The sequence below is a fragment of the Spea bombifrons genome, chromosome 2, assembly GCF_027358695.1.
Source record: "Spea bombifrons isolate aSpeBom1 chromosome 2, aSpeBom1.2.pri, whole genome shotgun sequence".
In the NCBI taxonomy this organism is placed as follows: domain Eukaryota; kingdom Metazoa; phylum Chordata; class Amphibia; order Anura; family Pelobatidae; genus Spea; species Spea bombifrons.
The window spans coordinates 129,454,125-129,576,020 of record NC_071088.1 but is presented as its reverse complement, the minus strand read 5'-3'; the positions used below and the strand labels follow the sequence as shown (position 1 = coordinate 129,576,020).

Here is a 121,896-nt window from a genome sequence, read left to right as displayed (position 1 = left end):
TAGCAACACACCTGAAATAGCCCTTAACCCCTTTTTTTTGTTTTTCTTTTTTCAACAAAACTTTACACTGAACACTCCACAAACAAACACAGTGCTCCCCTTGCAATAGTAATGAATATACTCTCCTTCTTTGCTTGTAACTCCTCACTTAGAGATGTCACTTAGGAGATTCGCCCCAGCTCAGGATTCGCTTGTGTGTCCAAGCTAAATGCAACTGCAAAAAGCCAAGCAGAACTCACAGAGGAGTGAGTGAGGAGTGAGACCATACTACACTTAACTTACATACAGATTATAGACACCAATTCTTCAAGGATCATAAAACTGTATAAAATGTACATTAATAGTAATCCATGTCAGGTATGCAAATATATTCTATTATGAAAGACCTTTAACGTCTGTTTTTATTTCTTTTGCAAAAAAAAATGACACCATGTATATTTGTATTTCTTATCATTTATTTTAGTTTTAGGAAATACAATGAATCAGTAAAATATATGTGAAAATGAAATGAAAAACAGGGGAAAAGAACAGGAACAGCTTGTGTATATTCATCGATCTGTAACTCTCTTATCCTTTATATTGCTGCCCATTTACATTGTTGACTTGCCGTTATAATTTTAGAATTTTTTTTTTTTACTGTAAAAAAATATTTTAATTTTAGAACATAAATAAAGCGCAATCTACTAAGCTCTATACAGCAAAGCTACTTAAGTTAAAGCAGGTTATTTAAATTATATAGTTTTAGGTGCAGTAAACAATTCATTCCGCAAAATGTCTGCAAGGGGAGTTTGGCTGGAACTCTGTATATTAACAGCATTGGATTCTAGATGATACAAACTTTTTCTGCTTTACTGAGATGTCGATTGATATAATGAATTAAAAAAAAAAAAACACAAAAAAGGTCTTTAATATACTTAAAAAAAAGCAAAATGTATTACTGAAAATGTATAAAATTATTAAACAAATGAATAAAATGTACTGAGTATAGCAAGTACATATACTGTACATCCCCACAATAACCTTTCCTGCACATAATCTACTTTCCTGGATTTATTACCTTAAAACACAGTGTCCTTGGTCTGTTGTCTGTTATATCTCCCTAAATTACCATTTTCTTAGCATTCTTACATCATGGTTTTTATATATAAACTTCTTTTCATGTTAACGCGTATTATGTTGGCATCATTATTTTTTGTGTTTTACTTTCTTGCTAGTCTAGAGCATTAATTCCAGCACTGGCCAACACGACTATACATTTTTTTTATTTTGCCCAAAGCTTTTTTGTAGCACAATTTTAACAAAAACAAAACCCTTTGTTGCAAAAAAAAATTATATTACTAGTGCTGTCTATTTTGACCGGAAAACATAAGTCCACAGAGCTCTGAAAAGGGAGACGGGAAGAAACCCAATGTTTGCTTCTTATCGGGGTGGTCTGGAACTGCAAATGCAATCACAACGCTCGTGATGTTCAAGCTGGATATCTACGATGGCCATGCTCTTGGTCTTATTCTTTTTCTTGTTGTATCCCGGTTCCGGAATTACCTTCAGCACCTACAAAATAAAATTGATAACAATGAAAGACCATCCTTTTCAAGGGTGTACACATTCTTGTGTGAGAATTGTTGTCTCTCCTAAAGCTGATTACTTAAATATTTCAAAAACAGGAATATACCCTCTAAGAAACTATTTATTTAGTTGTATTCAATATTTTTACCAATTTAAATTAAAAATATATTAAAATACATCAGTAGAAAAATGTTCAACTGTCCGACTCCAATATCTTTTATCTATATGTTGATGTTCTTCAAAATGAGTTTTGCCCCTTGTATGGAATTTTCCCCCAAAAATCACAAAAGTAGATATTTAGCTAATCTGTAACATAATAATCTAACAATCTTCATAACCAAATCAAAAATGTGTAACAATCCATAGCTGATAAGACTTTTTGCTATGGATTTTTACCCAATATAAGACAAATATAAATGTCACATAAAGATTCTTTTTGTATTTATTCTATAATTCAGCATATTTTTTTTTTTCTTTTCTTTCTTAGAGCATTTCTGGTGTCACTTACCATCGTTTCTACATAGTTTACTAAATCTACTTTATCCATTTAAAACCAACTGAAATTTAGTTTAGATAAACTGAAATTCCTTCAGCAGCATTCTCTTAATAGATTACTGTTACATCTCACATATTCATCAGATTCATATTTTAGTTGATATATTACATAATAAAAGAGAAACAGTGTAAATAACATCTGTATATGTACATTTTTTGACATCCATTCAAAATGAGTGGGCTTTGTTACATATATATATATATATATATATATCTTATATATATATTATATGTGTGTGTGTGTGTATATATATATATATATATATATATATATATTTATATATATATATATTTAATGATGTATGTGTGTATATATATATATATATATATATTCTTATTTTTTTGGCTTGAAAACTCTAATTCTTGTGCGTCCCTTGTATAAATGTCACCAATTATATGGCAACTGCTTAGCTACATAAGTATTTGGAGGGGGTGGGTTTGATGCTGTGGTAAACTAATGTAGCATATAAAACATGAACTTTCTCAGCATGATCACAAATCCATGTGGTCAGTAAATGAACTAAGAAAATATTTTCCCCATTTTTTTTTTTTTAAAGCGTTTCCTACGCTTCCATAGACTACTCTTCTATGAACACAGAAATAAACACTGCAAGGTTATTAAATTTATATCTGATTTTGAAAAGTCAAAGGTCCTGTCTTATTTCACCCAATCAAGAAAATGACACTTGGAAACCATTGAAATTGTATTTGCAAATGTAAATCACATAGCAGTGCCATCGTTGGCCGACTAATTTGAAGAGCATCTTTGATTAACATACATCCACCTTAGAAGATTGAATTCGTTTTAAAGGACTTTTTCTTCCAGGATTGGCATAATAAATTAGTCAATAGATTTATTTTGCGCTGCTTCACTGTTTAGGCATATGTTTATAGATGAATGATTATTGTTATATTTATTGATTTATATATCACCATCGTATTCTGTAGCGCTGTACAATGGGTGAACAGGACGTAACAAGTAGGGCATAACATAACAATTTGGACAAACAAAACCAAAATGTTCAAACGGGCTTAGAATCCAAAAGATAAGAAATGAAAGTGGATGATACAGATATGAAGGGGCATGAGCAGAGGTCTACAAAATCCAAGGGGATCTCTAATCATGTTGTACCGCTCCATCATAAGGAGCAGGTCTAAAAAAATTAAAAAATAAATAAAAAATAAAAAAAAATAAAAAAAATAAAAGTGAAACAAACGTGCAGAAATGGGCTATTTATTTTGGGTTCTGCGTTTTTTAAAGACTCGGAAAAATTACAAAAATATTTTATTCCTAATAAATATTGTAGAGAAGACACCAGCCCATTATTTCACATTATAAGCTCTTTTTTTTAATGTATTTCACAAATAAGAATAAACTTGAGTAATAATTTCATAATATGTTCTACATTATTCTTGAAAGCAAAGAATAAATTGGAATTTGTCTTCATTTGTCAATTCTCCATGATGCTTTACAACTTCAGTACCACCCTGGAAATGTCTTAAGTGCTAAACATTACTATGTAGCTGTTATAATCGTTACTATACAATCTCTTTCTCCCGGATATAAATCTTTCTCGTTTTGTTTTCATTACCAGATCGTTCCTCTGAAAAATGGCACACTCTTTATCTTTCACCGCTCATGTTCCTCCCAGAATTTCCTTCTTTATTTAGAACGTTAGCTCTGGAAGCCTGACACTTTTTATTAATTGTGACGTTTTCTTGGCTTTCACAGACGACCTCCCTTTGGCTTTAAATTCAAAAGAAATAGAAATTCTTTGGTGCATTTTTTTAAGATAACCTCTTTCCTGGCATACATATTATCATCAGTGGAGTTATATGTATATGCCAAGAATATACAGTAATATGTGAAACATTTCATTAACCTTTTAACGACTGAGACTACGCTGTACACTGTTTTCGTGATGCATACAATCCCCGTGATTGGTGGTCACCGCGGTCACATAACTGGTTACCTTACATTGTTAAATGGTATTTGCTGGGTGGGCGCAGATCTCTTGCTTTTGTTGTGTATAAATCTAATTTATGTAATTTACTCTTTTTTTACACTAGTTACTTACACTTTAACTAGGGGAGTCTATATTTTTTCCAGGCCAAGTTACACTATTCGTAGATACCTAATTCAGGGATAACCGTTTATAATATAGCGTGATACAATGGCAATAAAACAACAGAAAAAAAAAAACACGTAATTCCTGCCATTATTTTTCTCCAAACAAAATGGAAAAAATAACAAAAACAAAATAATTTTATTAAAAAAGTCTGCTCCCTTCAGTAAATGTATGCAACATACGCGGTTGCATATCTATGTAAATATCAAGCACCGTATTACCTTAGACCTAGGCCTTAGGCCTGGGACAGAATACGCCACTGTATGCATGTTCCTAGGGGTCTTAAAGGTCTTAATCTAGCGCTGAGTAATACCATAGGGGTCCAAACCACAATGTAATCACTGGAGGACATATGCACTAGTGTTATAGTAACATTTATGGGAAGTATTATTATTTAATGTTTCATATAGTGCCGTCATAGTCTGTCGCGCTGTACAATGGGAATATATACCATACATTTTATTACACAAAACAGAATTAAATACCAGAGTTGTAGAAAATAAGAGTTATCGGATTTTCACGTATGCCTTTAATGATCTTCGGATATGAAAGGCAAGAGATAATGGAAATGGTGAAACCTTAAGTTGTCAGAGTTTATGTTCAGGAAACATACATTTGCTTGTTGATATTCCATATGCCATTCTCATTTCCATGGCAACGCCATTATTTCCGGCACACTCTGTAATTGGGATCACTGATAAAAGAGTGATGGTGTCATTAGTTTTATATGTTAATGAATTGCCACATTTTTATGCTTGTTTAGAGGCTGATTGTAATCATATTAATTATAAACCGATTGACTAATGATGGAAATTGTTCAGTTTAAGAAAGAACTGATTGCTTTCTGTATAAATATATAAACACGGTCATGTTTCTGAGTATATGTGTTAGTTTGGCATAACAATATGCATTAAGTGAAGGTACTAGCGATTTCGTTTAGGGTCACGTGTCTGAATGACCTTTTTGAAAAAACATTTTTATATAGCTGGAATATTCAGAGCTGGGTTTTGCAAATTTTGTGTTTTTATCAGACATGTATTTTGTCATCATTAAACTCTTATATATATATATTTATATATTTTTTTTATTCTACAGTTTTGCTTTTTTAACACTCTGGAAACCCATAATGAATAAATAAATTAAAACAAATGAATAAAAAAAAATAATTCAAACAATATAAAGAATATTGATAATAATGATTTTCCAAAGTCCATGACATATTTTATAGTATCCTGCGTCCTGTATGTGTGCATGTATCTAAGTACAGTATGTATGTATATATATATATATATATATATATATATATATATATATATATATATATATATATATATATATATATATATATACAGTGGCCCCTTAAAAGCTGAGTTCTATTGCTGGAGCAGCCGCTTTATTCATACAAGTTACATCTCTTCCACTGGTTATTTCTAACTCATTTACTAATAAATGTTTATGGATATGTCTTTTGAGCCAATTTTAAATTGTTTTAGATGTTTCACACGCATTTAGTATATTAAATGTATTAATCACCTTCTTCATGCATGATTATCCTTCCATGTGATTATTATATAATTGTGGCGTTGGCTGGGAATTACCATCTCATTGGATGGGCGCACATGTAACAGGACTTTTTTCACTTCGCCTTGCCAAATGAGTGCCTTCTCGTGTTGATCTTCTTGGCAATGAATCCCTTAATGTCATTTTTGTACAATTTTTTTTCTTTTTTAAAGATTAAAATTAGCCTCTCTGTTTCCCACTAAAACCAAGCTTGAATTTAAATATTCACGATGGAGAACGACGGCTGCTTTTATTACCAATAACTAATAATAATAAAAATAAAAATAATAATAATAAAAAATAAATATTATATCTTTAGAACTTGAAAATAAACTTTTGAAAAACCTATTGAATATCCCCATCTATCGTTTTGACAATGCCTGCCCTTCACTGTATGCTTTTCCCCCTTGCTAAGTTATGAAATTATTTTATTTAAATAATACCCATCTCAGGGAAAGCACAGTATGGAATCCCTGTGAACGGGTATGTTTAGGTTCCTTCCCTTTAATTAAGCAATAACATTGAATTAAAACACTACAAGATATAATGTCTTGCTCAAACTACAACAAAGTAAGTTCTTACTTTCATCTTTCACCCAAATCTCATCTAAATCATTTAATGCTGTTGGTTTTCTTCATTATAAAACAGCTCAAAAAAGATCTGATGACAACCCTACCTTATTAGGTGAGGAGGGCCCAAACAAGCTTAACAGAGACTTAACTATTATGTTCTTAGAGCAATTGGAACATAAATTGGCCTCCTCAACACTGCATCTCTCCTGATGACTTGATAAATATAATTCCTGACCTAGTAGAATATTTTATGATCAATAATAATAATAATAATAATAATATACAATTCTGTTTTGCATATTAACAAGGGGCTTGATTTAATGACCTTTGTCTTGTATACATTTCCGTTTGTATCAAGGGGATATGGACACATTATTATGACTAGTTTAACTTAAATGAATCTTATTATACAATTTCTTTGATCTTAGCTTATTGCTCAGAAGTTTGCTTTGATATGATTAGACAAGCAGTTATTTTGAATTAAAAATAGTGTTGACATTAGTCTTCTTAAAACCAGTGTTAAATTTTTTCAAAATACTTGCTAGTTCCATACACAAAGTATCATAATTATTAATTTTTCTAATGATTTACTCTTTCAGTATGGAAAGGATAAAATATAGGTTATAATTATTTGTTATGCCTATATTTTGTGCTTTTTTTTGGTACCCAATACCTCTGTTTCTTTCCACCCTCATCTCTCTCTTTTCTAGGAGCTCATAATGTTTGCTGATCAATGTATCAGTGTTCTAAAATAGACCCACAAAGTCCACAATAATGTGTATAGAAACAGCAGGGAATGGGTTAATAAGTTAAACTGTGTAAATTTAACCCATAGCTATATATGTAATATTGGTTTTTTTTAACTGAGTAATATATACCGTATTGGCTCGGATATAGGCCGCCCCCGTATATAGGCCGCACCCTAAAAGTTTGGTGCTTTTTTAAAGAAAAAGTTTTTTTCTTTAAAAAAGCACCAAACAAACATGCTGCCACTCTGTCTCCCCCCCTGAGATATGCTGCCACTGTCCCCCCCCGAGATATGCTGCCACTGTCCTCCCTCCCCCCCCGAGATATGCTGCCACTGTCCCCCCCCGAGATATGCTGCCACTGTCCTCCCTCCCCCCCGAGATATGCTGCCACTGTCCCCCCCCGAGATATGCTGCCACTGTCCCCCCCCGAGATATGCTGCCACTGTCCTCCTCCCCCCGAGATATGCTGCCACTGTCCCCCCCGAGATATGCTGCCACTGTCCTCCCCCCCCGAGATATGCTGCCACTGTCCCCCCCCCCGAGATATGCTGCCACTGTCCATCCCCCCCCGAGATATGCTGCCACTCTGCCCCCCCCCGACTTACCAGAGCAGACTCCCGGGTGTCTTGCGGGGCCGGCGGGGGGCATCTACGCAATACACGTATACAACCGGAAGTTGTATACGCATATTGCGTAGATGTCCCCCGCCGGCCCCGCAAGACACCCCGGAGGCTGTTTACCCGCATCGCCGCAGCCGGTGACCGTCCGGACGATGCGCTTAGACAACCTCCCGTGCCGGCAACCCCCCCCGTGGAAAGTGCCGGCAGGGGAGGCTGTCTGAGCGTATCAGAGAGTAGGATACAGGTCCCCTGCACCGCTGCGGGGGATCTGTATCCTAACCCCGCTGCCTGCCCAGCGCCCGGTACTTGATGTCCCGGGCGTCGGGCGCTATACTCCGAATATAGGCCGCACCCCCACTTTAAAGACTTAAAGTGGGGGGGGGAAGTGCGGCCTATATTCGAGCCAATATATATAAAAATAAATTGTTTCATAAAACCTCTTGATAAAGTATCAGCCATGATTATAAGCCCCCAGAACATCTCTCTCTCTGGGAAATGGACATATATTGGGAGGCATCTGGCACTCAGCCTTAATATAATAACGACAAATATAGTATATAAAACAAAATAAATAAAAAAATGAAAAATCTGACACAAACTGGGAAATTCTTGGATGGAATTTCTATTTCTTCTAGGAAAGCAAAGTCTAAGCTTTGGATGAGAACAGAGATTTGGACAGCATTTAAGTTAACAAACCCTCTGACAGCTTTGGGATTTTCCTTGTGTTTTATATTAAAAAACATGAGCATGGTATATGGGCTGCGTAGATAAGAGCAGAGGGAAAAAATGAATTGGCAAACAGTTTTTTTCTGTGACAAGACAGGAGAGAAGTGTTTGAGCAAAGTGGAAAATCGACTGCTTGACTGGCGATCACAGCACTGATATCCATAGATTTAAGACTTCTCTACAGTGTATATATATATATATATATATATATATATATAATGGTTTTTTATTTAGTCACCAAGAGGTGCACTGAATGTATAATGTATTCTGTAAAAAAATTGAAGCTGTTTTAAGATGTATTTACCTCTTATAATGAGAAAGCTATTACAGAATATTCAGAATTGTAAACCACAGAATATTTTCCTTGAGCTTTTCGTGTTTCTAACAATGTGCAATCAATGTTCAAAATAAGAACTAATGCATATGATTATAAATTTGGTCACTGATTCATTTAAATAGGAATCCTCCCTGAAAAAAGACATGCGTCCATCAAGTTCAGCCTTTCCTATCTCTGTTAATTTGTTGCTGTTGATCCAAAAGAAGGCAAAAAAACCCAGTTTGGCTCTTTCCAATTTTGCACTAACCAGGGAAAAAAAAAATCCTTCTTGACTCCAAAATGGCAGTCAGATTTCTCCTTGGATCAATAAGCTTTTTCCCCATAATTAAAGATTATATCCCTGAATATAATCCTGAAAAAGAAATACATTTGATATCAAGCATATATAGTCCAACCTATGGGATGATTCGTACTCAATTACTTTTGATAGCTTTACCTTTACAGAGATCTTTAAATCCCAACCTCCTACCACTAACCTTACCGCTCTCCTTCAATTAAATGGTCTTGTAAGCTCCCAGGATTTTGGAGCAGAAATAATTTCACCTCCTCACATCCTTTCAAAATAAGTAGTATGAGATATGTGGTGCAGCTGGCACAGATCTGTTGAGGTTTGCTTCTCCATTCTGCACAGAGATTGCATGCAGATATGATGTCATGCAATTCCCTCATCCAGAAGAAGGACCTACATGACGCATGGGGCTCAATAAGTAAAAAACACAAACAGATGGATGCAGATCTCATGGGTTTTTCCATTTACCTGAATCATCTACCTTCCTCGGAAATCTAGATAAACACGTGGCATACCCATAGCCTTTTTTCTGTTGGTTGACATGCCACCAGACCACGGCTTAGTCCTAAATTAGCAAAGTGGTCAATGTAAAATGGCAGATATATTACCTCATGGTACTTTTTGACCGTTTTTCCTGAGGTACAGGTACAGGATCTCCAGTTTGGCGTCCCGCATCCACAACTTCCCCCACAGCGTTTAACAAGCAGGCAGCGGGGAAAAAACACCGCGTTGGTAATCTTTAGTTCTTCTCTTAAATTCACCGTGAAATTTCTTGGAGTGCAACTGTAGCGTTTCACATCATCGTTCAACCTGTCCAAATTTACTGAAAGACAAAACATATTACTTTACTGAGATTCATAATATAATGCATTTGTTGGGACATCTGCTGTTGCTATTCCTCCTATATAAGACTAGCGGGTATATTTGAGCCATAACGAATTGAGTTTATTTTCTGTTGCATTGTTTTTTCCCTCTTAGAAGACCACTTTTGGTCTTTCACTCTGGATTTATTGTATGTCCTGACAAACACGATTTACATTACACATGCTATAAAGCTTTGAAGACCTACCAGACTGTCTCCAAATGTTCTTTGATCATTATTATTTAACTTTGTTAGCCTGTATCTCATGAATTTTACAAGCCCAACTCATAAATTTTATTTTACACCCTACTAAAAACGTGTTCTAAAGAACAAGCTGAACTTTGTTAAAGTCACCACTTCATCATCAGTTCACCGCATTCTTGCAGGCCACCGGTAAAAAAATGAAATAAATAAACATAGGAACATAGAATTTGACTGCAGATAAGACCCATTTGGCCCACCTAGTCTCTACATTTTTCCTGATGTAAGACTCTGGTCTTAATGAGTCCTTGATCCTGTTTTAGATTCAGACTGTTTTAGGCTTGGTTTGGAGCAAGTGATGTTCTCTAGTACATTGTTTAAGTGTACAGATTGTCTGACTACCCTGAAGATGTTACTTTGAAGCTTTAGGCTTGGCTACGCATATTGGATTGTACTCTATGGAAGTCTAGTCGGAGTTTCTATATAGGCCAGCCTCAGAGGTCTCTTCTTCAGAGGGGAGGCAAACTAAGAAAGGGTTAGCGACGGTGGTGTCATGGGATTAACATAAATTGCTAACCCATGGGTGGTTCCATAAAGCAGATGGGTACATGGGATTAGATGAGGCATGGTAAATGCAAACTGATAAAGGATATGTAATAACTATATACCTTAAATTCACAGGGTAACACATTCCTAATCGGTCTCTCCATGGTTCAAAGATGCTAATTTATTTAATTTTGCATGTTTTTCAGTTGTGTGCTAATGAAGTTGCCTCTTAATATGTGAATACTAATCTGGTGTGTCCCAACGCCGAGACACACTTGCTAACAATGATAGAGTGTCTACGTTTTGGGCAGGGGTTGCTGGATTTCACCCACATATTTTATGTTGAGGAATTTCCTGCCTTGTATGAGGTGCCAGTGAGCGATGCCGTACCGGCAGACGGAGGTCTAACCGAACACTAAAAAGATTGGATGGCTGTACGATATGACAAGAAAAGTCTCTACGTGTCCAGTCCTCCGAGAAAATCGGTTGCAAATCTTTAACTGTATCCATTAGCGGTTCTATTACCTTGTTGTCAGTAAAAACCCGGGGAACAGGATTGTGCTCTTTCTTCTTATAAAAGAGCACTCCTGGGTATCCTAAAATCCTGTTGAAATCCCCTTTTAATGTCCTTGCTGGTAGAAAGACTTATGTAGACAGTTTAGATGTTTGCCTCTGATCAGTACTAAAATCAACATAGTTTCTGCATTGCATTCTATCAGTAGAAGTTTATAAAAGGGGGAGAGAAAGATTGTTGGCCAGGTCATTTCAATGACAGGCACATGAAACCGAATCATAGGTAGTAATGAGTACAGGGTACATTTATTCCTGGGACGTAAATGATGCTGCATGTTCTTCAATAAATCTGGATTAAATTAGTCATTTGTTTCTTGAACCGTGAGCGTGTAAAACAATAGAAGTCATTGAGTGATGGGGTGTTGCAACATACTGGTGATCGGTTTAATGCATTTCTTTCCTTTTTTTATAAATTTCAATTGTAAAAAAAAAAAACCCAAAAAAATATCAAAACCCCAATACATACATTCAGGATGTTATATTTTCTAAAACCCATTTTGAAATATTGTGTTGTAATTCTCAGAAGTTTTATTTTATTGGACCAATGGCAGCATTACACAATTCTTATGATCTTCACAGCGTAGCATGTGAAGGCAAATAAGAAATGGTCAGCCAATCTAGTCTGTATAATTTTCAAACTGTTGCAAATGATTGTCTCCGTCATATATTTCCTAGATTAGGCAATGACATTTTATCATAGCATTCTCATTCTTTTCTAGAAATGTAGAAACATAGAATTTGACAGCAGATAAGAACCATTCAGCCTGATGCGGAAGATCATTTCCATTCCTTAACACCCTATCTGTATAGTAAAAAGTTCCTTACATTACATCTAAGCCTCTGACCTCAGGCTTTAGATTATGACCTCTTCTTCTAACATTTCTCCTGCTTTAAAATAAACTTCGCCCCTGTACTTTGTTAAATCACTTTAAGTATTTAAATGTTTTTTTATCACATTCTAAGCTCAATAAATCTAAATAAATAAATTATTTTAGGTTTTTATCTTTGACTGCATGTTTAAGGGAAAATGTCTACTTTTTTTTTGTATCCCTCTGTTGTTTTTTTTTTTATAAATTGCCAATTATCACATTAGTGAAGGATCTAAGCATCTCTATTAAATTTAAAATTGTTTATTTATTTTACGTGTAATTATACAACATCAAGCAGTGTGCCAAATTGCATGTACAAATTGAGTAACAAATCATTATAGACAATAGACAAAAAAAGGCATTTTTTTTTTGCACGAATTGGTAAATCGCTATTTCTGTCAGGAGTAAACATGCAATCTAGATTTTTCTTTTAAAAAAAAAAATATAAAGAATTTGGACACTTTATTTATTTTTTTTATTCTACTTTCTTACCTTTAGATTTTTTTTCTTGGAAAGTTCTTCCTCGAAATTGTGATGTGTCTGTATACAGATTTTCGAGGTCAACTTGCCATGTATCTGGATTGAAGTGTTTAAGCACCTCTTCAACAGTGTCGAACATAGCAATAGTCTGGTCAAGGGCTTCCGCTGTAAGAGTGGAATCAGTCGCTGAAGGTGAATGATAGGAGACTTCCTAAGAGAGAGAAAGTTCATTGTACAACCAATAATCAATATTTCCTGTAAAGGCTTAATGTTCCTTTGTGTAATTCTCAATGCAAACAAGCACGACTGGAACGTTTGAGTTAATAAAAAAACAAAACACCATGTCTACCCCATGTCTCTATCATTTTGGCTTCTCTCCTTCCCTCCATACCTGTGCTCTGTGTAGGATAATAATACAAAACAACGGGGTCTCTGAATCTCCATATGATTAACTTTGCCTTAATACCCTAATCCCCCATCCCAATGGCGAGGAGACAGGGAAGAGAGGGCATTGTAAATAGAATATTTTATCAGGGATGTTCAACTCCAAGTCCTAATCGCCACATCAAGGGCAGGATTTATGGATATCCCAAAATAACTAAACTAATTAAATCACTTGAGTTCAAACCAAGGATTTACTGAAACCTTGGTTAGTTTGTGGTCTTTGAGGCCTGAAGTCCAACATCTCTGACCTATACTGTTATCACATGCGTATACATATGCACTTTATACAGTTAATTCAATTGTGACCATTTTTGAAAGGAATCCCCCCCGAAAAATAATTTTCTCTGATCATTAGATACAGTATGATACAGTAATATAGTTTAGCATTCAAGAAAGCTTGGTTTTATTTGAATTTCTTCCATGGATTTCGATATCTGCAGACTCTGAGACTTTGCATGCAATGCATTGAGTTGATTGTTGTTATAGCAAATGCCAAATATGTTCTACTTATCCAATTAAATCCTATACTCCATAGACTTCATTAACCAGAGTGTCCTTTTGGTGATTAAGACGGAGCCATTCTTTTATTTACCATAAAGCAGCATGATAAGGAATCAGGGTGTTTGTCTTATAGACGGGTTAATATGCATTTGCCTGAAAACATTAAAAACCAGAAACGTTTTAAAACGGAAAACACTATATTTATTTGGAAACTCATATGACACTAATCCTGGAAATTGTGGGATTTCTCATGTATTACCATCTTGCTTCTTTGTTTACCAGAATTACATTCTAAATTGTATACAGCCAACACAAAAAAACTATTATTCAATTTATTAAATGACTTAGGATATCTAACAAAAAAAAGCGACAATATGCAATTAACAAATACGTTGATGCATCAGAGCACAACGTACACGATTAACACGTCAGAGACACCCACAGGCTACTTCACATGACAGCATGGAGGACAGCTGCGCGACTGCCAATACATCTGTCTCCGCCGCCGCTGCCAAGCCGACTAATATACAGGACAGAAATAGTCCGGCAGTCTGACACCCACCTCTGTTTGGATTGTTCTGTAAATTGAAGCTAAACTCACAATAAATACTAAATCCATTTTACAAGAGCTGGGAAAAATGCTTTAAAAAAAACCAAACAACTGGATGCTAATAAAAAGTTTAGCTCTAAAATTCCTGTTTCCTGTATGTGATGTAACATAAAATAAATAATACAAAAATATAATGAATGCTAATTGGACACACACACACACCATGCTACTAAAACATTCATCCGTCACTCTTACTAATCCAACAATAATTAATTAACATAAGCAATATACTGTAAAACCCACCCAATATATTACAGAGGACGAGATTTATCCCCCCTTTCTTATGACCTTCCTGGGTATCCCTCCAGATTTGTGCTTTTGTCATGTTGTTGATTGTTGACGTAGCCATTGCCACAATGGGTGACAGACAGAGGCTGGCATGGGGGGCAACACTCGCAGAGGTGGGACCTTAATGTGTTACTGTAACATTGTGTACGTTTTGTGACATCACATTAAAATTGCGAATGTTCAAACACTGTGAGAGAGACAGAGTGGAGTATGATTGTGTGCGCTAGTTTGAGTGTGTGTATTTGTTATAGTGAGTGAGTGAAAGCGTGTGTGCTGTTGTGTAAGTTACAGGGTGGGGTTGGGGGGCTACTCCCTCCTGGGCCACAAGTTGCCAGCCCTTCCCTGGTGGAAAACCTCTCAAATGCCCCTCTTTAGAAAAGGAAGACTCTTTTTTGTGCCCAAATAAGTCCTTTTTTCCTCCCCTGATGACCATTTTTTGTGCGACCTTAGAATGTTGATGGGTATGCGTGGATCACAGTGTTCTACTGCACTAAACACTCTGACTTTGGCAATTTGAAATGTTAGTCATTATGGGGTGTGGAGAAAGGAGATAACATCAGGACAGGAACATGATTAAATAATGCTGGTACAGCCACAGGCTGCCACTGACCTTGGGTTCCATAAGATGAATTTTTAACCTAAATTTCTCCCAGTTAATTACACCGATTGACGAACAAAAAGGTACAAAGCTATAGATCAGGGGTCTTCAAACTGTGGCCCTCCAGGTGTTTCAGGACTACACCTCTCATACGCCTCTGCCAGCCTCTTAGCTGGAGGAGCATTATGGGAGATGTAGTCCTGCAGCAGCTGGAGGGCCACAGTTTGAAGACCCCTGCTATAGATAGTCTCAATATATTCATTTACTTATTGTGATAGTACTTATTGTGATTCTTCTGATGCATGTGTAAAGCACGGCATATAGTAAAACCAGTGATTTATCTGTGACTGTGAAATGTAGGCATTTTGAGAATTAATCTGTAAAATATGTCTGACTTGTGTTATAAAAAGAAAAAAATGTAAAAAATATGAAAATGATTCTGTGCAAAAAACTGTAAAACTCAATGGCAAAAAATAAATCTTAATAACAATCTTTTTACTTAGAAAAGACTCCATGTTTTAGACTAAACCACAGCTTTCCTTTTGCCCAATACTCCCTAAAAGATAATAATATAAAAATAAATAGCTATTTGTTTTTTTATGCATAAGTTAAATAAATAGCAACTTAATGTAAAGCATATGATAAGACATTTAACTGTTTTAATACATCATTTTCAAATATCATATGTGCAAGACATCACAATGCCAAGGTTATGCTGGCTATATGATATGATGGTAGGATGCGCTCAATAATTTTACATCATTTATTATTTAACACGTATAAACTAAATATAGCATTAAAAACATAATTCCTCGTACTATTTAATGCATACAAATTTCCCAGAAATATTTTTTTTAATCATATGAAATCTTGCCTCATTCATCATTTTTGCTGGGAATACTTAATTGTCATGTGACAAAAAAAAAGCAGACAATGATTGACTGTTTCCATAGAAACTAAAAGAAAGCTTCTTAAAAGCTTTTGTGCTATTTTTAATGTGATTAATCCTTCAGAAGAAATAATAAAATAGAACACCTGCGAAGGCTTATCTGCTAATATACATGATAATGCAGTTAACATTTAACTTGCCCCCCCCCCTGTTCCAACACTGGGGGGGTTTAGGGGCAGATCGCCTTTAACACATGGATCGCTAGGATGGGAAGGGGCTGTGCTAGCTGCATATATGTGCGGTATTAACCCTATATAGTCTTTAATGGACATGGCCAAACACTGCTCCCCTATCAGGCAGAATAAAGAAACTGACCAAGAGACTCAGGGTAGGCAAGACTTCCCCTGGAGACTCCGGGTCAAACCGAGTATGCTTATTAAGTATACATTATTACTTATATGACTAGTTATATTTGTTGTCGTTATTTGTTGTTTTAAGAAGAAAACTAACAAATAGTAAAGTACTTTGAATCCACAATTAAAACCAAAATACTTAAGTAATTGTTATTTTAATAAAACACAAAATCAATAAAATAAGGAACATATGGTTTGTCATCAAAACTGTCCTGAATTTGGCAAAATACAAAATACATGTGTGTACATTAAACAAACTAACCAAAAGCCCAGAGGGTTTCTAACATAAAGGAACGTTGACGGAAATAACTATACAGCTACCAAAAAAAATTACTGCACTAATAGCTTTAAAAAGCGAACTTTGTTTTTTTTTTCACGTGTAAAACTGGCAAATGAGAAAGTATCTACTGGTAAACTTACCAGCACAAAGTCGAAGCTACATTCATCAAGATTATACTGAAGTGATGTAGATTTTTCCTAATTATCTGATAGTATTTTAGGAATCATTAATTTCAGTTTAACTTTGCAAACCCACACGAGTAATAAATTGAGGGCAATTAGCCTTTGGATTGGTTCTACATAGGGGAAAGTGAGATAATTTGTCCATTTAACAGATGCTAAATGATACTAATTACATGTAATAGTTTATACTGAAGCTCAACATGCAGTAAGCTCGGAGGACAGAGAGCTAAAGCTGATAACGCCACATAATCAACGACTGTATGTACAATATTGGGTTAAAAAGATAAAACAAGAAGACAAAAAGGTGACTTCAAAGCGATGGTGGTAAAAGTAAGTAGATCAACAGATTAGTGAATATTAGGGTATCAAAAAATCTAATAAAAACTAATGAAATTTTTACAATAAAATATTTTTTTGGTTTTGTTAGAATTCTATATAACGTACAACCAAAAGAGCAATTATAATTAATATACTATTTCCTGAATTTCTTGACTTAGTGTTCTTATAGGCTTTTTAATATCAAGTGAAAAGGGCAACAATATTGATCTGTGGACAAATAGCTTTGTTTTATATATGGTAGTGGGCAGCCTGTGTTAAGCTGATCTAATTTTTAAAACAAAACCCCATTCTATTTTTCATCTTTAGGGGTAAGGAGGGTTCGAGGAACAGAAGACTTAATCGGGGGATTGACCCCTTAAACAAGGACATTGGGTAACTTTTCCTTAAAATAAGCAAAAAGCTTTGCAGTTGCTGGGACATGATGCGCATACCTGGGAATTCTCCGGGGTTGACCGGGAGATTTCCGGGTGAAGCACTGGTTCTCCGTGTCAACAGGCGAATACTACGGGTCGCGGGAGCGGGGTCTTGACACACCCCGTTCCCCGCCCATTTTCCCTTTAAATGGGGGTGTTTCCTGATGACATCAGTGGGAACGCCCCCTACGTCAGCGGGAACTCCGCTGATGGGGTCCCGCTGACGTCAGTGTGCAGTCCTGGCCGCGTCCTGCAAGGGAAGGCTCTGGGTGGCCTGAGTAAAGAAGTTCCCTGGTATGATGATGCGTTTGCATAGCACCTTTATCCTTTCTATAGGGTAAGCGAGGCAGAGCTCTGAGATATGAAATCAAATCCAAATGCCCGGCATTACTTATACCTGGAAAGACCACAAATGTCAGGGAGATTGCTAAGCAGCAGAACTTAGAGGCTAGAAGTAGGAGCCCATCTTACCACTGCATAAAGAAGCCCTTGTGGCAGAATGGGGACGTTTAAGTATCTACCTGACCTTTTGATGACTTATATGTTGAGAAAGTTTTATTGCTGTGGAACACTTTAATACACATCGGGATAGGAAAAGGGGGGCAAAGGGATTTGGGTTACAAAAAAGAGTCTGTCCCATCTAAAGAGGAACACTTAACGAAAATATTACATAGATATTCAAACTATGTGCTTGACATCTAAGATCTGTTAACCATGTATATCCATTTATATTATTATGGGTCTGTGAACTAGATCAATCAAATGTCCAGTTACAGAGGAACAGATTATTATGTTCGGAATAAATATGTTATGAAGATAGAAATAGGTAACAGCCTCCCAGCAGAAGTGTTCGAGGCCAAAACATGGCTTATGGCTATTCTGCATTAAAGATGAGGCCAATGACTCATTAAGGTTTGAGCTTACACAACAGGAAAAATAGACAACCTATACGGGCCGAATGGGTCTTCCCTGCTGTCAAATTCTGTTTCTAACAGTGGGAATTTAATTGGCTCAAAATAACGGTTAAGGGGCAGGTTGTGTTCTAAAATCCTTTACATTTTCATCTATATAATTAAATGCCTACCTTTTTTCCAAAGACATATAATAAGTTGCATGTATGTGGATTTCACCTAACACCCCTCTATTATTTGAAACAGACTTACTGAGACAGAGCTTGTCACGGACTCCCAGTTTGTCTCCGATGCAGCTGGTGGAAAATCATTCTGAAACAGAAATAAAACAAACAAACAATGAAAAGACAATAATAGGGTTTAAGAGTAGCAGTAAGAGCTCCTAAGAGATCAAAATAGGTCCAGTATTGTGAGAAATATGCGTTCCGCTTAGCAGAATACATAGGAGCGGCAAGGAGCAGCTAACCTTAGATATGTATCCACAGTGTTGCCAAAAAGCACATTAATGACTTCATCGGTAAAGAGATATAATGTTATATTCTTTTTATATTTTTTTAATCACAAAATCATAATAATAAAGGCTACAAATGCGTTCTTGAAAGTTGAAAAGGACACACCAAGCTAGATGAAAGTCTACAGTAGATTCATAAATAAGGAAGGTTTCGTTGGATCTCCTCTCAGGAACACAAGATACTAATTCAGTAGAAGATCTTTCAGAAAGGACCACTGATTGATGTTCTGATTAGAAGATCTCCTTTACAATAACCATGTTGGAGAACCTACAGTCTAACACAAAGGTGCAACCACCTTCAGCACACCTTCACCATTTAGTGAATAAACCCCATACCTCCCAACAGTCCATGTTTTCATAGGACAGTCCTGGTTTTCATGCGCTGTCCAGGATGTATCTGACCCTACCCACTTCTGATGGTGGCCCCACTCCTCCCCAACTCTTGTAACACCCTCCAACATATGTATTCTGAGTTGGACATCTGAAATTCTGGAGGGCTTGCTGACGGGAATTAAAAAAGAAAATAATAAAACAGGAGGAAACACTCCCACGCGAGGGAAATGGGGGTTCAGTTTTACCTGAACGTATAACCTAATTACCATGGAAATATTATCTGCTACAGTCATTCCAGTAAAATAATGCTAATTTAAAAATTAAATTAAATGGAGAATTTCTATTGAAATTGTAAAACTATTGTGACCAAAGTATCACATATGGAAATAATTCCATACAACAGCTCCAGAAACCTCTTTGCTTTAGGCATTATCATCCAACAAGAAAATAAGCAGCAGTGGAAAACAGCTTAAGTCTTATATGATTGCATGCAACGGGAATATGAAATATTTGGCATGATATTGCATTTTTATGCAAATTCAATAATGCACACGCAGAGAATTTCCACTGAAGATGTAATATGTCTAAAAACCACTATAAAATGTACAATTATTGTCAAGTGAATGACACTCCGTGTTTTGGTAAGTATGCTCTATGTCATGATAAATATCCAAAAATGTAAATCAGGCCCCCAGAGCTCATTTTAATACAATGCAGTTATATTGGGATCCCATTGTAAGATTGTGTTAAGTTGTAAATGTCTGCTCCTTGTTTAGGATTCTTACTGTCATTCTGGAATGTTTATATATGATGTAGAAAGCACAAATTTAAGCTCATCAAATGAATGAATGATTGAATGAGTAAATGAATAAATGAATGGAGTGTCTTGTATGACCACTGGGAGTGTCTTTGACATTAAATATAAACTTGCCATTCATCAACAGATGATAAAGGCTGCAAACTAGACTTGGGCACCAGGGGGCTCTTCGTGTTCGTCTTCGTGCTCGTCTTCGGCAAAAAAAAAAACTTCGTATTCCGCGAATATTCGCCTGGTCCTGTCTTCTCTTCGGGCGAATATTCGCGGACATTCTTCGTGCTCGGGTTTTCTTCGTTTTCCCCGGTTAAGGGGTTAAAACGGAGTTAAAGCCGCTCTGGCGCCAGGAGTTTAAATGTCCGTATGAGCAACTCTATTGGTCGTCAGCAGGGGGCTCGTCTGCCATTGGTTGATGGCAGACGAGCCCCCTGCTGGCGACCAATAGGGTCGCTCGTACAGACTGTTATACTCCTGGTGCCGTAATTGTTCGGCAGATCCCGCTGGTCTCCCTGTTCTATCATTTATTAACTGATAGAACAGGGAGACCAGCGGGATCTGCTGGGTAAGTTGCAGCATTGGGATTTTAAAAGTCTGCACGAGCGACTCTGTTGGTCGCTCGTGCAGACTTTTAAAACCCCAATGCTACAATTTACCCGGCACATCCCACTGGTCTCCCTCCCTGTTCAATTAATTAAATGTCCGTACGAGCGACCAATAAAGTCGCTCGTACGGACATTTAACTATCTGAACAGGGAGGGAGACCAGTGGCATCGGCAGGGTAAGTTGCAGCATTGAGGTTTTAAAACCCCAATGCTGCAACTTGCCCTGCCGATGCCACTGGTCTTTAACTAATTGAACAGGGAGGGAGACCGGTGCCACTGGTCTCCCTCCCTGTTCAATTAGTTAGTCCGTGCGGGGTTAAATGTCCGTACGAGCGACCAATAAAGTCGCTCGTACGGACATTTAACTCTGTACAGAGAGGGAGACCAGTGGCATCGGCAGGGTAAGTTGCAGCTGCAACTTGCCCTGCCGATGCCACTGGTCTTTAACTAATTGAACAGGGAGGGAGACCGATGCCACTGGTCTCCCTCCCTGTTCAATTAGTTAGTCCGTGCGGGGTTAAATGTCCGTACGAGCGACCAATAAAGTCGCTCGTACGGACATTTAACTCTGTACAGAGAGGGAGACCAGTGGCATCGGCAGGGTAAGTTGCAGCTGCAACTTGCCCTGCCGATGCCACTGGTCTTTAACTAATTGAACAGGGAGGGAGACCGATGCCACTGGTCTCCCTCCCTGTTCAATTAGTTAGTCCGTGCGGGGTTAAATGTCCGTACGAGCGACCAATAAAGTCGCTCGTACGGACATTTAACTAATTGAACAGGGAGGGAGACCAGTGGCATCGGCACTGCCGATGCCACTGGTCTCCCTCCCTGTTCAATTAGTTAGGGGTTAACTTTTTTAAAGGGTTAAGGGGCCGTGCAAGTGAGCCTATTGGTCGCTTGCACGGCCCTTTAACCTATGGATTTCCGCTCCCGTTAACCCCTTCGATGCTGCGTTAGATAACGCAGCATCGAAGGGGTTAACGGGAGCGGAAATCCATAGGTTCGCTGTCAGGGGCTACAAAGACCGTGCGAGTGAGCCTATTGGTCACCTGCAGGGTCTTTCTCTGGCATCAACCAATTGGTTGATGCCAGAGGAGGTCCCTGTAGGCGACCAATAGGCTCATTCGCACTGCCCTGTAACCCGCGACGGCGAACCTGCGGATTTCCACTTCCGGGAACTGCCGCGATGCCGCCAAGACAAGGTAAGATGAAGGGGGGGGAATGGTAGACGAAGACGAAGACAATCACGAAGATCTTCGTGGTGTGTGTCTTCGTCTTCGCCTACGTTTTACCGCCGCCGTCTTCTCTTCGGCGTGTCTTCGGAACGAACACGAAAACGCACTCTTCGTGTTCGTTTCCATGTTCGCCCGAAGACGAATGCACAAGTCTACTGCAAACATGGTGGAAACTCCTGTGTCCCAAGGAGCAACAATGACTGCAAATGAAAGTACTTCAGAGCTAATATATATAATGACAATATATATATAGCTTTATTTTATATATATAAATTATATGTATATGTAAGGGCCCTGGATGGTTCACTTAAGCCCATCCTGTGTGTGAGTGATTTGCCATTGGTGTGAGACTCTTACATTGATGGTGCTGCCCACAGATTTCATCCCAGCCAAACAGCAGAATGTTAAAGGTTGGGTACTTGTGCCACAAATGTCCCGTTTTTTTCAGAAATTGAGAGAATGTATCAAATTGGTACCTTACCTAGGGCCCATAGAGTGTTAATCCAAAAATGCACTAATTTATTCATTTTTTGATGTGGCAGCCAATATGAAAACAATAACAGGTTGAGTCTTAGCCTTCAAGAACCAATGGCGTTATCAGAGCTGGAAGCAGAGAATGTCGTTCTAACTACCACTGTTGTATCTTGGGAATTTTAGATTTCTTGAGGATAGAGGATGAGTTGAAAAGGTTCTAACATGACAAAATCAACCTGACACCTCATAACCTGTGGAGTTGACCCAGAACTAGTCAGAGATAAAGACAAACTCAACAACCATAGACAATCCAAGAATTGATGTTTACCATAAAGCCAACTGGGCATCAACCACCAAGGAGCCAACTCAAAATGTGGAACTCTAGGAAATGTCTACCGACAGAGAGGTCCTTCAAATCTGTTAACACTAATATATACATAATTCTGTACAAGCTAACAAAAAGGTAGAAAACGAATGCTTTGAAGTTATTCCTTATGTTCATAGCGAAAAAAGACATCAACACACATGACCATTTAATCTATATTCAATTGATTTGTAACAGAAAACAATGTAACATGTTTTAATCAATATAAGAAAAAAATGTATTGCTTATATTATATATTTTAGGCATAGGACATCACTGGTGTATTCAACTAGTGTTTTTAAATACCCCAAATGTAAAATATATACCGTATTGGCCCGAATATAGGCCGCACTATAAAGTTATTGATCGTGTGCAACTGCTCTTATAATATAATGGATATTATTCACAAATCCACAAATGTCTAATTCATCCCAATAGGCAATGTTTTAAATGTTAAATGGAAACGAGCAAAATTTTCTGAAGAAGCAAATCACGTTAGAGCTATTATTATAGGATGCAAGCATCTCACGATTGTAAGCTTGCGAGCCGGGCTCTCTCCACCTAATGTATCGGTTTGTCTTAGGCTGTCAATTCTCATCTTGTTATACCCCTTGAATATATGTATTGTATTAAGGGCTGCATAGATTGTTGGCGCTATATAAATAAAAGATAATAATACATGTTGTAACATAATGCAATGAACATGCCAAGATATCAATGAAACACATTATCAACAATTATATAACTATAGTTTATACTTTTTGTTTTGCCAATATTTTAAATATCTGGGATAGTTTCAAATTAAGGGATCATTTTGCCTTAAGGAAGCTGAGATCTGTGGCAGAATTTGAAACTGCATTATCTAAATGATTTTCTGCCTGAGGTTATGTTCCTTCTTCTCACTCCTCTAGTAGAAAGTGGGTCTGAAAAAACTAGGAAGACATAACAAAGGAGAGAAATAATCATAAAGATCTTTAGATTTGAAGGTTATGATAGCTGCTGCCATAGTAGGTCACATGTATTTATGTGGCGCCAGCAGATTCCATAACGGTGTTACAATAGGGAAAAGCGAAAATATCTAACAAACACAAATTTAACACACGTTAAAACATACTGGTCAGAGCTGGTGCAAGGATTTTTGCCACCCTAGGCAAAACATAATTTTGCCGCCCCCTGGCTCCACCCCCACAAGCCCCTCCCCGTGCCGCTCCCATAAGGTCCTCCTAACTGGCTGACTCGCTCCAACTCCTCCCATTAGTGACCGCGAGCCGCGCCCACGCTTACTGAATGACCGCGGCTCACGGCTGCAGCCTGCACTACCTGCGTGGCCTATAGGTGGCCCTATACTGGTACAGAAAGAGAAGAGGGCCTGCTTGTGCAAGCTTACAATCCATTAGTATATAAAGAGTGGTGTCTAATACTTACATATCGCTGACTTTAATCCATGAACACAGTTACAAAGATTTATTTAGAATACCAAGCTTTAGGAACAGTGACAGTACTCTTTTGAAGGCACTTGTCAGTCTATCATCAAACGTGCCTTTTGCTTTCAGGTCCCATATGGATTAAGTAGAACGCTGTAGCAGATCGTGATTGGGTATGCATTAATCACACATATTATGTAATTTGGTGGAACGCTGAGATCTCCCCCAGATGGTGGCAAAATTATGTGCATACATTAACATATGCATGTTACATCTGATATGTATGCATGGAAGCGCGCATTTTTCCCAACACCATAGCTTTTTTTTAAAGTGTAAACTGCGTTTGCCGCATGAACGGATTCAGGAATTCCAAACATTCTGTTTAGTTTAGAACAATAAAGATACAAAACAGGCACGTTAAAAAAAGATGCTTTTTCCTAATTGTGTAAACAAAATTGATTTTTTGCCAGCACAATTTAGCATTAACTTATTTCCAAGTTGTTAGTTCTAGTGCACTTTTTCTATGCCAATATGTTGACGCCCCTTGTTCTTAAGTCTATTGATGTGCTATTATTATTATTTATTGCTTTATATAGCGCCATCATATTTTGCAGCGCTGTACAATGTATAAACAGGACATAAGGAGTAAATAATATAAGAATCTGACTTACAGAAGGAGTACTCTGCTCAAACGAGCTTCAAGGGAGTTAGGGTGTATTACACAAGAGGTAAAAGGTGAAATATACTATGAAACACGAAATTCACACGTAACCGATCTTCTATTTATGTTTGGTCATGGCACAACCTTATCTTGTGTGATTCACACTTGATAAGCACTAACTGTTTTTACAAATAGTTGAGATGATGAGGGACACCACCTGCTTGTGGAATGTAAGTTATCTTTTTCATAGCTCATCAATTTAAGCATTAGTGAAAAAAAAGTACATCTTTCCTTATGGCGCTCCAAAACTCTTCATTCCGCCGGCATTCGCAGTTCTCTTGAATAACTTTTGCTTGTAACGTACAAAATTGCTTAATATATCAAACTATTGCGTACTGTGTCGACGTATTTCTATTTGTAGGACATCCCCATATCTGCTAAACTACTTTAATAAAAACTATTTTCCATAGGAATCGCAGTGTAGTAAAATTCCATAATCAGTTGAAACTGAAGCGCAAGCATGATAAAATCATGAAGACTGTGGGATTCTGTGGCTGTTTGAAAATGGAATTGCAGAACATACTGGAAGCCATAATTTATCCCGTTCAGGCTTAGATGCCGTATGGATGTGTACTCTGCACTTCGGGTGCGCTAGGCTCTTATATGATGGCTAAATACGCATCCTTATACATACTGTGAAATAGCTGATCCTTCCGAATTTACAGTTTGATACAAGCAATATCTGTGCATCTACCTTATGTAAATGCCATGGTACCAGCCATCTAACATTGCATGATTATTCCCACTGCTTTAATAATTTCTGCCCCTCCTTTAAGCCACCGATTTCTTATGTGCATACCATGGGGACAGCCGTCTTAATTTTCTGTTCTGGTGATCCACATGATTGTGTCTCACCATTAAGATATTCTTATTGTTAAGATATTCTTCTCCTTTGGTGGAAATTGGTTGGTTGGTATCCTAGAAATAACACAGCCCACGGTGTAGAAAATAACCCATGACGAGATATCATAGGATGATCCAAAGTCAAAACCAGTACTCAAGCTGGAAGGTCAGGGCAGGTGGAGTTCTGCTACGATCAAAGTCCAAGCCAGGTCAGTGATGAGATAACAAGGAGTTCTAACGCAGATGGCTTAACTTGGCTGACGTGTGTTTGGTTGGAAGAGTGAAAGCTCCTCTTTTTAATGCTCTCCTTTGATAACTGGACTTTATTTATTACATAAGGCTGGAAATAGAAGGTAAAATTCTTATATGCTAAAATAGAGAAAATAACACATATGCTGTGAAAATTCCCCTTGCCCAATGGATACTCACAATTTTTGTCTGATCCCTTTAAAGCAAAATATGACATATTGCTGATAATTGTCCAATGTCTGGTGCATAAACGAGCCATATTTTGTCTCGGGAAATGGAACATAAAAATAAACAAAATATGCTGCTTCCATATAAAGACAAAAACACAGGAAGGAATAAAATAAGCTGAATTTCTGCTTTACTAAGCATGTCATTATACTAATTTCAAAGCTATATGCAAATAAATCTGCATTTAGCTTTTGTGCTGTTATGCAATTTTCACTGTTGCTTTTTTTTTATCACATATGCTAATGCTTCAGTGTCTCAGTCGACAAAGCATATTTCTTCTAGTAATAATAAAAATCGGTGGTGTTATATGGTTACTTTCCACCACTGTTTGCCACCTTTCAAGAGGTTGAACACAGAGCTTCTAATATCTACATGATATCGGTCTAAAACTCATATAACTTATAGTATAATTCCTTACAACTTGCAACCAATAGGGACTTTGGTTCTAATTATTTTGCTGTCTTGCTTCTCCTTCTTCCTTACAATCTCTTCCCATACAAAAAAAAAACACATATTGTTGGCGGCCTCACCTTCCAAAATAGCAAATATTGGTTTGTGTTTCATTCTAAATATATAGAGTGAACTTCACGTTGATCTGGAGAAAATGGTTGTTCTGGGCAGAATACTCAAGAAATGATTCACTAAGCTATGGAGCAACTATTTTACGATTCCAGTAGTTCAGCTTAAGGGGTCACTAGATAACTAATGATATAATACAGGTTTAGGTACTATTGAGTTCATTGTTAAAGCCATGGAATAGATGCTGTTTGGAGTTAACCTTGGTACCACCACACATCTATGGAGTTTACCCTCAAACCCGCGTCGTATCTTTATAATATTTATTATCAAGCCTGCTTTTATGTACATTGCGAAGACTAGCTACCTTTATAAGAAAATGCATCCTGGCGCATGGTAACTAACAGAACAGGTATCACATTAAACAAAATCCACTGTACAACTCTCACACTGTATATCCTATATAATGGTGACAGTGTGACAGAAACCTCGTTCACTGAGGCCACCGGAGAGGCCTGACAGCCAACCTCCTCCCTATCCACTATGTGCCCTGGCTTTGTAAAGACTTCTTTATACCCCAGAAGTATTTCATCTCATTACTTGGTGAGAGGATTATCTCCAGCAGACAGCCAAGATATGCAACCAGGGAGTGTCTACCATTGTTTTAGTTTAATGTCAGACCCCCCCCAATGGTGCACTACTATGTTGTATCAATTAGCCCCCTCATGGTGTACTAATATGTTGTATAAGTCAGTCCCCCCCAGTACTAACACTACAGACATTTTCCCCCGGCCAAGCCATCCCTGGAACTGATTTTGGCCAGTAACAGATAGTGGAGGTTGGGACCCCATTGTATTGTTAATCCCTTTACTGACCCTACTGTCTCTGGGAGGGAAACCGGGGAAAGAGTGTCCCAGGCTAAGGGAGCACAAGTCAGCGGAGGTAGCCGGTCGGACTCTCCAACTCCGTGACGGACAGCATTTCTTCTATATCCAGGGATGTATCTGGTAAATAACCAAGTGCCATTGGGAAAAAAAGTCATTTGGCCACAATAACCAAAAGCAAGATTTTTCCTTGGATAAAAGTAACCTGAACTGAGTAAACTACCATCAATTTTAACAATGCGTTGGCTAACAACCCCCGATTTATTATTATTGTTTATTGATTTATATAGTGCCATCATATTCCGTAGCGCTGTACAATGGGTAGACAGGACATAACCAGTAGTATGTAACATAACAAGTTGACTTACAGAAACAACAGGTGAAGAGGGCCCTGCTCAAACGAGCTTACAATCTAGATCTGGCGATTAATTTCTTATGTTAATTCCTCTTAATGGAATATAGATAAAGAAAACGTAAAGATAAGAAAAACTAAATTATGTGTAACTAGTGACAAATTATTGGTTATAAGTGCTGCCTTTTGGGAAATTATCAAAAGGTTTCTTGTGAAATAGTTGAAACTCACCTTACAAACCATTCATTGGCTTTTAATTGAGAATACATTCTTTATTTATTCTATTTCTATTGATTCAGCTACAGATGTATCATCCAGCTCGTACATACAGTAAGGTATTTCAGTCCCATTCCCATTAATTTTATTCAAGTTCAAATAACAAGCTTACAACATGAAACCGTGACATATGGATGAAACATGAAAGCATGTAAAAAAAAGAGCTTTTAAAAGATATTTCTCTGTGGTGTATTGATGGTTGGGTGAAACATCTGTCACGTTGATTTACCTGAGGGACACAGACGGGCTACGCTCGTCACTAGGCTGTTTACCTAAATATCGTATCTGGTCAATTACAGCCGTTCCCGAGAATGACAGAAGGCAGCTGACAAAATGAGTTTCCGTTCCTTCTCCGTGACTAGCAGCATATTTAGGCACGGCGTAGCTTAACCCAAATGCTAATCAGGTAGAAAGGAATTGAAGGGGAATGGTTTGGTAAGATCTACATGGAATTGCATGATAATGGTCTCACGTTGAGTCACGTCAGCCTTTATCTGTAATGCAGCATGTGGATAGATGTAACAGTGTAGTTTGTCTTCACAAATTCTACATGTCTCTGTTCAGTTTACATCATGAATTCATATGGATCATATTTGCCGTTTAAAGTAAGGAAATCTGTGCATTGAAAAGATTTTATGTCTATAACATGGGAGCATCAATTTAAGGTAGTCTCCTTTTTGTTAAGCTATTTCACCGCTCTGGTGGAAACGGATTGGTTCAGCCTGCCTACGCAAGGATGAGAAGAAGGGAGAGACCCTCAGGAGAAGAAATTCATTAGATATACTGGTTTTGCCATAGTTGCTACTGTTGGGATTATTTAGGTAAAATAATGCCTTATTTTCAAACTCAAAAACATTCCTTGAGCAGTTCTTCAAGCAGAATTCAATATATGGTGAGTCAGCCATTGTAACAAAATGATGTTGCTTTATTTAATAAGACTATATTTGAGTAGACTAGAGTTAAACACATTCTCTTATTTGGTATAACATGAAGCATGAGTTATCTGCATCTTCCATAGGTGAGCTAAAGGTAAATTGCCCCTGAGAGTGAACGTGGTTCTACAATTTCTGGTGTGCATTCACTTGTTCTATAAATTCTTTCCATTTTATAACCCCTCTGCCCTTTCATTATCATTTCTTGCCATTTATCTGCCTTTTCAAGATTTCATGGTGAAGATATATGCTATGAATCCACATCCACACTGCTAATGAATTTAATTTGTTAACCCTTTCAGTGGCCTAAGTCAGGAGACATTTTTTCTCCCGGTTACTCTTTACCAGAGTGTACAGGAGGACGCTGGATTGTTTTACTAAAAATAGTTTTTAATATGTGAAATGGTTGATGTGCCAGCTGTACAGTGGCTTGTACAATTCAGAACATGTACTAAAATGTGGTCACTGGCTAGGACTCCACGAAATAGCTTACCAACAACTAGGTCATATCTAAAAAAAAAAACCTCCCCTTAAGAGACACAAAACACATCAATTGTGAACCACCCAGCCTTTGTATTTGAAGCTGGGGAATTCAATAAACTTTACTTGGCTTTTGGGATTGTGTTGTCTTGGGTGTTCTTTATGGTTATTACGTATCTCAAAAGAATTCAACTGAATTACCTCTCAATGATTTCCTAAAATGTGGCACTTTCCACCAGAAATAGAACTTAAAAGTTTGTCACAAGCATGGGATGCCAGTGGTAAATAGGCATATGTTGGGGTTTTCCAGCTTCTGGTCTCCAGCATGATGTCCATTCTTCTGATTTCTCCTTCCTTGTCGCATCAGCCTCATCATACAAAACACTTAGTTATAATAATGCTCTTCTAGTGCATAATAGATAGAAAGAAAAGCAAACATGATTTGTTCCCTCCTTCTAGATGAGAACAAATAAGGTCTACTTGGTGTCCCTTTTCAATTAAATCAAAGCCACTCTACTGTATAATATAAAGATTTAATAAAATCACAAACTGAAAACCAGACTTAGAAAATGGTTTAGGTCAACTGTATTAAATTAAATATTCAGCGCACAAGAGACAAGTACAGCAAATCAAATGCAAACAAGTTATAAAAATATATTTTTATATACCTTAGAACCCACATTATATTTCTTTCATTAGAGATGTATATTTTTTTGCAGTTGACATGAGATGCAATATAAGCTAAAATGATGAGCAGCTCTGTTTACTTCTACATCACATAAACGCTGCCGTGCTGACTAATTTTTAAGATGCCATTTTAATAGCAGTGAATAATTGCAAACAAGATAAAAAGTGGTCAACCACAGCAGGTATGTCATCCGTTTAACCCTCCTGTGTCCTTAAATCACCTGGTAGCCATCTCCTCCTGTTGCTTCATCTGTTCTTCTTGGCATTAGACAAATAGTATATGGGAATTTGGGACCACACACGCGATACACCACATTGACATTTTAATGAACCATGTAAAAAGAAGATTACTTCTTCCATCCCATATAAGGTCACCAGTTATGCCTTTGCATAACAAATGCCAAAACGTCTTAGGAGCCTGTGATCCTAATCTGCTTTATATATGCTGTATCCATTGACAAAGGACCAAAGCCTTGAGTATCCACGGGAAGAGAAAATATCTAGCCCAAGGTGATATGTTACCCCAAGAAAACAATGCTACAGTAATTTATTTTGGGCTAGTACGGTCAGCAAATGGTTAATACTGTTACATTTTAACCATTTACAAATATTGGATCATGTTACTATTTTACTATTCTTCTTCATAAATAATACTCCATAAGCAAGTGTATGAGTTCATTCTTCATGTATTGCAGCATAAACATAATTTTTTTTATGGAGGGATGCTATAGTAGAAAAAAGAAAAAAAATAATTTTGTATCGTGGCAAAATTTAAAGTGGAGCGGAAAGCGCACACACCTATAGTTAAAAAAAGGATGTTTTGTTTGCAAAAATGAAAGTAAGAAGAATAGAATCTGATATGTCATACTTTGGCATTTGTGTATTAGCAGTTATTCTGGTAATGCCTACCTTCTATGTTCTCAGAAACTACATATATATATTTATATCATTTCTGGATTATTTCACACAAGAAGCTATATTTATGTCTTGTTCGCAAAAAGGTTAATAACTTTTTTCGAAATAGTGTAGGCATTTTAGCATCCCTAATGATTTTTATTATTCACTGTAGAAGAGTAAAAAGTGGTGTCTGTCTACTGTATGCACTTCAGTACTATATGGTACTCGATTGGAGTGCTTAAATACCCTTGTTGCACGCCAACCGCTACCATATTTTGCATGGTGGTATAAATTACAGACAGTTTCAAGCTGGTCTTCCTTCTTCCTTAATGCTTATACCCTTACAAAAACTTACTGCAGTTTTTTCTGAAGTAATACTGCAGTTTTTTGGACATGAAAAAACTGCAATACTGCACTTTTACTGCAGTATTACCGCACATTTACTGCACTTTTTTTTTATATTGCAAACCTACATTTGTACTTCAATGTACTGCAGCTTTATTGCATTTGTTCTTCCTTACAAAAATAACTGCAGTAAAACTGCAGTACAGTGAAGTACAAACGCAGTAAAACTGCAGTAAATGTGCAGTATTGCAGTTTTTTCATGTCCAAAAAACTGCAGTATTACTTCAGAAAAACTGCAGTATTGTTTTTGTAAGGGAAGGGGTGGCAGATCTCTAACTAGCACCAACCTTTTTTGTTGGGGGGGGGGTGACAATATAGAAGGTCATGTGACGGCCCTTCACACATTTTGCCCTTCTAGCAAATCTATACTTCCAGTACCAGACTAGATCCATTTACCCCCATCTATGGATACTGATGCTTTAAAGCGTTCTATAACTTTTCAGAGCTCATCCTATTTAAACTTTGGGAACCTGGCATGAAGCACAAAATTGCTGGTGGATCAGCAAAAATGATTGCAGAGTTAAAAGTCCCTGGAAAAAAAAAATCAATTTGTATTGACGTGTGACAGCAATCCTTATGAAAGAAGGTCATTGCTATGCAACATATAAGGTTTATTATGCATTCCTTGTAATTCATGTCATAATCTTTATGCAGACCATCCTATCCAAAGGGTCTTAAGCCAAATCCTTAATTTCTACTTTTATTATGAATGAATATTGCATTTTATGATAAGACTTGTTCTCCTTCATTTATTCCATATACCAAATCTAACAGATAGCCTCCTAGATAGATACATATAATTACAAGGTGTTCAGTGAAGCATTATAATTGAAAATTGCAGCAAGCTACTATGGTATTTTAGTTGCATAGTCAAAGTAATGGGTCCTTGTCTGAGCCAACAAACAATTGCTTGTGTATTGATTTTTTTTGAAAGTCCATTTATTTAAACACTGTCCAGTCCTCTCTCAAAGGATTCTGTTTAACTTTGTACTAAGTATACACCGTAGGACTGTGTCACGCTGCCAAAGTATAATGGAAGACTAAAAACCTCAGTCCTTTCAATATCGCAGCAAAAAATAATAATAATACAGCCTTATGTACAGACATTTACTCTCTTGATAAAACCCCACTTTTTTGCTTTTATGATGTGGTCAGCATTTATTTTCATTATTAAATTCAAGTCATAATAGTCATGGCCCCAAACGGCTACCTATGCACCTAGTCTTTTGCCCCTTGATGGGGGTTTTATATTACATTTTAGTTGGCCAAGTAGTTAGCCAGCTTCAGTGATCCTTGGGTGCAATAACATTTTCCGTACCCAGGTTTTGACATCGGACAGCCTTGTGACGTTATTTAACCCCTTAAGGACCGGGCTCATTTTTCGTTTTGTACCCTGTGGGACCGCAGCTGTTTTGACACTTTTGTGGTGCTTGTGTTCAGCTGTAATTTTCTCCTCACCCATTTAGTGTACCCACAAAAGTTATATATTGTTTTTTTCAGGACAAGATGGGATACCATTATTTTGATCGTATCATCTTATTTACTATAAAAAAAATAAAAAAAACATGGTGAAAAATTGAAAAAAAACACATTTTATGACTTTTATTTAAAAAATCTTTTACTCACCTAAAAAAGCAAGTAAAAAAACTAGCTAAATAGATTCTACTACTTGTCCTGAGTTTAGAGATACCCAATGTTTTTATGTTTTTTTGCTGTTTTTTGTAAGTTATAGGGCAATAAGTACAAGCAGCGTTTTATGATTTCCAAATCTTTTTTAACAAATCTGGTCAGTCTGCCTCCATCTCCTCTTTGGAACATCTTTGAAGTGGGTTAACTCAATTTAACCCATACAAACCATATATTTTTGAAAACTAGACACCCCAGGGTATTCCAAATGCTGTTATTTTAACCCTTTCCATGCACCAATTATACAACTACACTTTGTCAAACTTTGTAATAGTAATTTTTTTTATTTTTTTTTCCACACAAATTGTAATTTAGTTATAGATATACAGGTTCTGGTATATGTCACTGTCAAACAACACCCCAATATGTGTTCAGCAACATCTCCTGAGTACAGCGATACCCCACATGCATGGGTTTGTCAGATTGTTTGGCTGGTAAAAGGCGACTTTTGGGGCATGCGTAATTCAGGTGGTCATTTGGTCATTGTGCCTCCATCTCCTCTTTGGAATATCTTTGAAGCCGGTTAACTCAATTTAACCCATTCAAACCATATATTTTTGAAAACTAGACACCCCAGGGTATTCCAAATGCTGTTATTTTAACCCTTTCCATGCACCAATTATAGAACTACACTTTGTCAAACTTTGTAATAGTAATTTTTTTTATTTTTTTTTCACACAAATTGTATTTTAGTTATAGATATACAGGTCCTGGTATATGTCACTGTCAAACAACCCCCCAATGTGTGTTCAGGAACATCTCCTGAGTACAGCGATACCCCACATGCATGGGTTTGTCGGGTTGTTTGGGATTTAAAATGCCACATTTGGGAAGTGCGCTTTTTTTTTTCCATTTTGGTCAGTCTGTACCTATGCCCTATCTTTGAGCTAGGCCACTCCAATTTACCCCATCAGCCATTTTTTTTAATATTAGACACCCCTTGGGTATTTGAAGTGCTTTTATTTTAACTCTTTGTTGAGATTTTTGAGAAATTTTAGCACTTGCTCAAAATAATAAACTTTATTTTTTAATTTTATTTTATTTTTTTAATACTTTTTTTATAATTTTTTTTACACATTTTGCTGGTACTGGATGGTTCATCTAGTGACATCACTGTATAATTATTTTTAAATGTTAGCACAATTTTTTTTAATTTTTTTTTCCATTTTTTATTTTTTTTTATTTTTTTTTTAATATTTTACTAATCACATAGTGATTAGAAAGCTGGGCTCCATTGACTTGCATGGTTGAATGCAGTACCTGTATTCAACCAGCAAGTGGAGCCAGCTCTCTAGAGGGTCTAGAGACCCTCTAGCCAACTTTTTCACCTTTATTGTTTTATTTCCCGGGCCGCCGCCATCTTGCGGATGGCGAAGATCACCGGCAGCTGCGGCTGTGACCGCTCTCCGGAGCGGTCTCAGCCCACCCAGAGGTAAGTGTTTGGTGTCGCTGGATGCCTCCTGATCGAGGCATTCCAGCGACACCATTTAAGTTTAGGAGGCGATCGTTGATCGCCTCCTAAACGCTTTTAAAACGGGCGTCCGCCGCCATACAATGTATGGCAGCTGTTGACGCCCCGGGGAGGGGCCAGACATGGCCCCCGATGCCGATCTCGGCCTTGCTGAATGCCTCGACATCGAGGCATTGCAGCAAGGCCGTTTAAGCGAAGAAAGTGATCCTTGATCACTTTCTAAGCTTATTTAATTTTTTGACGGTTCAGGACCGTCAAAGGTCATTTAGTGACCTTCTTGTTATGACGGTCCTGAACCGGCAAAGGTCGCGAAGGGGTTAAACTCACCCTGACCTGACCCTTTGGCCTATTTCTTGACTCGGAGTTAGGTGTGCCCCATAAGTAGCTGAAGTCCTAACAGTCATGGTGCCTGGAGGCTCAACTGAACAAGAACACGACTGTTACAGGCAAAATACATTGTCAGGGATTGACCTAGTCCTCTCAGACTAAGGGTCGATCTATTGAGGTAGCGATCATTGCAATAATATCCTTTATGGATGCCCCTTTTAAAACTAAGTATATAGCATCTAATCCTTCAAGTGAGCGAAGGAGCAGGACTGGACATTGGATGATTAAGTGTCCCTGGCACTTTAAGGCCAGCAGCTGACAAATGACGTATGTGCAGCTGTGCATTAAGCTTTTATACTCTCACGGCTTGCAGCCCAACACACTCAGCCTTTGGCTACACACTATAGGTCCCGATCTACCACTGAGGAGCCAGTAGGGGTAAGTATGAAGCCTTATCTGCCCGCCGGCATTTAGCTGTTAAGGGAGACTGTCCGTATTAGCAGTAAAAAAAAAAAAAATACAGAAAAATTGCACTTTTTTGTGTGAATACATTTAACCCTTTAGGTGCCAGGGAGGGAACGCTCACAGGGCAAAAGGTGTAGAGAATTGCAATTGTGTTCAGTGGTTATAAGGATCTAATGTATTATTCATGAAATATATCAATATTATACACGTAACCAAATAATAATAATAATAATAGACACATAATCACATTGATAATTTGGCTCAATAAAGTGTTAAATGCAATTTGTTTTCTTTACCGTACGTAATTCGACAATTTCAACTTCCTCCTTTATTGCATTAACTGTGCCAAGTCCGCCTTACAAGAGAACATTTGAAAATGTGATAAATTACCCTCATTTTTTCATATAAGAAAATTGCCGTGTTACCTGGAATGCCCTTATTTTTGACACAGTGCTGGTTTTTCATTTAGAAGCTAAATGATAAAACACCTAGAAACAAATGAGATTTTCTGGATGCAGGCGGCAAAAGAGAAATTCAGATCTGCCGATATAAGGAGTTCTCTTCTGCATTTAGAAAAGGTACGTAACCATCTGATATGACACCCAGAAGACCCAATAATTTATATCAGTATAATGTGGTTGTTTATTATATGCTGCCTGTGTCTACCCTCCTGATGAAGTATACATTGAAATGGGTATATTGCCAGACTCACGCGAAGCTGTTAAGCACTACAAGCCATATCGTATGTATGTTATCGCATAGCTAGGACCTTATTACAAAATAATACCCAAATGCATATATTTTTGCACATTGATATGTTTTTTTAGAAGTGTTATCAACCAGTATGTTGATAACAAATCGTTATGTTACATCCTGTAAAGTCTTGTTGCTATTCCCTATCATGAATTATCGCTCGACAGACAGACGGAGCTCGACAGAGGTTGATATGGGTTTTTGATAGTTTAAAATGTTTTATAGTTTTTTGTAGTAAGTGATACATACTTCTTCGCAAGGTGGTAGCGTGCCACCGGCATGAACAGGCGCCGGCATCATGCAATTCCTAACCCCTGCCGCAAAGGGATTGTGATGTTGGGACACAGGTCGTAAGTATACCATCGTAGGTCGACATAGAAGCCAACATAATCGTTTGTGTAACTTCTGGGTGCCCCGAGTTGTTCTGGTAACATACAGGTCAAGGGAAAGGCATGGTTTCCTAATCCACCGTTTTCTAGTACGCGCTCAAAAAGTTTCTTAGTCTCTCAGAGGGTGACATTTTTTCATCCCTTTGGCTTATCACACTGGTATTCTTTTTCTGAACTTGAACTTGATTTTGTCTGATTTGTTGGATTCTGCTCACGGTTCTGACTCCGTCAATGAAGGGCATCAACAATGACGTTGGGCAGAGTTTGCTTCCCTGATGCTTTTTATTATTTTTTTTAATATATATACAAGGATGTTAAAGGGACAAAAAAAAATAAATAAATAAATAAATAAATAAAAAAATATATATATATATATATTTGTCCCTTTAACATCCTTGTTTACTAAGAGCAAGATATAGTTGAAATGTTAAAAAATAATAAAATACACGAAAAAGACGTTTTCAGTAAAAGAAGAAAACAGAACTTATTCTCATTACGCATCATTTACCTGCCAAAAATAAAAATTCGGTGTGGACAAATTTTTCTCTCAAGTGAATTATCATTAGCACAGCTGCTGTCCCTTCAGAATATGCCTCATGCTGATACAAAATTTCAAGTAAGGACAAGCATCAATATAAACCACTTTAGAAAATATAGATGTTGAGTAAATATCGTCGACTATAAATATACGGTATTATTCTGAATAGGGGATTTTAGAATGTGCGAGCCTTGTTTCCAGACAGTTCTGCTTCAGACAATGTGGTTGGTACAACATCTCAAATGAGCAATAAATAAACTGTGCATTGCAACAATTTAATTACTTGTCAAAGGTTTAATGGCAATTCTCTGTCTGCTAAATATTTATATGTAAAATGGTATCCATCATTGGAAAAATTATGGATGTGATGCACATTGCATTTGTAAAAGCTAAAAATGATGTCATTCATGGCTATGGCTATGTATTACAACCAATAAGAATAGAGGCGTATAATGTATGTAATTTGCATGACTATAACAAATATTGGCAGGTCTATTCACTAAAGTCAGTTGTCAAAATTGCACGTGTAACAAGAACACCAAAAAACTTTAATTAATAAGTTGAGATGCCAATTTTTCTTAGTTTTTAACAAAATTTGTTGAGTTGCTTGGTATCTGATTTGTTGAAGCATTGGGTATGTTTGTGATAACTAGGGCAGTTTTTCAATAGGACTCAACTGTCCCGTCGATTCAACATGGCTACTTGTTAATGGGATAATTGTTATTCCTTCTATCTCAACCCCACACAATGTCATTGGTCATTATTTTGTATTTGTCACTGATAATTAATTTAATTTCACAATCAATTTGATGTAATCCTATTGACTATTATTTTCATGAATCCCCTCTACTAGGTGTCAACATATGTGTTTATTCTCTTAGCGCCAGACTATAGGAACTCTGTTGAGTACCCAAAACTAGTTTATAGTTGACTGCTACCTATGCAGCTAAAACTGTATCATTTCCAATGTTGTTCCTCCTTACTCTAAACTAAGTTCCCAGCAAAATGCCCCCCCCTACAAAGTTACGCTTATTTTCTCCCATCCAAACAAGAGAACTTTGGTATAAAGCTCTTACGATTATTGTGTTCTTTTCTTGCTGTTTGTGGAGATGAGTCATGGGCAAGGAACTTCTCATCAGCAAAATAAGAAAAAACAAAGAACATTTGGACTTTTAAATGTGTTATTCAGCACATTGCATAAATATATTGGAATGTTCCAGTGATCACATGAGGTTGAGACACAGGACACATATTTGTGACCCAAGAGACGTTCATATGATACTATGGTTTCACCTGGAATGTAGTGATATGTCTCATGATATTATTATTATTATTATTTATTTTATATAGCGCCATCACACTCAGTAGCACTGTACAATATGATATGAGGATCAGAGATTACTTAAATCATTACTTTTATCATTTGGGTTCATTTGTTTTATTTACATCACTTCTTTTTAGAAGAGAAACCAGGACATAGTTTCCATAAATGAAAACCAGCTTAGATGTTACATAGACAATGGAGTAGGCACAATGAGCCTTTACCGACCCCCGGTAAGCACCTTTGCACGTATTAACCTCTACCTCTGTCCTCCATAATTTGGAGAGACGCAGATAAAGTGCTAAAATGGTGCGCAGGTTAATGATCCTCTGGCGGCTGAGCACACATGGAATCAGGAAGCAGAGAGATGAGAGTAGGAAGTGGGGGGAACCAAAGTTTCTTCTTCTCTCCAAAAAAAAAAAAAAAGGAAAATAAAATTAAATAATTAAAAAATAAATAAATATAAACCTTAATTTATAAAGGGATCTCAATGATTTAATGTCATGTATTAATGTGTTTCTAGTGAGATACCTGGGATCTACCAAGAACTCGAGGTCAACAGTCAAAGATCCACTGCTCTGTTATAAGAATATAACAATGAAAAGTACATAAAATGAACAAATGTAATTAAGTCTCCACACATTCCAGTTGTCACTTTGGCCAAAAGTATTAAAAAATGTTATATAGTGTAAGGGAGAATTTCAGCTCATTCTTTCACGTCCTCGGAAACAAAAATTCCTGTGGAAGAACTCCTTAGATAAATTGCAAAGGGTATACAGAAATGCAGTTTTATTTTTACCACATACTATGACACTTCTCCACTTTTCAGAAACATATACTTTTGTCGGGTGGTTTTTAAGTCTTTAAGCCATGTGCCATGAAATTCTATGTTTCTACGACACAAATGTATAGTTTGGAAACAGTGATATATATCTTCACGTTCTTGCCTTGTAATTATCAAAATAGATTAAAGTGGGCTTCTAAAGGTGCTTCTAAAATCTGGAAAAATACTATATAATACTTTGTAATATATTTTTTAACACTAGCTATTTAGAATTATATTAAGAATCATAATTATGTTTTTCCCTCCTTCATTCCCCCCTTTTTTAACATTAAATAACAGTATATATATATATATATATATATATATATATATATATATAATGTATACTTATCCATAAAAATGATATAACATAATAAATATAATTATATGTAATATTGGTAATTGGTAATAAGTGTAGAGTGGTATAATGAGAGAGAAGAGAGAGAGAGAAGAGAGAGAAAGAGAAAAAGAAAGAGAGAGAGAGAACCAGAACGAACGTCTTCTTCCCTCTGGGTATAAATACTAAGACCATGGGCAAAAAGGGTTTTTGGGTAAAATCACATATCTTTGGGGAACTTGGAGGTATCTTCTTTCCATCTGAAATGTATCAATTTCGACCAATGGACCAATTGGACTATATCCATTTTTCTACAATGAGTGTAGAAAAGAACAAAGGAATACAGGACTAGTAGCCATAGCGCTGAGAGATCTGTGCTGGAGGAAGGTAATCGGGTGCACCGAAGAACTTACACAATGTGAGGCAATTTTACAAGGAAGAGTTTGTTATATTGAATAAGTAATCATATAATGACGTGATTATATAAAAAGTATAACTGCAATGGTAATGGTGCTGAATAGGTTGGATTCAGATGTTTAACGCTTCGTGCATCCAAAAGACAATAACAATGTGAATAGTTTTCGTCTCTCATTTTAGGAAAAAACACTATGTTCATTCTTGTTTTCCCACAATTATTTGTAGAAAGGTATCAATTTGCACTGGTAAATGGGTAGATAATAAATGGGCTGGTGGCGGAACGTTCACACCATTGCTGTCCCGAAGTTCTCTATCTAGAGCCATCTGGACGCATAGTCAAACCAATGATGTTTCTTGAATCTCATCAACTTGAGTGTTTCTGTTATTAGCTGCAAAGCATGTTTAGCAATCAACATGGAATCAGATGTTTATTTGTGGTTGAGTGACAGGAGAAGGTTGTACCCAACGGTGTTTATCCACATGGAGGCCTTGTTACTAGTGGGGTAGCTAATGGATTAGTATTGGAAAACATAGTTTTTTAAAAATGCTTTTATTTGTAATATTAGAAAAGGTCTCAAAAGTAGACTTGGGCACCAGGGGGCTCTTCGTGTTCGTCTTCGTGCTCGTCTTCGGCAAAAAAACCCACTTCATATTCCGCAGCATCGAAGGGGTTAACGGGAGCGGAAATCCATAGGTTCGCTGTCAGGGGTTACAAAGACCGTGCGAGTGAGCCTATTGGTCACCTGCAGGGTCTTCCTCTGGCATCAACCAATTGGTTGATGCCAGAGGAGGTCCCTGTAGGCGACCAATAGGCTCATTCGCACTGCCCTGTAACCCGTGACGGCGAACCTGCGGATTTCCACTTCCGGGAACTGCCGCGATGCCGCGAAGACAAGGTAAGTTAGAAGAGGGGGGGGGGATGGTAGACGAAGACGAAGATCTTCGTGGTGTGTGTCTTCGTCTTCACCTACGTTTTACCGCCGCCGTCTTCTCTTCGGCGTGTCTTCGGAACGAACACGAAAACGCACTCTTCGTGTTCGTTTCCATGTTCGCCCGAAGACGAATGCACAAGTCTACTCAAAAGTAAGGTATGTCTCATGGCAGACTATACAGGTGTCTGCAAACAGGGTAGACATTCCTGGTGAAATTATTAAATTAAATTAAAAGTAATAAAATTAATGAAGTATAAAAAAATATTATATATCGAGTTCAGAGGAGGGCTACTGAAATGGTGAATGACTGTCAGGATAAAATGTATCATGAAAGATTAAGGGATCGTAATATGTATAACCTGGAGGAGGGATAAGATCAAGGTCCGATTAAGGTTTGAATCTCCACAGCAGGAAAATAATATTTGAATAATTACATCATAGACAGACCTCTTTTCTATGTTTTTTTTCTATTTCGGCAAAGAACTGTAACTGGAAATGGGTTATTCACGCTCTCTGTGTCATCCTGTTGATACTTTGGCCAGAAATCCCGTATATTTTTACTAGGCCTTGTCGCAATTTGCTTCTAACAATTCTCATAAAGTTCCACTAAACCACAATCAAATAAACCGGCATTAAAATCTTCCAGAGAGTCGGGGAAAGACGGCCGTTGCATTTATTGACCGAGTACATAATGAAGTCAGAAAAAAAAAAAAAGAAGAGATGAAATGACAGTAACAGATGTGTGTTACGTGCCGCCAACAAAGTCTGAAAAGATTAAAGACCTCGGCTCTGTTCAGAGCTATGCTAAAAATAATTATTATTTAGCAATACATCGGATAAAAGCAAAGCCTCATATAAATCAACAACGATTAAAACAAAACTTCTATGGCCTACACATTAATGTTACGTACAGATTACGGTTTTCGATATCATTAATTTTAATTGGGTATTGTGATTGTTTAAAACAAATGTTCATTATTTTCCACAATTTTTAACCAAAAGGTATCTCGATAGCAGTAATAAGAAATTGGGAATAAAAGTGTTACGTGTTATGAGAAACGGAGTGGGATGTTTTATATTTTTAAGCTTTTATTGGTAATCGGTTTTTGTAAAGAGCTGGCTCTTTATATCATCGATCGTATAAGAAGTTGAAGGGGAATTTCCCATGGCAAAAACATATTTTCTCCTTGAGGATAAAATCCCGTGCTATATACAAGAATGTAAGTCGGCATCGATAAAAACCTGGTGTGTCTTACTTTGTTCCAATAAATGTATTTTATCAGAAGACCAGGAGGCTACCATGGACTTCCCTTTAAAGTGGCACGGCCATCAAATATTAGTGCCCAAAGCCTCACTTTTATTTTGATTATTGATTAATCGGCCATATTCTGTGTTGCAACTAGCAATATAAAAAAAAAAGGTTCCTGAAAAATGAAAAGAAAAAACAATTTTTTAAAAAATAAAAGAAACCTTTGTCTCATTCATCACAATGCCCATCAAGAAGATCATAGAGATAGGAAGGGATGGTTGTTGAGGCGTGGTAATTTTTATCTAGGAGGCTGTGAGCCGTCTCAATGATATACATTCACTCTCGCACGCATACATTTTCATTATACATAAATACATACATTGGTCCGGAAGCAGTGAATCCCTCAGTCCTAAATTTTATAACCCCGCCACCTTAGAGTTTTGAGAAATAAGTTGTATTCCCTACGCAGTAGAAGCACCAGGCAAATATTTTTACAGAGGAATCATTTTACTGCACTCTGTTGAGACTACTATTTATCTAAATTATAGTAGAAGACAGCAAGCATGAAACATTACTTCCAGGTTAAAGCCATTTCAAATATGATAAATTGCGCAGAACAGAAATGTCCTTCTCTTTGTAAAACACTGTGAATATTTAAATAGAAGACGAATAAGATGTTAATATGTACTTCTTATTCGAGAGAGGTAGCTGCTTATCTAGCCATGTGTAGTCATTTTTGGTATAAATATTTACAATTTATTTTTCAGAACTTGTTTTCTTATGGGTTTCTCATGATTTTCAGTTTTTGTTTTGTTTTGTTTTTTATTCGGCTTGAACACTGAGAAGCTATCTTAAGAAAAAATTCCCAAAACATGTTTGGATAAGCGACATGGGTTTTTAAAATCAACAATCACAAAGACGGAACAGTGAGTGTATAATCATGTCCTGGACTAGATCATCTCTAAAAAAAAAAAAAAGAAATGCTTTGAGCTTCATTAACAAAATTGTTCTGATTCTTATACAATGAATCGTGTTGTGTATTCACTAGAATGTGCATGTAGCCAAGTTATACCAAGACTATGGGCATCTTTAATCTTTAAGAAGGGCCAGGGCTTAATTTATGGGTTTATAGCTCAGCTGACCCTTGGGTCAAGCATTAAACACAGCCCCAAACCTTGTATCTAATACAATGACAACGTAATGTACAAGACTTTTACCCACCAAACTAGTGGACACAACCTCTCTCACTTAGGATAGTCTACTGGCAGCAGGTCTCACTGAGATGGTTAGTCATTGGGGAAGAGCCCACTTAGGGACAATTAAGAGGTGGACCAGAGGAAGCTTGTCCAAGGCCCCTTTATGATTAGGGACGACCCTGACGGAAACTTAGCATGGTCCGTGGTGCTGAGGTCAGTAGAGAATCCACAACTGAACTAGCAGCATCTGTTACCAAAGACTTCTCTTGAATCCCTTTGAAGTTCTTGGCAATCTGCTCGTGAGTAGGGTTGTCCCACCCTGGTATGTCAGCGAAAATCTATCTTATACAACAGTAATGATCCTATTGAAGGAATATAGAGTGAAGAACTTAAGTACACTTTAAATAGTCAGTATTTGGGTCTTGATTTGATGAAAAAAATTTAGACTTTTGCACAATGAAGATTTTGAAAACAAACAATTAAGTAAGCAATTCAACTTCCAGGACACAGATCAAAAGAGATCACTAACTGCTCATGTTTGTACATGTTTAGTATCTCAAAGACACAGCACATGCTGTGTTCATGCCCTGACCACCAAGCTTCTAATTAGATAAAAGCAACATATTTAAATGAAGTCGGTGCAGGTTGTTGCCCCAGGAAAAGGTTATTACGGCAATTCATAATCATTTGTCTTTTGTATAATTTTTTGTAGTATTTTTATTTATGATGTTTCTGAGCACACTTATGTAACTCTGTATCTATTAGGCATTTTCTACTTCTTCGCTCCATTGTATTTACTGATGATGTAACATGCAAAGTGCTCTTAGAAATTATGTTTAATATTTAATGTCAGATAAAAGAGAAAGCTTTGGTACCTGGAATAATCAAGCTTGTCATTACTTATCTTAAAGAGCGAATGGCGATTTGGTAAAGTGTAGTAAATGTAGGTGTAGTGCTTCTCCACATAAATAATTTGCTCCATAAATCAGTCAGGCTGGGTGATTGAGACTGAGCTATTCAATTGTTTATCATCAAACAATGTGATAAGGCACAAGGCTAGTGTAGTAGATTGGGCTAAACTTCCTGGACTATAACATATACAAATGCACCCGTCTGAAAAATATTTACTAAAAACAAGATTTGTTCTGAAACAGCACAATATTTTTGAAAAGGCGATTCATATTACATGTTATACATAGAATGGAAGTGGATTCTGTAGCACTAAGGTGGTATTAGTAAAAGTGATACTCGTGTTTCAGAATTTTACAAATAACTTATAGTAAAATTGCAATTTCTTTGTTCACATCTGTCTTGTTTACCCCTTTATAAAAATACTGATATAGAATAAATAGAATAAAGCACTGTTTTGCAACCGTTTTTTTTTCTTGGATGCAAGTGTCTTCAACCTTATGGAGGGAGGTCACTGGGCTTGTCCCTATATAATGTATCCAGCAACTTGATAAAGGTACCGGTAAACCCCCATAAAAAGTTAGCCAGCTCAGTCCATAGTAGTTTAATAATAAATTGCTACTCACCACAAGAGAATAACAAATCTTGAAACCCGGCTTAGCCACAAAATGATCGTCTGATTTAAACGTGATTTTTATTTGATTCTTCTTGGATAGAAGTCTTGGTGGAAGCTCCATGTGTCCGCACCACCGTCCACGAACAACTGTGCTTGTTTCAGAATCTTCTTCCACCTCCACAAAATCATATCTAAAAATGCGGAATATCCGTTAATTACTTAAATATCCTGACAGGTAGAAACAAATTGTTAAAGTAACTCTTTACATAGGAATCAGAAGAACAGTAAAAGAATAAGTTTGGTTTTTTGAAAGAGCATTTCTTTGTTCTTCAATTTTTTTTAAAAATTCTTTTGTTATCAAGTATCTTTCAAAATTTTCAAGTTTATTTATTTATTTATTTTTTTTTTTTTCATGTTTAAATTCTCAATGGAGATCCCTTTCTATACTTTTCTTCGTTAATATTCAAATGTGTCATTAGTGCACATTAGTTCATATATCAGTACTGCTGGATATGAAGATAATTATAACACATTACTGCAAACTTGTGTATTATTAAAGAACATGTATTGTTCATTATTATATAAATATATTATTTATGGACCTAATGATGGATATGATAGGGTTTCCTGAAGTGATGCGCATTCAAAGGACATTTAAACAATTGGCGTTCTAGGAAAAAGTTGGGTAGGGCGAGTCTCGCTTACCTGCATATCTCATTTTCTTGTTCTTCCAATCCAAACTGATTGTCAAAAGTAAGCTGTATCCTTGTGTTCTCTCCAGAGTTAAGTTTCCAGGTAAGTAGTAGGTTCCTTGGGTAGCTGTTCGGAAACCGTGGACTACTTATACAACCATTTCCAACAACATTAATGTTTTCTTCTTTCCGGTACAGTTTGGTAAGGAGGTTGCTTTCTATGAGAAAGAAAACAACATTATTGAATGGACATTTTATATAGGAAATAGCTACCATGTGCTAATTAACCTCATTTGAACTGGAAAGTATTCCTAACAAAACTAACTCACTGCTGACAAGTATGATCATTTTGTATAAAGCTATAAACTGTTACGGTGTATGGGTAGATAAGAGACAAGATAGATTGTAATCCCGTTTGATTAGGGCCCGCTTTGCATCTTGTTCCTCTAAGTCCAATTATAATCTAATAATAATGCGCTATATAAAACAATAAATAATAATTACAATACAACAAATCCAAAATATTGTAAATGGTCCAGCCACAAAATGCATACATGGTACTGCAGTATGAAATAATGATATTTTTTGGTAATTTCTATATTTTGTTCACTGTAGATGGTGGAAAGCTTCTTTTAGTAAAAAGCCAATATGCAACTGAGGATGTCCTACCACTAAACTCGTGATCAGAAAAGCAAACTTGTGTATACCAGATAATGGACTGAATTCAATTCTCCCATAGACTGCAATGATTTTTTTTAAAAATATTATATCAAGTTTAATAAATCTGGGCCAGCATGTGTTGGCTGCTATTCAATTAGTTGAGAAAGATTTTTTTGCATTATTAAATCCAGCAGAAAACGTTTAGATTACAACCCTACCTTAGCTTAGAATATCTAGCCTTTAGGTGGAAAAACACTGAAATACACTAGAGGCCCTATTAGTTAAAAGTTTAAACGTATTTTTTGTTTAGTTTGGTCCTCCTTATAAAAATGCACGCCTTTGTATTTTAGGAAATATAAAATTAGAAATAATTAGATATAATTAGAAAGCATCTTATGGTACAGAATGGATATTTTTATTTCCCTTAGTGTTATTTTGCGTCGGCTTCGATATTTAAGTTTGGTTAAAGAAGAAATTAAATATTCCTCTTTTCAGAAATGTTGTCATTCTGTACTTTTATGTCACAATATTCCAAAATGACACAATATTTACAATAAATTTAAAATCACCCAGACAGCAATATAATAAAAGTACAATAACAATTAAAAGTCTAAACAAAAGAAAGGAAAGGCTCTCCTTTCATCTTACCGAGTTTCCTCTAATAACGAGTCATAATAATATCCCTGTTCCGTTCCCTTTATTTTCCTTATTCCTGTTTTCGATGCACAGTATACGGAAAACACAACAAGACTACATAGACAGCCCAGAAACCCCCTTCCAAGATGAAAAGCAATTCAGCATCATTGTAATTAATGACATTCTAAGATTTTGTTTTTTCCTTCCCTCTCAGATCCTGCTTTTTGTTTTGGATCCCACTAATAACTAGGGTGGGCACATAAAAAATCGAGTTGATCTTGCCTGACCAACACATGAGAACGGACATAGTAAAGGTTCGACTAGATTGACAACCTATGTAGATTGAGAACCTATTAAATGAAAAAGTGTCATTAAACTTCATTTAAATTAAGGAAATCGTATTTATTTTATAAGTAAGGTAGGAGTTTAGGCGTACGATGTAGTCTTCCTCCTTCACACCTTCTTCTTGCTCCCCAGCAGCTCTTTACAGCACAAGAGCCAACTGCGTCCATAAAACATCATCGAATCCTCTTAACAGTAGTTATCAGACTGTGCGCACATTCTAAAAGCCCCTAGATGCAAAGATTAATGGCTATTACCCCATGCCCCATGTTCCATTTTATTTAAATGGGTTATAGGTTATATCCATACCTGGGAAGTTCTGGGCTCTGGCTACCCGGAGCCTTCCCTTGCGGGACGTGGCCAGGACTGCACACTGACGTCGGTGGGCGGTCCCACTGATGTCGGTGGGCGGTCCCATTGACGTTGGGGAACACCCCCATGTAAAGTAAAAAATGAGCGGGGTGTGTCAGGACCCCGCTCCTGCGAACCCGGAAGATTTGGGTCTTGACCCAGAGAACAGGAGGATGAGCGCTCACCCAGCAATCTCCGGGTCAAACTCGGAGAGTTCCCAGGTATGGTTAGAGCTATAAGAATTTGCCCAAAAATGCTTAGTGGGGGTTGATCATGGTCGGAAGTGAGCAGAGTATGGACTGCATCCGCAGCTCACTTTAAAAAGACCATCTGCGTGGCTCTTACTTCTGGCAAACACCATGAATGAGATCAGTGTTAAGATTTACATGACGTTTTCTTAGCAGTACCAGAGACATTTCTTTTTTGCATCGACGGAAACTGCAGCTCATGGATTATGCATTTCTGAAACACAGGATTTTTTTTATTATAGCAAGACCTGCAGAAATAAAATTCACGGTGCGAGAGATGCAATCCATCATAAACGTAACACTGACTTTTACAGTGCACAGAGGGCAAGTAATAGCAATGTTCATAGTCGGAATGATCCAGGAATACCTTGTACCAAGCTTAGCCACAAACAAACAAAATAATAACACAATATATTCAAAGAAGAATTGTATTTTCCATTCCCCTCCGCTAGCACGGTCATTCAGTCAGCGGGTTTTAAATGATTTGTTACTAAACTCAATTAAAATAATATATACAGGATGTCATTTTGAAACATAATTATTATGTACATTCTAGAATTATATTTTATTTGCTAACTGCGACTATAAAATAGAAAATATATATGAAAAAAAAGAGAAATATCAAATACCTAGTCATCTTGAACAAGCATCACAACATCCATAGCACACAAGCACATACACGTCCATGCTAACACACAAACACTTACTTACACATTCATGTTAAAACACACTTATACGTATATTCTCATTCTAACACACATACATACATTCATACATACGCCCTTCCTTAGCCTCTCACTCACCCAACATACTGTGCTACATGAAGGGAAAATACTTTATGTTTAAATAGAGGTATCTAAACACAGGCACACTAATATAGAAAATAAATCATAACGAACAACATAATAAACACATAATCTGACAAGGTTTTCCTTTTAAAATGTACTAAAGGGGCACAGAATGACAACACTGAATTAAGATTAAACATGCTAAAACTTCACAAAAAAGAGACTATAGTCTATAATAGGCCCAGATAATAGGCCCAGATGGCCACATAAAGTGCTCGCCCCTGCAGTATCAGTAAGTATGGGAACTTCTGGGCTCCCACTACCTGGAGCTTTCCCTTGCAGGACGCGGCCAGGACTGCCCACTGATGTCAGTGGGCAGTCCCGTGATGTTGGTGGGAGGTCCCGCTGATGTTCGGGGCGTTTCCATTGATGTCAGGGGCGTTTCCGCTGATGAGCAGGGGAGCGGGGCGTGTCAGGACCCCGCTCCCACAACCCGGAGGATTCAGGTCTTGACCCGGGCAAATCCAGAGAGTTCCCAGGTATGCAGCCCTCTTGGCCAGCAGCCAAATGGTCAGGCCTGGTCTACAATGCCTTGAAGCATTAAACTTTTATATCGTATAATATGTAAGAATTCGTATAATGAGATTATTCTTATAATGTATTATTCATTATTATTAATTATATTTTTTCCGCTATCCAGTATTATTATTAACATACATATTTTTATGTTTTCATTGATGCAATGTTTATCCACCACAAAAACATTTTCCTCCGTCATCTCGTCAAGGTTTGGAATTTTATCCTTTGTTGATGTTCCTACAATTTCTAAGAATGTACATAATTGTAGCCTTGAAAAAAAAGTATTTATTATTCTGTAGTAGAATGGCAACTGTATTGACAATACGAAAACTCATTTGTTTTAAAGTAATCCTCACTTACGGAAGTTCAGTTTGAAAGTTGCCATAGATATCTAACTATACATTGTACAGGGCCAGTACAACTCTTCTACGATGATAAAAATGCCAGGGCTAGCCCCTACCAATGAATAGTGAAGCTGCAATTCTCGTTCAATAGAAACGAAAGTTTAATCTCGTAAAAATGACGCAATACCGCTTATAAAGTTTGTTTTATAGTTTCTATGGCAACCACCTGCCAGAGCCTGCTTTTGTGTTACATAAGTGTTCATGGCGAAAATTATGAATCAAGCACAATTTTACATGGTTAAGTAAATATTTCTAGGAAGGGTTTAGTAATTTACAATGATGTTTTTAATTCTGCATTTAGTTACAAAAGTGTTAAATTCAGCAGTGTAGGTGGAACCGAACCTTTAAGTAACTCAGAGAGCCAAAGTTACATTCATTCAGAACTAATGTCAGGAGTAAGTGGCTGGCACTTTAAGCATACCTGGGAACTTCTTAGCTCCGACTACCTGGAGCCTTCCCTTGCGGGACGTGGTCAGGACTGCCCACTGACGTTGGTGGGCGGTCCCGCTCACGGCGGTGGGTGGTCCCGCTTACAGCAGCGGGAAACAGCCTCATTTAAAAGGGGAAATAGGCGAGGAGCAGCGGTTTGACCAGGAGAGTTCCCGGGTATGACTTTAAGGCCTGCGGCCACCAATGATCTAGTTATGACCGACTGCTGGATAAGAGAGGCTAAGGCCTTATGCTCGCGCGGTGGGCACCTGAGCATATCCAGCCAGTGGAAGCAGCAGATCGGGTGAGTATTGAACATTGTTGGCTAGCGGCCCAGTGTGCCAGATGGCCAGTCTGGGCTTGATTAGGGACCCCTCTAATTTGCCCTGTATTTCCAAAGGCCAGTCCAGACCTGTGATGAATTACACCTATTCATAAACCGATTCATTTTCACCACTAATTATATCAAGATTCAATTATTTTAGTAACATTTTACTAATGGTATTATTTTTTATTTATTTATTTGTTTTCTGAATTTATCCTTAAAGAGCAAAACTTGAATATTTCCTTAAAAAAAAAAAACAGTAAAAAAATTAATTTGAGCAACATATTGTACTGTAGGTATAGTATGTAAAATCTGGGAGGAATATTATGTTTCAGTCAACTGTTAAAAAATACATTCATATTTTGAATTAATTTCTCTTTGAGATTATCTCCATTAAAGAAAATGCAATTTCATTAATTAAACTCGACTCCTAAAAGCGTTTGTTCTGGTTTGTGGAAACATTTCTGTTCTCGAAATCATGAAACCGCTGAAGCACCTAAATGGTGTTGTGAAGCAATAATCCTTTGAATGCAAAATATTTTGACTCAATGAAGGGGAAAATAGGCAAATTCTTTGTACACAACAGGGGGGGGTGTACAGAAACAAATAAACGCCTTCACAACTGTATTTATTATGAATAACTGCAGCACAGAAGAGGTTACTACTATTACCCTTATGAATTAAGCAGTTCAGTATATTTCAAAAATGTACTATTCAATGTTATACCTTACATAATTCTATAATATATAATTATAAAGAAGGCATATATTTACACGTATTTACTGTATATATATACATATATATATATATATATATATATATACACACACACACGGTATACATGTATTTACTGTATATTATATATATATATATATATATATATATATATATATATATATATATATATATATGAATATGATAAGCCTAGAAATAGAAAACGCATTCATGGACAGGGCTAGGTCTATATCATAATCATATAGCATCCCAAGAAAATTGTGCCCTTGTTGCACTAACCTACAGTGTCAATGTAGGCATAGACCTTATGTGTCGACCTCCCCCCATTCATTGCCGAGGCTTCTGTTGCGCTCCTGACAGGGGGCAGATATAATTTCACGCAGGGGGCATTTTGTGGGGTAACAACCAGTACGCTCCACCCTGGTAAAGGAGCCCAGGCACAAGGACCGGCCCTGTTCATGGAAATGTTTAGAAAGGGGAGCCGAGACGAAAAAGCCCTCTAAGCTACTTTGATTTGAAGGCTGTAGGCCATTCGCGTAAGGTTTCCATTGATTGTTTTCTACTGGCTTCTCTACACATAGCTATGGAGCATTAGCATTTACACCCTGACTTGATCTGTTTTGTGCATTGTTCATGGGTTTCCTCAGCAGACCATTGGGCTATGTTACTTAAAAGGGATTTGACTTAACCATATATTATCAAAATCCAGCCCTGGCGAACTTTTGCGCATGAATAGCTTGGGTGGCTCTGTATAGAGCATCTTTAAATGAACACAGTCTTTTAAAAAACATCTCACTGATTGAACTATTCATTTATCGGGGGCAGTTCAGCCACTCCTAATGCAAAATGCCAGGGCTGACCTTTTATAATGCACAGTGAATTCAGGGAGTTCCACAAATCTCAATTATTAGAAATTTAGAAAATAAACCCCAATGTGTTGACGATGAGACTAAGTAGTGTACCAAATGTGTTTTGATCCAAAATTTTACAGGGTTGTTCCCGGAATATATTTATGTATACATTGTGATGACTGAAGCACATGTACACTGTATATTTTGGATTAATGGTGGCTTATATATTGATCGGGGCCCAAGATGAAGCCTGATGAATAACCTGAGGAAAAGGGGAGGTATGAGATTCCACCAATTATCTGTTTATTCTCACACACCCCAGGTATTGTCTATCAGGTTCCATCTACTCTTTATTATTTTATTATTATTATTATTATATTATTTTATATAACCTCACAGCAATAACGACCGTAGAACATAATCATTTGGAGTGTGTAGCCCACATCGCTTTATTGAACAGGAAAACCCACACTGTTACACAACATGTATATATGGGCAGTTATGGACAGCTTGCCCTGTAATGGGCCGCCATGCTGGTCACAGCCACGGCGACCAACGGGACAGGTGAGTTACAAACATTAACCAAGTACATAGCCTAAAACTTAGTCCCACTCAAGGGGCCCTCCACAAACCCCATATCCAACCTGGTCATGTCGCCTCTCCCTTTATTGGGGGTGAGGATCAGGTCAGGGATCCCTTTATTAGGTAAATCAACGAATAACCTGATCAAGCAACCAATGTCCCCGCCGTGATTCCTATACACACTTGGAAAATAGTTGCCAAGTTGCAGTTGTAATGCCGAGTGGTGGTCAGACGTGACTTCACATAAAGCCAATGAAGAACTGTGTAATTATATTGCATCACACCCCACCCATATTAGACTAATGTCCTGCCCACACCTGAGGAGCAGATTTTTTTTTAGCAAAAAAGTTAGTATTTGCATATTTAAAATAAAAAAAGGATCCCTCCTATTCCTAATACTCACTTAACACTCCTTGTTTATTAAGTAGTCTTCTACTGTCCATGGAAAGATATTAAAGCCAACCACCTGTTATAAAAATTGTTAAAAACAGGCAAGGCATATAAAAAAAAACAGTTTAAAAAGAACAAATAGGCCCTGGCTGCATGTGCCTAGTCTGCTTTCAGTACAACCCGTCCCTAATAAAAACGCATGCTTCTTCTAAACCTTGACTATGTGCGATTGGCACTGATTTGTTAAACAAAGTTGTGCTACAAATGAAGTGTTCCTTAATATACAATATATTTTCTCTTTTATTTACCCGTTTTCTGCCAGTGTAGCATTAGCACCTGCAAAAGAAACGTGTAAGAACACATAACATCTCCGCTTGTGATTCATCGGCCTCCAGCGCCTCATCAGCAAACCTCTTCTTAGAAAAATCCGATTGTTGATTTCAATCGGCACTTTTATTTATCCTCAAGCCTTTCTGAGAAATATGTCTGCTATGTCCTGCATTTTCAGTAACAAAATGCCAATTATTGGAGATATCTAAACAGAGCATGTGAAGAGGTAGCATGTAATCTAAAACATGCCTAACAATCTTAAACTAAAGATAAATGGCCATAAAATATAGAGCTATTCCGGCAACCGTTATTCACTCTGCCCGCTTCCTCTTACAATTATTATATTTACTCGTCTTTTTTATATTCTACCGAGGCTGATGTAGATGTTCAGGTTTTTAACCATTTAGCCCCCGTCTTCTAATAATAAAGCCTTTTGACTCTCAGATAACTGGATTATGTGTGCTTTTCATTCTTGCTAGTCCTTCTGTCTAGTATTGCATTATTTCTCTTTTGTTTTTCAAATAATCATGTCCTCTGCTACTCTGCCCGTTATTAGTCTCTTATTTTTCAAAGTAAAATAATGTAAAAAAAAACCCCAATGAAAATACATGCAAAAGAAGTAATCTATTTAATTATAGTTTTTCATAAAGAGTTTAATGAAGAGTTAAATGGGGAGTTACGACTTCACCTCTCTGAACTCACTACTAGTATGAATCCTTGGCAAATTACTCTACAAGAGCAACTATGATATTGAACTGTTTAATTTCATTGTATATCCTGGAAAATGGCTGAATGTGGTCACCCTACCTTCAAAATGTAAAACAGGAGAGTAGGACACTTCAACTCTCCTGCTAATTCATAATTTACTTGAATAAACCCTCCTCCAATCAAATCTCACCTCCAATCAAATTTTTTCCCAAATGGTCACATGTAATTAATTATGCATTCGCTAGCCCAGGAGTTTTTTGGGGTTGAACAGTTGCTCCCTCATAGTACCAAGGATTAGAGTTCAACTTCAACTTTATTATTGTATAAAAACCCATATCAAAGACATTTTCCCTAAAACATTAAATTCCCTGTTTTTCAGTGCAGACATCTTAGAAAAATGTATAAATTAACAGCATAAATACATATTTTTATGTGTGTGTACTGGTATTGTCAAAAAAACACTATTATGACATTCTCCGTCCATCTCGGAGGACAATATTAATGAATAAGTTACTAGCACCAGATATATATCTCTTTACTGCCACATAAAATCTCCAGATTTAGTAAAGTAATGAGACAGGTATAGATTTAGAACAAAATGTTTTAGTGCAATAATTTTCAGGGCATAGACATGTATACATTTTCTTTTTTTTAATTATTTAGACATTTTTGTAAACAGGCTCCTTGAGTTGGTAAACATTAGCGGCAGATGGCAGTGAACTGTTCTATAAATTACATGGGGATGGATCATTTAGAAAGCTCACGGGTCTGTTTGATGTTAACTCATTTGGTCGATTCCTGTGTGGTCTGGTATTTGAATATATGGCTCAAATAGCTCGCCCAGATTTGCAGTAGGCACTCGCTTCTTGGGGGTTTGTACAATGTTCGTAAAATGTTTCTACTATAAAAGTACATTGTAAAAAAAAAAAAAAAAAAAAAAAAAAAGATATATAAAAGTCAATTATAAAAGTTCGGTGTGGTTTTCTTTTTTAGATATCAGCTAAAATGTTGAAGATCCCAATTCATAATTTCAAATGTATCTACCTGTTTGGACTTTGACAAAGTAAGTTATGTACCAGACTTTACTAGAAGCTCTTGCTTCTATATGCGTAAAAGCACAATTAGTGTAAAAGAAAGTCATAACCTCTTTTTTTTCCATCGGTTACGGCATTGGTTGGCTGCCAGCTTTATGTTGGTTAACGCTAGCTTCCTTAGAACATTCCTTGAATGTCTGTTTCACATCTGCCGGGAATTTATAGACAAAAACAAGCAAGTAAATAGACAGAAGCATGCCATGCAAATAGTCTTGGAAACGCGGATGCCACTTTAGATATTTCAGAGGCACTCCTGGAATATTTACATTTATATTGTTGTCAATAATATACGCTTTATTTACCAAATTCCAATTATTTCACAGAACCATACAACGGGGAGGCACAATACTAATGTGGTTAAGGATATAATAGAAGGAACGTTAAGGCTGCTTCAAGGAGCTTGTAATCTAAAGGTTGCCCCAATCTTTCAATCAAGTAAGGAAAATAGATGATTTTCACATTTCATTTTAGTGTTTTAGAAACCCCATAACGACACCACTATTCTGTTTATAGAAGAGACTTCCCACCACTGAATCAGGGAGGGAAAGTAGAGCTCTTTACGACCGCCTGTACTCAAACTGTAAGCTCTATTGGGGAAGGACCCCCTATCCTAATGTATTCATACCTGATCAAAATGTATGTATGACTGCTGTACTTCTTATACGATCGCACTTAATATTACCTCCGCTTTAGCATATCATAAACTTTAAAGTGCCGAGTACATCTGCTAGCACTAAATAAATAAAAAATACATGTTCTTCTTCCATCATTGATTTCCACCGCTGTTGCCCTCTAGTGACCATACTATGCGTAGTAGTATATTTTGTACAGTTCAGCTGTGTGAAGGAGCAAGTAACAGATCTGTGATGGAGAAGCATCCATTCAGAGAGTCAGTCTTTGCCTAAATATATATATCGATTCAGCACTGGCTAGGCTTAGGTTCCACGCCTGCTCGCTGATATCCCAATGCTAAGCTTGCCCTGATGCATGATGATGACTTTAGGTCAATTACATATTAACAAAATGCATGAGTTACTGTGAAAGTATTTATGAACACAAAAGTGGGAAGAAACAGGAAGTTTCTGTCTACTGACATCACACTGCATGTAGCGCTTCCTATAACCTGGTCTATCTAACAACGGCACTTTTACCTATTGTGTAATACACCCTAAATCCCTCTAGATTGTAAACTCATCTCAGCACGGCCCTCCTCACCTGTTGTCTCTGTAAGCCAATTTGTTATGTTACACACTATTTGTTATGTCCTGTCTACCCATTGTACAGCGCTACGGAACTTGATGGCGCTATATAAAACAATACATAATAATAAAACATAATAATAATATCCTCAAATACATTCTGACATTGTGAGTGTTCCCGTGGCTTATCGAACATTATTCTTCTAACGCATATGGCGGCAGAAATTCAGACGTGGTAACAAGGTTTTTCCCATGAGATAATCAATCTGGGTTGATAGTTCTGTAAACTGCAAACCTTGCCAGGGTGGCTATAAAAGAAAACCCGAAATTTGGCCTGGCATGGCAGGTTTCCTGTGTCTATTGATAGTAATGCACTCAACGAGGCTAAAGTTGGTCAGTCCAGTTCTTACATTCATTGCCAATATGCCAATGCCATGGTAACGAAAAAAAAAAAGGTATTACAGATTCCCAGACACTGACTTATTACAAATAAATTGAATTTTTATTAAGCTTTGAAAACAACGTCTGAAGCTATGATAAATCAAGTAAAACTAATGTACAAGTCATATCATCATATTATATATGTTCTTATGTGTTATTTATACGCTTATTCCATCTGAGAGAATCCACACATAGGGAGGATGATTACAAGATTTGAGGGTATAGGTAGAATAATTGAATTCCAAAAAAAGAAAAAAAAACTGAATAATAATGTGTCTGAGTCTCAAATGTATAAAAGATGCATAAAATATAATTGCCTCTGTAAAGTGAATTGCCGTACAGAAAGCCTATTGCAAATTTTTTATTTCATTTACAGAGTAATTTATAGCTGGGTAACGGCCTCTGGAGTCTATAGAAAACATAAAATGTCAGAATTAGAATTATTCTATTTGTATTGTTATATATTTATCAAGTGGTGACATTTTCTAAATGACTTTGAAATAATGCAAAATAAAAATACTTATAACGATGAAAGGATTTCTCTAATTTCAGCATACAATCTGAAGGCAGTAGGGAACCTTTGACGTGTGCTACAGTGAAAGGAGATTAGCAATTTAATGTTTGTCAATTATTATCACCTAAATTATTTTTAGTCGCTGTGACTGTATGGACCACACTTATATCTGGGAACTTGGCTATGGTCCTCCTGTGTGCTCTTCACTTAATTGCATATATGGAGCCTGGGAGTAGTTGGATATTGGAGCAGAGATGACTACCAGCAGTAGGGTACAGATTCCATACATCATGTCCATATGGACCTGTGACATGTGGGATTAATGGGTCACATTGTAACCACAACTGGGGCATAGGAGAAGGGGTCTATGCTCCTAAAGTGGATTTTTATGGCATTTAACCCACTGCACCACATTCACTTCAAGAGAGTCGGAATACAAGACCATAAATACACAGGACAGCCACTAGAGATTGGCGCCTGAAGAGGCAGAAAAGCAGCCCTCCTCTGGACCAGCATGGAGAAGAACTCACTACAAGGTAAATTAGATGAGCGCCCAGTCTGGGGAAGGATGCTGGAGGGCTCTAGGTAAAACATTATGATTCGTTTTAGCCCAGCTTAACACTGAATTACTATAAACTAGAAATGACTTCATGCTCAATGCACAGTAACATTTCCCTTTTACAAGCATTGTCTTCATATCACGGTAATACCGAGACATTTCACCTAAATTCTTTACACAAAGAATACATATTTGAGGCAAAGGAAACACCTTATCCGCTGTTATAATCCCCTGTTTAGAAAACGTATTTTGTCCTTTTGGGCCTTCTGACCATTCTGTGTATTCCAAAGGCAGATAGTTCTAAGTATGTGAAAATGTTCTATTTGTTAAACAACACAATTATTTGTAAAAACCTGTTATGTTGTTTAGACATTTAAAACATGTAATGCCTTGTAAATAGTGATCATGTCTATGAACCGAACCGAGTTTTCTCAAAGTTGATGATTACTGTATGTACATCTGACTTTTATGAAAGTATGTGCTCAATTCAATGCCAATTTGCAATTCAATTGCACTCTAAGGATGCAAGCCCCCCCCCAAAAAAAAGATTGCTATCCTTGCAAAAACATATATACATTAGCAAGGGCACCTCATAATCACAGCCCACCATTAACTGTTATCACATCCTAACAAAGGGACATTTCCAATTGACATGTTGTTGCCACAGCAGAAGCTCATTACAGCCAATATGGTACAGGTAAAAGTTAGTGGTATTTCTGTTGGTAATGAGTATTTATTTATGGTTTTAAGATATGTGGAATTTGCTTTTATTTCTACTTTATGATTGGTAACATGTGAAAAGTGGACCTGAAGATGATCTCATTTGATTTAGATTTAGTGCTACATGCACAACCCTTGTGAGTGCATTATGCTAATACATTCCACTAACAGTTTTGTAGAAGTCTACTGATTTTAATCTAGCTGTTTGTAGCAGACCCAACCTTGAATCTAAGATCACAATTAAGGGGTTCATTGGTGTTGAATCTCAATCACTGTTAACACCAATAACTGTTTGGACAGCTTGCTGAATGGAAGCCTATACATTTACTAAAGTGAACTCACTAACATTTTTTTCTGGATTCATCATGTGGTGAACTTGATTACATCTACAGTAAAAGCTTGTGAACAGGGCCCTCTTTACCTAATGTTCGGTTTGTCTTACTATGCCAGTTGTTGTTTTGTTACACCATTTGAAAATATGTATTGTAAGAAGTGCTGGGTAGGTGGTTGTCTGGGCAGGTGGGCCACCGTAGAAAAAGCTGTAAAGTTATGTAAGATTTCTGAACCCCAGAAGTCTCTTCTTCAGATGGAAGAAGAGACCATTCATCTTCATCTGAAGAAGAGGGATCTGATGTTCTGATTGCTTATGTAACTTTACAGCTTTTTTATGTTGGCCAACTAAAAAGGTATAAACTTGTCTAAAGACATTTTCTAATAGGCTAATGCCGCAAAATCCTTTTTCTTATTAATCTTTGTGTGAAAACACAAATATAACTTGGCGTGTTAGCCTGCTTAAATATTCCTGGTCAATTAGGCAATAAGAGTTGGATTATTGGCACAGTAGATCCAATATCAGTGGTCAAAACCAAGTCAAAAGAAGGGGGTAAGTATGGATTTTGGAATAAATGATATTAAGATGATATTTTATTTCATGAAATAGGTCACTTACACTCAAAATAGAGGGTTGTATTTTTGGGTAACCAAATGCCCAATTATTATTGAATAGTGAACGAGGTTTACGAAAAAGTCAATCAAATGTTCAACAAGCGAATCTAGAAGGAAGAAATAGGGTGTTATGATAACATAAGTAAAGCAATTTAAAAGTTATGGGCTTTAAACATAAGAACTGTTTCATTGCCAAGTTACTTATTTCCAGGAAAGGAAGTAATAGCATCGTTCATATCGTCTATTGTTAAGTTGTTCCTCAATAAATCGTCTGGCTTCAAGATATAATAATAGTAAAGTGGCATCCTGTAAATAGGAATCATGTGTTGAGGAAGTTCAGCAGCCATTGTAATGTTAGGTAGTCTACAGACTGTGTGGGATCATAACTACAATTACTCATGCCGAGGATGGAGACGTGTGTCAAGAGTGTGAACATGGTCAACATAATGTATGGTTCAAGGGGAATTCCCAACATACAATACGATGCTGACTGATGATGCTGAATTTGCAGTTTAATCGTCACTCAATGGATAACAGTTGATCTTGCTCAACCTTTTCTCCATAATTACAACTTCAAATTACAACTTATTTAGCAATCATTACTTTCTAGATTTATTTTCTTATTAAACGGAACCATATATATTTGTTTTTATCATTATTTCTTAGGTCTTCCTGATATTCAAAGGTCATAAAAGGTAGAAGCCATGATGATCAAATATTGTGTTGACTACCTAAGTAGTTTCAGCAAATCCATCTACTTTTTAGTTTAGTTTTACAGCACATTGGTGAGTTGGCATTGCATCTTAGAAGCATAAAACTTCTATTCAGGTGCAGGGCACTGCCAATATCACCTAAACTATATAGATGACTTTACTCAAAAAAATGAGTAGTTGATATATCGAGTGGTGCATCATACAAACAAAGTGATTCAAGGAAGAGCGCACCATATCCAAGCACCTAAAATGGATACATTTTTGATCATACATTGAAGACATCCGATCTCTAATATAGACACCATACAATATGCGCAGTCAAGCAAAAATAAACCCTTTCAAAGCTAACACATGTTATGTACCGTAAGACATCAACACACCGCTACTCCTGCACTACTTACACATTAGTAAGCGTGCTCAAGCCTCTTACAAGTCACATCATGACTGTCAAATGCACCGCTACCTCTTTGCATATACATATCACCCCTTATTAATAGACGTGCAAATGGGCCAAAAAACGATTCTAACAAATTTTCCGGTCCGTTTCTGGCCCATTCATTTTGGGGCAACAGATTACGTCTCCTGCTCATTCGGTTCGGCCAAAAATCATTGGGGATTTTTAATTCGGGAATGAAATGTGTTGCCCGGGGCCCACATTCACTCTCATTCACTCACCACTTCCACATGTTCTTGTTCTGCATCTTCTGTCTTCTACCACTTGTCTTTTATCTTCTATCTTCATTCGTATCTCTGCGGACATTACCAGGCGCAAACTTTCGCCAAAATGGTGGCGCTTCCAATCACGGGAGAGATTGTGACCAAACGTGCCTCAATTTTGGACTAAGGTGAACGTCAGCCAAAATGGAAGTTTGTGCCAGGTAATGTCTGCAGAGACCCGGACAAAAATAGAAGAAAGAGGATGAAGGGAGAAGATGAAGAACAAGAAGATGCGGAACCAGAAGTGGTCGGCAGAAGCGGAGGGCAGGGAAGGTAGGGAAACATTTAGAGAGCGAGAGAGTTTGAGAGAGTGAAATGCCCGCGAATTTCAGCCGAAAATTCAGTTTTTTGCTTTGACCACTTCGTGTGGGCTCCGGCCTCGTTTTTGTGGCTTTGTGCGAATCGCAAAATTTTACTAAATTCTGTAAATTAGCAATTTGTACGAATCCGGATGCACAAGTCTACATTCAACAAAATGCCCCATCAGTCGTCAATCACACTGTTCAAATAAAAGTATAAAATGCTTAATATGTTAAAATGAAAACTGTGGCGGTTATAGAACTTTATATGGGTTATATGGAAAGGTTGTTGCAAGTTTCCCATCCCAATTAGATGTATTGGCAATCGACACACGTTTTGGTCACTTACTGCATTTTTGCTTTTCATTTTTTTTTACATTTTTGAACTGCTATGTACATACTGACCACGGCCAGATTTAGTCAGGTCCATTGAATTATGCCCTATATTTCCATAACTTTTAACGACACAAATTGTCTCTATAAAATAGGTACATTTAAATAAAGTGAAACCTAGTAGCCATGTGCACATCAGAGTTGCTGCCTGTCATAAATTAAGTTTATGGATAAGGAAGCATGAAGTTCTCACTCCACAAGGGAACAATCAAATGATAAATGTATTGAGGACTGTAAATCGCTAAGGTTTGATGCTTTTGTAAAACTACACCTTTAGGAAACACACACAAAAAAGTTCAGACTTACTGGCACCCGAGAAATGCAACGTCCTACACACAAAGCAATCATTAAAAAATATTCTGGTTTTTGATTGTTGATAAATAACGACAGTTCCTATCTGATTTCATAATCTGTTTCTGCATGTTGAGGAAATTAACGGTGGAATACAGTACCTGCCCCTGGGAATTATACATTGGCCCAGAAAACATAATTTGGCGGAACTTTGCTCAAGGCCTGACCCAGGGGGTTGACCAAGCTGCTCCATACCACTTACCTCCGAAGCTGCTATCCTCTATGCTGTTTGCCAAGACATGATGTCATATCTGAGAACGCTGGGTTAATTTGGTGCAGAGTATGTTTGCTATGGAAGCTGTATCAAGTTGGCACAGTCCTCCATAGTGTATAAAAGCCAGTTATAAAGGGGTTCTCCCCAGCCGACCCATGAAGCAATGGTGCACCAAGGAGCCTGATCGTCCAGTTGGGCCTTCTGCCCACTACCGATGAGAGAGAGGGGCTAGATACACTCACTGGGCTGGAGTGTGGGGGTTACAATAAGCATTCATAAGAACAGAAGGTTCTAGTTTGGGTACATATACTATATGTGGCCCAGTCACAAAGCTGTTTCTAATAGTTCTTAATAACCTAAACTTAGCGATTAAGGATGATATTCAATAAAATACCTTGTCTGCTGGGTGTATTCTCTAATATATCATTTTACTGATGCATGGAGTTCATGGCAGGACACCACAGAGGAAGCTGCTGTTCTCCAATTTAACTAATTACATTAAAATCACCGTTTGCCTGAAGTTTGCCAAAGAGTACCTTGACACTACGGGGAAAATGTGTGGACTGATGAAACCAAGGTTGAATTGTCTGTGAAGAACACTCAGCATTACGTATGGTGTAAAAACACATGAAAACATCATGCCATTTGTGAAGCCCATTAATGTAAAACATACTATACAATGATTTCCAAAAAAAGAAAAAAAGTCGTGGCCCAGACAGACCCCAGACCTAAACCCATTAGAGATGTTTGGAACGACATCAGAAGAGCGGTCCACACAAGACATTCTAGCAATATGGAGGAGCTTAGGGTTATTGCTGCCAAAGGAGGTTCAACCAGTTCTTAAATCCAAGGGTTCACTTTTTGCACCATTACTGTGAAAAGGATCCCTTACTTCTTGCTACTGTTTAAAAATGGTGCAAGGTAGTTTTTGTAAAGGGTTATTTAAAATGAGATGACTAATGATACGGATTCAAACTAAACCATTGTTTAGATTACATTTTCATTTCTAGTGCAGGATTCTTATCTTTATCTAAAGGCTAAAGAAACATCTGAGCCGGAAGATAGAAAGTGTATAAACAAAAGATAATTTAGCAATGATGACTAAAACAATATCTGTTTCACATAATTCCTAATGGTTTATGCAATGTGTAGGTTGGTATTTCAAGACCAAGGCTTATGTTTCTGGCTGCATTTGCTTATGAATGTGAAACAGCACAGGAAGGTAGAATATGCTATGAAAGTTAATATCACTAACGTGAAACTACTAAAAAAAGTTATCTCCCTGTCGACAGAATTTACACGATTGTTACTTCATATCTTCCAACCATGCTGTTTTCCATGGGATGGTCCCAATTATCCGAGGCTTGTCCTGGTGGGCTGACCCAGGGCACTGGGAATCATGTGCCGATTAGAGAACTCTGAGCCTTATTATCATTTTTTCTGATTTATTGTTTTATATAGCAGCATCGTATTGTATATTGCATCTGTACAATGGCATAGTGGACTCTAAAATCAAAAAGTGGTTTGTGCTTTTGCAGCACAGACCTTATCCACAACTCCAATGTAGTGTACGGCAATATACTGAAGCTCACACCCAGGCGTTCTGCCTCATTGCGATGCAAAGTACCAGGGTAAGTCCATAGTCCTGGCTCTCGATTGCCTCTTACCCTGCCCCAGCAAACCCACCCACCTCCAGCCATGCAGAGGAGCCATAATGAGGTCTGTGCTGCATAGGCTTTCATAAATCTTACAGCTCCCTGGGGCAATTAGGGGGTCAGAGGATCTCCCCAGCAGGCTCATGATCCTCAATACGTGCAAACGTGGGACCATGAGGTCCCTATGTGGGACAGTTCCTGAAAATCGGGACACTAGGAGGTTTGCCATGGTACTGAGCTTGCTAGTAGGCCCCACCGTGAGACTTTTTTTTTTTAGCAGGCAAATGCATGCACTATGGGGTGCCTGACATATAGAACACCTAGGGAGCTAGAAACATGCTTAGATATCAGAAGCTCAACACAAAATTGTATAATTAGCACGGGAAAAAAAAGCTATCACTAAATTCAACAGATGGTTAATCCAGATCATTATAATGGCTTTAAAAACGAACATAATTCTCATGGTTTTAGAGTCATTTTAAGTTCTGTGTTTCAGTTGAAGCTTGAAAGTTAAGTCCCCCATAGAAAATATAATTTACTGCGAGGATTAAGATAAAACCCATGGCTGATGACTGGAAAAAAAAACACAATAATTTGAGTGTTACGTAACGGTTTCCTGTTTTCCAACAATCTGCTCAATCAATGCGACTGATATTTTGTGTATTGTGATTATTTTTGTAAATTATGCATTTTTTCATGGTTTAGGTTTATCTTAAATCAGTTTTTCACTGACTACTTTGCCGACAGTTTAAAACATATCAAGTTCTATATCAATTGCTACTGCACGTGAGTTGGAATAGCAATTTTGTTTAAAAAATGTTTCAAATTCTACATTTTCTTAGCTTCAGTAGCTTTACTGAGATCGGGAAGAAGGTTTGACCTAAACTGGCAGCAGAGCATACCTGAAACAGTTCTCTTTTCAGAGACAGATCCTCTGATCTCACCCGACAGGCCCATGGAGCTTTAGAATCAATGAAGGTCTGTGCTGTTGGAGCTTAGACCTCCATTGCACCTCCTACATGGCCGCCACCTGGTGCTCTGCAGCTGAACTCTGATCTCACCAACATTTGGCATTGGCACTGTCGTCCCTGCCTCTTGACACACCAGCCAACAAAAGATTCTGATCTGGAGACCTTAAATGGTGGAGGGAGATGGCAGAATTAGAGTATCCTTACGGTGGTCCAAAATAGTCCATCAGGAAGAGTTGACCTCACAAGTATTAAGACAGATCTAAGACAATAATGAGTGCCATGACCAATGTAGACAGCCCTATTTTGTAGTAGGACAACACAATGCCAACATAACAAGCTGTCTTCTAATGTTGCTTAAAGGAGAACTGCCACAGCTTTTGGAATCACTAAACTTGTATATTTAGACTAGCCACAGCTTGTGCTTTTTGTTTGTAAATCGGTGTAAACAACTTGGAGAACATTTCGTTTGAGTTTACCTTCTGGATGTTCTTTAGATCTGTGTTAGTCAGCTGTAGGGCCTGCATCATCTAAATCAATTCCTTGCCTTAACATTGTCTCTCTTTTTCCTCATTCAATCATTCCAAAGGCTGCCTGAGCCAACAACAATAACAGAGAGAGTGATAACTCAATGGGGAGGAACAATAATGCAGATTTCGAGGAAAGGTAACTGGGATTCCTTACTTACACATATGAGGTGTGTAAGAACAGTTCGGCCTGACTAATCTGCCCATTTTTCTTGCTGTAAAGACTTTTATTAGCCAATGATTCAGGATAGCCATATGCCTATACCATGCATATTTAAATTCCCTTACTGCGTAAACCTCTACCACTTCTGCTGGGAAGCTGTTTAACCACCCATTGCTTGTCATCTGTAAACAATATTACACAGGGTTGTTATTAACAAAATTCAAGATTTAAAAACAGGCATTGATCCACTTCAAAAATGATTAGGATTCAATTAAACATTAACAGAAACAATATATTTGTATGCTTTCCTTTGTGCTGTGTTGTTATCATTGTTATAGAATCAATGTTTTAGAATTACGTCATGGCTGCCAGCTGTCGCAATTTTATCTCGACTGTCTTGACAGCAGAAATTCTGTTTTTCTGGGCAGCCTACCTGACAGTCCATATCTACATGGACTCCACGGCTTAGACACACGGACAATTTAAATTAATTGCCGTGTAGAGTGCGAGAACGGACTCACCTTGTTTGGTTCCGACCATCCCAATAACCCAAACAGCTCTTCAATATACAATTACCCAAAAGACATTAGGTTTAGGCAGCATTATCAGTTTATCATTTAACAACCCACAACATACAAGCAGAATTCAAACAATCACAAAATCAAACCTTCTATCCTATCTTCAAAGGATCCTTATTTAGGTACTAATTAGTATCTGTGCACAGTCTGCACTTCCTTTCCCATTATTGTTAATTATTTACTATTTAAATGTGCAATAGCAACTTCCTTCCATGTCATCTGATTTCCTTTCTAAGCCTTCTTACTGATGTCATTGCACTAAGGATGTGTGATCATTGTTCATTACTTCACCGTCTGTTATCCGTAATACTAGTTAAAAAAAATCCCTTTTTAATTCATTTACAGCCACGTAACTATAGATATATATATAAAAGCCTACATAAAAACTATAAAAGGAGTATAAAATCTATAGTTACATTTTAGAGCAGTGGTTTTTCAACTATGTTCTCCAAATCTCTCTCAACCAATTCAGGGTTTGGGGATATCTTTACAAACGATCAGGTTGTTCTGTAATTAGCAACTGATTAGCGACCGATTGAACTTCCAGACAAGATGTGAAGATACAAAAAACAAAAACTGTCTGCGCTTCTTACCCTAATAAAGTTGGCAACAAATATATAAACATAATATAAATGAGAGGTTTTGGTTATATGAATTGGCCAAAGCATAATTAAGCTCACCCGCCACGTCAAGGCACACTCTCAATAGGGTGAGAACCTACTCTCACCTCCTACATAGTGGACACACAAAGCAGTTTATACTGCTACCAAAACCTTATTAATGTGTTGGGGGAGGTGCAATTAAACCTCCTCCCTATTAACCTGACATTTTTTCTTTTCCCAAGATGTGAAGATATCCTGAAAACGTTTGGAACTTTTTCATAGTTGCTGTCCACATCTCCTAAATTTAGCATTAACTCAACTCTCCCTCACGTGAGCACCCGCCATGTCTACACTTATATTCTAATACACATCATTCTAATCACTAGAGCTAACAGCACATTCCACCCCGAGAAAATGTGTTTCTCTGAGTTGTGTTTTCATGCTTGTGTGCATCAAGTGTGTTGTGACGTTAATTCAGGAAGTGTTACATGCTGTACGATGCCGTGAACTGCCATTTTCTGCCAGATTTTACAGGTGTCTTTAGTCTGCAGATTGGGCCAAATTTGGGTTATTTACATAAATCTTCATATCTCGCTCAGCTATCTTATCTATATGATCTTAGTGAACAATGTAACGTTGGTTTCAAGACTGATAGACCACAATTTGTCATTCCCACTTTGAGGATACCCTGAATCAAATGACAAATCCGAGTGTTGGGAGTGTTTCTGAGAGTTGGAACCAATTCAACCCCCCCATCTATTTCGACGAGGGCTATACTGAAAAACCCTTCTCCAAGCAGTATGTTTCAAGGGGATTTACTGGGACATCGGGTAGAGCGGACCTTGGTTTTTTCCCCCCTGAGTGAAGAGATAAGCCTCTTGTATAAGCGTTCAGCACCAATATGTACAAATCAGTCATCCCTTATTTCAACATTTTGAACTCAGCATTTTTTGTGCTGAATTGTCATTTTTTTTTTTTTTTCAAACACTGGAATATTTTTAAAAAAATTAGATATTGTCAACGAATGAAATTGAGTCTAAAACGGCAACGGTTATCAATAGAGTCACAAAATGGCTAATATATTATAGCCAAGGAAACAGCAAAATCAATTGGCAATTAACAATTAACAAAGAGGTAGCAAGAGTTGACAGTTCTTGGCAGAGGAGTATCCGTATATCTTGGAAATAAATGCGCCAGTTAATCATATCGTGTACAACGTTAATGGCAAGAAATGGACCTTTTGCCAATTGGCCAATTTGATCCGTCTGTTTTATCTATAACTTATCTGTCTTACCTCTTACGTCTCCGATTTTTGAATTAGCACAGTACAAGTATTTTTTTTTTAAAAAAAGTAAATTAAAGGTGCCTTTTCACATATATTGGTGAATTCAACACTTTTGTAACTAACTGCAGCAAATGCCCAAGCCATTCCCAGAAAAACGTTCTTAAATCCAGTAAAATTTTAGTTTATCTTCGTCTTTGACACAAAACCAGGTGCTGATAGGAAGTAGTTTTCTGTTATGTTTTTTATGCAGTTAACATACCACCTCTAAAGAATGAATATTAAATACCTCGTTTGTAAAATACATGTGTTTATCAAACAAAACAAAAAAAAAATAATAATAATAATAATAAAAAAAAATCACAATTGCCTTTAGGAGAAGCTAGAGCTCCAGGGTTGCAGTGCTCTGACCCCTCTGTTGCCAATCTGCAGCCAATCTCTGGACGGAAATCAATGGAAGCTCTTCCTGCTTGCGTGTGTCGGTTTATTTTATTAGATCCCCCAAACTCTCGTACGAGCCAGTGCTGGAGCTCGCTTCCTGTGAGTATAGTGTGCATGCGCAGTGGCAAGCGAGGATATGTTTGGCTAAACAGATCTCTGCAAACTATGGATCTGGGGGTGGGGTAAGTGGGCAAAAGCAAAGAAGGGGATTCTGTTGTTTCCTTCCATTCATTTTCAACGAGGTAAGAATGTCAATTATAGCTGGAGTGTAGAGCATTGCGCGGGACTGCTTTTTTTTTTAGTCCCGCTCCCACTGATTTTTTGCCCAATGCCGCCAGCTCCCGCAATGTGGGTGTTCCACACCCGCACGCTCCCGCCACATTTGTGGCCAAACCCGCCCATCTCCTTACCTGAACTGCAGATTTCCCTTGCAGTCCCGCAAGGCTGCCCTCGAGTTGCTCCCTCACAGTGTCTCTTCTCTTGCTCCGCCCAGGAATAAGGCGGAGTCACGGGAAGTGACATCACATCAAGTGACTCTGCTTTGTTCCTAGGCGGAGCAAGAGAAGAGACACTGTAAAGGAGCAGCGCGAAGGCAAGACCGCCCGCACCCGCAAGCAGGACCTGCCTCCCAATGCAGTCCTCTACTGAAGTGTCCCTTTAATGCAATGTCTCAATGGCGCAGCACCTTTAACTGTAGTGAGCTCTGAGGGTTCCATATTTCTCAATCTGTAAAGCCTATGTGAACCCAGGACTGCATTATAGAAACATCCACCGTGCATCATCCTGAGACCATATCGCACGAATCCATATATTCTCATATTTCAAACATTCATGTTTTATCAACAGTAAAGGAAACGTGACTTTATTGCTTCAATTTTTTTTACCAGGTTATCAAATATAAACACCACGCTCCATGAAAGTAGACATTTCAAGTAATCTTCCGCCGTCATCCCGAAATAAACCACCAGTTTTAAAATGCATTTGATGCACTCTCTTATTTTTTGTAGGTCACTTTGAGATGCATTCAAAGATAACCTAATTCCTTTTGACAATCCTAAGGCCCATAATGCAGACATCACATTGAGCATTCTTACCAACAAAGATGTTTCTAAAGCCCTATATTATGAAATATTGATTTGAGCTAAATTGGGAGTTTGAGTCACAACCTTATGTCCTTTTAAGAAGACGCAGTTCAGTTGAGGAACGAACTGTGCAATAAGTTCTGTATGGTAAAAGCGAAAGACACAATTTAGCCTCATATTTTCCCTTTAGATATATGTCAGGATCTATAAACCTTCGACCAGGCTTCTCATACAGAATAACTCTAATCATAGATACATTCTTTGTGTTCCTCTAGTTTACTATTTCAGAAAGCAGCCATATGAAGAATACCATAAAATCTTCTTCGCCGTGTGCTGTATTGTCAAACCTAATAGAGGTTTAACACAAGCTAAAGGTACAACCCATTGGTAACGGGAGAAAGAATAAGGATATATAGATATTCAAGTTTAAGTAAAGTATAATTGGAGTATAATTTGAATTAACAGTGTAAATGGACTCAAGCATGACCTGTGGTTCAAACCCATAGCCAGACTTACAAAATGGCACATCTGCCTTAAACGTACACAACACAAGCACTCCTATAGCCACATATTACATCCCCAAATCACATATTATATCACATGATGTAGAATTCAAAAGGATATTTCTAGTGGACTAGATTCCCCCCCATGGGTTAAGAGTAAATGAAGCGGAATGAAGACATACGCCGAAATAAGAGATTTTATCAAATGGGAAACAACATTGGAACATTTCAGATATTTTGTAATGTAAATATAAAGATAGGGTAGGAATCTTCTCACCGAAGGCCTTGAGAACACAACCAGGTAGGGGACATGGAGGTATTTACTGGGCAAAAATCATGCTCATACTGATACAACTCAGATTAAACTCATCAGGGATCCCCTCACATAGGACTTTTGGTGAACTTGCTAAAATATGTTTGATGTCTTTACTAGTTGTGAGAGAACATTTCATGGTTCATGGCCCCACAAAGAGCTGAATCAATGTGACGTTGTGGTCTGTTTGTAAACCAAATAAGTACTAGAGGATGGTCTCCAACATATTTCCCAAAAATATTATCCTGAATAATATAAACGTTAACTACGGTAGTTCTCAAGTCTTACAGCTGAATGTCAGACATCCTAGACAATTTTACATTCTCAAGGGCTAAGGATCACATAGAGCCTCAGCACAGCCTAGCACCACTCAACCCTAGTCCGTTCACTGCTATAAATGCTAGTCCCTACCATGTCTATAAAACATGGAACTCTGATAAACGTAAGTCACCCAATATCTCCTTACATAAGCAAACACTGGAATGGTGACCACTTTTATATAAAATATATTTACATGGTTATACACTTGCTACTAATAAGTATATATTGACTGACGTGGATGTTTATATATATATATATATATATATATATATATATGTATATATATATATATATATATAATAGATGTGGTAATTTGTATTACTTCACAGAACCTTACATAAGAACTGTACATAAGAAGAGTGATGAGTCTTTAAATACTGGTAACATTACATTTACTTGTTACGTGCCAATTCCTGTTGTCTGCCAAGTAAAGTTTTAACCCCTAATAGGGGTGATGAATGCAATCAAGACTTTTGGGGAGCATGCGTGCATTAACAAACCATATATACTTCATATAATACAAACATATACTGACCAATTGTGTAACAAAAATGGTAACATGAAGAGCTGGACTGGGATGACATGGCGGCACTTTAAGGACAACTGCCTACGTACGGTAGCTGGATACTCAAGGCCACACACTGCATGGCCTGCTCTGGCCCCGAAGCAACTCTAACGGTAACCATGGCCCGCTGTGCCAGATGTCCAGTCCGGGCCCGGCAACATGGATGCAACCGCAGTCCTTGATGCACTGTTCAAGGTGCCTTCTTCCGCTTTGGATCCAAATTACTGTTTCAAACATTACGCATGTATAAAATTGGTATTCACATACAATATGTGTGGTTATATAATCAAATAGTGCCAAGAATTAGCCAGTGATATGATAACAATCACTTTGCACATGCCTGGTAATAAATAATAACAGAAGCCATCATCTCTGCCATAGCCAAAGGCACTTGTGCACCAGCATGTGCTTGTAGGCGCCTAAAAATAAAGGAACGTGTTCAAGAGCAGGAAAGGGGGTAACATTGCTGCAGAACAAGGGTCCATGATGGCGAGAGGGCTTAAGGGCATTAAGATTAGAAGCATGCTATGACACCATGCATGATACTGAGATGGTGGAGTGGGGGGCGAGTGGGACCCAATAGGGGGGGTACAGAATGAATATCTCGGCAGTTGGAAGGTAAGTAATCTGTTTATGTAAAACATTTTGTTTTTGTATTTCATGATGTATAGTGGCCCATCCAGTGCCATCTCTAAAGGTGAGTGGTCCAGTATTGAAACTGTTAAGAAAAGACTCATTATACAAGTGCAAGTCTAACGACACAGAAGTCGCTGCCCCTCTGGCACCCGTTGGGTTAAAACTGTCATAGTGGTAAATCACATTGCAGATAAAATCCCATCTGCTATAAAAAGAAGCAGCTAAAGCCCACAGATACAGCTTAGTCATGGCATAAAGAGCAGAACCGCAGACCTTCCAGCTTAGCCACGTGGATTGTGCTTCTGTTGAAGGTTGTTATAGATTTTGGAGAGCACAAAATGCTTTCATCTTCATTCAAAGGAACCGGACTATAATCTGCGGCATACAAAATGTGTAGCAGATAAAAGAACAGCTGAGGTGTTGGTAATGGGTATTCCAAGTTCCAAACCAGGAAGGAATAATTATTACTAACTTTTGGCTAATTGTATAAAAAAGGTCAACGCATTCTGCAAATATTTTGTGAATGTGGAATACGTTCTCAGTAACGTTAAAATGTGTGTACGTGAAGCAATTGCCCGTGGCCAAGCTGACCTGAACAGTAACACAATTCTTCATTTATTCAGAGACAATCTCTGAATAAGTTTGAGTTTTAACCACTTATGGGATATTAGGTCGGCTAAACGGAGGCCCAAGAGGCCAATCCCATATCTCATGCATTGTGGTTCTCTACCCCTTCCCCAACTATGGCTGATCACAAAAAACAAAAGCTGCCTGGCATTATAAAGGAAATTGTATAATGAAGTACTGTATGGAACATCGGTCTGCTGTTGAAGCTGCACCTTTGATTTCATTGATAGTGTAAAAAAAAAAAGAAATGAACGCAGGAAGAATAAGTTTATTTTGTGTGTAGTGGGGTATGGGGGTTCCTACGAGAATAAAACCTATATTTTTTTTCCCACTGGAAATGTATTATGTTTTTTATAAGAATACTAGAAGCTTAGTCATTTCGCTTCTATTATGTTATCATAACACCTTGGTATACTATATAAAGAACTAAACACTTTGACTGTTGGGAGAATAACAGGACATGTTCATTATCAGCATGATTTCGCATACTAATATCATAAACTTAAAATAATCCTGATTTTGTCACCGGAATTGGAACTATGACATTTTTAGATTTTATGTATTAAATCTTTTAGCAGATGGCCAGTGGAATCTAAAACAACTAATCTCATAAACTTTAACTGTGTAAATCATGACTTATATTTGTATACCTATGGTCATCCTCTAAAAGTTGTTCAGTATATTAAGCCACCCCATTTATATCAAATGTCTGCAATTGTATGGAGTTTTACAGTGGGATTGATTGTAAATCTGGTTTATGCGCTGTGATGAGCACCTGAAGGCACCTGAAGGCACATTTCTTGTGTAATAAACCCTTATGTGCTTCCAGTTTAGGGGTGCATAGCTCTAAGAGGCCACCATTTTTGGATAGTCCAGGCATCGCAACTAAAAAGAAACCTAAAACTCCTTGTTTTCAGATAAGGGGGTGCCTGTTTTGCACACACAGGGACTGGATATATGCACCCCTTTATTAGAATGTAAGTTTGGTTGAACAGGGCCCTCCTTACCTTTTGCTTCTGTAAATCTAATTATGTCCAATGTATCCATTGTGCAGAGTGGTGGATATATGATACTGGAATGTTTTCTGTATACATGTTCATGTGTGCAAAGGTCTGGGATCTACTTGTAAGCAGCTCCTAATATTGGAGTCATCCACATTCAGCTGTAATGAAAGACAGACGCGTTCATTGCAAGCTCTCCTACCGTTTCATTTCTCCCTCAACCACCGACTAGATTGTAAGCTCTCAAGAGCAGGGCCCTCTTCTTTTGTACCAGTTTGTTATTGCGTGTGGTTTTAAATTATTCCACTGTAACAGCGCTACGGAATCTGCTGGTGCTATATATAAACGGAATCATATATAAACGTAACATCCTACTTCAGTTGAAGTTGAAACACATGGCCCAAGGCACTGCAGCTAAAAACAGATTTACAAGAATCCATGACTCCATAGAAAACCTGTTCAAGGAAAACAAAACTTCAAGGCTTAGACTCAGATATCCCTACTCCCTGATATTGGATTTCATCTGAAAAAATGGTGGCTTTATTCTCCACTCAGCACCTGGAAATACAAAAATAATCTTCAAAACCAGGATAACCTAACTAGAATACCACATTACAAATAACTAATCAAATACAATAAATATTGATGGCTATTGAACTCGTCTTTAACCCTGTTCAGTAGGACTGCCCCAGGTGAAGGGCACACTTGAGCCGCCCAGCAGCAGTACCCTGCTCCCACTTCCAGAAGATCTTTGACCCTCTCCAGGTGCCATGAGCCCTTCTTATGGCTCCACTGTTGATCGCAATCATAAACCAATTTTATGCCATTTTGGGGTTAGACAGCTTTATTTTTTCAAACCGCTACATTTACAGATTGTCTAATATTTAATTATAAAAAGTAGAAAACGCACGTTTGGGAGAAGAAATATTGTCTCTGGTTAACGTAATACAACTCACTAGTGCTTCTTTACTATTCTTCATGACAAACACAATAAGAAAGCAAAAGAGCGATTTTAGTTTCACAATCACTAAAGACTCTCTTCAAGGACACAGCACAATGGTGACTGAATTGGCCAAAGGAAGCTACTTTCAAATAAATTCCATTTAAATCTGAAGGAGCATGTTGAAGAAAATATGATGGAATGAAAAAAAAACAACACTGGAAATCTGTTTTTAAAAGCCCCTTGTGCAAACACCTGTATCTGAATGTTTCCAAGTGTTTCTGGGGGGGGGGAGACAGTTGCCCAATGACCAGCTGTTCACAAGCAGTTTGGACTAGTCTGGGATTAACTCTATAACCCAGTACGGCTTTAACACATCCATAACCCCCAAAGGTTTACTCCATGTCGGTGCTGTACTGTCTTCCGAGACATTCATCAGCTGGGTGCTAGAATGCTGAGCAATGCTTAGCGGAGAAGGGCTGGCTGTATGGGAAGATGATGTCTGATGACATATTTCTTTACCGCGTGCACATTAAAGATGCATTTTCTCTCCATCACTAAAGCAGGCTAGTTAATGATTAATGATGTAACAAACATCCCTTGCTGAACTGTAGTTTATTCACTAAACTGGGAGTTGTTGGTTTTTGTTGGCCCTGTATAATGCATAGTTAATCCCGTGCGCGTTCTTTAAAGAGACAGTATAATATTCCCGGCAAGGTTCGCTGAGCCAGCGTTGGAGCTGATTGGCAATATTATCACATGGAAGGAGTTGTATTCGTCCAGCACATATGTCATGTATGGAAAATAGCCGGGGAGGGGGGATTTCTGCAGAATCCCCCCCATGCATTTTCAAGGGGGGCACCATCATACTTTAAAGGGACCTTTCAGCTATCATATGCATAAAGGGTGAATGTGATGGCTAGAATGTCCCTTTAAAGACACATCTCAGTGATTTAAACTATCCATTATACAGAGCTAGAACTTGCCAAAGTCAGTCTTACAATATATAACCATCTCCATGAAACTGCAGCCCTCCTGCAAATCTTTAGTGAATTAAAAAAAACCCTCCAATTAAAGTAGCTAGGGTTTTCTGGCACAAAACAGGACCATGCTATGCGTAATGGCACACTTGGTTTTATCAGAGCAGTGGACTATGCAGTTTAATTCTCAGTAAAACAATTCTGCAGAAGGAATCATTTGTAAGCAGAAAAGGACTGCAAAGTCAGCCACATGGAAAGGTGGATTCCAGGAACACAGCCATTCCAAACATAAGACAGAATGTACATTGACACCTACATGTTACAGAGCGGATAGAAACTACATTACTTAATATTTATATTGTTACTTAATATTAATGTGTTTCCAGGTTGCCTCTGTAAGCATTAGTAACCCCTTCTAAGCATTCTACTTAGGTTATGTCCTTCCATAAAACTGACATACATGATCCACAGATCTGGGCAACTCAGGAGAGAATATATAGATTACATTAGATAGATACATTCTACACATTATATAAAAATATAAAAATTATTTCCTCTTATAACACCTACTGAATCTTTTCCATATGTGGATTTTTTTTGGCATAGAACTTAAAATTAAAAAAAAAAGAGAGTTTCCATTTTAAGAGATGGAAAAAACAGATGAAGAACAAAAAAAAGCACAGTCATGTGAAACTACAGTATTTTCAGCACTTTACATTAATTTAAACTTGGTACAAAAAAAACCCCTTTACAATCAAAATTAAAGAGATCTACTTGGTCTGCCAAGGATTCTTTAGCATACCTGGGAACTTCTGAAACATGATCACCATGAGAGTTTGTAACCCCCCTCACATATTTTACATTTTTGGTTCTGTTTCTGGTTTATTTGCTTTTTTTCTACTTTTTTTTTGTAGTCTCATAATGACTCATAAAACCCAAGATCCCTACACCTAGATCCAACCCTGAGCAAAAAAGGAGGTAAAAAAAACTACTTCTACAAGAAACTGAAGAAATCCACAAACAGGATTCCCTTTACTTGTTTAACTCCTTGGTACCCACTGGTCTTGCAGTCCAAGACCCCACTGAAATGGCTACTAAATTATCTAAAAAATATTATATCAAGACAAAAGTAATAAAGGGTACTTCAAGTAACTGAAGATGGACCCCCACCCCATCAGTTACATTAAGAAAAAAATCAATTTCTTGTGGATTTGGAATGCTCCTGTTACTACATGGTTAAAGATAAACATCTGCATTGAAGCACAAACATTTATATTACATGGAATGAGTGTACAAGACATCTTAATGAGAACAGCTTTGCAAAAAAAACTTAAAAAAGTTAAGAAGCTCTCACAAAAGAGATCAACAAAAAAAAAGAAATACAATGTATTGAAAGAATGCATCCTGTTGTATAAATTGTATCCTTACCATCTCTTTTTAGGTTCGAAGGTCTGATAACTTTTAAAGGTCCACTCTGGTTTCCACTGCCTTGGCTGCAAAAGTTTGCAAAGATGATGATGATTGGAAACAAAGGCAACTGCATTGGGATTTCTTGCAGTTCACAGGGTTCTATGAAAAAAAGGGGAATAAAAGAAGAGCCCTTGGTGCAAAGATCTTCCTGCAAAACAATCTCTACTTATCCAGGATCTCTTGTGTCTTCCTTGCTGATGAAGATTAGAGGACAGGAGCTGTAACAGGTTGGTCTGCTGCAGTGGTTCTATTGCATCCACAGACCTCATCAGCATGTAGGGACTCAATGCAGAATTAATTCTTTTTTTTTTTTCTTTTCTTTTTTTTTTTTTGTTGAAAACTTGCTGGCAAGAAGTCTTTGCAGACGTGTGCTTCTTTTCTTTTTAATGGAGGAGACTGTGTATCCTGGGACTTTTAATACAGCTGGTAGCTACAATTTCCAAAGCTCCCCCTGCAATGCATGCATTTCTGCAGAAACAGCACATAACTGTGGATGGATTCAACGTGTTCCTCCAGTGCTCCAGATGAGGATAAGGCTCTTGGTGTGTGTGAGACTTGAAGGAAACAGCACTATTACTGCAGAGAGAAAAACAGGAAAAAAGCCAGGGGCTGACAACTGCAGGGAAACCACTTTAACTCTTTCAGAGGCAGGAGGATGCCAGAGTCTTGCTCATTCACCTCCTAGGATACTCAAACTTTTATATCAACTATCTCAGCCCCTGCATCAAGTTCAAACAGGCTTTATAAATCATTTGTAGAAATAGAAAAATTTACTTAAATATTTATCAATTTATATCACACTTTCAAATATCCATCTTTCTGAAAAAAAAGACAAATTTCTGCATCACTTACAGAACACGTACAGAAAGGTGTTTCTTATAATTCAGTAATATAGCACCTATATTGTAGTTATGGTATAGAATTATTCTCGTCTCTGCATTTGGTTGTTTGACTTTCCCCAAAATAGCATTAGAAAGAAAAGTGAGGTGGAATGATGTTCCTTGTCCATTTGATACATTACCTGTTTTCAAATTGTAGGTGAGTTGTAGGTGACTACGCCGCCTCTCCAGACGCAGACATATAATATACGGTGTCCATCATACTATATGGTGGCCATCATAACAGGTCATGGCAGTACTGAAGTATACAGACTCCATAGGAGTGGCCTAACAAAAAATGCCTCCCACTCCACCAAGACTTATTTTGGGGACCCCCAAGCTTCTTCACCCAAGCTTTTCTCTTATAATTCTGTTTAACAGGGTACCTGAAAAGAAGCGGGCATAGAGGAACCGAATCACCTGCGGTTCATTAGCAACCCTGCTAATTTTAGATGGCCGGTAGACGCACCTAAACCCTGCAGCACAAAAAATAAGTAAAGTATCCTGGCAGGTGGTGTCAAGTCGCCAGGAATTATGGAGGGGGGGTTTGGGGGTCTGGAGTTGGGGCCTCCACTAGACAGGGGGCAAGCTGCAATGCAGGGGCTGTGGGGGGGCCCTGTTACACCAGTGTTCCACAGGTGTATCCAGAATACTGAGATATGTTCATCAATGTAGGTAATCACCAATGAGTGCCTCGTCAGTTAATGGTCTGACTGCCATGGGGTCATAAAGGACCCTCTTCCCTTTTGGGCATATTTGGCATGGGCTCGTCCAAGGAGATCTTTGAAAAAAACCTTATATCTTTTTCACTTTACAGACTCACTAACCGTTCTTACATCTTTGTCCCCAAAAAATGCCTGTGAGTATCCATGGAAAATGCACTGAAGTATAAAAAGCCTGTTTAAAAAAAGTGTCAACGTGAAATAGAACATTTAGCATGCACTCCAATCTGTGTATTAATTATCTTTCATCCTCTGCGGATCTGAGATAACTAATCTATCTGGCTTTTGACCAGTAAGAAGAATTGTCAAAGAAAAGACAGGTTTTGTGCTGAGCGCCCAAATCCAAATTCATCTCTGATCTCATTGCCAGCAGATCAGTATCGAGCTCTGATCTCACCGCCAGATCAGATTATTATAAATTGCTTTGCAATTTATTGTATTTAAGCATTTTGTTTTCGCTAGCCAGTGTTATCTTTCCAGCTGTGATTGTCTAGGAAAAGGTCATCAGGTCAGTTCATTCTGGGCTGTGACTCTATGTACTAAAGGCCAAAGAATAACTCAATCTGTCTCTCAATAGTTCTGTCAACACAACAGATATTACTTGAACTTGTATAATTCTGAACTCAACGCATGAATCCCTTAAATTAAATAAATAAAAAAAAAACAGTTGTCACTGTTGACTCTTTACCAATGCAGCCTGTAGGTGCTCCACTCTCCTATCCCATATGTAGAGCATTCAAATTCAGAGATGATAGCCCCTTCCTTCTTGCCTGTGTGCGAGGGAGCTGCCCGATTTCATAATATCTTGTGCCCTTTCTCCATTATGAGCATTGGTTGTGTTGGGGAAATATCATCTGGTCAAGGGGCTGCTCAATTACCCCCCAGACCCTTTCCTTCTCATGTGCTGAAGGATAGGAGTCATAAAATAACTGAGCAGGTGGCTCTTAATATTCCTGGCTCTGTCTGACAATAGACTAAAAGAGGACCCCAACCCTCTGGTCAATAACCCCATTAATTAGCAAATAAATAAAATTCCAATGGGATTCTTATGAAACCTGCCAGCCACTCGGGAGGCAACGACTAACCAAGTTGTGTTTTTTATCACAATGCAACTTGAGTACAATAAGTTGAACTGCGATGTCAAGTTTGTGAATATGCAACTTAAAGTTTTGATTAGAACAGATTATTTAAAGCAGGGCTTCTGTTAAATGATGCCCTTCAACTGCTCTTCCACTAATCAACCTCACATGACCCTCCTGATAATCACCAAAATCACAAAAATATTGTGTTTGAAGAAAACTAACCCCACAAAAGGGTATGTTTATTGGATATCTAAAACATTCTCGATTCAAGCCTCTAAATGAAATCAATCCTTATCATCAACAGAAAAAAATATTAGATAAAAAATCCCTATAATATTGGGCTATAGCTATCACAACTCAGTGGAAACGTCTCCGACATTAAAAAATGATGTAGGGTGATTTTGTGGCAGTCCTTGAAATTAAGAGCAGCAAAAAACAAGAAGCTGCCGGGAGATGTGAAGACAAAAGGAAGTGGTAGGGAGACCACAGAAAGGGGACAAGATTTATTTTGGCTAGTCAAATTAGTCAATGGATTATATTATTGGTCTTTGATAAACTTATACTGGAGATACACATCATGTGATCACATTTGAAATGCCCATAGCATGGTGCAAATACAAGAGAAGAAGAAAAATATGTAGTGTGAAATGGTACAAAGAACACCTGTGCTATACACAAGATATTACTCGAGAACGGCTGCTTACACTGATCAATAAATATCATATAATCAACAAAATACAACGCTAAAGTAACCTTACTTAAAAAACATTAAGAAATGCCTCACTACAGGTCCAACTGAATAAAGACCTTTCACTCCCAGGTGGGTCTACCTATCGGGCTGAAGGACTCTAGGGGGGGGGGCAATATTATTTCCCTCATTTTATTTAAATTTAGCTTTTTTAATGACTGGGGGATTTGCTTGTAGAAGTCGAGAGCATGCAAATTGGTAATCAGGTTTAATCAAACTTGCATGCGCTTACATCAATGCAAAAGCAGATAATGTTTCATGCAAATATGTACTAACTGTGTCAGGTTTAACCCTTTAACTTGACTGATGATTTAAGTTTTACTAAGTCAATCCCAGTTATTTACAAAATCCCTTTTCATCTTCTGTACAGTGGGGCAAAAAAGTATTTAGTCAGCCACCAATTGTGCAAGTTCTCCCACTTAAAAAGATGAGAGAGGCCTGTAATTTTCACCATAGGTACACTTCAACTATGTCCTCTTGTTGTGGTAGTATTTCTCCTTTTAAATAAACTATCTTCCTTTATCGTGTTGATTCCCTTTAAGTATTTAAATGTTTCTATCATATCCCCCCCTGTCACGTCTTTCTTCCTGGCTATATAGGTTAAGATCCTTTAACCTGAACTGGTAAGGTTTATCCTGTAATCCATAAACCATTTTAGTAGCCCTTCTCTGCACTTTCTCCCACATTTCTATATCCTTCTGGAGATCCGGTCTCCAGTACTGTAGATAATACTCCAAGTGAGGTCTCACCAGTGATCTGTACAGCGGCATGAGCACTTCCCTCTTCCTACTGCTAATACCTCTCCCTATACAACCAAGCATTCTGCTCGCATTACCTGCTGCTCTACTGCATTGTCTGCCTACCTTTAAATCCTCAGAAATAATTACCCCTAAATCCCTTTCCTGACACGTGGAGGTTAGGACAGTATCAAATATTCTTTACTCTGTCCTTGGGTTTTTATGCCCCAGGTGCATTACTTTGCATTTATCTACATTAAATGCCAATTGCCACAGCTCTGACCATTTTTCCAGTTTACTTAAATAATTTGCCATTTGGCTTCTTCCTCCAGGAACATCAACCCTGTTGCAAATTCTTGTTTTGTCAGCAAAAAGACATACCTTCCCATCAAGACCATCTGCAATATCACTAATAAAAATATTAAAGAGAATGGGTCCAAGTACAGACCCCTGAGGTATCTCAATGGTAACAAGACCTTGCTCTGAATATACGCCATTGACTACAACCCTCTGTTGTCTGTCACTCAGGCGCTGCCTGATCCATTCAACAACATTGGGATCTAAACCCAGAGATTGTAGTTTATTTATACGTCTTCTATGTGGCTCAGTGTCAAAGGCCTTACTGAAATCCAGATACGCAATGTCTACTGCACCACCTTGATCAATTACTTTAGTTACCCAATCAAAAAAATCAATAAGATTTGTTTGGCGGATCTTCCTGAGGAAAACCCATGTTGTTTTTGATCTTGAAACCCATGTGCCTTCAGATGTTCAACAATCCTGTCCTTTAACATTGTTTCCATTAATTTCCCCACTACAGATGTGAGACTAACTGGCCTGGCCTGACTCCTCCCTACTGCCTTTTTTGTGAATGGGAAGTATATAATAAACAACTTTAAAACAAGTAGAAAATAACACAGATATATATATATATATATATACACACACATATTAATTTATAGGCACCAAGCACCAGATCCATAGAGGCAGGCATCTACTGCGCCAGACAGGACCCAAGGTGTAGAGAGGCTTCTAAGACAGTTCAACACATAGTGGCCGGGTATGAGATTCTCACAACAACAGCGTACACTGAACAGCACAACCAAGTATCTGGCATCGTCTACAGAAACATTTGTACAGCGTATGGGCTGAACCCTCCCAAGTCCAAATGGGAGATTCCACAGAAGGTTGTGGAGAATAGCAGGGCTAAGATCCTGTGGGACTCCCAGATCCAGATAGACAAGCAAGTACTGGAAAATGAACCCAACATTGTGGTGGTCGACAAGAACCAGAAGTCAGCGATGGTGATAGATGTAGCAGTGCCAAGTGAGAGCAACATCAGGAAGAAGCTGGGGAAGTACCAGGACCGGAAAGAAGAACTAGAGAAGATGTGGAGAGTGAAGGCCAAAGAGGTCCCAGTGGTCACAAGAGCACTCGGGGCTGTGACTCCTAAGCTGGGAGAGTCGGAAGATTCCAGGAACAACATCAGAACACCCTGTCCAGACAAGTGCAGTGCTAGGAACAGCAAAGATACTGTTAGAGGACCTGAGGCTGAGGAGGACACATACCGCCCATAGGGATAAAAAGAGATTTTTTTGAAATATACAGTATATATATATGTATAATATACAGTATTTCTTGCATACAAAAATTCTAACTGTGGTGGGTCACATTAGCAGTTGGGGTGAAATACTTGTAACAATAATTAATCTATGAAATGTGTCTGTGTCACCAGATATAAAAATAAATGAAACTTCAAAATTACATAATTAAATAATTTAGTTCTGATGCTTACATTTACATATTTACATGTTAATGAATGTCTCTGACAGTTATCAAAATAAAAATGATGGGTTCATATTCTCTATTAGGCACAAATAGCTCTTCCATCAGTATATACGATTTTAAGTATATGTTGTCTGTAAAAAATCATTAAAACATTTTGCCTGAAAAAATGAGGCAGAAAGTAACATTTTTCTCCCCTGTTAAAACTTCATGTTTTCACAGAAACAGATTTACTGTATATCACATTGTGGCATTTGTGGTGTCACAACTTATGACAAACCAGACATATGTCTCTGGTGGACAATGCCAAGCATCCTTGCTAACTGCCATGGGAAGCTAGGCCCAGCTCCCCTACAGAGTGAACTGTGATTATATCCACAAATGCAACGCAAATGCTCTCTGCTCCACCACATATTTTGCCGGCACTTGTGTATATTAACACAAAGTACTGCACTACCAGCAGCCTGCAGTGAGGGTAACAGAAGATATCCTTTATCATGTCTAAATGACACTTGTATATGAATGTTTATATATTTATATACATTTATAAACATATATACATTTATAAATTTGGAACACCTGACCAAGACATAGACATTAATATGAAGTTGGTCCCTCTTTGCAGCTATAACAGCGTCCACTCTTCTGGGAAGGCTTTCCACAAGTTTTTGGAGAGTTTCTTTGGGAATCGTTGCCAATTCATCCAGTAGAGCATTTGTGAGGTCAGGCAACGATGTTGGACAAGGAGTCCTGGTTCTCAGTCTCCATTCCAGTTCATCCCAAAGGTGTTCAATGGGGTTGAGGTCAGGGCTCTGTGCAGCCGGTCAAGTTTTTCCACACCAAACGTGTCCAATCATGTCTTTATGGATCTTTCTTTGTGCTCTGGGGCGCAGTCATGCTGAAATAGAAGAGCCTTCTCGAAACTGTTCCCACAAAGTTGGAAGCATAGCATTGTTCAAAATGTCTTGGTAAAGGGAAATACCACTACATTTTGGACAATGCTATGCTTCTAACATTTTAGGAACGGCTTGAGGAAGGTCCTTTTCTATTGCAGCATGACTAGTATCTAAAGGCTTATACTTTATGCTGGGGCTTGTGTTGTGCCCTTGTTTCTACTGAATTATGTGACTGTACAGACTGCATTGATAGCCTCAATCCCGTGGCCAGTGGTGGGTTTGCAAAAGAGGATCAATTGCCACTTATTTTCTGGACTGCTCTGATTTGAAGATTTTTTTGGGCCACTGCCCAATTGATTTTTAATAAATCCTGTTATTTTTTAAAATATACTATGTTTTCATTCTCATTCCATTTTAAGCTCATACCCAGTATGTCCAAAACCTGTAAGAAATTGTTTGGATTCTGCAAATCTGGAAATATTTTGCCACATTTTAAATATACTAACACTAATTATAATTTGTAATCTGATTTATAATATACGGCACAAAAGGACATACTTAAAATAATTTCTTGATAAAAGTTTGGAAATGTATGGTAATTGCCATGGCGACCAATGGCATGTTCTGCACCAGCGTTTTAGTGAATATGGTCCAATATTTATTCATAAGCGTCTACACAGCGGATCTTTTTTTTTTTTTTTTAAACCTTACAGATATTTTTGTCAAACATTTGCACCTTACACCTTTCGGGTTCTTCAGTAAGTTCCTCATGTAAATTTATGCTAATATCTTCACCACTTCAATTAATCACTTACTAAGTTTAGATTCATGTTTTTTAAGATTCTGTATCTGTGATTAAAATTATATGATGGAGGGGGGGCTACCTAAAAATAAACTGCACTCTGGGATTTAAAAAATATTTTTACTTGGCTTCCAGATTTTAAATCTACCTCCATACCTTAGCATGTCTTATATTATATTTTGAGTACTTTAAACAGTGCCTGTTGTAAATGAGTACATGTGGTTTGAAACTCGTATGTCCTTGTCTACAGCTTCCACAGTTTAAACCTCTGGTGACAGTAAATCATTTAAAAAAATACATATTTTAATAAATTGAGCTGGTGTACCTAGGACCACCTAAAAAAGAAGAGAAAGATGAACCCCCCAAATTTGGTACTATTACCATGTATTAAGACTATTCCTGTACTTTAGTAGTCAACATTTTGCCAAATCTGCATTAGTCTCAAAGAATAAGACTGAAGCGCAGAAGTGTTGCAAGGTTCCCAGAATATAATGGCGCTTACCAATATATTGTTACTGCTCTATACTACATGGTGTGATTTAGGAGTCTTTTTTAGCTTTTTGTTTCTTCATCTCTACTTTAACTTCTCTCCCTGCTCCTGATATCTGCCTCATCTTGTTTCCACCCTACAACTTCAGTCCCAACCACCCTTCTTCCATGTTTGTCCATCTACCTACCTGTCACATCTGCTGTCACCGTCAATCACTCACTGGGGATGCTCTTCTGTCCTAAATCACCTAGCAAGAGGCTGCGAACAGTTAGAAGGCTCATGTATAGGCAGGTAAAGATTGTCACTAAGTGTATAGGCAAAGCACAGATGGATCCAGATACTTGTATAGGTAAACTTCAGGCAGGTGTCTCGGGCCGATGACACAGGATACCAAGGGTTATTACAGAATGGATGGTCAGACAAAGACAGGTTTGGTACTCTACTGGTAATCATAAAAACCAAAGGTCGGTTCACGAAGCAGGCAGTCAGACAAGCAAGGTTTGGTGCATAGGTAGATCAAATGAAAGCAAAATCACTAATCAGTAGAGTAGTCAGGCAAGTCAAGTGTCAAACTTCCAAAAAACAGAAGTCTCATACCAAACGCAAGAATTACAGGACCACAACAGGGTGATGTGGAGCGGCAGTTCTGGATATTTGAAACCATGTATGCCCCGCCTCCTGGATTCTTCAGCTGATTGGACCACACAGCCTGCTGCGGCGATGGGTCCCAGTGACATAACACTACCTTGTTCCTTATCCCTATATCGGCCTCACCCACTTGCCTTCATCTTCTTGATACATTTACCTTTAAATTGTACGTGAAAATGTGTCATTGGAACAACCTATTTGTTTCACAAATTTCAACAACACCAAAGAAAACCAAAATTGCAACAATGTATTTATTTAATAACCATATATGGTTGTCATGTCTTTCAAAAATGTCATGAATAAATCTTCATTCAGGCCAGTTCTTAAAATGTTTCAGCACAAATTATCTAGATGCTATTGGAAGAGTTGTTGACTTATACCTCTAATTTTTCTTCGCGAGCCAAAGTTGCTCAAAGGTCCGGGTGTGAGCTACTGTCTTTGGGTCAACGTTGTTTTTCTGGTGATTGACAGTAAATTGATAGAAACTTCTTGCATTGAAATTGCTGAATGTCAGTGTGTATTACAGAGCCACACACTCCCTTTCAATAATGGGAACCAACATCAGGCTGCCAGAGTGTTCTATGTAGAAGTAGCGGCAGTCGGTTCCCTGTTTTAGCCAAAACACCCATGATCCATCAATTGTAGCTCCATGGTTCCTGTTGTTGTTAATTACTGCATCTTCATCTTCGTACAAAGGGGACTTATTATGTCTTAAACTTCTCTCATGATTGTATTCCCATCAACCTGCAAACCTGGCTTTATCTATTTGAATGGGAAGTTCTTTGTTTCTGACAATTTGATGCCTTGCTTCAACAGAGACTATATCCGTACAAACTTCCCTGCACATGTTAAAACATGGTTGCAGAAGACTTTCCCGTCAGGTTAGTCATCACATTTGTTGGCATCTCCAGGACGAAAAAATAAACACTTTCTTTAATATCACATAAACTGAGGTTGCAATGAAGTTTTCCATTTAAATCTGTGTAATGGAAAAACTTATTACCACTTCTCACTGAGTTTGTAGTTTAGAATAATTTTTGTGGACAGCATAAAAGGAGAATTGTCCCTTTTTGTCTTGTCTCCTTTTTCCTGCATGGTAGCTCCATAAAGATGGCACGGGTCCGTATCTATCGGCTCTTCCAACATATTATGGTGTCAGAGAAATGTAAAGGCAGTCTCTTCATTTAATATTATGTAGCAATAAAAATCTTTGGTCAGCATTGTTTGCTTTTTAACTAAAACATCATTTTAGAATAACTGTGAACATCAAAGTGGCAACAAAGCTGCTTCAGGTGCTGGAGTGCAAAACAAACTGCTTCTGGTGGCACGAAAATCAGGAGAGCACATGCTAAAGTGGCACATATATTTTTACGTAACATATAAATAAATTCTATATGGTTTACCAGTCATGTAAAAAGAAATCCTCCTACCAAAAATGTATTTATGGCTTAAATACATGAGGGAGGATGGGGGCAGTAAATCAGTGACCTTTGCAACCCACAGTCCCCTCTCTCCACAAAATGCGGACCAATGGCTATGGGTTCTGCATAGACTGGAGGGGGCCTTGACAGGGATGCGGAGCAGGGCTAGGTCAGGGGGTCATGTAAAGTTCAGTGGGGTGAGGGGGGTATATATGGTTAAGTGAAAGGGGGTTCTGGGCTGTTTGTTGTACCAGCTTACCCTGTGTTTTTGTCCCACCCTCCCTCCCTTTATTTTGAGTTGTTTCCAGTTATTATGTTCCTGTTTGGTGTTCTTGTGTACTAATTTTCTCTTTCTGTTCTAGGCTTTTTCTCATAGCCAGGGGGTGGTATCTTGCCAGAAAGCTGCCTCTTGTGGAGGCTTCCCCTGCTCCTTGCTGTATAAAAGCAATGCAGTGATTGGCTGACAGATCACTCTGCAACCTATCGGTGTAGGGCTTCTCAGAAACACCGTCTGTATGCTGCGTGTTCAGTTGATGAAACATTTCCATTGCAATAATTTTTAGCTCCCAAACATATTTTATGGCTAAATGCTCAGTTTGAGATAATACCACCATCTGTGGCTAGCAGACTACAATTCCATAACTATGTTATTCTATCCTCGGTGACTAGTGACCTGTGGTTGCAGGATAGGGAGGGCTGAACAATATATTGGGCCAGCCCTGATTATACCTCTACATTTCCCAACACTACATAATATTATGAATCATAATTGCTACCGATTATGATATAGAAAACTATGTAGGCTTACACAAAAAGTAAATGCTAGTCTTCACACAAAATATGCAAATATTTTCTTCAGGCTCCCCTCCACACGCTCACATTTCACCCATCAATCTTTTCAATCGAACCCATTGAAACCAGGGCTGGATTAACGTAGGGGCTGATGGAGCTGAAAATAGGCCCAGTCAGGGCCGGACTAGTTTTAGTTTTATATTTAAATAATTTTCTAAATTCTTATGGCAGTGCATCTTGAATAACAATTTTTCCAAAGGGTTATTTTATTAAAATGTCCCCTCTAGATTGTAAGCTCATTTGAGCAGGGTCCTCACTTGTAGTTTCTGTATGCCATCTTGTTATGTTATATACTGATTCTACTAATACTACTTTTCTTTCAATGTTCAGATGTTATGTAACGTATAAAATGACGGTATACGAAACATGTAAAAAAGCTGCTTGCTAGGATTTGAAGAAAATTTAAAGAACTTCGAGTGAAAACTAAAATATACACATTTCCCTGGTCTTTAAACGTTGGTAAGATTTGAATTCTACTATTTAAAGGAATAATGTAAAAAAAAATCTAAATCCATTTTAAATATAATAGCCTCCAATTACTAATTTTAATTTGCATGGTTCTCATACAGTATGAACCTAAAGTCATCTACATTTAAAGTGTGGAGAGAGGGGGTCAAGAGGTCTGGGGCCTGAGCAATTAGCCGTCAAATAAATTCAGCCGAACGGGGCAGGACAGAGAGGAAGTAAGCTTATTTAAACAAAGAAATGCTTTCCATGCTTCACACCTCTCTGGCTTAATCAAAACTATGTCAGTTAATTATTTAGAAAACGTAGGTTCGCATCTGCACTCATTTTACTAGGGGACAACAAATATAAATATAATACATATATAATTATGTACAAATATATAATTATACAAATATCATTTAAAATATATAATTTTAAATCGCATGGTTTTCTTCTATTCACGGCCATGTGCACGGGAAATTAGGTTCTACTCCCACTTTGATTAAAGTTTATTAGTTTTTACACATTAGAACTGTAGCATTCATAAACAGATGCTTTACATTTCTCCCCCACTCCCCCACTGTTAACGTTGCCGATGAGATCTCCTTACTCCATCACGTTTGAATTTTACACAACAGAACCATAAAAAATTAACATGTCTGCAGCTGTGCTTTGATCATCGCATTCCAGATTTTATCTCCTAAATTACCTTTAAAAGTATTTTTTATTTTTTGTTGTCGTACAAAAAAAAAAAGAATTGTCTTTTAGTTCTCTTTTAATTATAGAAACCCTTGAAGGACTGGGGAGAATGAGCAGCCTTCTCCAGCCCTCAGCATTTAAAGAGTTGGCTTGATTTGACTACGTTTTAATTCTAGGAGACAAAAAAAAAAGAGAGTATACCGCAGTAATAAGGTTTAATTGACTTGGGAAGGATGCCATTCCGCATTCTGGTATATCTTCCTCCGACCAGCCTTTGTCAACCTTACAATAGTGCTTATCCAAATGTTTTCACTCCGGATGGATGCTGATGACGGTTTCTGCATTTTAAGTAATCTGTCCTTAACATTAAAGCCTAAGGTTTTCCAATATTCTCTCATAAGCACTCTTTGTTAAAAGCGTTCTCTGGTCAGTCTGGTTTGGTTTAATATTCTCTTGCTGGCGTGTTCTCTTCCTTCTTAATGGAAGCACAAACACAGCAGAACTCAAGGACCTAGTAACCCTCCATAAACATGATATTAATATTTCCAAATAACCAATAAAATCAGAATAGATTAGAATATCGGTAAGAAAGATGCTCTTTGGAATGTATGCCTGAGGATATATATGCAGGTTTATTACAATGATATAAGCATAAACCCTTTAACCACCCGAGCAGGGCATGAGTCACAGTGTTGGTCGGCAGAGGGGATAACGTTGGAACCTAGATTTAACACACATTTTGTCATTCTTTAGCTCCTCTGATATGGTAATTTGAAGAAATTACATGGTATTGAAGGTTTGTTGTCGTAATTGGTTTGAAACAAATATTTTATGAGTTTAGGTGCAAGCTCGTAACACAATAACTGATCTGCTAGGTTATTGGGACCAGGCACCTGCTATCTGGCCAAGCTTCTCCTTAGTGGCCAAGCAGTTGCTTTCATGCCCACCCACCAGTGTCCAAAGCAAGGGGGTTTTCTCTATGACAGGTAACATACTCAACCCCCAGGAATCACAGCTGTCCACACACCTGGTTGTGCAGATATCTTTCTTGAAAGTTAATCTTTCCAAATTACGATACCCAGCACTTTCTATTCATAGTGAGTTCGATTCTAGTGCTGCTGCTCTACCTCCTTCCTTACTCAATTATAAAAATTTTTATAATGAGGAAATTCAGTCCTGCACTAAGGGGTTTAATGTGCATATTATCTGCCGGTGTCTGCCTGCCCGGATCCAGTGCAGGTAGAGCTTCCAGGCACTTCCACTGGGGTGAGGATGCGCGAGGATGCTCTGCCATTTATGTATCTGTTATTGTTATTTTTTATTGTTTGATATAGCGCCATCATATCCGGCAGCCTATATATATATATATATATATATATATATATAAGTATCTTCAATTGACTGGCAAAAGCAAGGACTTTTTGTAAATATTACCAACAATAGGCAGGTAGAATATTAATACCAAATAATCTAAACATTTTCAGGCTTGTGTTTGATATAATATTTAAAGCAACAGGTAATTTTTTTCATCAGCTGTTTCTTTTGTCCAAAATAATGATGTCTCCCAAATGCCATGTTTTGCAATAAAACAACCTGTAAAGGTCTTCAGTCAGGAAGCAGTCTGTTAATAGACAGGAACTGAGAAGAATACATGCAGTCAGTGACATGATGTGATTACCCATTCATTAGCTTTTGCCATAATGAGCCTTTTATTTGTTTACCATTTTAGTAAATTTTGAACTAAAGATAAAAAAAATAAAATAACCCCACAGACCGTGTGATAAGGAGTCAGGGTGTCAAGTAGATTGGGCTAAGATAAAAGATAATAAGGAAGGATATATACAAATGGATAACATGCAGCTACCAGAAAGCATTAGAATATGCAGAAACTAGGAATGTTAAAAAACAAACAACACTGTTTTTGAAAATATTTTTTTTTATTTGACACTAGTAATAAAAATGGTGGGAGATGACTTATTGCTAATTTCTATAGTCTTTTGAATGGATATTGCGTGCATTTTGCTTTTCCACTTTTCCTTGATGTTGCTAGATTTACTGTTGAATTTAATATATATATAAGGCACGCTTAATACATATAATCAGTAATGGCCCAGCATTCTTCTGGGGCACCATACGCTTTTTGGCACATGCAATTACTGCATCCTTTGATCTATGCGCTTCCTGCTGCCAGAAGTCAGCTTTCTGCTTCCCAGCAGCTATCCACACGATGATCTCCTTTGTGTTAAACATTAAATATAATAGTGCTCAAGGAATTTATTCAATCGGTTCAACTGCTTTAAGTAAAGCCAAATGAAATGTATGGAAAACTGAAAATTTACAGAAAAAAATGGAGATGGTAGTGATTAGACTAAAGGTTTAAAAATGCCAGGTTGGGGAAGCGGAGTACAAAGTGGTTTTCTTTTATCAAACACAGTTCTTGAAAGCCACAAACACAACCAACTTAAGAACGAAAAGATAAGTAGTGTTGGGTCACAAGGTGTGGAGTCCATAACCAAGGCACTAAAGGGTCAGAAGAAGGATATTAAAAATACAGTTTAATGGTTGCGGCAGGCAACTGATGAAATGGGCAAGCTAAATGATAGGTACTAGTCCTCATGTATGTTACAAAGGACTCCGCAGTTTATTGGGTATATCTGGGGGGTACCCAGGAGCTGTGACCACAACAATCTTTTTTTACTTTATCAAGAGGATGGTAGATGAATAAAACAGCTTCCCATTGAAAAGATTTAAACATACATGGGATAGGCATATGGCTATCCTGAATCAAGGAGTAATTGAGTTCTGAATCTTCAGGAAAATGGGACGAGATGGACTGAATGATTCTTATCTGCTGTCCTATATTTCTATTTTACAGCGGATTATATGATGCTGACCCTAATGACATCTGTTGCTAATTAATGTAATTGTATATTACCAGACATGTACAAAGTGTTATCATACAACTGGGGTATTTATATGCAAATCTGACACCTGGAGTGTAACTGTTCTCACTTCATATACAGTATGTGGAATGACTAATTAAGAGACAAGGGATTCAGGACAACAACAGGATAGATACAAGGAGAGGGAAAGATATGAACATATCTAAGCGGTATCACACCCATGAAGAATAGTACTGGATCTAAGGTAACATTTTAAACCTTCGCTCACGCCTTCCAGAGATACAAAGAAATATTGCTGAGGGACCATTTACCTTATCAGCGTCATGCTCTGTGCCTTGCTGTAAAAACTATTCACCCACCTGGTCCAAGGTCATCCCTTTCATTCTCAGCATATAATACAGTCTCCATCATGGAAATAAAAGTAAATTCATCAAGTCAAGGGAGGATAACAAGGCTGCTGAAAACGCACAAATTATTTAGACTTGGTAGTAGATAAATATAATAAAAATAGTGTTTATTAGTTAATGGGTACATTTTAAGCATGATTTAGTAAGATCATGAGTGGACTCCAAAAGATATAACAGCTTTTGCCCTTGCAATATTGTATTGTTTTTTTTTTATATCTGTTCCCACTAAATTTCACATGGAATGCGAAATGGCAATAAATCCATTGCATTGAAATTTAGAATGTCATTTATAATATAATATATAATGTATATCGTTTTTTTCTCTCTCACATTGATAGCAGATATGTACAAATATACACATATATGCATCTCGCTGTGTTGAGATATAAAACCGGGAACAGCAAGGTTTAATATTATATATACCGATTTTAATACCAAAGTCAAATTACAGAATTATAATCAAAATCTTTTAAAAATAAATCTTTTAAATGAAGGTAAATTAAATTTTCTTAACTTTTTTTTATATATCTGGGCTTTTTGAAATTAAGTTTATATGTTTAGAAGCAAGGTGGATAGCATGGGCTTTACATGAGTGGTTTTGATGTATTGTCCTACAAATTCTGATGAATAAATTAAAAAAAAATATATATATATAGCCAGGAAGGAACAGGAGAATATACAGATAGCCGTGGGCATACCAAACAACTCTGTTTTTTCCAGAAATCAGAGCTTTTGGGTCAGTGTGTTTAATTGCAGGGTAGGGGTATAGTGTTTCACAAGGGGAGGCAAAGGGGGTTGGAAGGCAAGTGGGACAGGAAGCCAATCGCTGTCCTTGGGTAGGGGTGGTCTAGAGTAGGCCTAGGCAGAAATTGCTACCTGACTGGATCTTTTCTTGGTCATTGTGTTCTAGGCAAATCTTTTGGGGAAATGCGTAGATAGTGTGCATTTGTGTGTGGCTGCCAAATATGCCACAATTGTACTAACAATGTACTAACATATAAGGCCTCAATAACACTGTTCCTCCATACATTTCTACCCTCATAAGCAAATACTCTCCAACTTGATCCTTACGTCCTTCCCATGGGCTAAGGCTCTCCTCCTCACTTATCACCTCTTCCTTTTCCCGTCTACAAGATTTCACTCGAGCTGCCCCATATCTCTGGAATCTACTTCCAGCGAACCTTCAGCATTCACCCTCCCTCCCAACATCCAAGAAACATCTCAAAACCCACTTCTTCAGAGAAGCCGCGCCATCTTAGCTGCTAGAACTTTCCTGTCATTGATACAACCCCCACACTACCTCTCACCCTTTCTCTGTGCCTTATGTTTGTCACCCCATTCCCTCAAGATTGTAAGCTTGCGAGCAGGGCTCTCTCCACCTAATGTATCGGTTTGTCTTAGTCTGTCAATTCTCGTCTTGTCATACCCCTTGAATATATGTATTGTGTTACGCGCTGAGTAAATTGTTGGTGCTATATAAATAAAAGATAATATCATCATTATCTTTTATTCAAATAGCGCCAGCAAGTTACGCAGCACTTCTTATAGACCATAAATTCAAAGATTAACAAACAAATCTAGAACTAACAGACTAAGGCAAACCGATACATTAGGTAAAGAGGGTGCTTAAACAAATATACAGTATATACATATATAATTTCATGATTTAAATTCTAAACATCTCACATCCTACTTACAATTTATGTTTTCTAAATTATCATGTATTTCGTTTTTAATATATTATACCTACTTGATATATTATTATTCCAAGACCTACACAGCTGAGACAGGCGCCATATCCTGTTGTCTTGGATAAGCAGTAAAAATTTAAACCATTTAGACATTTCAACATCGTCTTCTATGCATTTTAATTTGAAGTCACGCATAATGATGAAAATTTTCTTCACCGGAAAGGTGAATGTTCCTGTAAACATTTGTTATTTTAATAAATGAGAGTTGTCAACATTTAGCTCAAAATCATTTCAAGACCAATAGTATTTTAAGTCCTAATGACTAGTTGGCGTTTTAGGAAATATATTTGATGAACTCTGATTCCCTCTTTTCATGTCTTGTGCCTACACACAAATAGTTGGAATTTTTATATGAATGATCTGACATTTATTATGAATGATACATAAAATAATTTAAAAAAAATATTACAGGAATATTATAATATTATAGAATTTTCAAAACTAAAATGAAAAATATTGTTTATTTCCCTATGATAACAGGTAACATAGGGGAACTAGTTAAGAACACAAATGTACCCCAAATTACAATGTTATTGCAAAGCGTCACAGACTAGAGGTGATTGGAGTTGATGTAATTGATTTTTATGCATTTTGGAAGCTTTACTGCATAAATCAGAACATGACCATCAGTTTGACGCATAAATATATTTCTTAAACCTACATTTTTTATTTGGGTTCCTCTAGCAAATCACAGGAGAAGGAGGGCTGCTGCAGGGAACCCTCTTCTGTGTTACATTTTCATTTTATTTTTTTGTTTTTTTAAGGAACGCATATTAAAGTAATCGGCTAGGGGTACTGTAATATGCATTCTTGTTTAGATTAGCCTGTACCTTTAATATCATTGTATCAAAGTCAGCTTCTAAAAACGAAAAAGTTATGTTTGTGTCCTCAGGAGACCTAATCACTCAGATTAATCAAATTCATCACTTCAGAGAGACTAAAAGGTATCAATAATTGAGCACCTAAAGCCCACAGTAAAAATATGATTTGTTTTTGCATATCAAATTAATTTAAAAGGTAGCCAACTTCTTTTACATCACCTGAAGGGAATTATTATCTGACTTATGCAAACCTTTTAAAATTCCTACTGTACATTGGGCCATAAAGTCAAAAGAGAGATTCATTTGTGTTTAGAATTAGACAAATTATTCCGGTTATCATCACTGAAACCCCTACCTACCGAGTAATGAATATGACAACATGTTTAATGTTCTCTGCACATCATCAGTATCTCCTTTTGATGTATGATCTCTATATTACTCTTTTATGTCTCTCTGAGTAGTCGTAATTTTAAAATTACAAATTGCACACAGTTACTCATGTTCACTAACACACACTTCATCTCACCCCCCAAAATTGTCAGGACCTGGGCTAGCAGGTCGGGTAGGAGCCCAGTTGCAGGGGATACCAGGGGCTCTGTCTGTACCTACCTACCAGTCATGATTCATCAAGGGGTACAGACAGAGCCCCTGGTATCCCCTGCAACTGGGCTCCTACTCGACCTGCTGGCCCAGGTGCTGATAATTTTGAACTGGCACGGGCCCTGTCACAACTGCGACAGGTGAAACTGAGGCACACAACCTAAAGCAGAACTGGAGTTGAAGAAACAAGGGGAACTGTGGCGAGGACAGAGGAACTGTAGCGAGGACAGGGAACTCAGAATGGCAAGGCACACGGCTTGGAAGCCCTTAGGCAGGGCACACGCAGGTGTAGGTAAGTCTAGGACACGGCGTAGTCTGGTACACAAATCTGGGTCGAGAACGTAGCCAAGATCATGCACAGGAAATCAGAATGAAGTACACGGAGCTTCAGCTGCAAGCAGACTAACAGGAACCCAAGCCAAACAATGCAAAGGCCCAGACTGAAGGGCAGAGCAGGTATATAAGGGCAGGGCTAAACTCAGGTAAAGTGGCTCAGCTGTCCCAAGTTATTAGAAAGGGGTTCTCCTGAGAGGGAAGGGTGGCCACTAGTGGCTGCAGGTAGACATGACAATGTTATGATTATCACATTAGTCCAAGCTGGTAGGGTGGAACCCTGACAAGAGTAGTTTAGAAAGGGCCATTCCGACCTGGATCTGTGCGAGGAGACAGGAAGAAGGGGTCGCAGTAGTTACGTCAGTGCTTCCAGACCAAACAAGGCTTCCGGGTGTGGGTGAGAGGGTGAGAGGAGCCACCAGCCTAACCCAGGCATCTGGTATGAGAAATCACCCCACCCCCGCCAGGAGGGCTTGGCCTGAGGTAGGGCAGAAAAACTGAAGGTAACCCTAAAGGGAAGGGGTTTTATTATTTTCAGAATCCTGCTCTCTCTCAGATCTATCTCAGATACAGAGGAGAAATCTATCATGTGTCACCAGGGATTTCAGGGAAACTTTCTGTAAATAAAAATCTTGCTAATAGACCTGTGTTTATGGCAAATACTTAACACAACCTAAGACAACTAATAGTGGAATGTATACCTGGCATGCAATAGCTCTCACTCTGTTCACAAAACCAGATAGCTCATTAGGAAAATAGATTTAGGAAGTAAATGCAATTGCTCCCAATTGAGATGGATGGCACTAGAACAAATTAAGGAAACCAATTTTAAGCAGTACACAGTCTGAATTATATTTTGCAAAAGGCAGGTGGATGCATGTTCTTAATACTGGAACAAAAAGGTAATAGTAGCACAAATAAATTTGTAATGATCCCAGTGCATTTCTTCCTTGTGACAGGATTGGTGATGCAGTTGGACCCCTGTCCATTGTATTGGTCAATGTCATCAAAGGTCAGATTTAACTCTTCTTTAACACTTTTAACTTTTCCTAGAGGCATGCCTAGACTGCCTTATGAAGAACCAGCATTGACATAATAAAAAGAAAGGGGAATATTTACTGTATCTATGCAGATCAGCCATATCATTATGGCCACCTGCGTAATACTGTGTAGGTCACACTTTTGCCACCAAAACAGCCCTGAGCCCTCAAGGCATGGACTCCACTAGACCTCTGCAGGTGTGTTGTGTTATCTGACACCAAGATGTTAGTAGCAGGTTCTGTAAGTCCTGTAAGTTGTAAGGTGGGGCCTCCATGGATGCATCCTGATGCCAGGTAAGTGACGCACGTGCACCCAGCCATCCACGTGATGTAAAAGAAAACGTGATTCATCACACTAGGCCACCTTCTTCCATTGCTCTGTGATCCAGTTCTTATCCTCACATGCCCATTGTAGGCGCTTTCAGCAGTGGACAGGAGTCAGCATGGGCACCCTGACTGTTCTGTGGCTACGCAGCCCCATACACAACAAACTGCGATGCACTGATACCTTTCTTCCAGAACCAGCATTAACTTTTTCAGCAACTTTTTTGAGCTACAGTAGCTTGTCTGTTGTATTTGACCACACAGGCCAGCCTTCACCCCCACGTGCATCAATGAGCCTTGGCTGCCCATGACCCTGTCGCTGGTTCACCACTTTTCCTTCCTTGGGCCACGTTTGAAAGGTACTGACCACTGCAGCCCAGGAACACTGAAAAGGAACTGCATTTTTTTTGCCTTTTTTTGGATCAACTTTAGAAGTGGGTATGTGTATGTATGCTTCACCTGAAGACACTGGGTGAAGCACAGAGGGTTCCCAGGTATAATTATAACGCAAAGCACCATTGTAGCCTTGTGAATTGTATGCACAGCAGCAACATGATCCAGTAAACACAATTAAGACTTTCCTGGAAGTTAACTGGAATTGTCAGATAGTGACAGACAGGTTAAAGTTTAAGGTCAGGACGCAACATTTTTATTCTCACGTAGAGTGTGGCCAAACATTTCCAGCCGATGGTCCCACGCTACAGCACCCACGTCAGGTGAGTGTGTGTGGCACTGTCGGCCATCGATCACCAGGCATTTGCCCAGTCTGCCATATGGCAAGTCAAGGCCTGGTAACAGAGGAAACCTGATTGCTGATAATCTGTGACTTTCTCTTACTGTTAAATGTGTTTAACTTTTGGTTCAAAATACATTTTATAGATACAGTTAAGCTGTGATTGATGACTAAATAAAACACTGTGATGGTTTATTAGTTTTAATTTGATTTCAAATAATAACAGATAGCTAGAGTGTAAAGTCAGTGCTACAGGATATGCGTAATTTGAGAATAATAGCAAAACAATATAGATTTAAGATGAACTATTTTCCAGTTGCAAGTATTTTCTTTGGGTAAAATTACTTTGAATTCATTTTCCAAAACATGTAATTACTGGGATTCTCTCGAAATAGCAAACAGTTCTCCTTGTTTTGTGCCCTGTGGTTCATAAAGGGTCTCCTTCTCACTTTAATGCCTATATTGCGTAACGAGATGCTGAATCAGTTGGACCGCATTGCATCTTAACCCAACGAGACTCTCATTCTATTGCCATTTGCTTACCCAGAAATCGTTTACATTACACATAAAACTCTAACGGTCAAGTATTAAGATCTTTTCTCCTTTGATATATAGTCTCCTCCTCTGTTTTGATTTTTCTCATAATAATTTGTGTTTTTACCTAATATAACTATAATGTGTTTATTTCAACAATAGTCTCCTTATTTTGTAATGGAAGCACCCTCATTTTGTCACAGGTCTCTTCCGAGAAGTCAGACAGTAACCCTATTACTTCTGGAGGATCAGCAAGTGGCAACAGGAAACAAAGCAATTTCGAGGAAAAAAATGTATTTTGTATCATTAATGTAAATAATTAGTATTGTACTACTACTATTACCAGAATAAGGATTGGTTTTCCAGAGACTTTGAAGTATACTTTGGTAATTATTGTCTACATAGGATCTCTTTTCAATAATGAGACCTATTCAGGATTCATCAAAACATGGTACAAACTTTTTTTCTATTTTTTTTGTTCAAGGTCATATTTCATTGATTTAATTTGCATTCGTAATGCCCAGGATTTGAGGCTGCATAGCGACTTTAATGATTTTCTATCAAGAACAAAACTAATGTCTAATGAACAGGTTCGCATAGAGAGCACACTGTTAAACTGAATGTGGTAAAGGGAGAATGCAATTATTAAGAAGGTGGAAACTCGGGAAGATTAAAGGATATTTTATTTACTGAACTACTCTGGTGTACTAAGAGCCAAATTACAGCAAATATAAGAGTTTCTTCCATAGTGTCCATTCACTATGCTTAAGAATCATGTGAAATGGGCTTATAAAAAACAAAAAGGCTAGATACGACACCAACTCTTAAAATATCGAGATACTAGATAATAGATACTTTTTATTCCATGGATAGTACATCATCATAGTACATCATATGAAGTAACAATATTACATTAAATATTACATTAAAAAAGTACAAATCTCAGGGGTTCTGTGGAACTCAAGCTTCTCCTACTTGGAGGCTGTTCCACATATCCACCACCCCTTCAGTAAAGTAAATCTGCCTTAAATAAAAAAAAAAAAAACTTTAAATAAAAATGTTAAGGGTTCTGTGGACCTCATTATTCTTTTGCTGGTTTTTTGGCTGGCTTTTTTTAAGCCTGTTATATTTTTAATTGACTTTTGTCACATTTGTATCTTCCGAGAGTGGAGAGTCCACGGCCTCTAGCCCGATAATATTTTGGACCACTTCCCTATAATTCAGATTTTAATCTTTTTTGAGCTCATTTATTGTTTCATGTTTCATCAATTTTCTTGCGTAATGGAAATTTGGAAAATATACTTTTTTAAATAAACTGCATAAAAGATCCGAAATTATAGTCTTTATTAAATTATTAAACTTTTAATCCTGGAGTTCTTAACCTGTTGGATAAGCCTCCCCTGGGGGGGGGTTAGATGAACTCCAGGGGAGCTGCGAGTAGCCTCTCAACTATAAATTGTTTTATGCAAACTCATCTTGCCTAACCCTAAATTTTTGGACCGTTTGAACATGGGAGGCATGGGGTCATAAGATTTTTCGCAAGGGAGGAGTGAGACCAAAAATGCTAAGAACCACTGTTTTAATCACTATTTTGAGTGTAATATGTAAAATGTAATGTAATGGGGTACATAAAATGTATACTTAATGCTAAAATGTATTTATTTAATTGACTTACTGAATATACTGTAAAGAAATAGTATTCTTCCAATGGAACGAAAGGTTTAAGTAAGAATTTATTTTTCCAGAAAAGAATATAACTATGGATCTTGCTAGCCAAGCCACATGTTTTCTATTAATAGTCAAAATGTAAAGCCTGTGGGTTTGGCACAGAATAAAAGTTCTCTTTTGTATTGAACATTACTGAAGATATGTTCCCTATTAAATATTGTATCAATCATTGTCTGTATGAGCTGTTTTGTACTTGTTTACTTGAATGACCTTGGCGTACAGTGTACTGGAAGGACCAAAATATTTCAGGAAAACCAAACACATAAAATGCATCTTTCAATATCCTGATATATAGCTCACTCAGTGATTAATCCAATACATATTAGACATGTGGAAGTGGGCCAAAAAGGATTTAATTTGGTAAGTTTTTGGCCCAGTTTTTTCGGTTCGGTCAAAAATTCGGGGGCATTTTTAATTTGGCAACAACATTTGTTGCCCGTTCCCCACGTTCGCCAAATTTACCAAATACAATAAAAAAGTATTGGGACTTTTATGACATCACATTCGAAAAACATAGACATTAATATGAAGTTTGTCCCCTTTTTGCAGCTGCAACGGCTCCCACTCTTCTGGGAAGGCTTTCAACAATATTGTGAAGTGTTCTGTGGGAACTTTTGCCCATTCATCTAATAGAGCATTTGTGCTCTGGGCACTGGGGCACAGTCATATTAATGTCTATGTGCTTAGAACGTGATAACATAAAAGTCGCTGTTGGTGTCATGGTCAGGCGTCCCAATAGTTTTGTCTACAAATATATGTGTGTGTATATATATATATATATATATATAATTTATAGTTAGGTCCAGAAATATTTGGACACTGACACAATTGTCATAGTTTTAGTGCTGTACGCCACCACGATGGATTTGAAGTGAAGCAACCAAGATGCAAGTGTAGACTTTCAGCTTTAAGAGGTTGAACAAAAATATTGTATGACATGTTTAGGAATTGCAACTATTTTCATACACAGCCCCTTTATTTCATGGGCTCAAATGTAACTGGACAAATCAACCAGGGCCGAGCCTAGGGTCACTGGTGCCTGGGTGCAATTTTTTTTAACTCCTCCCCTTAACAAACATAACCTGTCTAGCCTACACCTACTTTCTGCTCCACCTTTTTGCCCCCCAACTTCACATAATATTGAAGACTGTGCTGTATCCAAAAACAAAGACCAATCTCTTTAGTCTTTAAAACATTGGGAATACCCCGTCTATCTAAACATCAATAACATGGAGATAAAAAATATGATAAAATTAACTTTTATTAAATTAAATTAAAAACCTCAACAGGTTAGTAATACTGTAGATCCCCCATCCATCAAATATCAAAAACATATAATGCCATTAAAAGCATAATTGTTATATACACCCTTCACATCCCATATGGTACTGTTATACTGAAAAACCCAGGTTCTGAACAGTGTTATGCGCTGGAATGCTTCGTAATCTGACTGTTTTTTTTAGTATCCACTACCATTGTATTGCTTAGACTCTTAACATGTTCTAAAACTTTCCACCTGAACTCCCTGATAGTTTTTTTTTCCAATATATTGCTAGCCACATCCACAGTTTATTAAATACAAACTGCTTTTACAATAAGGACATTTTCTAATTTTATATTTTATAAAGAATTTAGCGGAAGTAATGAAAGTGCAGGCTTTGGACCGTTCACATTTATAACATCCCTGTGTTGGTTTAAGACAGGTATGTACTGGATCAGTTTTTAAACTTACTTTTTACAAACATATTTTAAATTTTGATCTCTCCTCGCTGTTATTGAAACAGAATCAGTGATTGGCCCCTCCTTAGAGAGGTTCAGACATCACTGTACGCTGTGTTTCCTCTTTTGTGATGCTTTACCAGGTCTTTACTGCAGCTGTCTTCAGTTGTTTGTTTGTGGGTCTTTCTGCCTTAAGTTTTGTCTTCAGCAAGTGAAATGCATGTGTGATCGGGATAAGATCAGGTGAATTCAGCCATTGCAGAATAGTCCTTGGTTGCTTTAACCGTACGTTTAGGGTCATTGTCCATCTCTAAAGTGAAACACTATCCAATCAACTTCATTGAATTAGTACTGAGCAGACAATATATCCTTATACACTTCAGAATCCATCCGGCTGCTTCTGTCTTCTGTCATCAAGAAACACTAGTGACCCAGTGCCATGCATGCCCATGCCATCAAACTGCCTCCACCATGTTTTACAGATGATAGGGTAAGCTTAGGAGCATTCCAAGCCTTCTCCATACTTTTCTTACCATCATTATGGTAGAGGTTGATCCAGGTTGATCTTACTTTCATCTGTCCAAAGAATGAAATTAAGCTGAAAGCAACCTTTTTTAAATTTTTCTCTGGGGCTTTATACTCCTCCAGTTTTCAAGGTTTTTTTTAAAAGTTATAATTTATTTTCACATTTATAGGAAAAGTTACAAAACTATTAAAAATCTGCATTTACCGTATTTTTATTTGGCACAAACTGTCCTTCTATTATATATATTTATATATATATATATATTAATATACTAACCTTTTACACCTATACAAATAGCACATTATTATTGCAGTAAGGTCCAACTGCTCCATCTTCCAAAGTAAATGGTAGATTCTATTGCCATTCCCAACATGAATAATACATTTTAGTAGCAGCGCCACCTGGTGTCTAAATGTATTTTGGCAGCGTTTTAATTATGCACCACATAATATCTACATTGTATAGTGGAACAATTTAATTTGCTTCAACTATACTATAGGTAATTGCTTTTTATATAGGTGGTTAACATTTAAAGGAGCCTGAGGAGAGAAGGACCCAGTCATGGGAATTTCAATATAAGACATTCACTGAGTGTTATACTGTACATGATGACTTCCATGGGGCTATCCTTGTACTCTATAGGTGAAAGAGACTGACCCTAGTTACTCGCACCATCCAACTCTATCGTAGATGCATGCGACTGATGCAGCCAATTTCTCACAAAAAGTGGTAGATCTTGTCACCCTAAAAACAGACTCTAAACCGGAGAATCACTATGTGCTCAGTGGCTTATGATGACTGATCAACAAAACAAAGCAACTCAATTATTTCAGAAATGTACAGTGGACAGCAAAGGCAAATGATTTAATGGGTGGTACTGTTGGTATGCTATTATAATAATACTAAAAGTTAAAGTTACATTCCAGGTTGTTCAGTGGGGGGTACATATCCCATAAAACAGAGGGTATAACCTCTGTTACAAACTTTATTAGTTCTGTTTGGGCCCAAAAGTAGGTCCATATTGTTACTTATGATTGCAGATTTAAATAAGTGTTCAATTAATATGGTTATGGTTGCGACTCTCTTCAGTTATGCTCCAGGCACTGGCCATCAGGGACACGTATGTGCCCACACATGCCATGCACTGCATGTCCTGAAGGTCCACTTCCTCGCTGGGAGCAATGGCCCCTCCATATCAAGGTGTGACTAATACACACCGATCGTTCTGCACCTACCTGACTCCTCCTTCAGACTCACCTGACCAATAAGCTGACTCCCACCCTACACAATGTAGAACGTTCCTGGAACGTCAAGTGCTTTAGCAACCAAGTAAAGAGATGCTTGGTCCTGACCCATTTAAAGAGGTTGAAAGCCAACATTATTTTTCTGCAGGAAACGTACATGACAGATAAAGAGCATGCTAAACTTAACTCACCTTGGATCGTTAAATGTATTTACTTTACGTACACTCTGCCCCCTTTTTCCAAGAAATACAACATAATGGGGAGAGATTTTAACGCATGGACAAACCCTTCATTGGATCAGACAAGCCCCTATGATAGGAGAACTAAAAATCCAACCATGAAGATTATGTCATTACTTAATTTAGTAGAGAGTTGGAGAACTCTCCACCCTAAAGAAAAGATTACTAGATTCGATTATTTCCTGGTTTCCTCATCACTGACGCAACACACAGGTACAGCAGATATAAGAGATTTGGTGATATCAGACCATGCCCCCATCACAATTACTTTACAATTCAGGACCCCCCTCACTTTCTGTTTTTAATTGGCGAATGCCAAAAAATCTATATTCAATACCAGATTTTAGAATAAGCTTCCTAGAGGTGCAGCTAGAGTATGATTCACACAAACAACAACACATGGATAATTTCTGGCAGACAGCTAAAGCCTTTTTGGGAGGACATATAATTTCCTACCTGGCTAAGAGGAGGTCAGAGACACCCCATAAATTAGATATATTGAGCAAAGCCCTCACAAAAGCCCAAAATAGCTCAATATTTGGTCTCATCTATGACCACAACACTTTCACCCAGTTCTCCTCTGAATCATTCAGATGTTCATTGGCAAACTTCAGACGGGCCTGTACATGTTCTTTATGGAGCAGGGGGACCTTGCGGGTGCTGCAGGATTTCAGTCTTTCACGGCGTAGTGGGTTACCAATTATTTTCTTGGTGACTATGGTCCCAGCTGCCTGGTGATCTTTTCTCTTCAAACCCTTAGCCAATGTAGAATGTGGAGAAACATTTTGAGATATATAAAAACAATTTATGCCTCGCCATAGGCTATTATCTTCACCAATAATTTTAACTCACATTCCTTCATACACGAGAGAGGTATTATTATTTGTGGCATTAGATGCCTTCATCAGATATCTCTACACTGACTGACAAATAAAAGGCAATACACAATATGGAGATGAAATGTGTAGCTTTCATGGATGACCTGGTCCCGTTCCTTAGAGATCCACAAAATCCAATGCCCCCTTCAGGATCTCTTGAGAAAATGTCAGCAGCTATCTGGATTTCAAAGTCAGAAGCACTACTTCTTAACGCTTCGGAGGTATTCAAGAAGTCACTTAACGCCCCATTTAGGTGGTCCGTCTAGAGAATTACGTATCTCAATATTACTCTAAAGATCTCTCTCAATTGTTTACTCTTAACTATGAACGGACCTCCAAAAGATTCAGTTTACCGAAATCAACCTGTATATTTTTGAAAAATAGACAGGCAAAGTGGTATTTTAACACTTTCTATGAACTAACTGTGCTGGTCAGGAGAGCGCTTGGCCTATGCTCCGTAGTGCTCACAAAAGCAGGGCAGCTACCCAGGAAAGCGAGTTCGTGACTGAAAATTGTGACTGTCCCGCTTAAAAACAAAAATAATAAATTTCATAGCACCTGTCAAAGAAAAACCTCCTTCACTGATTGGATTATAGGTTATTCAATAAATCTATTTCAGCACATGCCGCATTAGAGCTAATATGAGCTTGTTTCCACTGATATGAAAATAGCAAAAACAAATGCTTCTTTTTATGCACGGATTTAAAAATAAACAGTTTTCTTCTGACACGTTTTCCCTGCTTCCACATGCCGTTGATTTATAAGCTAAAACACCACAAGACTTGCGCTCATTAAATGCTGGGCCGATAATCACACAACACATCTGTCCCGCGTCTATTTGCCGCGTTGAAGGAAAAGCAAATAATCAGAGAGCAGGTGTGTCAGACACTCCTTGATTGCCCCCTTAAGACTTTCAAACTATTCTTAATAGAAGGAAAAATCGTTTGTGCTTAAACATGCAAGAGGCTCATTAAAAAAAGTTAACATTTCAGTTAAATGTTTGCGGAATGAAAACGTGTGCTTTCACAGTTTTTTTTTTATTTTTTTTTTAGATTGTATCTCGGTGGAATTATTTTTAAAGGTACACTCAACACAAGAAACTAATATGGAGCCACCATTTTTACTCCGGGAAGTTCTAGAGCAGGCATGTCCAAACTTTTTTCGAAGAGTGCCAGATTGATGAAGTGAACGCGTGCGAGGGCCGACCATTTTGCCTGACATTCTTTGAACCATTAAAATTAAATGCAAATGAACTATTTTATTGAAAAAGGCATACTTTTCATTTTGTGAATTGGATGACAAATCTAACCAGGTGTTAAATCACTCTGCCTTTAATATAAAAAAAAAAACAGATCTATATTTGGGCAACTTATCTGTGGCGCCTTATCACTCCGGTACGCGGGCCGCAATTGGCCCTCGGGCCGGACTTTGGACATGCCTGGTCTAGGTCTGTCTTTTATAGTAACTTTGTTCTGGTTGCAAGTTAATTCAGACCTTAATTTCATTATGAAACTATAGACCTTAGACTTTTGACCCATTTCACTTGGTAGGTATGTGCTATGTGGGACGCCATTTTTTTTATCACTTTTTTATCACTTTTTATGATGTAGCTCTCCCAGATTGATAATTCGCCCCCATTAAGTTGTGTCTGTGCTATTGGTAAGATGTTGATTGCTGTCTATTGGTTCAGGAAGCCTTTCTTAAAATAGAATTAGTGATGTTACATTTATGCACAAAGTTCTAATTACATATTATACTCTAACAAAAAAATACTAGATGTATTGGTAGTTTTGATAAATTATTTCACTGTAATTATTTGAAATATTTCATTATGATGTCATTATCTAATTGCGCTAAGTGCAGTGACAATGTCCCTTTAAAGTTACCTTATTTCTTTAAAATGGTAAAAAAAAATTATCGTTTCACCAGGCTTCCTGCCTTAGCTGAACCCTAATCCTGAAACAAATCTAGGGGAAAAAAGCAGAGGCTAAATCTAAACAAGCAGCAAAATGAAAAAAAAAAAAAAACAAACAACAAAAAAAACAATCATACTTTCCTTGTTTTTACTTTAGTTACCCAAAAACATTGGGTGCTCCTGTGATTTTTTACAAAGCCATCCTTAAAGAACAGTACTTTTTCGTATCTGGACCGTCCATGGCAACAGAAAGTGTTGATGTGGAAAAGATTTGTAGATGACATTTTCCTGATATGGCTTTGAACTGTATATGAACCGCGGTCTTTGATTAATTTTATCTGCAGCCTACATCACACTTCTGAATTCACAATAGAACAAAGCAACATACAGGTTAACTTCTTTGATGTGATTGTCACATTGAAAGATGGTACATTCGAGTCTTTTTTACATGTTAAAATAAAGATAAAAGAAAAATCTTTCATTAAAATCACACTTTACAAAACCTCAAGAATACCTAAGGAAGGAAACTTGATTGAGTCTACTGTACACCTCTAGTAGTCATTATAATGGACAAGAAGTAGCAACAAGACTACAACAAAACATATGAATATATACGCAGGCACGCATATAAACTTAGTAAACAAAATTCAGGTAACAGTCAAAACTAAATTAACATTTTGCATGCATTTTGTGCTTCAACTCCAAATAATGTAACATGTACAGGATCCTATAAGAAGTAGCTAATGACTGTGTACATACAACAACAAAATACCTTAAATAGTGCTGCCTTTTGTGTTGTTCTTAATGCTTTAATTTAGCAAAGGTTTTCCCAGACTGGGGTTCTTTTGTCAAAATTTTCCAAAATTTAAGGTGGTTCTCATAATCAGACCTGGGCTGACTTACTAGGCAAATGACTGGTGGGCCAATATCACGTCACTTAGTATTTTCTCTGCGTGTTTGGCTGATCCAATGGTTCAGTGTGTGGCTGCCTGCTGTATCCACACGGCTGCAAGTGTAGCCAAAGTGCTAGCACCAATTTCAATCCCCAGTACATTCCTACAGATAATGATACATTATGTGTCTTCAAAACATATGCTTCTATACACTAGGCAAGATGTGTACATTGTTGATGGAGAGGACATCTTAAAGTTATTTATTATGCTTGAAGAACTGGACCTCAGAGTTGGTAGGTGGTCTGTGGGAGCCAAAAGGCAACAAGTCATCACCATATTTAAATATTAAACTTGACAGATAAAAATGCTTGTGTGGTTTTTCACTTGTCATCTGATCTATGTAAGAATGAACCATAAGATGTATGAAAAATACCATTGTTTAAGAATAGGTAAGACATATATTTGTTTGTTACACTGTAAATAACTGAACAAATGGACAACTATTTTATATCTAACACAACATTACTGTGTCTGCATTAGCCAAATGCTGCTTAAACAAGATGACTCATTGACTTATTTACTTTGCACCAACTCTGTGGCCGTTTCACAGAGAACCACTACTAGCCGACAGGAGGTGGTCCATTCCAGCATTTCTCAGAAGGCAGACTGTGGTCCACTGTCGGCGATTCAGCAATGGGAGGTGTTTATCACCTTACCTGGACTGTCTGTTTGCCTTTTGACCTGGGTTGCTCCTGATTTGGCTTTCTGGACCTACTACGGATTGAAATTCTGTGTATGACGCTTGGCCTGCCCATTTGACTCCACCTTTGCCTGATCCTTGTCTGGTCTGCATCTGGATTTGGCCTGCCACACATTCTTCAGGATTCTCTCTGTTCTACGTTCACCCTTCACCCACATGGGTTGGCTTTATTCTTCCTGTGTCACACCTTGGTGAGTAAGTGAGTGGCAGTGGTTATTGCTGCACTTAGTTCTTGTATCCCTGTGGCCTAGACAAGACCTTGAACTAACAACATCAGAACAACTCAGTCAAATTATCTAGGGACATATTCTTCCTAGGATGGCCAGTCAAAGAGGATCCCCTCTGCCATATATCACGGACCCAATCCCCAATTGGACGATAAGGCTCCCTGTAGTGCCAACACTGGATAGACCAATTAAAAATGAGATCACTGAGATCCCAAACTGGCCCATTAACATTGTGGAAGACTGAGTTGGCACAGCCTTCATAGTTCACTTCGGCCTGGCGCCACGCATCCTTTAAAAGGCAGACCTCACCAGTAAGTTGCGGAGAGTCAGCTGGTGGCACTGCCCTAGCTTGGGCCTAGAGCAGAACCAAAGGTAAATATGGCCCTGAATCTAAATAATTATATAAAGTATAGAACCTTTACTTCTAGCTCAGTATATGATAAATAAATACCTTACCGGTGGCATCAAAAAATCTCGGTAAATATGTCACATATGGTTAAATACACCTTCCCCTAAGAATAAAAAAAGGCAATATTATCTGTGAAAAACACAATGTATGTACATTTAATTTTTCAGAACACTTAGTGCTGTTTCACTTAGAACAGTATCTTACGTAAATATCAGCGTCTCTTGGGAAAAAGACTCTTTATTTCTTCCTGTAAATCACATAAAAACAACACAAAAACTTTTTTAGAAGTCTTTTCAGTTTCTATGATGACAATCGATCAATGTATATTTTTTGTATTATGCAGCAAGTGTTCCTGAAGTCCTAAAATGAAGCGACATTTCACGTGCATAGACAATTATTGCCGACAAAGGTTTGCAGATTCCACAATGCTATAAATTATATTTCTAATGTGATTAAAGTTTTAATTACATAAAAACAACAGACAAACTTTTGAGCGGTGTACCTAAGAAAGAACAGAATTAGACAACATTTTTTTTAACATGCTTGCTTTGTAGAAATTTCCAGTGGTTCATTGTGGTAGGCATGGCGCAGGCATAAAGCTAAAATCTACGACAAGAGTAAGGACTGATTAAAGTCTGAGTCTCTACATCTGGAAAATGGGCAGACTAGATGTACTGAATGGTTCTTATCTGTCATCAAGTTCTGGGTTTCTAGGGTACCTTTACTCACTCACCATCTCGTATCCCCTCAACATCCTAATCTTGGAGCAGGGCCTTCTTCTCCTTCTACACTTAACATATAATTTTGTATAATTTAATATAATTTTTTTTTATCATTACGTTTCACTGTCACCTATAGCAATAACTCTATAGCATGTGCTAGCACTTTATAAATAAAATGTAATATAATGCACCTTATGTCAAGTCGCAAATAACTATCTCAATAGATGGTGCCCTTTGAGACTTTTTGCCAGGCCAAGGATGCGTGTTCCATCAGTGCCTATGGATCTGCCCATTTGTTTTATTTTGTTTTTACATATGATTATATGAAGACAAAAGTTTTTGGGGTTTTTTTCGGTGAAACCCTAATAATGACATATTGTAGTTTTTCCAGATATTGGGAATTGCCATTGGAGACCCCAAAACACACATTAAATCTAAATTCTAATGAATACTACTTAGACTTTGTAATGTTGCATATAAGAAGCTCTAATTTACAATATAGCAGGTGCAATCATTTTTAGTCTTCTTTATAGTTACCTAGGGAATAAGACCTAAAATAATGAAACATTTAGAATATTAGAGAAGCATTAGGTATTTTTACTAGTGACTCGGTTTGATATATGAAACTATGTTACGAAACTTATATAGAAGCACTAATTTGATGGGTTCATGCCTAATGGGGTCCTCTGCGCATTCTAAAAGCATTTCAAAGCTCAGCCTTTTGTTGAACATAAAAATCATATTTTCTCTAGGTTTTTTTGTGTGTAGGCTTTTGAGAGATGAACAGATTTTTGTATAAATTATTTAGAAATCATTTATGAGGTGGGATTTGAAATCCTCAGAGCAGCGGGAGGGAAAATAGCACTGAACAGACTTTTCTTACTATTTTGTACGGTATGGTTACCTTTTTTTAAACCTTTCATTTGAAGTTAATATTTTTCTCTTGAAATAGTACAGACCCCATGATTTCTATAAAATTCTAAACATAAGGTATGTTTACATTTCTGATATTTTTTCACTTTTTTCACTTGATTTTTTTTTTTTTACCCAGTTTTAAAATAAAGACAAATGTGGGCCCATGATCACCTACCAGAAGTTTTATTTTTATGGGAAGTTTTCAAAATATAGATTACTGATTATATTTGTGCTCTTAACCAGTAGGTGATACATGGAGACAGATATATTATGTATAGTTTTTATTTGGCAGTGTGATTTATGAAATTGAACAAAAAAGTTTATTCAGCTGACCATAGTTACATAGTTATATAGGCTGAAAAAAGACATGCGTCCATCAAGTTCAGCCTTTCCTATATCGGTTAATTTGTTGCTGTTGATCCAAAAGAAGGCAAAAAACCCCAGTTTGGCTCTTTCCAATTTTGCACTAACCAGGGAAAAAATTCCTTCTTGACCCCAAAATGGCAGTCAGATTTCTCCTTGGACCAGGTTTCATTGAAATTGTATGCCTGTGCATACCTACAAGCAGCACTAAAATACAGTTTATGTTTAACTGTAAATGTTTAAGTTGCAGGAGAGGGCATGCATATGTAAAATAAGTGAAATCAAATTACAACATGCACCCCCCTTTACCCCCTTTCCTATCAGATCGAAGGATTTTATTTCATGACAAATAAAAAACTAATTATAAAAAGACCAACCCGCTCTTACGTCTAATCCTCCCGGGCATGAGAAGATTGGAAGGCTAATCCTTACAGACTTTATAATAGTCAATGAAGGATGCAAAGTAGCCTCCAGCCACCTGTGGCCGCTGATGCACAAAATATATAAACAAACTTCCATGCAATCAGCTGCTATTTTAGAATCAGCCGTCATTAGGTAAGAATTGTTTCCTTCTGTTTTATCTTTTTATTTCAACTTTTTGTTTTGGATTGGCTCCTTTCCATGGGGCAAAGATGATTGCAAAGAACAAAAGACTTTCCCCTACTTGTTAGTAACAAGTTCCATGTTGAAATAGCAACTCACAACTTAAATGTTAATAAATGTTGCATGATTTCTCAACTCACATCAACCTGAGGGGGAAAAAACTCTCATTCACTCATTGTTTGATGAATTCAAGGGCATTTTTGTTTATTCACTATGGGGAGAGTTGTGGTTTCAGCTCCCTGACTTTACTATTTGTTATGTGCTATACAATGTATAATTCTATAGGTAAGGATACTTTGATGACATCTTACTGATTGAACTATGCATTATGAAGGGCCAGGCAATCTATTCCTACAGTAGAAGCTCACTGGTGTCAGCTGATAGCACTCCACAAATAAGAAATGTAGGGTTGAGGACTACGGCTGGGAAATAATCCTAGACAACCAATTTGGCAACTATGAAAACTTAAAAAGTCTGGCTCACATCAACCTTTGCTTTCGCTCCACATACCTCCTGTGTGGAGGATCCAAACCTGAACAAGTGACCAATTCACTTCACCTTCAAAACCTGTCCTAAACTGTGTTTTAAAAAGACAAAACAATCAACACAGATGCATGTGGAGGTGATCTATATAGTGGAACAGGAGTGCTACTTTGTTATGCTAGCCTCACCTCATTGGTGAGCTTAAAAGTTATTATGGAAACTTTATATGCCGCCTGGAATGTTTGTTTGGAATGCATCCAAACATGTTGAGTCAATGATAGTAGTCATTCGTGGTGAGCAATGTAAAAATCCCCCCAAAAACTAGGATATTGTTTATAAAGAGTTAACACTTGACTCCAGACATTATTCTTGGTTTTGACCATTACATTGTGCGTTGACTTATTTGGTTTGGCCCCATTGTCTGCAGCACCCCAAAACTGCCCTATTCTTTCTTCTGTATGTGATGCTTATCACTTCCACTGATTTAACTCTCAAAAGAACATTTTTAGTTTTGGTTCACCATCTAATCAAATCAGTAATTTCAAATCTGCGTTTTTTTCTCATCGTTACAAATTACCAAAATTTTGTGAAAATTACAACATTTTGGCAATATTTGACTTTAAAGTGACCTTGTCTTTCAGGTTAGCAAATGTTAAATGAATGTCCACGGAGTAAGTTTAACTTAAGTAGAAAGAAGGAACAACTTTTATTCTTATTAGTTCTGCATTACTCAACAAAAGCCATTCTGTTAGAGGTTTACTGAGGCTTAAAATGTTAATTAGGACAGCCTAATACAAGCATGCTTCATCAAAGTTTCTATTTTATCAAATTAATTCCACCGCGTACGTCCAATATACTGCTCCATTATATAACATTGCTGTCCAGGTCGGCTCTCACCCATGAAATAGAGGTTATAAACAGGTTCCAATACGCGGATTCAGGAAACATGCTAAAATTCCATAGTGGAGAATACACTTTAGTATGCTGTAGGTATTTTGTTTAATTCGTTGAAATATTTCACACTGTGTATTTATGCATTGTATTTTTCAATTTTCTTAACCCCTTAATGACAAAGCCCGTGTACGGGCTCCAAATTCATTGTTTTCAATGGGTTTAGGGACTGCCCATTGTCCTTAAGGGGTTAATTGCCTAATATCTAACAATTTTTGTCACTTATCATATGTCTGATGCAATATAGTTCATTGTGCAGTGTAAAACTTGACTTTTTCGTGTCCAATACACCTCCAGTGAACAGTTTTTGTAATGTTCATTTCTCTGGGGCTTGAATAAAGAAGTATACTTCCAATATAGTTATAATAATAATACAAATAATAATCATTATCATCAGTTCTAATTACCTATCCCCGGTGCAAAATGTATCAAGGAACTTCATATGTTATGTAGGATAATTTTTTTACATATGCATTTTATTTATGGATTTTTATTCAATGTGAATGTAAAAACAAATGTAATTTGACCTGTGTGTCATGTTGTTGGCCAGGGCTGGACTGGGGATAATGATGTGGCACTGGCACTTTAAGGCCAGCGGCCGCCTTAATTCTCTGGAATTCACTGTTAAAGGAGTATTGGGAGATGACAACAACAACTTGGTTACCATGGCTATATGAAATGCATATAAACGCTAAAAGAGGTGACAATGCAATGTTGTTTTTAATGTTATTTCTTTGAAAAAAATAGGGATATTTGGAAAGACTGAACCACTGCATGCAACCCAACCACTGTGTGGGGATCTTATTTAAATAACTGGTCTTTTATTTTCCAGCTGGCTTTTATTTTGCATTTTTTGCCCTTCTTCATGAAGTACAAAATGCAAAAGTGTGAAACTAAAAATGTACTAAAAAGGATTAGTTGTCAGTGATGCTACTTGGCATGTTCTAGCGTGTCTAGGTTGCAATAAAGGGCAGTTAAGGACATGTCTTGAATTATGGGCTGGGGTTTTTATTTACCCAATTTATTTACATCCCACTTTATACATTTACACAACATAATGTATTCAGCAATTTATTAATTAAAAATATATTGAAAATGATAGAAAAATCCCCCAAAAAGTTCATAAAACTATGCTTTTTGCTAATGACATATACAATATATTCTAGTATATTCATTAGCATACAGCTATTTAGTATGGATAACTACATATTGCTAGCTAAGACATTTTAAGGACATAGAGGTTATATAAAACTGTTAAGCCCTACAGGCTTTAGTGGACACACTTTAGGATTTTGAAGGACATTATTATCTGTAACTTGCAGACTCCATCCAAAGAACTGCTTATTTGAAAGGCTGAGTCACCGAAGATGAATCCTTGTAATGTAAAACATCTATAAAACATACTACATTTTTGAAATGATGTGTGCCTGGCAACTTTTTTGTTGTTGTGGACTTGTCTTGGGCTCTTACGATCCTGTATTCATGTAAAATAAACATGTATTTAGAACAACGTATAGGAATTCTAACTAAAGGTTCAGGGAAAACTTAAATTTAAATGATCTTTACTAACTTTTTGATTAATAAAAAACAGTTAAAAGCTTCAAAACATTTCTCTCCCAAGGTAGGCAAGCATATAGGTAGCTGGGGGCAGTCAATAATAGACTTATGCAGATGGGCAGAAAATGATTTGGACAAATGAAATTCGTTGTCACTCACCTTTTATCAATCTCTCACATACTATCCATCCAATGGCAATTAGATGAATAGGGAGAGGTTGCCCCCATGGGTTGCGCCTTGGCTCCCCTCTTTTGCAGGAGTACCCAAAAAGGCAAAAATAATGTAGATAGATTCACAATTTTCTTTATTCTCAAATCCACCTGCATTATTCTGGCCTCTTGGAGTACTTCTTCAAAAGAGTGGAGCCAATGAGTGCACCACAAGAACACCCTCCAGAAAGCCATATTACCAGAACAGATAGCGGAGAGAAGCGGACCAAGAAAGATGACAGAAGAAAGAATACAGAACAAAAGGAGACATGATAAAAAACTGAGCTGCTGAAAATGACATGGGGACATGGAAGCCATTGGCGGAAGAAGTACGTGTCGAACGGGATGTGCTTACTCTGATTGGACTTAACAATAGAGAGAAATAAAGAGAAAGTAAGTGTGAGAATAATTGTGATCTACTTTAAGGTGGCGCCTATGTACCCTATGTATGGGTCTATCTTCTTAGCCATCAATTAAACATCAGGCGGAGGAGAAACCACATACTGATTGATGCTGTTAGCTCATGCCGATCATCATAGGAAGGTAATAATACTCTCTGACCAATGTTGCAGTAAAGATTGTTTTCATAATAGATTGTTAGATCTAGTTAAGAGCTAAAAATTACAACTTGGACAAAACATCCAACTCACATATTTACTACTGCCAAAACACACAATTAACAAAAACACAACGCTATAATCAATCTAACACAATACCAAACTCCTGAGTCTTTACATCAGGAAAAATAGGTAGACTAGATGGCCGGAATGCTTAATATCTGCAACTTCTACAATTTTTTCAATTCTTGATAATAACAGCACATGTTGTTGTGAGTTGCCACTTAGTGTCTACAAACAGGGGGCAAGAATGAACATGACAGTAGTAGACACGTCTCTGTCTTCAAAAGAAAAATGGAACCTTGTCAGCAGGCAACATTTTGATCTGCAACATTCTGTTACTATAAGAAGCAGACACTTGTGGTAGTTGGGCAGCACCGGTGAGGATGATGAGTAATGATGACAAGGTGATGTTGGTGGCTCTAGTGAAAATGATGCTGAAGATTGTGATGTGTAGCTCAGGAGTAGTGGCACACATTGTAAGACTACATCTGACATTCCAAACATGATGGTGTGTCCTGTCCACTGACTACTAATTTTCTGTTGTCATTGGTTATCTATTCATTATTATTATTATTATTATTATTTCAATTTATTAACCCCTTCGTGACAAAGGCTGATTTAACATTTCTGCGCTGCTCGTGTTTAGCTGTAATTTTCTTCTTCCCCGTTTACTGAACCCACACACATTAGATATTGTTTTTTTCAGGACAAGAAGGGCTTTCTTTAGATGACATTGTTTTGATTGTATCATATTATTTACTATTAAAAAAAGTATAAAATATGGTGAAAAATTTAGAAAAAAATGACTGTTTCTAACTTTTAGTTGAAAAATCTTTTACTCATCTATAAAAGGTAATGAAAAAACCTGCTAAATAGATTCTACTATTTGTCCTGAGTTTAGAAATACCCAATGTTTTTATGTTTTTTTGCTTTTTTCTACACATTATGGGGCAAAAAGTACAGGTAGCGTTTTGCTATTTCAAAGCCAATTTTTCCAAATCTGGTAATTCTTCCCCCCATGTGCCATTTCGGGTATCTTTGAAGCCGGCCAATCCAATTTACCCCATCAAGTCATATATTTTTGAAAACTAGACAGCCCAGGGTATTCCAAATGCTAGTATTTTAACCCTTTCCAAGCACTAATTCTACCATCAGCCTTTGTCAAACTTTATGGTAGTAATTTTTTTTGCATTTTGTCACACACATTTTACTTTAGGTATGAATAAACAGGTTCTGGTATATGTCACTATCATAAAACACCCCAATATGTGTTTAGCAACATCTCCTGAGTACAGCGATACCTCACATGAATGATTTTGCCTGACTGTTTGGGGGCAAAAGGGCCACATTTGGGGCATGCGCATTTTCAATGTTGAACTTTGGCATTTGGGGATCCACTGCCCATGTCCTATTTGGTACATCTTTGAGCCGGGCCATTTCAGTGTGCCCAACAAAACCATATATTTTTTAAAACTAGACACCCCAGGGTATTTCAAATGCTAGTATTTTAACTCTTTTCATGCACCATATCTACCACCAGTCTTTGTCAAACTTTGTGGTAGTCATTTTTTTGCATTTGTTTTTTCACACACATTTTACTTCAGGTATGAATTAAAAAGTTCTCGTATATGTCACTATCACAAAACACCCCAATATGTGTTCAGCAACATCTCCTGAGCGCAGTGATACCCCACATGAATGATTTTGCCTGGCTGTTTTGGGGGCAAAAGGGCCACATTTGGGGCATGCACATTTTTCAAAGTTGAACTTTGGCATTTGGGGATCCACTGCCCATGCCCTATTTGGTACATCTTTGAGCCGGGCTATTTCAGTGTGCCCAACAAAACCATATATTTTTGAAAACTACACACCACAGGGTATTTTAAATGCTGGTATTTTAACTCTTTGCATGCACACATTTTACCACCAGCATTGTTTCAAGTTTGCAGTAGTATTTTTGTGTGGTCACAGTCCATCCAAAGGTAAGTGTTTGGTGTCGCTGGATGCCTCCTGATCGAGGCATTCCAGCGACACCATTGAAGTTTAGGAGGTGATCGTTGATCGCCTCCTAAACGCTTTTAAAACGGGCGTCCGCCGCCATACATTGTATGGCGGATGTTGACGCCCCGGGGAGGGGCCAGACATGGCCCCTGATGCCGATCGTGGCGTTGCTGAATGCCTCGAGGTCGAGGCATTACAGCAACGCCGTTTGGGTAAAAAAATCGATCACGGATCGATTTTTTTTACCCGTTTTAACAAATGACGGTCCTGGCACGTCATTTGTCGTTAACGACATGTTTTTCCGTGACGTGCCCGGACCGGCAATTGTCATCAAGGGGTTAAATAAACTAGTGGATGAATTATGTATCAAATGTATTGATATACTTTGTCTGCCTAGGGGGAGCAGGAATCTGCGGGCCCATGTTAGGTGGCCATCAGGCCACATTGACATCTGCTTGGCCAGCCCGCGGCCCACGGTGCTTGCCCCCCCTAAAGAGTGGCACCCGGGGCTTACCCCCCTCGTTAGGTGTGCTACTGCTTCATGCCCTTTGCTTGTCTTTTTAATTGCATACATTTGTGTAAGATCCCATTGATAGTAGTGGCCCAGGTTAGTAGTAGCAGTACTATGGACATTAAAACTGATTGAGCTATTAGGGTATAATGTTTGCATATTTCTCAAAACTACCTAGTTATTTGAATAAAATATAATATATATATATATATATATATCTATTGTTTTTGTGAATGTGTTAACTTGCTGACAGTAGTGCTTATTGTTATATGTAAGCAATGGTTTGTATACAGTTGTCTTCACGTTGCCTTGATTTTATGATAGCACTTGAAGCATTTTTTGCTAAGTTCATTCTCTGATTTGAATAATGGCTCTTCATAGAAATAACAGCATGCACAGAAAATTATTTAATTTTTTACCTGTGCAATTTATTCCCCTCTCTGTAGCGGTTAGGCTAATTTGATGATTTCTTGTTGGAAAGGAAGACTAATTTAAAGTGACTGGCAGTTGTTCAGGGAAACTCCCTTTATAGAGCATAATTCATCCTGACATTTCCACCGCTCATCAGAGGTTTAACTTAATCTTAAATGCGTCAATCTGTTTTTTTCAGTAGTGGAAGTCTTAAAGCCTCGCTGTGTTTAATAGATTTCTTCCACTTCTGTATATATAAAGGAACATTTTAGTAAATCTCTACGTAGCATATTTTTTTATTTATCAAGTTAAGAGATTTCAAGGTTTACCCCCATAATGCTGAAGAATGTCCTCCGCTATGTAGAGAAGTGGGCAATAAATCATTGAGTGCCAGTGAAGAAGTGCAATTCCCTAAACAGCAAAGAAACAAGCTATAATGCATTTTGTTAATGCAAACAAAAAATCCCACTGTGAAACATAAGAGGTTTCTCAGAACGAGTTGGAAAATAATTTAATATTGACAAATTAAAACAAAATATATCCTTTAGATTGTTTTAATAAGGTTTTGGATTATTAACTTTTCATTTTTATATGGTCAATATATCATTTTTTGTGTACTTGAAAAATATTTATCCAGTGTTGTTGTCACAATGGTAAGCGCATTGGGATTTGTACGAATTGCAAATGCATAAAATTCAGCGATTCATACAAAGTCATGAAAACAAGGTCAGATCCCCCTCAAAGCAGACAAAACGAAGCAAAAAGCTCAGAATTTCCATTCTCTCCCCAGATTGGAATATTGAGGGCGAGGGTGTCGGCAAAAGTACCAAAATTTTGGTGGAATTCACCTTAGGGCAAATCACGACACTTTTGGTGACGTTCTCTCCCCCAATTGGAGGATCGAGGGAGAGGATGTCACCAGAACTGCCGTAATTTTGGCAGAGATACAAGACAGAAAGTTGAAAAGAGAAGATGAACAAGAAAAAGCGGAAGCGGAAGTGGTTGGCAGTGTCACGACCACCCCTACCCAGGCACTCACTGCGGAAGTTCTTCCACACAGAATACCCCTACCAATCGAGAAGCCTTTGGCAGAAGTACACCAGGACTTAGATGATCCCAACAGCAAGGAGGCCAGGTAGAAGCAGATGTATTTAGGAGCGGAGTTGAACCAACAAGGTGCAGGAACCAGCGCAGGACAGGATCCAAAGATGTGTTTCAGCAGTGCAGGGGCTAACACGGATAGAATAGTCAGGATAGTCAGGTAGGTACATGAAGCAGGTAGTCATACAAGCCGGGGTTCAGATACAGAGCAGGTAGTCAGACCAGTATTAGACGGTATTACACAAGATTCTATACTAAGGTATGTTTTTTTAAAAAAAAATAATACCTGTTTTTAATGTTTAAGCCTAGTTGTTGACCCATAGTACAGTTTATGATTACATGAGCTTGATGGACTTTCTATTTCAAAACCATGTGCATTTCTATTAAGTTACACCCCCCCCTTGTGACTATAACAGCCTCAACTCTTCTGGGAAGGCTTTCCAGAACATTTTGGAGTGTGTCTGTGGGAATTTGTTCAGCCAAAAGACCCGCCAGGACTAGTACCACAAAGTTTGAAGCATACAATTGCCTAAACCACTCCAGTCAACACTTGGCATTGAGCCTAGTGATCTGTAGCATGTATGCAGGTGCAAGGCCATGGAAACCCATTTTATGAAATTCCGGATGCACAGTGCTTGAGCTAATGTTGCTTCCAGAGGCAATACGGAACTCTGTGTAGTGAGCGATGCTATAGAGGACAGCCAATTTGTACATGGTATGCGTTCTGCACTCAGCAGCCCCACTCTGTGAGTGTGTGTGGACAACTGCTTCGGGGCTGAGCAGTTGTTACTGCCAGACATTTCCTCTTAACAGAAATATCACAGTGGATCAGGGCAGAAAGACCTTGTGACAAAGGTGGCAGCCTGTGACATTGCCACAGTTAAAGTAACGGAACTCTCCATTTAGACTTCAGACTTGTTCTACTGCTAATGTTCTTCTATGGAGATGGCTGCCTATGGGCTTGCTATTATACTTCTATTAGCAATGGGTATGTCTGAAACACCTAAACTCATTAATTAACAGGGATGTCCACATACTGTTGGTCATATGGTCTATGTTAGAAAGGTTCCTTCAAGAAAACAATATCTCTGAGACCTTCTTCTTGACACTTCCTCTAAGTGACTAAACTACTCGCTTTGCTGTCATGGGTTTGCTGTCTTTGAGAACATTGTACCTGAGGGCATTTAAGGCTGCCTGCAATAACCATGACTACATCTGTCCTACATTTCCTCTGTTTTTATACTTCGTTAATTTAAACAACAAAAAGATACAATGAAGACTTGCCAATAGGCTACATACGTACAAAGGGCTACTTTCTAGTTAAATAACCCACGTCCGAGAAGGTTAATGAGAATTCTCTTGTCTGAAAGATCTTGTCCTATTTGTAAAAAAAAGCAAACCAAAGACATATTATGCTTCTCGGTATGAACAGTTTGATAAATTTGGTCTAACGGCGTAATATACTGTAGTCAACTTTTAATGAATCCTTTGGGCATGGGTGCTTTCATTTGATGTTGTCTTATGAAAGTACCATTCTAGGAACAAAGACAATCTGTTATCTGTGAAACGTAGGCTTTTATCAAGCACAACTGTCTTGAAACAATGCAGACTGAGCTTTTTTTTCCTCCTGGAACATAAAGATTTAGACAGCATCCTCTGTGCTGGATTTAACCCCTTAATGACAAAGCCCGTACATGTACGGGCTCAAAATCCATTGTTTTCAATGGGTTTTGGGACCGCCCATTGTCCTTAAGGGGTTAAAGAAACACAGAATGCAAGTAATAAGCTTCATGGCTCCTGGCCTTATTATGCATATTTATCAGTTACGGCTAACTTGGCAGATCGCCATACAGAGCGAGCTCCGTCATTCAAATTCTGCTGTATAAATGAATAGCGCAGACTTGTTCAGCCGAATCTATTTAAACCCCCTTTTTTTATTTTTTTTTTTCCTCCCTCTGTTGAAGAAAGTTAATGTAAAAAATGCTGATACCAATTTCTCATTTCACATATGATGGCAAAATCCATTATCTACAGAAGAATAGCGAAGAAAATGTTTGATCAAAGGGAGAGAGACAGAGCGAGAGAGAGAGAGAGACGGAGATTTTGGAGATAGAAAAAAATTCAAGGTCATGTACGTAAAAAAGTATTGGTTCAGTAAAATAGGATTAGTTGCGATTTTACTATACGTATACGAGTGTGAGATCAAATATTGATATTGCGCTTAAAGATTTTTTTTT

General features: G+C 37.7%; 1 protein-coding gene across 1 annotated transcript; it reads right to left on the bottom strand.

The window, feature by feature from the left end:
- Window positions 1-1,121: 1,121 nt before the first annotated feature.
- On the bottom strand, window positions 1,122-77,256 carry PDGFD (platelet derived growth factor D). Its single transcript, XM_053456484.1, has 7 exons — window positions 76,980-77,256; window positions 45,864-46,068; window positions 45,169-45,349; window positions 18,755-18,814; window positions 12,647-12,845; window positions 9,712-9,926; window positions 1,122-1,551 (listed from the first exon to the last, which is right to left on the bottom strand). Exons 1-7 carry the CDS (start codon window positions 77,092-77,094, stop codon window positions 1,420-1,422), a joined length of 1,107 nt encoding a protein of 368 aa, XP_053312459.1. The 5' UTR covers window positions 77,095-77,256; the 3' UTR covers window positions 1,122-1,419.
- Window positions 77,257-121,896: the final 44,640 nt, after the last annotated feature.

Bases quoted from the DNA above. Each gene is read 5' to 3' on its own strand.
- PDGFD (XM_053456484.1), bottom strand. From the start codon at position 77,094: ATGCAGTTGCCTTTGTTTCCAATCATCATCATCTTTGCAAACTTTTGC. The intron at 46,069-76,979 runs GTAAGGATACAA...TCTTTCTCATAG, and splicing joins TTCGAACCTAAAAAGAGATG to AAAGCAACCTCCTTACCAAA. The intron at 45,350-45,863 runs GTAAGCGAGACT...CCGCATTTTTAG, and splicing joins CAAGAAAATGAGATATGCAG to ATATGATTTTGTGGAGGTGG.